We start from the raw sequence: 116079 nt of genomic DNA, 5'->3' as shown, positions 1-116079 counted from the left end.
AGGGTTATGGGTGTAAGGGAGGGAAGGGTTAAATTGATTGTGGAGTAGGATTACAGAGGTCAGCACAACATCATGGTCTGTAGGGCCTGGACTGTGCTGGAATGTTCTAATGACGTCTTGAACAGATCTTAGGTGACAGGGGAGGAATTAACAGGAGATTTGAGGGGTCGGTTTTTCGAACAGAGGGTAGAGGGTATGTGGAATAAGCTGCCATGAGTAAGAGGTGGGGACAATTTCAACGTATAAAAGACATTTGGACAAGTGCAGGGATAAGAAAGGGATGGAGAGATAGAGGCCTAATACAAACAAATAGGATTGGTGTAACTAGGCATCATGGCCAGCATGGATGTGATGGGGCGAAGAGCCTGTTTCTCTGCCGACTCATTCTAGGATTCTGTGATTCTCTTCCTGCTCGCTTACTCCAACTTTTGCATTTTGAGAGATCAGGTTGGTCTGAGTTACAATGGAACGTGTAAGATTCAAGTTTCTGTAAGTCTGCAGTCATAGCTTTGGGAGGTTGGATGGGCGTGCAACCGAGCCTAGGCAAGTGTCTGCGGTTGGGCTATCATGGGCTCGAATGGTTAAGAAAGAGCCACATTGGGAGCTTGGATGGGCGGCAGCCAAGGCATTGGGAGCTCATAAGGGTAGGCAGTCGGAGCATTGGGAGCTCAGATGGGTGGGTGTGTGAGAGTGTATATGTGTTAGGGTGTGTATGTGTGCATGTATATATGTATGTCTATATATATGTACTCTATATGTCTTGTTTGTATGTGTGTTATGTCTGGTTGTGTGTCTGCCTGTTTTGGACCGAGGACTGGAGATCGCTGTTTTGTCAGGTTGTCCTTGTCCAATCAGATGACAATAAACTTGAACAAAAGAATGATGTGGGTTGTGCTGAAGATTGTGCAGAGGAGACTTCCCAGGATGTTACCTGGATTGGAGGACTTTAGGTCTGTGGAGAGATGGAACAGGCTGGGCTTGGTTTTCCCGGGAGGGAAGGAGGCTGAGGGGATGATCTGACAGAGGTTTATAAAATTAAAAGAGGAATGGTGGAAGGGCAAAATCTTTTTTTCCTATAGCAGGTTTATCAAAAAACAAAAAGCAAATATTTAAGGAAGGAGGAAGGAGAATCTGAGGGTTTTTTTTTTACAAAGTGGGTGGTTGCAATTTTTAAACCTGCTCCCAGAGATGGTAACAGCGTCTGATAGACTCACTGTGGAAGAGGCATTTAGACACTGAAGTTGGTGAGGTTTAGAAGGACCCCTATAATGATGGGCCAAATTTCCTGTTTCTGTGCTGGACCTCTCTGTGACTCAGAGAAAAGGAGATCTGACCCGGTGAGCCCTTGCATTGAGGCTCAAACAGGTGAGATGCAGGCAGGGGGTGGGGGAGAGTGGGAATGGGGTACAAAAGGCTTGTGCAGCCAGAGTTTCAACCTTTGGCTTTTCTCCAAAGGTGAACCCTGTCTCCCATTGTCCTATTTCTAGTTGTGTGTCTTTCAGAAGTTCTCCCTTCATTCAAAGATAGAGATGAGCTCAAAAGGAAGCAGTGTGTCCAAATACCTGGAAACCGAGCAACATTGGGGATTTCCAAACTGCTCTTATTTCTGTTTGTGTGTGTGTGTGTCAATGTTTGTATGTGTGCATGCATGGATGTCTGGATGTACTTGTGTGTGTGTGTTGATGTGTGAATATTTGTGTGTGAGTGTATTTAACACCTATTAACTTCTACTTTAAATGTACTCAATGACTTGGCCTCCACAGCTGTCTGTGGCAATGAATCCCACAGACTCACTTCCCTCTGGCTGAAGAAACATCCCCTTGTCTCTGTTCTGAAGAGACATACCTTTTTCTGAGACCGTACCCTCTGGTCCTGCACTCTCCCACCACTGGAAACATCTCCACATACACTTGTGGTGAAAGGTATTTGCATGTATGTATAGACTAGCCAGTCCAAACCTACCTGACCTTCCCTAACCCCTCCCTTGGCCCCTCCCCAGATTTCCCAATAAAGGCTGGTGAGCCTGGACTTGCCCCCTCTTGTTCTTGTACCTGGAACCTGGCCAAGTTGTGTATCAGTAATGCTCAGGATTTTGGTAATTAAAGCCTTCTAACAATCCATCATGTTGATGGGATTGTTGTGCTCCACAGCACTCTATCTAGCCCTTTCAATATTCAGTATGTCTCTATAAGATCTCTCCTCACCTTCTAAATCTAGCTCATACAGTCCTATAGCCATCAAACGCTCCTCCTACTACATTAACTCTCATCCCAGGATCATTCTCGTAAACCTCCTCTGGACCCTCTTCAATGCCAGCACATCCTTCCTTAGGAACTGCTCACACTAACCATCTGAGACCCTCATTAGTTCAAAACTATATGTATGTATTTATTTATTTATGTCTATTGCTTGTCTGTGTGTATATTCTGTCTGGTTGTGTGTCTGCATGTTTTAAACCAAGGACTAGAGAACACTGTTTTGTTGGGTTGGACTTGAACAATCAGATGACAATAAATTTGACAAATCTTTTGCTCTCAGCCCCTACTACAAGTAGGGTCATTGTGGCAATCTGAGCTTAATTTTAGGGGCTCTTTCCAAACTCTTTCTGCCCCCTCTCCTTCACTGTGAGAGACTGATGAAAGGTCATTGGCCCAAACTGTTTCTCCCTCCACGGGTGCTCCCTCACCTGCTGTGCATTTCCGGCAGTTTCTGCCTCTCACTGGAGTGTTCAAAATCAGGGGCATTCAAGGAAATGGAGGAGCCTCAAGGTGATAGGTATTGGAGGAAGTTAGAGGGTCAGTGAAAGGTATAGATAGGGTGGACAGCCGGCACCTTTAGTCCAAAGACCAGAGGACGTCGGTTTAAGATGAGGGGAGGGAAGTTTAGGGGAGTTATTTTTACACAGAGAGTGGTGGGTGCCTGGAATGCCTTGCCAGGCGTGGGGGTGGAGGCTGGTACAATAGGGACTCTAGACAGGCAGATGGATGTAAGAAAAATAGAGGGTTATGGGTGTGAGTTAGGAAAGGGTTAGATCCGTGGTTCTCAACCTTTTTTTTCCACCCACATATCACCTTAAGTTATCTCTTACTAACCACAGAGCACCTGTGGCATAGGATGTCATAGGTGCTCTGTGGTGAGTAAGGGATTATTTAAGATGGCATGTGAGTGGAAACAAAAGCTTGAGAACTACTGATCTATCCAATTTTCCGGCATTTGGCCCATATCCCTTCAGACCTTTCATCTCCATGTCTATGTTCTAATTGTCCCCACCACTATCACTTCCTCTGGCAGCTCGTTCCACATGCCCTCTGTGTGAAAAGTTTGCTTTCAGGTTTACCATCTCACCTTGAATGGTTGACCCCCCCACCCCAGCAGGGCTTTCTTTTACCCTCCAGTGTACCTTTGCTTTTGGAAATTATCTCTGTGTGTGAAAGAGTTAAACGCTGAGCAGTATCGGCCTGTTGAGGCTGGTGTGTTGAAAACTTTTGGAAATTCCTTTCCCTTTGAAAATCTGACATCCCCTTGATGTTAGCAGCTGGCTTGTTACCAAGGACATGGCAAATTTAAAAGGAAAATAAAAGTTCAAAGGTATTGTATAACAGACATAACTGATCGAGAGAACATCATGAACTAAACTCGAAATGTCAACAGTTCACACTTCCTGTTTGCCTTGAGCTTGGAAGGCAAACATCAGGAACATCTTTTACTTAATTAATGGACTGAGCATGTGAATTGTCCCAGAATTCTTCTTGTGAAAGTTAACAAAAGGATGTGTTGAGACAAAGGATGGGTTGAATGTTTGAAAAACTTTTAAAGGGTGACAGGGAGAGAGCCAGAGAGAGCAGGGAGGAATTTCCAGAACTCAGGGCTTGACCACAAAGATACATGTGGCCTCGGTGGAGCAAATAAAATCAGAGATATTCAAGATTCCTTTATTGTCGTGTAACAATAAGATCATTTAACATTACCGGCCATCATTATGCCAACCTTCTACAGCAGCCTTTGTCAAGCCTGTCCTGGCCGACTGCATCACAGTGTAGGGTACAGTTGCTGCAGAGAAATGGATCGGAGGTCAATTCACCGGACCATCAGAGTGGCAAAGAGGACGACTGGAGTCTCCCTCCCCCACGTGATCTATCGAGATTGTTGTCTGAAGAGGGCGTGTAAAATCACTTAGAACCCCTTCCACACAGTGTCTTTCAGCTGCTCCCGTTGGGGAAGAGATACAGGAGGATCAGAGCCAACACCACCAGGCTGAGGAACAGCTTCTTCCCACGAGCAGTGAGAACACTGAACGACCAAAGGAACCACTCACACTAACTGTCTGCGATTCTCATATGTAGAAAACAAAACTTATTTATTTTTAGAGATGAAATACTTGTCCTGCATGAGTATTGTTCGTCTATCTGTGTGTTCTGTCTGGCTGTGTGTCTGCGTGTTTTACACCGAGGACCGGAGAACTCTGTTTTGTCCAGTTGTACTTGTACAATCAGATGACAATAAACATTGACTTGATTTGCGCAAAATTTCCTGCTGCCTGCAGTAAGGTAAAGAGTTACCTTTAGTGTCGCCTGGCGCCCCTACAGTACGAGAGAAAGAGAAGACAGAAGAGAGTCCCTTCAGAGACACTGCGTGTCCTTGATTCACCTCCCGCAGTCACACAAGACCCCTGTTCGATCCATCAGCCGCCCGAGCTCCAGATCCTAACCTTTGACACAATCAGGAAACCTTCGTGCCCGAGGCCCTTAGAGAGCCCTTCTTGGCCTCAAAGGCTTCTCGAATTCTGGCTCTGACACTTGGTTCCCATGAACCAGTCTCCAGCAGCCTGCACGGGTCCCCTGACCACTAGTCTCCCGCAGCCCATGTGGGTCCCTCGGCCACTGGGCCCTCGCTGGTCCGCAGCCTTGGTCACTGTCCTGTAGGGTCATCTCCTCTGTTTCTCCTTCTTAATGGAGGTGGGGAGGGATGTTCTCCCTGTTGGCTTCTACTGTGTGTGGGTCTGGATGGATAAATGCTTAGGAGCATAATTCATGTTATTATTGTCATGTAATAAAGACATTGGCAGAAATTGCCTAGACCCTCTTCCAGTCAGAGAAAGAAGCAAAAGAGAGATCCGAGTCATCGAGTGTCTATGGATTCACCTCCAGTGCTTTTGCAGCCCCCACAACCACACAGTCCAAACCATCGGGCAACCCGAGCTCCAGATCCGAACCTCGGACATGGTCAGGAACCCTCCAGTGTCCCTCGGCACCTCCTCGCATCCCGGTTCCGATACCTGGTACCCCCTTCAGCCAGTTTCGAGCCAGTCTCCAGCAGTCCGCAGCCTGCCAAGAGTCTCCCTATAGCAGTCTCCAGCAGCCCACCACATGCGTGGGTCTTTCAGCCGCAGAGCCCCCTCACTGGTCCGCCTCTGTGGTCACAGTCCCGTGGGTCATCTTCTCTGCTTCTCCTTCTCAGACGGGGGATGGTCTCCTCGTTCTTCGGTGCCCCTGCGCCAGTCCTTCACTCTGCTGAGTCTGCAACCCCTTGTGGCCGCTGCCTATTGTAGGAACCATTTACGGGCCACCTAATGCCTGTAGGGAGCTGATGGCAGCTGGACAGGACAGTTGGACCCTGCAGGAATGCTGTGTCTCCCCTCCCCACTCTCCACAGGTCTGCACAGCGGCAGAGCTGCCGTTACAGCAGTTCCAGAAGCGCCGCTGCTAAAAGGGTTCAAATAGTTGGCAAGTGGGAATGGTGTGGGCGGGACATTCTGGTCAGCATGGGTCGAAGGGCCCACACTGTGTGACTCATGAAATTATCGTATCCATTCACTCTGAGTCATTATTAGGGAAGTTAATATCACCTGTTATTACTATCCCCATTAATCTTCCACATCTCTGTAAACCAGAGGTTCTCAACTTTTTTTCTTCCCACCACATCCCATTTTAATTAACCCCTACGCCATCGTGCCCTGTGATTAGTCAGGGATTGTTTAAGGTGGGATGTGGCGGGAAGGAAAGTTGAGAATCACTGCTCTAGGACCCAATTGTTACTGAAATATTTTGCTTGTGAAAAATTGTCAGTGGCCCATTCATTTCCTTTGGAGTTTGAAACCGAGCACATAACAAGTCAATGAGGGACGATAAAAAAGTGGTTTTTCAACCTTTTTCTTCCCATGCACATCCCACTGAGACAAACCCCTTACTAATCACAGAGCTTCTATGGCATAGGAAATATTTCAAGTGAGAATCACCGGTGTAAATTCCCAAATGATTTATTCCCTAATTCCAGAGGAATTGGAGGAACTGTTGGTAGAATCCAGCAAGATGATATAATCCCGCCAGTTGCTTCGAAAAATGACAAATCCAGGCACTGGAGATGCTGGAAATCTGAAAAATACTGTATATGAAAATTGGCAGCACTGTCGCTGGTTTGCTCTGCAGGATCCAAGATCACAGATTGATTGTCAGAGCACATACATGACTCAAAGGGACTCTCTTTTGCTTCTCTTTCTCTCATGGTAAGAGGTTTCTGGGCGATGCTCATGGCAACTCTTTGTCCACCTTCCAGCAGACTAAGGCAATTTTATGTATTATTACATGACAGTAGAGAACTGGGGTTACATTTTCCAGTGCAAAACCTGTTGTTGCAGAAATCTCCCCAGGATGTATTAATGAATTGCAAAGCCCTTGGTGGAGATAAAATGGTTAGAGGTCAGTCATGTGCTGTTCCTGCAGATATAATGACCTCTGTGAGTCACAGCCTTTTGGGGACATATGGGGAGAAACCATACAGTTATTAAGAAATTCTGCATGAACTATCTAAAGCAACACTTCCAGGAATTTTGAGGACTCAGCTCCTTCACTGAGGAAATTGTTCAAAATCACAGCACTGATTTCACATCTGACCTTCTGAAACATCTTCTGAGAAAAACACGTGTACATCAGATGCCAAATCCTTCCACCTGCAGCAACTCTCTCAACCAGTGAATCTCCCACAGTGGATAATCTCCCACAGTGGACAATCTCCCCTGCATAGAGTCTACCCATGGACACTCCCCCCCCCCCTCCCCCCCCACCATGGACACTCTTCCCCATGGACACTCCTCCCCATGGAGAATATCCCCCACAGACACTCTCCCCCACGGACACTCTCCCAATGGATGCCCTCCCCCACAGACATTCCCCCCATGGATACTCTCCCCACAGACATTCCCCACAAACACTCTCCCCCATGATGCTCTCCCCCATGGACTCTCACCCCCACCATGGTCTCCCTGACCATTGAATAACTGCCTCAGCAAGCAAGATGGAGATTTGTGCCTTGTCTTTCAACACCCCTTTCCTCAATTAACCCAATGTCAGTGTTGGCACTCTGAGGGTGGTACTGAATTTTATGACCATATGCAATCAACAATAACCTTGCACTCAAGAGGTAAATCACAAATACTGTCGACACGGTGGTTGGAATAAAAGCAAGCGCAAAATGTTGGAGAAGCTCAGTAGGTCAAACAGTCACTGTCCCTTTAGCAAATGTAAAGATACAGAACCGACATTTTGGGCTTGAGCCCTTTATCAAAGTACAAGAAAATTCTGGCAAGCACTCAATGTTCGTAAAACCAAGGAACTGATGGTGGGGCTTCAGGAGGACATGAACCAGTCCTCATCGAGAGGTCAGCAGTGGAGAGGTGAAGAACTTCAAATTCCTGGATTTAATCTCTATCCTTGGGCCTCCAAATCAATGCAATCATGAAGAAGGCTGTCCACCGGCTATACTTGTACTTCGTGAGGAGTTCTGAGGAGACTTTGATACATCACCAAAGACTCATGAAAATTTCTACAGGTGTACCGGTGGGGAGCATTCTGACTGGTTGCATCACTGTTGTACAGAGGTACTGATGCACAGGTCAGGAAAAGGCTACAGAGGGTTGTGAACTCAGCGCTATCATGGGCATCTACATGAAATGCTGCCTTAAGAAAGCAGTCTCTATCCTCAAGGACCTCCACTACCTGGGCTATGCCCTCTTCTCACTGCTACCATCGGGAAGGAGGTCCAGGAGCCGGGGACATATTCTCCAATGAACCACAGACACCCCCTCACTTTCTCTCTTTTTTTGCACGAATTGATTAATTTTAAATGTATTCATAGCAAATTTTGCAGTGCTAAACAACAGATTTCGTGACATGTTCACGACAGCAAATTCTGACTGAACAGGAGCGTGAAACGCTCAGCATTGTTAGAACAGTTGCAGGTGAGATTCAGGGCCAGTGGGTAATTTAGCAAGTTATGAAATAGCTTCCCTTTGTCCCTGCTGTTTCGAAATGTTTCTGCAGAAACTTTGCAGCCCCCAGGAAGTCGAGAAGAAGAGCATTTCGGATTATTCGTTGCGCAAAATATATATATATGCAGCAGGGGCAGAGGGGGATTTGATGTCCACCATTGCAAGGAAATGATTTGCATTAATGACAATGCAATTAAGAAAGATTCTGCTATCAACACTTTCTGTGGACAGAGTCCGGATTTCCTTCTCCCTTTGGAAAGGCTGGAAACAACAGTTTGCAAATATTTGCAGATTCTTTCTTAATATAAGTAAATATAATTTAACGAGTAAATTATCAAAATTGTAGAGAATTCTGGGTTTTTTTAATTTTGCAATCGATTCATTTTAATGAAGGTAAACATTGATCCTTTTGCAACTTTGCTTTCTGCTTTTATTTTCGTCCAATTTAATTTTTTTTTTAACCAACTTCCCCCAATCCGAACCCGGAAATGGCCTGTGAACGCATTCTCTCCTCTTTTGATAGGTCGGCCGGCGCCTGCCAATCACCCGGCTGACGTCAGTGCGGAGAGGTGGCAAGGCGGGGGGATTCCCCGGGCGCGAGTGCGCAGGCGCGGGGTTGCCGGCGGAGGACTGGCCCTACTGGGTCCGCATCACCGGCGCAGCGGAGCTCGGCCCCGGAGCGAGGTAAGGTCGGAGGGGGGAGGGGGGAGGGGGGAGGGGGGAGGGGGGAGGGGGGAGGGGGGGAGCGCCGGCTGATGCATGGTGTCCGGGCATAGCTTTGGTGCTGGTCCTGGCTGTGCAGAGTATGGAGTCTGGCAGGTGATGGGGGCAGCGCCGTGTTCCCCCCCACCCCGAATCCTAACCTGGGACAGGAACATCAGACTACCCCCCCCCCCTCCCCAACCCAGTTTGGGACAGGGACAGAAGATCCTTCCCCCCCCGCCCCCATCAGACCTCCACATTCCAGCCTGAGACTGGGACATAAGACCCCCCCCCACCCCCCAATCCCCGAATGGGGACATCAGGGACCCCCCCCCCCCCCCCCCCCCCCCCATCCTAGTGTAGTATGGTCAGCAGCCCACTTCCATCCTTGGGGCCTGACCAGGGAGCCAGAAACAATGGAGGCAGCAAGGGACAGAAGCTGTGTGACTCCAGCTCTGGGGGGCAAACTCTGCTCCTCTGAGGTTCTTGTCTCTTTGGCCATGAATGAATGGGGGGGGGGGGTAGTGTCTTTAACAAATTGGAGGGAGAAATTGGTAATTGGTGGGTGGAGAGGAGTTGGGAGGGAGGGGAGAGAGAGGAGTTGGGAGGGAGGGGAGAGAGAGGAGTTGGGAGGGAGGGGAGAGAGAGGAGTTGGGAGGGAGGGGAAGAGAGAGGAGTTGGGAGGGAGGGGAGAGAGATGAGTTGGGAGGGAGGGGAGAGAGAGGAGTTGGGAGGGAGGGGAGAGAGAGGAGTTGGGAGGGAGGGGAGAGAGAGGAGTTGGGAGGGAGGGGAGAGAGAGGAGTTGGGAGGGAGGGAGAGAGAGGAGTTGGGAGGGAGGGAGGGGAGAGAGAGGAGTTGGGAGGGAGGGAGGGGAGAGAGAGGAGTTGGGAGGGAGGGAGGGGAGAGAGAGGAGTTGGGAGGGAGGGAGGGGAGAGAGAGGAGTTGGGAGGGAGGGAGGGAGAGAGGAGTTGGGGGAGGGAGGAGAGGAGTTGGGGGAGGGAGAGAGGAGTTGGGGGGAGGGAGAGAGGAGTTGGGGGAGGGAGAGAGGAGTTGGGGGGAGGAGAGAGGAGTTGGGGGGAGGGAGAGAGGGGTTGGGGGAGGGAGAGAGGGGTTGGGGGAGGGAGAGGGGGTTGGGGGGAGGGAGAGGGGGTTGGGGGGAGGGAGAGGGGGTTGGGGGGAGGGAGAGGGGGTTGGGGGGAGGGAGAGGGGTTTGGGGGGAGGGAGAGGGGGTTGGGGGGAGGGAGAGGGGGTTGGGGGGAGGGAGAGGGGGTTGGGGGGAGGGAGAGGGGGTTGGGGGGAGGAGAGGGGTTGGGGGGAGGGAGAGGGGTTGGGGGGAGGGAGAGGGGGTTGGGGGAGAGAGAGAGGGGTTGGGGAGGGAGGGGGGGGTTGGGGGAGGGAGGAGGGGTTGCGGGGGAGGGGTTGGGGGAGGGGGGGGAGGGAGAGAGGGGTTGGGGTAGAGAGAGAGAGGGGTGGGGGGGGTGGTGGAAATGAGGGATTCAAGAATTCCTGAACTTGGAATCATGCAGCTGCTGGGCCTGGAGATCAAAGGTGGATTGTTTATCATCACTCAGGAGATCTTTTGCCTCATCAGGTTATTGTTATCCACGTGTACAGTGTACGTATCAGCTCTTGCTTCCTGCAGATGTAATTATAATAGAGATGGCTGTAGATCCAATACTTAATTGGATTTAAAAGACAATAAATGTAAATAATATTCAGTGATTGTAGTGCCAAAAACAGTGACTGTAACAGTGTAGAGTCCTTTTGTGGTGTTGGAGAGATCCCCAATCAGTGTAACGAGGGCAGCTTGAAAAGCCTGATAGCTGTTGGAAAGAATGGTTCCTGGTGATGCTGGTCTTCAGGCTTCTCATATAACACAGAGATGCTGGAGGTGGAGGGGGGGGGGGGGCAGGGTGGGGGGGAGAAACCAGTGGATCTTTAACAGGATTTAACAGGAAAAGGAGTAACCTTTTTCTTCCCACCCCACCCCACCCCCACCTCACCCCCACCTCACTGAGTTCCTCCAGCAGATTGTTTTTCTTCTTCTTAGACAACAAGATAAGATGGTGGGGCGGGGAGGCTGGTTCTTGGGGTAGAGTTCAAAGCAGAATAATGGCTATTGTTATTTATTTCTTCCCCCCCCCCCCCACCCTCTCCCCAGTTGTGACATTCCCTTGGCAAAGTTTAAGCCTTCATTTTAATCATTTCATCCTTCACATTCCTGCACTCACACAAAAACTTTATTCACTTTTATCCCTGAATACAATTGCCCGTTCTACACTTGCCTGATTGCAACTCCGGTGCCTGCGGGCGCCGGCAATTGTACTAGGGTTCGAGGCAGTCTATCCCCGGCGTGACGTGATGTCATCTCATGACGGTGTTGAAAAAATTTTGCTTTCACACTAGATCCTTTTTAGGCTGATTGGCCGATCATTCCTAGGTCCACTCGCAAGTGTGAACGGGATACGTGACTCCCAAATAGCTCTGCCGGAGTACACTCCGGGACTGGTCGAGGAGTTTGGCATGGATGTGATGTCAGGCGTGAAAGGGAAAGGCTGAGGTGGGAATTCTGTCTGGAGGAGACAGATTAAATGTGGGCTCATGCAAGTGTTGGGTTATTATAGGATCCATCCCCAGGAGGCTCAAGATGGGATGGGAGTGATGTCCCAGTTGGATTTGTAAACCAGGAGAATGTTCATCTATTTCAAGAGCTAGGCATTGTGATATCTTCTGTCATATTTTGTATTACGTTGTGACTGGGAAGGAGGCTATTTGGCCCATTTGATCTGTACCAGTTCTGAGCAATTCTTACTTTTGAGAAAACAGACACTGCTGTCGCTGTAACCTTCAGAGAAGCTGGAGGGAGTCGGGATCAACGGAGGATGGTCGACGTTAATGTGTTGCGATCCAAAACGTTGGCTGACCATCTCTCTCCACGGATGCTGCCTGACCTGTAGAGACCTTCCAGCTTCTTGTGGTTCACTCTTACTATTCCATTGCCTTTTAAATTTTAACAAGTCTTCAATTCCTTGTCCTGTGCTCTTACCACCCACCCAGTTACACTCAGCAGCAGTTAGAACATAAGAAACAGGAGCAGGAGGAGGCCATTTGGTCCTTTGAGCCTTCTCCACCAGTCAATGTGATCATGGCTGACCTGACGACAAGTTCATCTCCATCGACCTGCCTTTTCCCCATATTCCTTAATTTCCCCTACTATGTTGAATTCTATCCAACCTTCAATATATTTACTGAGGTCTCCTCCACTGCTTCAATGGGCAGCGAATTCCACAGATTCTCCACCCTCTGGGAAAAGCAGTTCCTCCTCATCTCTGTCCTAAATGTACTACCCTGAATCTTGAGGCCATGTCCCCTAGTTCTGGTCTTCCCCCACCAATTGAAACAGCTTGCCTACCTCTATCTTATCTATGCCTTAAATAATTTTAATTTCCAGCGAGTACAGTCCCAGACAAATCAATCTCTCCTCATAGGCTGACCCCCCTCCCCTCATCTCTGGAATCAACCTGGTGAACCTCCTCTGGACCACCTCCAAAACCAGTATATCCTTCCTCAAGTAAGGAGTCCAGACAGGTAATTGCTGGAGGAACTCAGCAGGTCAGACAATGTCCGTGGATATAAATGATCAGTCAACGTTTGGGTTGGGACCCTTTATCAAGGCTGAGCAGTAACTTCAGAGCTGGGATAATTCCGGGAATGAAAGGGTGATCATATGAGGAATGTTTGACAGCTCATGTCCTGTACTTGTTGGAATTTAGGAGAACTCTCATTGAAACATTTTGAATGTTGAAAGGTGTGGACAGAGTAGATGAAGAAAGGTTGTTTCCCACAGTGGGAGAGTCTAAGACAAGAGGACACAACTTCAGGATTGAAGGGCATCCACTTCAAACAGAGATGCAAAGGAATTTCTTCAGCCAGAGAGCGGTGAATCCGTGGAATTTGTTGCCATAGGCGGTCGTGGAGGCCGGGTCATTGGGTGTATTTAAGGCAGAGATTGATAGGTTCTTGATTAGCCAGAGCATCAAAGGTTATGGGGAGAAAGCTGGGCAATGGGGCTGTGGGGAAATGGATCAACTCATGATTGAATCGTGGGGCAGACTGGATGGGTGAATGGCCTATTTCTGCTCCTATGTCTCATGGTTGATCAACCTGCCCACCTCAGATTTCAGATTCCTTGTCAGAGTACGAACATGACATCACATACAACCCTGAGATTCCTTTTCAACAAGTGCATGCAATTGGGATGCTGAGTGTTGGGATGGGGTGGGGGGGTTAATTGGGGATAAATTGGGTGGCACAGACTCGTGTGGAATGAAATAGCCTGTTAACGAGCTGAATGTCTAAATTTAAAATATTGAATATTTATTGTCCGTATGGCAGTTTGCTCACACTCCCTCCTTGTTTACATTTCTCTCCTTTGTACGTGGATCTTTTCTTAAGTACAGATTTTTTTTTTTGCAGTACAGATTAGTGGTAAAAAGAATCTCAGGGCTGTACGTGACATCTTGTATGTAACTCTGACAATAAATCTGAACTTGAACTTTGAGCCACAGTTTGGAACAGGCACATCCGCCTGACATGCCCACGATGACTGTAATGTCCCAACCACATTAGTCCCACCTGCTGGCATTTGGCCTCTATCCCTCTGAACCCATCCCCGTGTGTGTATCCATCCGAATGTTTCTCATACATTTTAATAGTACCTGCATCAACCACCTCCTCAGGCAGCCCGTTCCATGCACCCACCACCCTCTGAGTTAAAAACATTACCCCTAAGGTTCCTGTTAAACCTCTCTCTCTCTCCTCACCTTAAACCTCTTCTCTGGTTACAGATTTCCCCAGCTCTGGGCAAACTACTCTGCATTGACCCAATGTCCTTTGAACTCATTTTGCCTTGACCAAGTGAGTCCATGTTGTTACTAGCGGCTTCACTCGCTGAAGCTGAGTTAGTTATTGTTCACGTGGACCTGACCGCTCCCTTCAAGGATTATTGTGAAAACGGGATCACGTGCAGTCACAGCACACTGGGTCAAGGTTTCTGCCAGCCACAGTAACGTCTCGCTGCTAAAGCCCCACATCTCCAAGGACCCAATGCAGTCTCGACCCAAAATATTGATATATAACCATATAACCACTTACAGCACAGAACAGTTCGGCCCTACTAGTCCATGCCGTAACAAATCCCCACCCTCCTAGTCCCACTGACCAGCACCCGGTCCATACCCCTCCAGTCCTCTCCTCTCCATGTAACTATCTAGTCTTTCCTTAAATGTAACCAATAATCCCGCCTCAACCATGTCTGTCGGAAGCTCATTCCACATCCCTACCACCCTTTGCATAAAGAAATTTCCCCTCATGTTCCCTTTATAATTTTCCCCTTCAATCTTAAATCATGTCCTCTAGTTTGAATCTCCCCCACTCTTAATTGAAAAAGCCTATCCACATTTACTCTGTCTGACCCTTTTAAAATCTTAAACACCTCTATCAAGTCCCCTCTCAATCTTCTACGCTCCAGAGAAAAAAGCCCCAGTCTGCACAACCTTTCCCTGTAACTCAAACCTTGAAATCCTGTCAACATTCTCGTGAACCTTCTCTGCACTCTCTCTATTTTGTTTATATCTTTTCTATAATTTGGTGACCAAAACTGTACACAGTACTCCAAATTTGGCCTCACCAATGCCTTGTACAATTTCATCATAACCTCCCTACTCTACCTATTCAATACTCCGATTTATGAAGGCCAACATTCCAAATGCCTTCTTCACCACACCATCAACAGAGTATCAGCCTTGAGGGTACTATTTACCATCACTCCTAAATCCCTTTGTTGCTCTGCACATCTCAATAGCCTACCATTTAATGGATCTCATCCCTGAGATCCTCCAGCAGGTTGATCTTTTCTCCAGATTCCAGCATCTGCAGTTTCTTGTCTATTGGAAAAAAATTTAATTTGGAAATACACCACAGTAACGGGCTCTTCCAGCCCACAAGGTCACACTGCCCAGATATGCCCATGTGACTAACTCACCTGCCAACCCCGTAAGTCTTCGGAAAGTGGGAGGAAACCAGAGCATCTGGAGGAAACCCTGTGTTTTTCTCCTTTCACCCTCCTCCCACCCTTCCTCAAACTCCTTCCATTTTATTTGACATTTTAATGATCCAGCATGGTTACAGGCCCTTCCAGCCCATGGAACCTGTGCCTCCTGATTAACCCACTAACTCTGTACGTTTTGCAGGGTGGGAGGAAACTCACATGGTCACAGGGGGTGGGGAGGGGGAAACATAAACTCCCTTCAGACAGCATTGGATTCGAACTTGGGTAGCTGAGAAGATTTATAAGAATGTTGCCAGGACTGGTGGGGGGTGGGGGGGGGGGTGCCTGAGTTCAAGGTGGAGGTTGAGCAGGCTGGTGATGGGTGCCTCAAGGATACCTCCTTGAGGTACAGGAGAGTGATGGGTGATCTCATAGAGGTTGTTACAAGCTCAGAGGTCCTCAAAACCCAGGAAAGCAGAATCACACTTTAGCTTATCACTATTGACTAACTTAACCCCCTTCTAATTCTAAGTGCACATGTATGTAATATGTGTGTAAGTTTAGAAAAGTTCTTTGGTTCACAGTCCAATCTCACTTCTCATTCCTCCAAGTTCACTGGTTACTGTCAATTCTTATACTGTGCACAGAATTTAACATTTATGAAGTTCACCAGGCTTTGGTGCTTGAAAGGTAAATGGTTACCGCTCAGGAAAGTTCTTGTCGGTTTTCAGAGAGAGATTTATTGTTCGCTGGACACCCACAACTGGTTCCTTCCAACCAGCCACTTCAGTGTCTTGCTGACGAAACTTGCCCCCTCAGGGTTCTCCAGATGATAACCTTTCTTTCAGGTCACCACAGAGTTCCTTTTTATTTCTCTTATTTCAAGTGAAACATAAGACAGCCAATCCTCTCCTCTTGCATGAACCACAAGGGCTTTGACCAGGCTAAACTAAGCAGTCACAACCCATCTTCCAAATGGGGTTTTCCACAAGCTTGCCAGCTTGTCCTGTTCCAGTCCCAGCTGCTGCTGCTAACTGTTAAACTGCAGAACTGAATTCCCTCTCTCAGAAAAAAAAGCCTGTTTTACTCTCTCTGCTTGGAAAACCACATGACCCTCTTAGAACAGCAAGTTCCAATCCAGACATTCTGCGTCTCCGATGAGCTCTTTCATCTGTTGCCTTTTTGTAAACAACAATCCATTAGTGAAGACTCTTGGGTACTCTCCAAAGCTTTTGTAAAGGCTCTTGGTGCCATCCTGTCAAGCATGAGCAGAGATCCAGTATTTTAAATAAGATCTGTTTTGAAGTGTTTGTTGGTGACCGACACTAAAAAAAAACCTGCCACATTTTATCTCCCAAAATCATATCCACATACAATACAAGCACAACATAATCTGTCACAAGGGGAATAGATTGGTTGAAGGCACCAAGTCTTTTGCCCAGACTGCTGGAAATGCACAGCTGATCTGGCAGCGGCTGTGAAGGGAAGAACTGGGTACATATTTGTGGTCGATGACCTTAATCGGCTAAGCAAGGCAAGCAGGTGTTTCAAGTTGTTGGAGATTGGAAAGGGAAGTAAGGAGTGGGTGGAGATGACAGCAGATCAGATAGCACACCAGATACCACTTACTGATAAAATCAGAGAACACCTCCACACAGAAACAGACTCTTTGGCCCATCTTGCCTGCACTATTTATTCTGCCTGGTCCCATCGACCTGCTTCCAGAACATAGCTCTCCCTTCTCAATCCATGGACCTGTCCAAATCTTTCTTAAATGTCAAAATTGAGCCCAGATTCACCACTTCAGCTGGCAACTCATTCCACACTCCCACCCCACTCTGTGTGAAGAAGTTTCCCCTCATGTACTCTTTAATCCATGTCCTCTTGTTCTAGTCTCACTCAAACCTCTGTGGAAAAAGCCTGCTTGCATTTACATTCTGCCCACCTCATACTTTAGTAAACCTATATCAAATCTCCCCTTCTTCTTCGACATAAATGAACGTAGATGGTGGAGGTCACCCAAAATGCCTGTGAGAGCAAATCCTGGAAACGTGGAGGAAAAGAGGATGTCGGAAAGACTCAGCAGGTCGAGCAGCATCGTGGGGTGGTGGTGGGAAATGAATGGCCGAGGGTTTTGGCTCGATGTGCCACCTGTTGTTTTTGATTCTCCCACGGATGCTGCTTGATCTGCTGAGTTCCTGCGCGAGGTTGTATTTTACTCTTGTCGACCCGCCAGGCAGGACAGTCGGGGCTGCAGGGTCTCGACCCTTGTGGTCGTTGTCCTGTGCTGCAGAGCCCTGGGGTCTGCAATATTCTATGCTGGGAAACCCAGGCTTTGTAGAAATGACCCCTTGGATCCTTGACTGCCACCAGAACTTCCCACCAATTAAAACATCCCTCTTTCCTGATGATTGCTCCTTTCCAGAGGTTGTTCGGTTCATCGCGCCTGTTTCAGCTCTTCTGAAAGAACACTTGCAGCTGGTACTGCTCTATGTTATCCAGTGTGTGTTTTTCCCTTTGGCTGGTAACCCAGTTCCCCTTGGAGAGTTTCAATTGGATCTCCTTCCTATGCCCTCTCTGCCATCCTCTATGTTTCCGTCTGGTCTGACCCGACCAGTGGAAACCGCTGCTCCCTTGTCACTCGGCCAGAGCTCGGCTCATGGAAAGATTGGGTCCAGGTGATGCAATGTCCACCATGTAGAGTTGGAGAGTTTCTTTTTTAATATTTTATTTATTCAGCATGTACAACATCAAGTGAACTTTTTTGAACTTTGGCTTGGCTTCGCGGACGAAGATTTATGGAGGGGGTAAAAAGTCCACGTCAGCTGCAGGCTCGTTTGTGGCTGACCAGTCCGATGCGGGACAGGCAGACACGATTGCAGCGGTTGCAAGGGAAAATTGGTTGGTTGGGGTTGGGTGTTGGGTTTTTCCTCCTTTGCCTTTTGTCAGTGAGGTGGGCTCTGCGGTCTTCTTCAAAGGAGGCTGCTGCCCGCCAAACTGTGAGGCGCCAAGATGCACGGTTTGAGGCGTTATCAGCCCACTGGCGGTGGTCAATGTGGCAGGCACCAAGAGATTTCTTTAGGCAGTCCTTGTACCTTTTCTTTGGTGCACCTCTGTCACGGTGGCCAGTGGAGAGCTCGCCATATAATACGATCTTGGGAAGGCGATGGTCCTCCATTCTGGAGACGTGACCCATCCAGCGCAGCTGGATCTTCAGCAGCGTGGACTCGATGCTGTCGACCTCTGCCATCTCGAGTACCTCGACGTTAGGGGTGTGAGCGCTCCAATGGATGTTGAGGATGGAGCGGAGACAACGCTGGTGGAAGCGTTCTAGGAGCCGTAGGTGGTGCCGGTAGAGGACCCATGATTCGGAGCCGAACAGGAGTGTGGGTATGACAACGGCTCTGTATACGCTTATCTTTGTGAGGTTTTTCAGTTGGTTGTTTTTCCAGACTCTTTTGTGTACAACATCAAGTAATTAACAATAATAAACCATAAAACATAATTGAATATTAACAAATCTACACTGAAACTATATTAAAAAAAAAGCTAAAAACTAAAATAAAAAGACTACTACAAATAAAAACTAAAAAACCCCCATTAAACTCCCTCACCCCCCCATTAATCTTTCCTAATGGAACTGCTTTGAATCTCAGCGCGGCAATTGTCTAATGTTAATGAAACAGCAAGTTTCCATGTGACTGTGTCACATTTTTTTGCTGTTACTTAAAACCAACTCCTCAATCTTTAATTGCACTTATCACGGTTATTTCTAAGAAGGACCAGGACCCATTAAAAGTGGGATCTTATAGACCTGTTTCTTTATTAATTGGAGATTATAAAATTGTTGCCAAGGTTCTAGCTAATAGACTAGCTAAATATTTACCAGATCTGATTCATGTAGACCAGGCGGGTTTTATTAAAAATCGGTATTCAGCAGATAATATTGTGAAGTTGATTTTAAAAAAATTAATATTGAAAATTTAACAGTGATAATTGAGGAGTGACCCTTTCAAAATTTCCTAACTAAAGTAATTTGGGGTTTAAAGGAAAGTTAACTCAGGTTGTCCATTGCAAGAGTTTACTGCTGGAAAGCCAGAAAGGGTTGACCTTTGAACAAGACCACGTGGAGTGAAGAAAAGTTCCAATTTCTCTTCCACATCTAAAACACTGATCGATAAATCCAATCTCCATCTCCTCAATTTCTCAGGAGTAATATACAGTTGGTGTAAAAATAAATTATATGAAATAATAATCTATATCGTACATGAATAGTATTTGTCATAACTTCTTAACACAAGTTTTGCCGGTCTTGTGATCTATTATCGTGTCCAAATCTCGTTCCTGTCATTCTTTTGAATTAAACAAGCCCACTTTAGGTGTCTGTTCTTGTAATAATATATATGCAATTAAAATACATTTTTAAATCCATCAACCATAATTTGTTCCAAATTAGTTGTAGAGTTTTAACGGGGGGAAAAAAGGGCAGCAGGAGAGCAGTGTGGTAAGGTTCATTCAGGAGCCTGTTGGCTGTGGGAGGAAACTGGAAGCCTGTTGGTGTGGGCTTTCACACTCTTGACCCTTCTCCCCAATTGGAGAAGATAATGTGTCCAGGATGTGATGGAACCCACAGAGAATAAATAGAGATCTGTTAATACAATCAAAGGCAGAATCTTTTTACCAGTGAGGCTCATTCAGGACTCATCACGGCAGGAAAGAAATTGTCGCAAAACATTTGCACAAGCGTTTAAGTTTATTTGTCACATTATGTCTAGGATTCTTCTAAGAGCAGCCTTACAGGGTTAGCTCTAGTATCCTTACAGCTGTGCAAAGTGCACTATTTACCAAGTATCGAGTTATAATGGGCAGAGAAAACGCAGTGAGCACCAAGCAAGGGCAGTGTGAGAGCGCTGTGGTGAGGTTCGTTCAGGAGCCTGATGGCCGCAGGGAGGAAACAGTAAGCCTGTCGGTGAGTGCTTTCATACTCTTGAGCCTTCTTCACTGATGGGAGGAGGGAGAAGAGAGTGTGTCCAGGATGTGACAGGTCCTTCAGTATTAGCTGCCTTTCCCAGGCAGCAGGATGTACAGACGGGAGCAAGTCTTGGGAGGAAGAAGGGTTTTGTGTACATGATCATACATGGGCCACACTCTGAGTGACAAAAATCCAGTTGTGTTTTTAAATTCTTCTCGTATTGCCAAAAACTCCCACCGGATTTTTCCCCTCATCTCCGCACCAAGGGTAAGCACATGCTTTTGGGTCATCGGGGAGGGGGGCACACGGATCTAACCTGGGTCTCTGGAGTCAAGGACCAGCACCTCTACCCACAGAGCATGTGATAGTTGCTACAGAAATGCACCTCTCTCAACCTGTAATGAAACCACCCTGGAGACAGGCCTGGATGTTGTGATGCAAAAAGGGGATCCTGTTGAAAAACGAGCTCTGCAGTTTCCTCCAGCATCGTCTGCACGATTGCAGGTCACATTTGCTCAAGGATAACTGCGAATATTCGTCACCTCTCATCGATCCAGGGCCTTTATTGTCTCATTTAATTTAATTCAGTTAGTTTAACATTCATTTTTTTCTTTACAAGCAGCAGTTCAGCTGCAGCAAGAAGGAATGTCAGTATGTACGTGCATTGTACAATGTGTATGACAATAAACTTATTCTTCTTGCAGCCTCTGTGTGGAAAATACGCCCTCATGAATCTTTTGGCCTCTTGCTGTTGATGTAGGCCCTCTAAACTACCCCGGGGGAAGAATAAAAAGACGTGACTGTCAATGCTTTCCGTGGTTTTATAATCTCCAGAGGGCTTCCTCTCTGCCTGTGACGCTGCAGGCAGGAAGGAAGGTCCCAGCCCAACCTTGGGACATGTGGATGGGTGAACCTTGGTTTCTGACCACCCACCCTGCCTCTGCCTTCTAAGAAGCTGCGTGTGAGGTGGCGAACGTGGCTCCCAGAGTTTCTCTGCCTGGTCAATGACCCAAGGAAGATATTGATGTGTTGTTCATCAACCACCTGCTGCTTTCACTGAGGATCATCCAGCAGCTTGGGTCTGTGACGGAACCTTGCACTGCTGCTGTCTAACCGCTCTCCCTGTCCCCACCCCTTCTTGCCCAGCTGTCACTGAGAAGAGAATGTGGGACATTTCAGCCCAAATTTTTGTTATGACCTAGATAAATCTACTCCTCCACAATCTAACCCTTCCCTCCCTCACACTCCTAACCCCCTATTTTTCTTACATCCATGTGCCTTAGAGTCTTTTAAATATCTCTATTATAAGTGTGTGTGTGTGTGTGTGTGTATATTATATATATATATATAAAATATCTTACCTCTGAAATCTCCCCTAAACTTTCCTCCTCGTGCCTTAAACAGATGCTCCCTGGTATCTGCTATTGTCACCCCAGGAATGTGTGTCCATGTCTAAAAACAGAAAATGCCGGAAAAGCTCATTTGGTCATGAGAATCTGTGGAGAGAGTGCTGGTCGGAATTCTGGCAAAGGTTCTTGGAACTGAAACGTGTCTCTCCAAAGATGCTGTCTGACCTTTCCCAGCATTTTCCAGCCTCTTACCTCAATGAAGAACTCGAGCCCAAAGCATTGGATCCGTATCTTTGCGCTATAAGGTTTGCTGTGTGACCGGCTGAGTTTCTCCAGCACTGGGTTCTTCAACCACGGTGTCTGCAAACCTTCGAGTTTTACTCATGTCCCAGCCTCTGTGGGTTTTTAGTTTTCTTGTGGCTTGGCCCCATATCTGCAGTTGTAGGGCATTTGGCCTATTGTGCTCTGTAGTCCCCCTTCCCTGCCTGCCTGCGTGTTTCTCTTGAAGATTTGACTGGTGTTTTGGTTTCATTTCAGAACAGGGCAGGTTTGTTCCAGGAATGTTCAGGTGGTGTTAAATGCAGAGACGTGGAGTTTCTTTCTGAGTGTAAACACGTCATCAAAGGGTGCTTTACAAAGTCCGAAATCTCTCCAGTCTTCGACCTTTCGAAGAATCTGAACAACTTTTCCATGACACGCTTCCTGTCTTCTTTCTCTCATGAAGTTTCTCGTTAATTTCCAATGTAATCAGGTTGGAAACAGGCCCTTTGGCCCAACGTATCCCTGCTGATCTTATTACCTTCCTGAGCTAGTTTGGACCGTATTCCTCTAAAACTAGTCATTCTCAAACTTTCTTTGGCTATGGCTTCCCCTGGGACCCTGCTCAAAGTTTATGGGCCCCCCTCCCTGTGAAGCAGACAGGCTTTGGTTTCTTCTACCGAGTACACACAAAAAAAATCAAAACTACTTGTGTGAGGTGAAAAGAAAACAAGGTTTTTACTTAAATATGCTGTGGTCCCCAGGGAGCCTTATGGGTTGAGAATGGTTGGTCTAAGCCTTTTGTACCTGCCTCTTTCATCAGCAGCTTGTTATATTGGCCCAACATGGAAAAGATCTTTTCCCCTTCTCCTAGAATCTCAGCTCTCCAGCTTGTGACTTGACTACCCTGCGATCAGTAACCTTATCCATGCCCCTAAAAGGTTCCCCCCCCCCCCTCCCACCATCCCCTCCCCAGCCTCCTTTGCTCCAGGGAGAAAACCCCAGCCTCTCCTGCTAACTCAAGGCCTCCAATCCCGCCAACATCCTCGTCAATCTTTTCTGCAGCCTCTCTGCATTTAATCAAATCCTTGTAATAGAGCGACCAGGACTGCATGCAGTGTCATCTAAATCCTGAATGCGGAAAGGCCTGGGCGGAGTAGATGAGGCCAGGGCGTTTCCCACAGTGGGGGTGGATTCTAGGACAAGAGGGCATAATTTTAATTGATAAAAGGGCATCAATTTAAAACAGAGATGTGGAAAAAAATGTCTTTAGTCAGAGGGTTGTGAGTCTGGAATTTATTGCCATGGGCGGTTGTGGAAGTGAGGTTGTTGGGTGTATTTAAGGCAGAGATTGACAGTCGGGTTACGGGGAGAAGGCCGGGGAGTGGGGTTGAGTGGGTGGATGGATCAGCTCATAATTAGAATGGCGGAGCAGACTCGACAGGCCAACTTCTGCTCCTTTCTCTTGCCATCCCAGTCAGGGGTGACGTGACAACCGCACTCTCTTTAATTTTAATTCAAAGATTGGTGATGGCCACAGGACCCTGCTCTTTGTGATTTCTACAAATGACCTCGATGAAGAAGTGGAGGGGTGGGTCAGTATATTTGGAGATGATCAAAGGTTGGAGGTATTGTGGGTAGTGTGGAAAGATCATCGCAGGTTGCCACAGGTTAGAGACAGGCTGCAGAGTTGGGCGGGGGAAAAGTGGCAGATGGAGCTTAATCTGGATAGGTGTGGTGATGCACTTTGGAAGGTAGAACATAAGTGGAGTGCATGGTTAATGGAACAGAGAGATCTTGGGGTCAGGCGCATCAATCCCTCAAGATTGTTGTGCAGGTTAATAGGGTGGCTAAGGAGGCTTGTGGTATGTTGATCTTACTAGTCAGGGGATTGAGTTACCCACTGCTGACTGCATCAAGCACTCGACCAAACTAGCCGGGTCACTGGTGGGGCAGGAGGAGCGGGTCAGAGGCTGGACATCCTGTGGAAGGGTACTCTCTGCCTGATGGTACCCCTGGGGTCCTGTAGAAGGTACTTTGCCAGTATGTGGGCACAGGAGGGAGGGGCTGCTCACTGTACCAATGTAGGGTCTGTGTGTGTGTGTGTGTGTGCACGCACGGATACGTGTCCCAGTATGTGTGTGTTTGTGTATGTTCTTGTGTGCAGGGGCATGCATGTGTGTAGGGATGTTTGCGCATGTGTATGTATCTGCATGTCTGTTGTCTATGTGTGTATATGTCTCAATGTTTGCGCAGGTGTCTGAGCACATGGTGGGGTGGGAGTGTCTGAGCGCACAGATGTCCGTGTGTGTCCCTGTGCCACCCTGACCTGGCCTTGCTTGCCTGCAGTGATGCAAAGGGGTCACCGTGGATGAGCAGCTGTGCCCCACGATGGACACTGGGGTCCCCCACCGCATCTATGACCCAGGTGGGACTGCCGCGGGGCTGGCCAAGGGTGGAGAAGAGCCACAGCCCACCCCCTCCTCCTACCAGCAGCTGGTGGCTGAGAACAACGTCCTCAAGGAGCGAATGAAGGGGCTGAAGAGCCTGGGTAAGCAAGCTGGCGATGGGATCTGGCACGCAGCCCATGGTTCCATTGTCTCCATCGCAGTTGGCAGTTCCATCTCAGTCCTGGAGTTCTCCAGCATGGGCTGGCCATGAGCTCGTCTCACTTGCCCACGGTTGGCCCACAGCCTCCAAACCTTTCCTCATGTGGAAATGTTACCCCTCATGGCCCCTTCTCTCTGTAAACCCCTGACCTCCAGTTCCAGGACCCCCGGGTTGGGGAATGCACCTGTCGCCCTCCGCCTTGTCATGTGGCTTGCCATCCTGATGTGTTTTATAAGTTCACGATGGCAAAGATGTTTAACATTCTCATTTGTGGGCTGCTGAGAGAAATGGGCATAAACATGAGCAAAGCCCCCACTCCAGTGGGTAGAGTTGTTCTGCGGGGAGCAGTAGGGCGGAGCTTGCTGCTAGGGGAAGGGGTGATGTATATCTGCGGAGGCTCCAGACCCAGGGGTGGGTGGGGAGGGAGGGGGGGCAAGATGGGGTGGGGGGAGAGGGACGTGATGGGTGGGGGGGAGGGGTGGGTGTGATGGAAGGGAGAGGGTGGGCATGACGGGGTGGGGGGGTGAGATGCAAGAGAGGGGGCGATTGGGAGGGGGTGTCCACGAGGAAAGTGGGCGACAGTGTGGTGTATCCGTGGGCTTTGGGAAGGAAGTGTTAGGGTCAATAGCTCTGAGAACCCTGGCAGTTCACGATCCCTCTCTTGCAGGAAACCTCCTGGAGGAATCCCAGACCGAAGCCTCAAAGCTGAAACAAAAGGTGGAGCAGTTGGTTCGTCAGGAGGTCCTGAGGTCCACGGTCAGCCTATTGCCCCAAGAGATGCAAAGTTCGGTGATCACCAGTGCAGAAGGTAGGTGACATTTCCCAGCGCAGAATCACAGGCAATTCCATTCCACAGCCTCCGAATCACTCCTTGTTCCCCAGCGCAGGCCAAATCTTAAAGTATGAATTGGAGGCTGGATGAAGCCCCTCGATTCTGTTCACAGCAGGTACAGGAGTCGGTGTCCGGCCCGTCGAGCCTGCTCCACCATTCAATATAGTCACAGCTGACCTGGCTGTGGGCTCAGCGCCACCTACCTGCCCGTTCCCCATGACCCTTAATTCTCCGACTATGGAAAAATCTGTCTATGAAACACATTCCGGGTTCCTTTTAGTGTCATAAAAATATACAGTAAAGCCCCTGGTATCCGGCACCCAGGGGGATTGGTAGATGCCAGATGAGTGAATTTCCCAGTTGCTTGAGACTGTGTATTTTGTGAATGGAGAACCAGCTGCTAGGGGGCGCCAATTTTAAACTTCTGTATTTTTTTACCCATTTATTTTCCACAATTTTTTTGGTGGTTGCTTGAAGCTGCTGGCTGCTTGTATTCCGGATAACAGACATGTTATAGCCCATGATAAATGTCAACTTTTGTTTGCCATGAGGAACAAAATGAATCGTATTTACTTGTGTAAAAGTTCAATTTTGTAGAACATTTTCAATGTTAAATTTATGGGATCAATTATTTCATGAATACAATTTTTGATGGGCTGAAATTCACACTAGAATCCAAAATACCACATCAGTCCGAATGATAAATGTAAAGGTTCCATTATTGTCATGTAATACTACATTTAGAATGTAACATACATGAAATTCTTTGACTTTGTCCACCGTAAGGCAGAGTCGCCACGTTGTCCAGAGCCCCGATCTCCAAACAAATAAAGAACAAAAACACAATGAATTAAAGTGATAATAGAGAGTCTGTGCGTCAAAACACACGTCCTACCACAGGGGAGGTCGGCACCGCAGTAAATATCTGCGTTGTAGGAGGTGTTGGGGTTCCGATTGGCGGTCGACCGGGCCCGAGGCGAGAGTCCACGTTCGAGGCATTGGGAGCTCCGATGGGCGGGTGGTCAGGGGTGAGGCATGTATTCGCAAATGAGGTGTCAGGTGCTCTGTGCGGCTGGGCTGGGCTGGGCTGAGGTGAGGGTCTAGGATCAACTTTCACACAAGATGTAGGGAAAATTCCAAATATTGTGGCCAAAAATAGGGGTCGATTTTTCCATCGTTTACACAAGTATATACAGCATGTGTTCAATGAGGCAGCCTTGACTGCTTCACTGGGCAGAGAATTCCACAGAATCACCACTCTCTGAGAAGAAGCAGTTCCTCCTCAGCACCATCCTAAATCATCCCGAATCTCCACAGAATGTCCCGTTCTAGTCCCACCTGCCAGTGGAAACAACCTCCTTGCTTCTATCTTTCCTTATCTTCATATGTTTTTATGAGATCTCCTCTCATAAACTCCAATGTGAATTTAATTTCTGGTGACCCCCTCATCTCTGGAACCAACCTGGTGACCCACCCCTGCACCACCTCCACAGTGAGGAGACCAGAACTGCACGTAACACTCCAGGTGCGGCCTCACCAAGGCCATGCAGCAGAACATCCCCGTTCCCACCCCAGCAATGAAAGCTGAATCTCTTTTGTTCTTGATGACCTGTTGAGGGGAGTGTGGAGGTCGTCAGGGAGGGGAGCATGGAGGTCGTCAGGGAGGGGAGCATGAAGATTGGTGATCTGTGCGTTAGGCCTTGCTGCTGGGATGACAGCCTTTCTCATTGCTTCAGGTTCTATGCAGCCGAGTTCACAGACGCCCCTTCGTGACCCTGAGCAGCCTAGGAAGCCAGAAGAGGCCAGGGGAGAAGAGAAGCCCACATCCACTGTGAGTACTGAATCTGCACGGAGTGACAGCCCACCATCTCCCTTACGCTGCCTCCTCCTCCTCGTCCCACCTCACCCACCTCCCTCCTTCTGGTGACACCCTACCCTCTTCCCTCCTCCTGGTCACATCCTACACTTCCCCCTCTTCAAGGAAACACCTCGTCCTCCTGGTGACCACCATCCCATCACGCAGCTCCCACCACATCTTTGCTCTTGCACCCACTCTTTGTGTGTGGACACTGGCATTTACTGTCATGTCTATCTAGAACACAAAATGTTACAGCTCAGTACAGGCCCTTCACCCACAATGTTGTGCTGACCTTTGTAAAGTGATTCCGCACAATCTCACCCTCCCTCCCTCACACCCAGAACCTATTTTTCTTACATCCATGTGCCTAAGACACTTCTGAATGACTGTATTGTACTAGCCTCAACCACCACCCCTAGCAATAATTCCAGGTACCTACCACTCTGTAAGGAAAAAAAGCTCATCTCTGACATCACCCCTCAACTTTCCTCCACTCACCTTGAGCAGATGTCCTCTGGAATTTGCTATTGTCACATCGGTGTGGGGGGAGAAGGGGAAGATACTGGCAGTTCTCCCAATCTAAGCCACTCATAATCTTGTTGACCCCTATTAAGTCACTTCTCATCCTTTGTTGTTCCATAAAGAAAAGCTTTAACTCTACTAACCTTGCTTCATAAGACACATGCTCCAATCCAGGTGACATCCTGGTGAATCTCTTCTGCCCCCTCTCCATAGCTTCCACATCCTTCCTATAATGAGGTGACCAGAACTGATCTCAATGTTCCAAGTGTGGTCTCACTAGAGTTTAATAGAGATACAACATTATCTCAAGACTCTTGAACTCAACCCCTCCCAACTAATGAACCCCAGCACATCATCTGTCTTAACCACCCGATCAACTGCACGGCATCCTTGAGGAATCAGTGGTCCTGGACCCCATGGTCCTTCTGTTCCTCCACACTGTTAAGAATCCTCCCATTAACCACATACTTCGTCTACAAGTTTGACTTTCCAAAATGCATCACTTCACACTTATCCAGAATGAACTCCACCTGCCACTTCCCCACCCAACTTATCCATATCCTGTGGTAACCTGTGACAATCTTCAACACAATCCACAGCACCTCTGCAGACTTGCTGACCCCACTCACTGCGTTTGTAACTGAGCATTTGGTTCCACAGGGCTCTTCGTCTGAATTTGAAGTGGTCAACTCCATCGACAAGATTGATGTGCAGGAAGGGAGTCACAAGGTGAGAGCGGCTGGTTTCGGGAAGGGTGGGAGACATCATCACCTCCTTAGACCCTGACTGCCATTGTTGTTGGCTCCAGGCGTGGGCCAGTTACGTGATCTGCTGTCCCGACTTGTGGAAATCCTGATGATTTAGTGTCTGTCTCGCTGGATGGCATTTGTGGCATTCCCAGGGGTCTCTGTCCCCCTCCCAGGACTCCTCTTTCCCTTGTTCCCTCAAACTCTTGGGGGTCCGAATTCCTGGGGCTCATGTCACCAATCTCCCTGTTCCCCAATCTCTTGGGGACCCCTGTCACTCCTCATCCTGTCACCGATCTCCTTGTTCCCTGATCTCCCGGGGGCCCCTATCCCCCTCTGTAACATAATACCTAACACTTATTATTGCACTACCTGCTGTACCAAAGAATGAGTTGACCTTCCTGGATATCCCAGTATACGTGACAATACTTCAATTGAACTTGGCTTTTTCTCTATAAAGAAGAAGCAAGTTTGTTTCCATCTTAGTTTCTGTAACTTTTGATTTGTTTTCCCAAGTGTTTCAGTAGCTGTCCAGCCAGAGGGCATGAACATTGACTTCACTTCACTGCTCACCTTTTCTTCCCCCACCCCCATTTCTAGTTCTTTCACCTACACAGCCCTGCCTTCCCCCCCACTCCCTTCTCCACCTATCATTTCCTGTCCTGCTAACCCCCCCCCCCCTTCCCACTCCCACTCTTTTATTCTGACACTCACCGGCATTTTTCCTACTTTGATGAAGGGCTCGAGCCCGAAACGTTGGTTCTGTATCTCTGCCTATGCTACATAAAGGATACTTGTTGACCTGCTGAGTTCCTCCAGCATTTTGTGTTTTAACTTCTTGCAGCACAGTTCCTAGTTTGGGTTTTGCACATTGCGTCGGCCACAGTTCTCGCTGGCCTGCCAGTACTGTTCACTGCAGTTTGAGCAGAGTTTGCAGAGTGAAGGAATTCAGTGGGTGGGGAAAGGGTCTCGATTCAGGATGTGAACACCTTAAAAAAGGACCTTGTGTAAATGTTCAAAAGGTCAGGCAGCAGGTGTGAATTAGGAAACAAGTGATAACATTTCAGGGGAATTACCTATTGTGACGAACTTGCATGAATGAAGAGACCACAGGTAGTGCCCTGGTCGACTAATCAAACCTTCCCATCGGAGTGAAACTCAGAAGTCATTGCAGTGAAAGCACAGAGCTCGATGAAGGGCTTGGGCCAGGAGTGTCCTTGCTTCCTAAGGGCGCTGCGGGAGACCAGCTGAGTTCCTCCAGCCCTGCATTAACCTCCCCAAAGCCCCATGCAATCTCAGTCGTGGTACCTCGGGCTGAATGATCTTCTCGTGTGGTTATGTGAGGAGAACAAGGTCATCGGATTGGGAAGTTTACTCATAGATGATTTAAGGAACTGCCATCAAATGAGAGATTTGAATACAGGAACCAAGTATTGAAAGCTGCCCTTAAAAAAAAAAAAGAACTGGTTTGGTGGAAGTTCTGGAGGGGAGATGTCATCCAGGGTTGTGGAGAGGCTGAGTGGTTGGGAATGGCTTGGCCTCCATTCCTTGGGGTGAAGCATCAAAGTCTGCAGATGCTGTGATTATATAAATACATTAATGAGGGAGGATTAAGCAGTGGCCGCCCATTTGAAATCCCCTTCTGACATGTCTGTTCATAGTCTCGTGCACTGCCAGACTGAGACCACCTGCAAATTGGAGGAACAACACCTCATCTTCTGTCTGGGCTCCCTCTACCCCACTTCTTCCTCCTATTGTCTTTCCCTTGGCCCCCTTATGTCTCACTTATGTTTAGTTTACACAGTTGCTGCATTCCAAGAAATTGTTCCCAGTTTCTCGGAACGCAGTCTTTGCAAAAAGATCGGAACAGGATTAAGGACTCCTTCCTATTCTGGTATTTTACCTCTGCAACCCCTAGTCATTTTCACAGATTGCCTGTGGTGTAAACTGAACTGCAAGCAATCTGTGAACAACGGGGTAATGAATAGAACGTAAATATGGCACTTCAGGTATTCTCTTGTGGTGTGATATGGATATTTGGCATTTTGGTCGCCCCTGTGTGAACGGCCACTCCCGGAAGGTAGGGAGACACTTCAGAACGGAAAAATCACGTGTTCTATGTTAAAAAACACATACATGTCGGTATCTTTGTTTCCTTTCTCAGAGCCAAAATCAGTTCTCACCTTTTGTCTTATCCAATCCAATGAGCACCTTGTGTCTGTTGGTCTGGATTCCACTCCCTGTCCTTTCTTCGGCCTTTATTCAGGCATCTTCCTGTTTTTTGCTTGTACCTTGAAGAAGGGCTCAGGCCTGAATTGTCAGTAATATATCTTTCCCTCCTATAGATACCACATCCAGCTGAGTTCCTCCGGCATTTCTGTGTTTTTACCCTATTCCTGGGACCCAGGTTGAATCTTTGCTTTGTTCAGTCCACAACCACCCTCCTCGTCTGTCTGAGGTGGAGAGCTTAGTTTGGGCATAAGTAGGAGGCTGAGAGGTGGCATAGAAGTTCATAAAATCGAGAGACACATTAACAGGGTGGGCAGTCGGAATCTTTTCCCCAGTGTAAAGGCGTCACACACAAGACCAGCTGTTGTCAACATTTTTTTGGGTATGGCCCCCTTCAGTGTGAAGCAGTCAAGTTGAGTTGGTTTCTTCTGTACTTCAAGCGACTACATAAAAGCATGTTATGATTTCAGTCCATGCCCCAGTTGAAAATGGCTGCATTAATGGTTGCCCACTTGAAGCACAGGGGAGTAATATTAGGAGATTTTAACTTTCCACACGTTGAGTTGGACTCGCATACTGTTAAAGAGCTGGACAGGTTAGAGTCTGTCAGATGTGTTCAGGAAAGATTCCTAAATCAAAATATAGAGGTACCAACTAGAGAGGGTGCAATACAGGATCTCCTGTTGGGGAACGAGACAGGGCAGGTGACAGAATTGTGTGACGGGTAAAACTTTGGATCTTGTGTTCATAAATCCATGAGTTTCAAGATAATTTTGGATTGGGATCGGGATAGGTCTGGTCCTCGGGTTGAGATTCTAAATTGGAGAAAAGCTCATTTAGATGGAATCAGAAAGGATCTGGCAAGTGTGGATTGTTATCTGACGCAGGTGTACTTGGTCAGTGGGTGGTCTGGAAAGGTGTCTGTTTAAGAGCACAGAGTTTGTCTGTTCCTGTCGGGTAAGACTAACAGGTATCGGGAATTTTGATTTTTCAGGTGATGGTGAGACCCTTGTTACGAAGGCGGTGTGGGGCAGGTATTGGCGACAAAGAACAAATGGGGTTCTTGAACAGAATATTTTTTTTAAAAAGCAAGAAAACACATGAGGTTGCTCTGGTAGACAGGATGAGGGAAAGTCCCAAGGGTTTTTAATAGGGTATATTAAGAGCAAAAGGATAACAAGGGCCATCTTGAAGATCAGAGTGGTCGCTGATGCCTGGAGCCAAAAGGGATAGGGGAAGATCCTGAATGTTTTTTTGCATCTGTATTTGCTCAGGAGATGGACTCTGAATATACAGAAGTGAGGCAATAGACCAGTGAAGCCATAGACCCTGTACAGAGGAGAAGGTGCTTGCTGTCTTAAGGCCAACTAGGATGGATAAGTCCCCAGGGTCTGACAAGATATTCTCTTGGACCTTGGGGGAAATCTACTGTAGAAATTGCAGGGGCTCCAGCAGAGATATTTGAGACTTACAGTTCAGTAACAGGCTATTTTGGCCCTCAAATCTGTGCTGCCCAATTACACCCAATTAACCAATACCCTGGTATGTTTCAAACAGTGGAAGGAAGCAAAGTCCTAATGTCCTCAGCCATAGGTGATGTGCTGGAGAAATGGAGGATAGCTAATGTTCCATTGTTTAAAAAAGGCTCCAAGAAAAATTTGCCAGGAAAGTTGATGGAGGAGAGGTAGTGGATGTTGTCTGCATGGACTTTAGTAAGGCCAATGACAAGGTCTCACATTGGCGGTTGGTCAAGAAGGTTTAGTCAGTTGCTCAGTGTTCAGGATGAAGTAGTAAATTGGATGAAACATGGGGTTTATGGGAGAAGACAGAGAGTGGCAGTGGACACTTGCCTCTCAAACTGAAGGCCTGTGACTTGGATTGGTGTTGAGTCCATTGTTGTTTGTCATCTATCAGTGATCTGGATGATGATGTGGTAAATTGGATCAGCAAGTTTGCAGATGACAGTAAGATTGGGGGCATGTGGACAGTGAAGAAAGTTTTCAAAGAATGCAGAGGGATCTGGACCAGCTGGAAAAATGGGTGGAAAAATGGCCAATGGAATTTAATGCAGACAAGTGTGAGGTGTTGCCTTTTGAAAGGACAAACCAAGAAAGGACATATATGATGAATGATTGGGCACTGAGGATTGCGGTAGAACAGAGGGATCTGGGAATACAGATACATAATTCCCTGAAGGTGGCGTCACAGGTGAATAGGGTTGTAAAGAGAACTTTTGGCATATTGGCCTTCATAAATCAGGAGTTGGGATGTTATTTTGGATTTGTTTTAGAGGCCAAATTTGGAGCATTGTGTGCAGTTTTTGTTCGCCCAGCTACAGAGAAGATTTACTAGGATGATGCCCGGGCTTCAGGAGCTGAGTTACAGGGAAAGGTTAAACAGGTTAGGATTTTATTCCCTGGAATGTAGAAGAATGAGGGGAGATTTGATAGAGGCATTTAAAATCATGAGGGGAATAGAGAGAGTAAATGTAGACAGGCTTGTTCCACTGAGACATTAGGTGAGATACAAACCAGAAGACATGGGTTAATGGTGGAAGGGGAAACTTCTTCACACAGAGAGTAGTGGGAGTATGGCCCAAGCTTCCAGCTGAAGTGGTGAATGTGGGTTTGAATTTGACAGGTCCATGGATGGGAGGGGTATGGAGGGCTATGGTCCAGGTGCAGGTCAATGGGTCTAGGCAGAAAAATTTGGCACTGGATAGTGCAATGCTGTTACAGCACCAGTGATCGGAATCGGGGTTCAAATTCCGCGCTGCCCACCGTTTGAAATGTATTGGAGATTGTAGATTAGTTGGATGTAATTGGATGGCACGGGCTCATGGGCTAAAAGGACCTGTTACTGTGTTTGCACTGTATTTGTCCTTAAAAATATAGAAGATTCCATGCTGTGGTGTTTGTGGGCTCCATGTCAGTGGAGGGGAGAGGTTGGTTGAGAGACTGAATCATGTCCTCCCCCGTTTCAGGATGTGCTGCAGCGGTTGGCAAACGAGGACGGTGACCTGTCAGTTCACCTGCAGCGCCTGGAGAACTCGCTGAGCATGTTCGCCGAGGAGACCAACAAGAAGCACCTGTTAGCCCACCTGGGCAGAATGGCCGTGGAGTTCAATCGACTCTCTTCCAAAGTGCAGAAGAATGAAAACAGGACGGGCATCCTACAGGTCAGTTCAAGTTCATTACCATCTAACTGTACACATATAACAGGATGCAACAGTGTTCCTCCAGACCATAGTACACAACACTTAATCATCACGTTTGTACACAAAGATTAAATTTAAATATTTGGGATAATTTACTGGGTTACAGAATACCATTCATCAATCACAGCCTGTGGGAAGAAGCTATTCCCCAGCCTGGCAGCCCTGATTTTGATGCCCCTGTACCTCCTCCACGATGATACTGGGTCAAAGATCCTGTGCGCTGCATGGAAAGGATCCTCTAGAATCCTTTGATTCCTATTTAAGCGACACTCCCAATGAATGTCATGTACAGAGGAAAGGGAAATCCCAGTGATCTTCTCGACCGGTTTGATGACCCTCTGCATTGACATCTGGTCTGATGCTTTCCAGCTGACGTCCCACATAATGATGCAGCTCGACAGGGCACTCTCGCTGGTGCTCCTGTTTGATGTGTTCGAGATGGGGGCCGGTAGCCTTACCCCTCTCAACCTCCTTGGGAAGTGTAGGCATTGCTGTGCCTTCTTGACTAATGGGGAGGTGTTGTGGGACCAGGGTAGGTCATCCTTTATGTGCACACCAGGGAACGCTTTGCTCTGCACGCTCAATGACGGAACCATTGATGTGTAGAGGAGAATGGTCAACCTTCGTCTTCCTGAAGTCCACAATCATCTCCTTTGTCCTATCCACGTTGAGACTCAGGTGGTTGTTCTTACACCATTTTACAAACCTCCCAATATCCTCTTTGTTGTTGGTGATGAGGTCGACGACTGTTGTGACGTCTGCAAACCTGATGACACTGTTGGAGCTGGATCTGGCAATGCAGTCGTGGGTTAGCAGCACGAACAGGAGCGGGCTGAGCACATGGCCCTGAAGTGCGCCAGGGCTCAGAGTGACGGGACTTGGGGTTCTGTTACTGACCCAGATAGCCTGTGGTCTTTGCATTAGGAAGTCCAGAATCTGCTGGCAGAGAGGGGTGTTGAGTCCTAGTGAGGACAATTTATCCACCAGCCTCTGAGGTGTAATCGGGATGAACGCCGAGCTGAAGCCAATGAGGCATCATTCTGTAGATGGGTCAGGGTAGAGCAGAGGGTCAAGGCTCTTGTATCACCTGTGGACCAGTTTGGATAAGAGGCAATCTGCATCAGCTCCAACGTTGCTATAAGGTGCGCTTTGAGACCGAGACAGTCCTCGCTTTGTACAAGTAACATAAGAGCATTCAGTTCCCTACGTGTATATGCATACACACACAGATATGTATATGCGTACAAATGCACACACTCTCCCCATCCCAGGTCAGGAACAACATGGGTTAGATGTGGGGCAGTGCGATGGATCAACAGTGAACTGCTGGCTTGATGGACCAGTTGTCCCCCACCTGCATCAAAGCTTCATTTGTTTATCTCCGGTGTTCTCCCTCTCCACACTGTTGTTTTGCCTTGCCCTTCCCCTTCCCGCACCCTGTTTATCTCTGTTCCAGACCCTGTGCAGACAGTTGCAGGCCGAGAACGAAGAACTCCGGAGGAAACTAGACCGTGACCTCGATCTCAAGAGCCAGATGTTGGCCAAGATGAAGTGAGTGTGGGCTGGCAGTGGGACCCGCCCCCCAGGACACCGCAAACCTCGGGCAGTGGGGCGCCCCAAACCTCGGGCAGTGGGGCGCCCCAAACCTCGGGCAGTGGGGCGCCCCAAACCTCGGGCAGTGGGGCGCCCCAAACCTCGGGCAGTGGGGCGCCCCAAACCTCGGGCAGTGGGGCGCCCCAAACCTCGGGCAGTGGGGCGCCCCAAACCTCGGGCAGTGGGGCGCCCCAAACCTCGGGCAGTGGGGCGCCCCAAACCTCGGGCAGTGGGGCGCCCCAAACCTCGGGCAGTGGGGCGCCCCAAACCTCGGGCAGTGGGGCGCCCCAAACCTCGGGCAGTGGGGCGCCCCAAACCTCGGGCAGTGGGGCGCCCCAAACCTCGGGCAGTGGGGCGCCCCAAACCTCGGGCAGTGGGGCGCCCCAAACCTCGGGCAGTGGGGCGCCCCAAACCTCGGGCAGTGGGGCGCCCCAAACCTCGGGCAGTGGGGCGCCCCAAACCTCGGGCAGTGGGGCGCCCCAAACCTCGGGCAGTGGGGCGCCCCAAACCTCGGGCAGTGGGGCGCCCCAAACCTCGGGCAGTGGGGCGCCCCAAACCTCGGGCAGTGGGGCGCCCCAAACCTCGGGCAGTGGGGCGCCCCAAACCTCGGGCAGTGGGGCGCCCCAAACCTCGGGCAGTGGGGCGCCCCAAACCTCGGGCAGTCGGACACTGCCCCTGCCTCTGTGAGGTACCTCGAGATTCTGCAACCACTCTCACCTGTGCGGACAGCTTGCGCAGGGATGCTCCCATATGGGAGTGACTTTGTCACCGCTTCCCAGAACAAAAATGGAAAGAACAGGAACATGAAGTCAGCCGTTTGGCAGATCGAGCCTGCTCCCCTCTTCTAAAATCAGAGCTGGCCGTGAACTCGGCTTCACCTGCCCACCTGTTCCTGCTCGCCCTTAATTCCCCAATTCTTCAGAAATCTGTTTATGCCTTAAACATTCAATGAGGCAACCTCTGCTGCTTTCTGGGGCAGATAATTCCACAGATTCGCCACTCTCTGGGAGAAGCCGTCAGTCCCTCCTCATCTTCGTCCTAAATCCACTCCCCCAAAACTTGAGGCTCTGTCCCCTAATTCTTACCTCGCAGTGGTAACAACCTCCCTGCTTCTATCTTTCCTGTTCCTTTCCTGCGATCCCACAACCACTCCCATCGTCCTTCTAAACCTCAGTAAATACTGAAGTGAAACACAAATGTCTACAGACTCCGTGACTGAAGTAAAAACACGACGCTGGAGAAACTCAGCATGTCAAACCATGTCCTTTATGTAGCAAAGATAAAGATGCAGAACCAACATTTCTGGCTTGAGGTATGGAAAAAGGAATAAATACAGTTCTAGGCGACTCAGTCTTACCTTGTAGATCAACCCCCTCATATCCGAAATCAACCCCACTTCAAAATCTAGTCGACCCTTCCTCAAGTACTGCAAGCAGTTCTCCAGATATCAGTGCCTTGTATAGTTGCAGCAGAATCTCCCTGCCTTTAAATTCAATCCCTCTGGCAATTTGCCGCCTTAATGACCTGTTGTACCTGCAAACCAACCTTTTGGAATTCGTGCACAAACACGCCCAGGCCTCATTGAATGCACTCCTGCTGGAGTCACTCCTCTCTGTGCGATGCATTCTGCAGCCTTTCACTATTTAAATAATAGTGTGATTTTCTATTTTCTGTTATTACTGGTGATCAGTAAAATGGGATCCATATTGGTGGGATGTTGACCGGGGTGAGTAGATGTGCCCAGCACCTCTGACAGTGTAGCAGTCCTTGGATGTGACGCTGCAGTGTCAACCTGAGTTATTTCGAGCCTTCCTTGGAATCCACATCGTGCTGATACGAAGACTCAAACACTTCCCTCAGAGTCAGACAGCACGGAAGCAAAAACAGGACGCTGGAGAAACTCAGCTGGTCAAACAGTGTCCTTTATGTGGCAAAGGTAACCAACATCTCAGCCTTGAGGCCTTCATCAAGATATGAGCAAAATGTTGGCATGTGCCTTGATCTTTGTATCTTTATTTATATAAAGGAAACTGTATAAAGGAAACTGTTTGACCTGCTGAGTTTCTCCAGCACCATGTTTTTACTTTGGTCACGGTGTCTGTGGACTCTTGCGTTTTACCACAGTACAAAGATGTGCTAGGGAAACTCTGCAGGTCACACAACATCCACAAGGAGTAGCAGCCCCTCATCAGGTCCCTGCCCCTTCCTCCCTCCTGTCCTCTCCCTTCCCTCCACCTTTATATTCAGACACCTGCTTGTATTTACACTCACCTGCCGAAGGGGCCAGGTTACCTGTGACAGGCTGAGGTTCTCAAGTACGTTTGTGTCCTGCACCTGACCCCAGCATCTGCAGACAACACGGGAAAAGGCCATTCAACCCATTTTGTTCATGCAGAACAGCAACCACCCATTTACACTCATCCAATATTAACCCCATCTTTTTTTTTTAAACTCTCCCCATTTCCCCCCTCCCCTCCCAGATTCTGACTCACTGGGGCCAGTTTACAGGAATTAGCGCACCATTGTGGGGAGGTGGAATTAGCGCACCATTGTGGGGAGGTGGAATTAGCGCACCATTGTGGGGAGGTGGAATTAGCGCACCATTGTGGGGAGGTGGAATTAGCGCACCATTGTGGGGAGGTGGAATTAGCCCACCATTGTGGGGAGGTGGGAGGGAACTGGGGCATCATGGGGGGAGTGGGGAACTTTCAAGGAGAGTGTGTGGACTCCACACAGACAGCGCTGGGGTGGGGATTGATCCTGGAGCACCTGGAAGGTGCAGACAGTGCTCCACGCCCCACATGTCATGGTGCTTGTTCCCTGGTCGATCCTCGGTCGACCTCCCGGGTCCTGTCTGTGGGCACTGTCTGCTTCACCTTATCCCCTTCTCCTGCCTCTGGCATGGATGCGGTGACCAGGTCCACAACTCCAGTCGTCGCTTAGCCCTCTGTCCTCTCTCTCTGCCTTCCCAGGTGCGAACACCTCAAGCTGAAAGATGCGGTGGTGGTACAGGAGGAAGGACAGCAGTCGGATGCGTTCGAGGTGGTAGCCAGGCCAGGCTGTGTGCAGCTGTTGGCGCAGGGAGCGGAACCCAAGCAGGTTGGTGAACAGTGGCTCAGTGTCCAACTCCCGCTCTTCTCAGACAGATGGCAGTACGCAAGAACCAGGAGTCAGCCATCTGGCCCATCGAGCATGCTCTCCCATTCAATGAGATTGCAGCTGATCTGTGTGGACACAGATCCACCTCCCCACATAAATCCTTAATCCCCTAGTATGCAAACACCAATCTGTGGCTTAAACACATTCAGCGAGAAGGCCTGTACTACTTCCTTGGGCAGAGAATTCCACATATTCACCATTCTCTGGGGGAAGCAGTTCCTCCTCATCTCCATCTTTAATCTAGTCCCCTGAATAGAGGTTATTTTCCCGACTTCTAGTCTCCTCTGCCATTGGAAACCATTTTCTTGCTTCTACCTTGTTGATTCCTTTTATAATTTTGCGTGACTAGATATAACCTCTCATCGTTCGAAATTCCAGTGTGTAGTCCCAGGCAATTCCATCTTTCCTCAAACTCACCTCCTCACCTGGAATCAATTTTTGAGGATTTGGAGTTGAATGGGGATTAAGAAAATAGAAGACTGTTTTGAAACTGGTAAATTTTTGGCTTTTCAACGAATGAAGGAAAAATTTAACATCCCAAATAATACTTTTTTACTATCAGGCAATGGTTCTCAACCTTTATCTTTCCACTCACATCCCACTTTAAGTAATTCCTCTGCCTTCAGTGCTCTGTGATGAGTAAGGTGGGATGTAAGTGGAAAGTAAAAGGTTGATAACCCCTGTTTTAATTCCATCTTAATCCCACTTTAAGCAACCCCTTACTCATCACAGAGCACCGAGAGCACAGGGATTACTTAAAGTGGGATGTGAGTGGAAAGAAAAAGGTTGAGAACCACTGGGTTAGGGCTTTCTTGGTTGATAAGTTAGGTCCTAATTTGATATCTAGATGAAATGAATTAGAATTATTGATATGTAAGGGTGATATAAATATTTATTTTGGAGATGTATAAATCACTTCAAAAAGTAGCTCCCAAGTTAGGAATTCATAAATCAAGATTAAGAGAGGTTGATTTAAATAGATGAATAGGTGAAAATGGCTGGATGAAAATATGACAAAAATTATTACTGTTGAGTATAGACAGGTTCAATATAATTTTCTACGTCAATTATATTTAACTCCTCAAAAATTAAAAGTTGAACCCACCATTATCAGATTTATGTTTTAGATGTGGTTGCGCAGTTTTGAATTCTACTTGTGCGTGTCCTAAAGTCAAACCTTTTTGTTTAGAGGTTTAAAAAAATATTAGGGGTAAACGCCCAGAGGATGTGAAATTATTCTTGTTGGGTCACATTCAGGAGGTTGGACCTAAGTTACGATTAACTTCAATTTTTATGATTAGCTTTAGTTGTCTCTAGGAAGTGCGCAGCCATGATTTGGAAATCAAATGCGTTCTTGTATTCCACTTGAGAAAATAACTTAAAATCGACATAATAAGCATCATTTTTTTTAAAATGGGGAGCCCATATTTACAATATGTTGGTTTGAAAATTTGAGGGACTCTCTGAAAGCCCGTCCTGTTAGTCACCCTCAGCTCCATTATTATTTTGAATTGGAATCAACCTACTGACCCTCCTCTGCACCTCTTCCAAAGCCAGGACATCCTTCCTCAAGTAAGGAGACCAGAACTGTATGCAGTTCTCCAGATGCTGCCTCGTAATGTGAGGTACAATGTTTTCCCAGCCTGATTTTTGATGCTCCTGTACCTCCTTCCTGATGGTAGTGGGTTCTGTGTGATGAATGGTAGGCATCCTCAATAAATCTTTGAGTTCCCGTTGAAGCAACGCTCCTGGTCAATGGTGTCGATAGAGGGACATGGATATGTGGCAAGTAGCAGTCAACCCATCAAAGTTCTTGCAATGACTGTCACAAGCAAGCGAAAGACTGGCCTATCAATCCTGACAATGGGAATACTGTTAAAGAGCATGTTCCCCCCTCAACCCCCAGCTCCCCTGACCTGAGGCACACATATGACCAAGATCAGCTTCATTAAGCTCCTCCACAACCAGTTAGAAGCTGGTACCTTGGGGGTCCTGATGCCAAGGTGTTTTGGAACACTGTCGGCTTACCTGCATGAATGGTTTTGCAACCACTGAAAACCTGGATGCTATCCCGGACAGTCCACCACTCTGAGCCCCTTCCATAGAACATTACAGAACTGAATTGGGCCCCATTTAGTCCATGCCAAGCTATTTTGCCTAGTCCCATTGACCTGCACCCTGTCAGTACCTCTCCCATCCATGCACCTGTCCAAATTTCTCTTAAATATTATTAAATATTAAAATTGAGCCCGCATTCACCACTTAAGCTGTCAGCTTGTTCCATATTCCCACCGCACTCTGTGTGAAGAAGTTCCCCCTCATGTTCCCTTTAAACATTTCCCTTTCCAACCATAACCCACATCCTTGAGTTCTTGTCTGACCCACCCTCAGGGGAAGACACTGCTTGCATCAACTTTATTTTTACCCCTCAATTTTGAGCACCTCTGTCAAATCCCACCTCATTCTCTGATAATCCAGGAAATAAAGTCCTAACCTGATTATCCTTTCCCAGTATCTCAGTTCCTCAAATCCTGGCAATATCCTTGACTCCTCTCCTGACAAAAAGTGGCCCCCGTGTGCCCTGCCTGCAGGACGCTGCACGGTTCAGCAGGTCAGGCAGTGTCTGTGGAGAGGGAAACTTTGCTCTTTGACCATCCAATTCTAATAAACCGTCGAGCAAGCCACAAGCTGCTGGAGGATCTCGCATGTCAGCAGGCATCTGTTGTTAGAGATGGTCAATGCTGAAAATAACGGGTCCTGACCTGAAATGGCACAGTTAGCGTTGCGGTTAGGGCAGTGCTGCTACAGTGCAAGCAACCAAGATTTGAATCTGGCGCTGTCTTTAAGGAGTTTGCACGTTCTCCGTGTCTACCAGGGGTTGTAGGTTAATTGGGTGTCATTGGACAGCACAGACTCATGGGCCGAAATGGCCTGTAACTGTATGTCTAAATTAAAATCTCTCTCCATGGCCTCCAACAGGCCTCCAGCTTCTTGCTGTTTGCTCAGAGTTCTGGCGTTGCCACCCCTTGAACGGTTGACCCTGTTTCTCCCTCCGCCGATACTGATTCTGATTTTTCTCCTCCCCTCCATCTGTTCACAGAACGTCAAAGTGGGAGATTGTCAGCTGCCTCAGGACAGGACTTCCACGGAGACGCTGGAAAAGAAAGTGGCAGCTTTGGAAGCGCAGAGGAAAGAGGCGGGTGTTGCTAAACAGGGAGGGGGAGCTTGGTCCTGCCTGAACGCTTTCCCCTTTGTCTGCTCTCCTTCCACCCCCACGCTGCCACTTGCCTTCCATCCCCTCCCCCCCCCCCCCCCCCCCCCCACCACCACAGTCTGCTCCCTGCGAACCACGAGACTGCGCGGAAACAGGCCCTTAGGCCCAGCTTGCCCGTGCAGACCAAGCTGCTTGACCGAGCCAGGCATCGTGTCGGATGTCTGACAGGCTTGGATTGGTCAGGGATGCGACTGACGTACGCCCGTCAGTCAGCTTGGGACTGGGGAAAGACTTTAACAGACGGTCACAGAATAATCTGTTGACCCTGCTTTGGGGAAGGAATTGGTAATTGGGCTTGACTGTTCATTGTAGATATCAGTAGGAGTGTTCAAAGTTCCTAATATTGTCATGTAATAATATATTAAAAATCTAACAGACATGATAGACTAACAGTTGTGATCTGTAAAGCAAAGTCTCCATTAGTGTCTCCCGGATCCCCTTACAGTACGAGAGAAAAAGCAAAAGAGAGTCCTTTCAGAGTCATTGAGTGACCGTGGATTCACCTCCTGCAGCCACACAGACCCCTCTCAATCCATTGGCCGCCCGAGCTCCAGATCCCAACCTCCAACACAATCAGGAAGCCTTCAGTGCCTGAGGCCATTCGGGAGCCCTTCTTGCCCTCAGCACCCTCTCGAATCCAGGTGCCTCCATCTTGGGCACAGACGTCCAAGGTTGCAGGATTTTACTTACAAACACTGTTGGCTCCTTTTACAGGCCGTTTAATGCCTGAACGGAACCGCTAGTGTTGAACCCCATGGATCAGTGCTGTGTTCCTGTTCTCCCAGGTCTGCAGCAGCAGCGCCGCCATTTTATATTCCTATTGGACAGGAGCAGCAGAAACCTCCCCAATCATGTATGGGGTCCGTGATGTTCCACGATCCAAGTGGCGGAGCAGACCCGATGGGCTGAATGGCCTCCAGCACTGAAGATGTTTTTTCCTTTCAGCTGTTGGATGTGAACAAGCAGTGGGATCAGCAGTTTCGAGGGATGAAACATCAGTACGAGCAGAAGGTAAACTCCAGCCAGGTGGCGTCTGGGCGAAGCTGAGCATTGGTGGGTTGGGCCGGGAAACGAGGTGGGAAAGCAGCAGAGGGGAGGTGGGAGTGAAGGATGGGTCAGGAAGGCAGCGGAGGGGAGGTGGGAGAAAGGGATGGGCCCGGAAGGCAGCGGAGGGGTGTACAAGAACCTACAGATGCTGAAATCTAAAGCAAAAATAATGGACGGAAGCACTTGAGCATGTTGACAAAAAGAAAGTGGATGTTTTGGAGCTTTAAAGCTTGAGACATCGGAGCTGAAACAGTCGAGTCTGCCCCACCATTCAATCCTAAACTGAGCCCTTTTCCCACAGCCCCTCTGCCCAGCCTTCTCCCCATAACCTTTGATCCCCTGGTTAATCAAGAACCTATAAATCTCTGCCTTAATTACACCCAATAACTCGGCCTCCACAACCACCTGTGGTAATAAATTCCACAGATTGACCACTCTCTGGCTGAAGAAATTCTCTGTTCGGAGTGGACACCCTTCAATCCTGATGTTGTTCCCTCTTGTCCTGGACTCTCCCACAGTGGGAAACATGTCTACATCGACTTTGTCCACTCCTTTCAACATTGGAAATGTTTCAGTGAGATTCCCCCCTCATTCTCCTCAATTCCAATGGGTACAGGCCAGTTAGAAGTTGGATAAGTTGCTGGGACCAGTCGAGATTTACCCAAGGCTGCTGTGGGAAGGGTAGGTGGGGTGGGGTGCCGGGGGGGGGGGGGGGGGGAGAAGAAAGATTGCTGAACCACTGGCACTGAGGACAGGAGAAATACCAGAGGATTGCAGGGTTGCAAATGTTCACCTGCTCAAGAAAGGGAGCAGAAGTTACCCAGCAAATTACAGACCAGTGAGTCTTGCTTCAGTGATGGACATTCTTTATTTTTAAATTTAGAGAGGCAACATGATAAAAGGCTCTTTCAGCCCACAAACCCGTGCCCCCTAATTACCCCACAACCCCCAGTACGCTTTCAATGGTGGGAGGAAACTCGAGCCCCCAGAGAAACCCACACAGGCATGGGGAGAACGTACAAACTGTTTACGTACAGCGTGGGATTCAAACCCCAGTCTCTGTCGCCGTAATAGTGTTGTGAAAACTGCTACACTAGCCATACTATCCCCTTCAGCTGGAGAAGATCCTGAGAGACAGTCGGCCCTTTCAAACTGCCATGTGAAATGGGGTTAACTGAGCAATTTGCCTGGTTAGCGCCCCAGTTATGTGGCAGTTAGAAAGGGTCTGACCCGGCCAACCCCGTCGGAATTCCAACTGGGTCCCTGACCTACCTCAGAGATAGTCAGGGAACCCAGTTAAACTTACCCAGGTCACGTCCACAGGCGATTTGAAAATTAAAATGGCCGACAGCGTATTCTGGTGATGTCAGCGCTTGCATGCGTGACCGGGCATCCAGCATCTGAATATCTGGCATTACTTCCGGTGAGTACATGACATGTCATTGCAAGGGATAGGATCCCCCTTAAATTTTTGGGTTGGTGATTTAATGGGTAGATTCCTCTGCAATATAAAAGGTGCTTCCAGCACCTTTGCCCCAGTCATCGCACCTGGGTCCCAGATGCTTTAACTTTCAGCATCTGCAGAGGCTAGGATTTAGAGAGGTAGAATGTGATGAGGGATAGTCGGCATGTCTTTGTCAGGGGAAGGCCATGTCTCACAGGCCTGATTGTATCCTTTGAGGATATAACAATGCACGCTGATGAAGGGGGAGCGGTAGATGAGGTCTATATGGATTTCAGTCAGGCATTTAATAAGGTTTCCCATGCAAGCCCCCTTGCAGAATGTAAGGAGTTAAGGAATCCAAGGAGGTCTTGGCTTTGTGGGGTAAGGCCAACCCTATACGTCTCCGTCTGCTGCAGATCGTGACCCTGAGGCAGCGTCTGGCATTGGTGCAGAGGGAGCTGAGTGACCGAGAGAGCTCCTGCGATGAGAAGCAGCGGGACTTCGACAGAAAACTGCTGCTTGCCAAGTCCAAATTAGACAACGGAGAGGTGGGGCAGTGACCGGGGGTGAAGGGGTGGGGGAAGCGTGGGGTCCATCACGACTTTCTCTTCCTATGCCCCTAGTATCTTGAGGGTCCCCTAACTCTGCTCCCCCATCGCTCAACATCTCATTGCCCCATCCCTCTGCCATACCTCCCCCCCCCTGCTCTGATCTCCCTCCACTCCCATTCGCCCCCGTTCTCACTCTTTCCCCCATCTTCCCCTGATCCTGGATTGGTAAGAATCCCTCCCCACCTCGCCGTTCCTGGCGGGACCCCTCCCTCCCCACCTTGCCGTTCCTGACGGGACGCATCCCTCCCCACCTCGCTGTACCTGGCGGGACTCCTCCCTCCCCACCTCTCCGTTCCAGGCGGGACCCCTCCCTCCCCACCTCGCTGTTCCTGGCGGGACCCCTCCCTCCCCACCTCGCCGTTCCTGGCGGGACCCCTCCCTCCCCACCTCGCCGTTCCTGGCGGGACCCCTCCCTTCCCACCTCCCACTCCCCAAGACCAGGCTGAGGCTTCTTTGGTTCTGAGCCGATCGCCCCCTCCCCACCCCATCGTGGTCAGTGTCCTAAGATTGCAGGCCATTCACCACCTGTCCCTCAGTGTCATTCTCTCTCTCTCCCCCCTCTCCTACAGACGGAAAAGGAGCGCTTCCTGATGGAGATCCAGGGGCTGAAGCAGGAGAACCAGTGCCTGCGGGATCAGCTGGAACCACTCAGCCGGCAGCGCGAGTGTCAGGAGAAGGAGATCCAGCGGCTGAACAAGGTCGTGACCTCCACCCGCCCCCACCCACCCAACCATGCGTCATTGCTCTCCTCCCAACCCCCTTGGGTCATTCCTCTTACCCCCCACACTCCTTCTTAGGTCATTCCTCTTTTCCCCCTCCCCCTCTCGGGTCATTCCCCTTCCCCCCCCACCCCCTTTCCTGTCATTTCTTCCCCCCCCCCCGGATCATTCTTCTCTTCCCACCCCCAGGTCAGGTAATTCCTTGGCCTATTCAGATGGAGGTTCTTCAGCCCACTGCACCAGACAGCAAGGAGACAGGCCCTTCGGCCCCACTTCTCTGTGCTGACCAACAAGAGTCCCACCCACACCAAATATATCTGTAATTCTTTAACAAAGGTGGTTTCTGCAGTGATTGCATTATTGCAAATTACAATGTTTGAGTTACACTATTGACATGTTCAAATTAAATTTAAATTGAGACATACAGTGCGGTAACAGGCCATTTCGGCCCACGAGCCCTTGCCGCCCAATTAAACTACATCCCTTGTACATTTCAAATGGTAGGAGGAATCTTGAGCCCCTGGGGAAAACTCACACAGACACAGGAAGAACATATAAACTTCTTATAGACAGCGTGGGATTTGAACCCAGGTCCCGATCGTTAAGGCTCTAAAGGCTTGGCATTAACCGCTTCACCAACTGTGCTGCCTACAGTCAGCACCATCCAGAACACATTCGAGCCCCTATGGCGCCCACTGTTCCTGGAAATCCCCCATTGTGCCTGTGGACATCTCGTGCTCCTTCTCCAGGGGGGCATGCATGTAACGGCCCCCCCCCACCCCCCCCCTCCCCCAGCCAGAAGATGGGCAGGCAGTCAGCCCAGACCGAACCCTTGCCTCCCCGCTGCCAGGACCCACGAATGGCTAACTTGGCCAAGCCCAGGAGCAAGCCGACCAGGAGAACCCCCCCCCCCCCCACCGCCCCCATCACCACTGAGCAACACACCCCACCCCCCTTGTGGGTGAGAGGACCGGAATGCAACCAGAACTTGAGGAGGAGCCCCTTCAGATCTTCCGATGGAAGCAGCGACCTCTTGCACTCTGCCCATGCGGACCACAGTCTTCTCCCCGTCGCACGCAATGACGGCTTGCCTTGGCGACTCCCAACCTCGGTGACCTGACCCCTCCTCTCCACAGGCTTTGGAGGAGGCGCTCTTGCTCCGATCCCCCGCCTTGCAGCTCCCGCCCCTCAGCGGGACTGGCGACCTCTGCGGGAACACCAGGAGGAGCGAGATGCTGACGCAGATCGAGGTCCTCAAACAGCAGGTGAGGGGTGGGGGGGGCGATGCGCGTGCGCCAAGGCTGAGCTTTCCCAGCCACCGTTCCGGCTCGTGGCGATGGTGACCCTGCCACGGGCGAGCTGGTGTTCGTGGCCGTCAGCCCTCAAAAAATGATCGGGTGTTTCTTAAAGGTTCCCCCCTCCACCGGAGGGAAGGAAGTCTCCCATCCATGTTCAGACTGCCCTGTAGTTGAGCATTCCATCCGCTGGAATGAATTGCTCCAGCAAAAGGACTGCAGTTCAGCTCGGCACCCCTCCCCCACCTCCATGTCAACGAAGGGTGGGTGCAAAACACCAGGTGAAGACGTGAAAATAAACCCCTTGAAATTTTTATTTCTTTTTAAAATATTTTTATTAGTTTGATTTCAAAGCAAAAAAAAACATAAGTACAAAAAGCAATTGTGAAGAATTAAGTATAAATATGTAGCGGCGGCTACACTGTTAACTGAAAGATCGCACAACCAGCCGGGTTGAGTTCAGTGAGCTAAACTGATTTATTGCAGATTGCCTGGCTGGTTTTATACTCCCAGTCCGGACCTGGCTGAGAAACGTGCTGGGGGGCCCCGATGTCACTGGGGTGTCACCGGCTTCTGAACCCGGTGCCGAGGTCAGGAGGAAACCCCCAACGGCGTCATTTTGGCCGGCTGCCCTGCCACGTGTGTGACGAGCAGGGCAGGTTTGCCTGCCTAATTGCATACTGCCACACAGCCGCCCCCAGAACCGGGGCCAATGTCCTTTTTTTCCGGGTGGCCTCGCTTCTTGGTTCGGTGGGGTCGAGGTGGGCTAGCTTTAACCTGTTCACCATAAACAGTTCCCTCTTACCACCGATGTCCAGTGTGAAAGTGGATCCTGAACGCTGGACAACTTTGTATGGCCCTTTGTATGGCTTTTGTAGAGGTACTATCGATGGACCCCGCCTGATAAAAACGTACTCTGCGAAGTACAGCTCGCTGGGGACATAAGTGGCCTGTGTGCCGCGTCTGGACTGCAGTGGGGGTGTGAAGGAGTCCAACCTGGCTCGGAGGTGGGGGAAGTAGACCGTACGGTGACTGCTGGGGGTTGTGAGGTGTGTTGACGAACTCACCGGGTAGGGCTAGCAGTGCAGCATAGACCAGCTCGGCTGATGATGCCTGTAGGTCTTCTTTGGGTGTCGAGTGGATGCCCAGGAGCACCCAAGGCAGCTCATCCACCCAGTCGGGGCCGGTGAGGTGGGCCATAAGTGCAGACTTAAGGTGGCAGTGCAATCGCTCGACTAGCCCATTGCCCAGTGGGTGATAGGCCGTGGTGTGATGTAGCTTGATCCCCAGCCTGTTGGCAAGCTGTGCCCAGAGCGCAGAGGTGAACTGGGTGCCCTGATCACTGGTGAGGTGGTTCGGGACGCCGAACCAGGCAACCCAACTGTTCAAAAGCGCTCAGGAGCAGGAGTCCGTGGAGGCATCTGGCATCGGGATCAACTCGGACCAACGAGTGGTGAAGTCTACCACTGTGTAAAGGTAATGGTTACCTCGGGAAACGGGTAAGGGTCTGACGATGTGGCTGAACTGTTCCCGGACTTGTTTGAAATCTTGTACAGGCGTTCTGGTGTGCCTGTGTACCTTGGAAAGCTGGCAATGAGTGCAGGTTCTGGCCCAGTCCACAATTTGCTTCTGAAGCCTGTGCCAGACAAAATGTTCTGCCACCATTCAGACTGTGGACCTAATGGAAGGGTGGGAAAGGTTATGGATATGGTGAAAGACTTGCCTGCATCACTGAGGGGAACCACTGATCGCCGGGTGCCCATGGAGACATTGCACAGGACTGTGCCCTTGCCATGAGGAGTTGGGAGGTCCTGGGACCACAGGCCCGTGATGGCAGTCCTGAAGGCCAACGTCTCCTTGTAGGACTTCTGGTCCTGGGTGAGCTGGTCGAAGTTGAGGCCGGGTGTGAGAGTGCGTCAGTGACCATGTTGTCTTTCCCTGTCTTGTACGGAATGGCGGTGGTGAACTCAGACACGAAGAAGAGGTGACACTGTTGGCGGGCCGACCAGGGATCTCTTGCCGTAGCGAGTGCCTGAGTGACGGTTTGTGGTCGGTAAAAATGGTGAAAGGCCTCCCCTCCAAGAAATAGCAGAAATGACGCACCGCTAGGTACATGCCCAGCAACTCGCGATTGAAAGCGCTATACTTGCGTTCTGGCGGGCTAAGTCGTCAGCTAAAGAATGCCAGTGGTTTCCACTGTCCGTTCGCCAGCTGCTCCAGGACTGCGCCAACAGCTGTGGCAGAGGCATCGACGGAGTGCGCCATATGCAGGTCGGTGCATGGGTCGACAAGCAGGGTAGCCTTTACGAGGGCATCTTTCATGGCTTCGAATGCCCTGCTGGCCTTTGGAGTCCAGGCGAGTGTCTTGACTTTGGCCGCGATGAGGGCGAAGAGAGGCTGCATGATGTGCATGGCGCCTGGAATGAATCGGTTATAGAAATTGACCATACCTGCGATCTCCTGTAGCCCCTTGAGGTTGTCTGGGCCTGGGAACTCCCTGATTGCAGCGACCTTCGTAGCAGCAGGTGTGGCTCCTTTGGCAGTGATGGTATGGCCCAGGAACTGCATGGACCCTTTCCCGAATTGGCACTTGGCAGGATTGATCGTTAGGCCAAAGTCGGCCAGTCGGGAGAAGAGAGTGCACAGGTGAGACTTGTGTTGTGCCCATCTCTGCTGGCGACGTGGATGTCGTCCAGGTAAATGAATACGAAATTCAAATCACTGCCCACTGTGTCCATAAGGCGCTGGAAGGTCTGGGCGGCGTTCTTGAACCCGAACGGCATGCGTCGGAGCTCAAATAAGAGGAAGGGGGGTGATAATGGCCGTTTTGGGTATGTCCTTGGGGTGCACCGGGATTTGGTGATAACCACCCACCAGGTCGACCTTGGAGAACACCCTCACGCCATGCAGGCTGGCCGTAAAGTCCTGGATGTGAGGGATCGGGTAATGGTCAGGTACTGTCGCATCGTTAAGCCGTCAATAATCTCCGCAGATCAGAGGCTTTCGGGACCAGGTGGAGTGGTGAGGCCCCAAGGACTGTCGGAACGTTGAATGATCCCCAGCTCCTGCAGATGTGAGAACTCTTCCTTTGCTATCTGGAGCTTATCTGGCAGGAGCCAGTGTGCCTTGGCTTGGACCAGCGAGCCTTGGTTGGGGATGTAATGATACACCCCATGGTGTGGTGAGGCGGCAAAGAACTGCGGCTTGAGGAGGGACAGGAACTCATCCAGGATACGTTGAAACTCGTCCTTGGGCATGCTGACCGTGGCCATCTGCCGCTGCTCTGTGTGGGAGGTGTTGAGGCGAATGGATTGGAAGGTACGGGCATCTACCAGTCGCCTACCTCGAATGTCGACCAGGAGTCCGTGGGCGAGGAGGAAGTCGACACCCAGGATGGTGGTTGGAAGAAACGAAATGGTGAACCTCCACGAGAACTTCCACTGGCCAATCTGCAAGTGGATGGTCTTGTCTCCATACGTTCAGATCTCCGTTGAATTGGCTGCATGGAGGGGAGGTCCTCGAGGCCGGTTCCGGAACTCGACGGCTGTGGCCGGGATGATGCTGATCTGGGCCCCGGTGTCAACGAGGAAGCATCGGCTGCTGACTGAATCCTGCAGGTAGAGAAGGCTGTGTTCTTGGCCAGCCGCCGCAGCCACTAACAGCAGCTGGCCTGCTCATTTCCTTGGAACAAGTAGGGTTGATGACACTTCCGAGCCTTGGCTCCCCAGCTCCGGTGGAAGAAGCAGAGGCCTGAAGTGGATGACTTGCTTCTGGCTATGCACTTTGAGGCCCCTGCAGGGGCTGGGTGTTCCACCACAGCGCTAGAGGAAGGCTTGGCGTGGTCATGCCCATGACTCGTAACCTGCTGGACTGCTGAGCCCTCCAGGAATCGTTCGAGCCATAGCTCCTGAGCCTTTTGAGTGATCTTCCTAGGGTCGACGAAGCTCTCCTGGGACAGTATTGGCTGTATGTCTTCAGGCAGATGGTCAAGGAAGATGCGCTCGAAGAGTGGCAGTTGGTGTGATCGCCCATGAGCGCAAGCATCTCGTCCATCAACTCGATTGGAGTTCTGTCCCCCAAGGCATTGAGGCGCAGTATCCGAGCGGCACGCTGGCGCCTGGAGAGGTCGAGGGAGCCAGTGAGCACCCGCTTGATGGTCCCGTACTTATCTACCATGGGTGGGTGCTGATAAAGTGCAGCACTCGTTTGGCGGTGGCCTGGTCCAGGGCAGCAACCACATGGTAAAACTTGGTCAAATCCGATTAAATCTGGTGGAGATGAAACTGAGCCTCTGTGGCTGAACCAGGTCTCCGGCTCCTGAACCCAGAAGTCAGGAAGCTTGATGGCTATAGCATTGATCGAAGGGTCATTCATGTTGGGTTCAAAGACGTTTGAACCTTTAGGGGTCACCAATTGTAGCGGCGGCTACACAGTTAACTGAAGGATCGCACAACCAGACGGGTTGAGTTCAGTGAGCAAAAACTGATTTATTGCAGGCTGCCTGACTGGTCTTATACTCCCAGCCCGGACCTGGCTGAGAACCTTGCTGGGGAGCCCTGACGTCACCAGGGCGTCACCTGGGTCCTCAAGCGCGGGCTTCTGAGCCCAGTGCCGAGGTCGGGAGGAAACTCCCGACAACGCCATTTTGGCTGGTTGCCCCCGCTGCGTGCATGACAAGCGGGGCTGGTTCGCCTGTCTAATGACGTACCGCCACAAATAGATTAAATCATTAAAACAGAGGATAGAGAAATCTTGAGACATTTCCACACTTTATAAACATATTAATAATTTTATCTCGATGAGAGTAAAATCCAAACCCCCTCCCTACTTTACCCATGTTAATAAGCTTTTAATAATCAAATGAGAACAGAGTAAAAGCAAATCAAGATCAAGTGTTTATATTAAGGACTAAGAAAATGGCTCCTAAATGGCTGCTTGAGATTTCTACACATCTCCTGAGGTAGGGAGATATTTAAAAAGTTATGAGGTGGCGGGTTAAGGGGGAGAAGACCGACTCAAGCAGGCTGTGCAATGTGACGCCCCGATACTTGGGTCCAGCACTGAGGTACAGTTCACGCCTGCCTGGTAGAGTGTGCAGTTAGGCTGCAAAAGAAGCCACTGCTTCAGTGGGTAAAGCAGGAATGAAAGGGTTAACATAAAAGGAGCATTTGATGGCCCTTGGACTGCACTCATTGGAGGACAGAAGAATGAGGGGGAACCTCGAAGAGACATTTCGAATGCTGAAAGGCCTGGACAGAGTAGATGCAGTAAAGATGTTTCCCATGGTAGGGGAGTCTAGGTCAAGAGGGCACCACTCAGGATTGAAGGGGGTCCGCTTAGAGCAGAGATGTGGAGACGTATTATTTAATCATGAGTTTCGGTGGAGGTGAGGTCGTTGGGGGTATTTAAGGCAGAGATTGGCAGGTACTTGATTAGTCAGGGCATCAAGGGTTATGGAGAGAAGGCCAGGAGCTGAGTGGAATGGTGGAGCAGACTCGATGGGCCAATTGGCTTACTTCTCCTATATCTTGTGAATTTGCAAACTTCTTCACAGTGAGTGGTGGGGGTGTGGAATGAGCTGCCAGCTGAGGTGGTGAATGAGGGCTCAATTTTTACATGGAGGAAGAAATTGGAGAGGTACATGGATGGGACGGATATAGATCAGCTGCAGATCAGTGAGACTAGGCAGAAAAATAACAGCCTGGACTAGAAGGGCTAAAGGGCCTGTATCTGTGCTGTAGTGTTTTATGGTTCCAGTGGGGCCGTGTGTGAGGAAAGGTCAAGAATGGATGGGATGGCTATCAGGTGAGAAGCATGAGGGCTGTTAGTCATAGCACGGACAGGCCCTTTGACCCAACTCTGTGCTGACCAGAATGTCCTTCTGGGTTGGTGACATCTGCCAGCATGTGGTCCACCTCCTCAGTCCTTCCCATCCATCTGTCTGTCCTGATGTAATGGGACCCACTTCTGCAGTGGTAAAGGACCATCTCCAAAATGTTGCATTTTGGTACAACAAGGAGATGCCCTTGACCCTGTGTCCAGGGAAATTCAGGGGGTATTGCCAAGGGGCCACATATTTAGTTGGTCATCAAGATGGGATCCCTTGGACGAGAACCCCTGCAGATGCTGGGGTCAAGTGCCGTACACGAACGTGCTGGAGAAAGTCAGCAGGTCTCGCTGCTTCCAGAGGAATGTGAAAGGATAGTCGACGTTTCAGGCCAGATTCTTTCATCAGGAATGTTCAAAATCAGCAGATCCTGAATAAAGAAGTGGGAGGGTAGGGGAGGCTAACAGGGCTGATTACAGGTGGGAGGGAAGAAGCAGGGAAGAGGGGTTCTCTAACAGGAGAAGAAAGGAGGAGAGGACCAAGAGGTGAGGGAAAGAGAGAGAGAGAGACTGGGAGAGAGGCTTTAAAGAATTAGTGTGGGGATAGGAAGAAAGAGAAGAGTGAAAGGTTTGTCAGACTGGAGCCAAATATATTCTAGAGTTCCCCAAGGGTCAGGTGGAGGGGTTGGACTGACTGGATTGCTCTTGAACAGCCAGCATAGGTTAATGGGCCAAATGGCCTGTGGAGTGTGACCACACTGCTGGTATCCCCACCTTGCTCCCTCCCCACAATGACACAGCCACCCGGATATGGAGGCTTTGACCCCAGGCCTTTGCTGATGACCTTGCTGAGGATCTGTTTGCCCGAACCAGGTAAAAATCTTCGAGGAGGATTTCCTGAGGGAGCGGAGCGACCGGGAGAGAATGAGTGAAGAGAAGGAGGAGCTGAGGAAGAAGTTGGAGAAGGTGCAGTCTGAGATGTTGGTGCTGAACACCCAGGTACTGCTGGTGACTTCAGATCATCCCCGTCCTCCGTTCCCTTCCCCCTCCTCCGATGTCCCCCTCCTCCGATGTCCCCCTCCTCCGATGTCCCCCTCCTCCGATGTCCCCCTCCTCCGATGTCCCCCTCCTCCGATGTCCCCCTCCTCCGATGTCCCCCTCCTCCGATGTCCCCCTCCTCCGATGTCCCCCTCCTCCGATGTCCCCCTCCTCCGATGTCCCCCTCCTCCGATGTCCCCCTCCTCCGATGTCCCCCTCCTCCGATGTCCCCCTCCTCCGATGTCCCCCTCCTCCGATGTCCCCCTCCTCCGATGTCCCCCTCCTCCGATGTCCCCCTCCTCCGATGTCCCCCTCCTCCGATGTCCCCCTCCTCCGATGTCCCCCTCCTCCGATGTCCCCCTCCTCCGATGTCCCCCTCCTCCGATGTCCCCCTCCTCCGATGTCCCCCTCCTCCGATGTCCCCCTCCTCCGATGTCCCCCTCCTCCGATGTCCCCCTCCTCCGATGTCCCCCTCCTCCGATGTCCCCCTCCTCCGATGTCCCCCTCCTCCGATGTCCCCCTCCTCCGATGTCCCCCTCCTCCGATGTCCCCCTCCTCCGATGTCCCCCTCCTCCGATGTCCCCCTCCTCCGATGTCCCCCTCCTCCGATGTCCCCCTCCTCCGATGTCCCCCTCCTCCGATGTCCCCCTCCTCCGATGTCCCCCTCCTCCGATGTCCCCCTCCTCCGATGTCCCCCTCCTCCGATGTCCCCTCTTGCACCCTCACAACTTGAAATCTCTCTCCCCTGCCCCCTCCCTCTCTGACCTGCTCTCCACTCTCCCCCCACTGATTCCATTGGGAGATCAGCGCCCAGTGTTAAATCCCCAGGAGTGAGGACACAAGGCCAGGAGGAGATCACCCAACCCCTCCAGCCTACCTCGCGTGTCAGACATACCCTCGATCTCTCAAGTATTTATCTACCTGCCATCGTGTGTGAAGTTTACAACTCTGCATTTGTTCCTGGAGCATTCATCAGATGGCCCTCTGCCTTCACCGAGCCCTGACCCCACCACTAGCACAGTTCCCCATAAACGCTCGTACAAGAACTGAAAGCAACAGATGGTTTTGATCCGTTGGCTGTAACAGCAAGGCCCTCCCAGTGGCCTCCCTCGTCTGTCCTTGGCCTCATGCACCTGCCAAACCCAGACCTCCTGTGAACTGGAGGAACAGCACCATGGATTCTGCAGTAAAACATGAAATTCTGCAGACGCAGTGATTGAAGCAAAAACTCAATGCTTTAAAAAAAAATGAATTGCGTCGAACAGTGGACTTTATATAAGCAAAGACAAAGATGCAAGCTGTACACACCGTTGCATCGGACGACCCCACCGCCCCCCCCCCCTTACAAATCTGGCACTTATTGCTGAACAGTGGTGATACAGCTAAAAGTAAATCACAATCTTTTAATGACAAACGATCTCTGAAAGGTTGAAATTTTATGTGGATATTTTAAAATAAACCACCGTCAACTCCTGTAAAGGGCCGCTTTAGCCTGTGCGGAGCCGACAGCAGTGGTACCAAGCAGGTGGACCCCGCGGGGGCAGCACTGAGACTTCGCAAATAACTAACAGGGAATGCGCGAGATTGTGTCAGAGCTGGCGAGAAGATGGTGCGGTGTTAAAAGGTAAAATTTTAGACTCTTTGTCCAGGATGGCCCCCGATTTTAAGGTGAAAATTTTTAATGCTTCAGATCTTCCTATACAACGGTATGTACAGTAACCAACCAAAAATATCTTGATGAAGGGTGCTAGCCTGAAACGTTGGTTTGTATCTTCATCTCTGTTCTATAAAGTACACCAACGGTTTTCAACCTTTTCCTTTCCACTTACATCATACTTTAAGTATTCCCTCTGCCATAGGTGCTCTGTGATTAGTAAGGGATTGCTTAAGGTGAGATGTGGGTGGAAAGAAAAACTTTGAAAACCACGTTTTAATCATCCCTAATTGACTTGTTATGTGAATGGTTTCATAACTCCAAAGGAAATGGGTCAATGACAATTTTTCTCAAGCAAAATATTTCAGTAACAATTGGGTCTAGAGCAGTGATTCTCAACCTTCCCATCCCACTCACATCCCACCTTAAGCAATCCCTGACTAATCACAGAGCACCAATGGCATAGGGGTTTATTAAAGTGAGATGTGGGTGGAAAGAAAAAGGTTGAGAACCTCTGATCTACACTGTTTGATCTGCTGAATTGCTCCACCATTGTACTTTTATCTTGGATCCTGTCTCGGCAGGAGAGCATCAATATGGACGTCTCCATTTTCACTTTCCCCCCCACCCCCCACCTCTCCCTTTCACACTGGGTTAACCAGATAATTTAGCAGGCCCATACCAGTAATTACGTGTGTGAAACGCCCCAACCTGAGAGGCTGTTAATTTCAACCGAACGCTAACACTTGGTGGGGGTAGGTGCCAGAATCTACAAGTTAACCCACTAATCGCCGCCTGGCGGAGTGAAAGCACAACCTGCTCTAGCATTGTCGGTACTGGAGACGGGACCCCTCTCTTTACCCCCCCCCCCCCACCCTTTAAAATGCAGGGTTGTCAATTAACCAGGTAAATCATGGTGCTCGAGTGCAAATGCCTGGTAAGTTTACCCACTTTCTAGGAGGGTTGGTGGTGTGAAAGGGAAACCTTTCCCTCTGCCCTCTTCTCGGCTTCTTTCTCTCCTGCCATCCCACCGATGACCCCTTACCTTGCTTTTTCTCCCATCCCTCCTTCTCCCCTTCCCCTCCTTTTTATTGAGCCTGTTATTCCACATTCCAGACGAAGGGCTCCGACCCAGAATGTCGACTGCCTTCGACTTTGGATGTGGTGTGACCTGCTGAGTTTTTTTGGGCACCTTTGTGTCCTGCAGGTTTTTTAACGAGATGTTGTCAGGTGGGGGTCTGTTCCTTGGATCTGGTTACCAAGTTTTCTGTGCTACGACGATGGTTGCCATTCATCTTGGGATATCCAGAAATGGACTTTGTTCATCTCTGTGGGAGGTCACCTTTGGATTGGGTATCAGGATATCGCCTTGCTCCTTCCTCCTGCTAACCTTTCCTGTCGACTCTCAGGGTCCGTCTGACCTACCCGCCCCCTCCCCGGTCTGCCTGACCTTCCCGCCCCCTCCCCTTCCTCCCTGGTCCGCCTGACCTTTCCAGTCTCCACCCCCCCGCCCATGCCCTCACTTCCTTCCTCCCTGGTCTGCCTGATCCTATCTCCTCTCCCCAGACTGGTTGACCTTTCCATTCCCTCTCTCACCTCAGTCCGGCTGAACTTCCTATCCCCTCTTCCCTCTTCCTTCACCAGTCCAGCTCAACCCCAACCCCACCCCCAGTCAGCCTGGCTGTCTACGGCCCTATTGCTGTTGCTCTCTGTCACTGTCTTGCTCCCAGTGTGTGCAGCCTCCATTACTGCTCTCCTGTGTCCTGTCTGCTCTCTCAGTTGCGGCTCCATCAAGACAATTACCAGAAAGAGAAGATGGAGAAGGAGACAATTGAGAGGCTGCTGAAGAATCGGAAACAGGTATCCGTCAGGCTGGTTGAGACAGGGCCAGGGAATTGGGATGGGGTGGGTAGGTAGGCAATCAAAAATTCTGCAAAGGAAACAGGGCCAGGGAATTGGGTTGGGGTGGGTCGGTGGGCAATCAAAAATTCCACAAGGGAGACAGGGCCAGGGAATTGGGATGGGGTGGGTAGGTGGGCAATCAAAAATTCTGCAAAGGAAACAGGGCCAGGGAATTGGGTTGGGGTAGGTAGGTGGGCAATCAAAAATTCCACAAGGGAGACAGGGCCAGGGAATTGGGATGGGGTGGGTAGGTGGGCAATCAAAAATTCTGCAAGGGAGACAGGGCCAGGGAAGCAGCCTGTGAGTTTGGACCATGGTCAGCCACATGGTCCTACAGCCCCATTCATTAACCTACAGTGGAGTCAATTATAACCTCAGCATTATTTACACACCAACTCTGTCACCCCCGTTTTATCGAGATTCTACCCACCTCCAGCTTAAAGGTGTTTAAGGAAGATTGTTCCAAAGGCTCACAACCTTTGAGAAAAGACCCTTAGGTGACGTTTAAACTGGCATCTTGGAATTTTATCTGTTTCCAACCAAATGCAGAGCTGTTCAAGAGGAATAGAATATAAAAGCAGGGGTGTGACTTTGAGGCTTTATAAAGCACTGGTAGGACCTCACTTTGGAGAATCGTGAGCATTTTTGGGCTCCACATTTAAGAAAGGATGTGCTGACTTTGGAGAGGGTTCAGAGGACGTTCACAAGGATGATTTCAGGAATAAAGGGTTATTGTACGAGGAGCGTTTGATGGCTTTTGGTCTGGACTTGTTGGAATTGAGGAGGGAGAGGAGGGATCTCATTGAAACATTTCGAAGGTTGAAAGCCATGGACAGAGTCGATGTAGAAAGGTTGTTTCCCATGGCTGGAGAGTCTAGGACAAGAGGGGACAACTTCAGGATTGAAGGGTGTCCACTTAGAACAGAGACGTGGAGGAATTTCTTCAGCCAGAGGGTGGTGAATCTGTGGAATTTGTTGCCGCAGGTGGTTGTGGAGGCTGAGTCATTGGGTGTATTTAAGGCAGAGATTGACAGGTTCATGATTAGCCAGGGCATCAAAGGTTATAGGGAGAAGGCTGGGCAGTAGGGCTGAGTGGGAAAATGGATCAGCTCAGGATTGAATGGCGGGGCAGGCTTGATGGGCTGATTGGCCCATTTCTGCTCCTATGTCATATGGGCTTATGAACCAGCCCCTTCTAAACCCCTGTCAGATACAACCTTCTACGTTGCACCTTTTGTCATTATGTTTAATGTTTACTTGTTATGCCTAATGCAGTGAGAAGAGTTCTTCTGCGAGCTCTCTTAAAATAGGGGGAAATCTACAGAGGTCCGGGTTATAATAGTTTCCCCTCCAAGTACTGACCAGGCCTGAGCCTGGTTAGCTTCTGAGATTAGACAATCTCAGGTGTATTCAGGCTATTGGGTGTTGTGGAGAAGGACCTGGGAGTGCTTGTGCATGAATCTCAAAAGGTTGGTTTGCAGGTGAACAGGGTCATCAAGAGGCCAATGGGAAGTTGGCCTTCATTGCGAGAGGGATTGAATTTAAGAGCAGGGAAGTTGTGCTGCAACTATACAAGGTCCTGGTGAGGTCCCATCTGGAGAACTGTGCAGATTGGAAGTGGTGCAGGGAAGGTTCACCAGGTTGATTCTGGAGATAAGGGGGTTAGCTTATGAGAGATTTGAGTTGCCTGGAACTACTCACTAGAACTCAAAGAATGAGACACCTTGACGAAGGGCTCAAGCCCGAATCGTCAGTTCTGTATCTTTACCTTCACTACAAATGCTGAGTTTCTCCAGCATTTGTGTTTTTTCAAGGAATGAGAGGGGATCTTTTTGAGACATAAAATTACAAAAGGGATAAATAAGATCAAGGGAGGAAAGTTATTTTAATTGGTTTAACTGGAGAACATAGCCTCAGGATTCAAATAAGTAGATTTAGGATGGAATGGTTTTCCCCAAAGAGTTGTGAATCTAGAATTCTCTGCCCAAGGAAGCGGCTGCCTCAAGAATGTGAGGTGGGCGGAAGCAAACATTATTGTCTTAACAAATCGAAGACTGCTTTGTTTGGTTTCTACTGTGTTGTAAATATTAAAACAAGACATTGGAGTGAACTTCCCCAATGCTCCAAATACCTGTAGTTGGTTGAATGTTTAAGGTGGGCTTTATTCTGAAGATGGCCATGGAATCCTGACCTTTGTTCTGTGATAGAAACCTGGAGTGAAGAACGAGTGGCTGTAACAGGAGCCACTAATCTAATGGCGCTTCTGTGTGTGGCTCAGGAACTTCCAGCGATGTGGTCGGTCTCACCTGGAGGGAATCGCCAGGGTAACCACCTTTATCTCTTCTGTTTTGCAGGGTATGAGTGAGAGAAGGGCATCGGATCCACCCCCTGGGGCACCGCAGCTTTATTGCCCCACCTACCAGCTGCCGTATGCAGCCCTGCCCCACCCTGGCCCCATCTTCAGGCCGTTCGACCTACAGATCCACTACCCACCATCTGCAATGCCTCCCGGGCACCATCCTTACCAGCCGGTGAGTATAGCCTGCATGCGGCCCACCCTCCCCCCCCCCTCCCCTCCCTTCTCTGGTAATGTGTTTTTTCTGCCTCCCCCCCAGCCGGATTATCCCTGGAATGTTGCCTACCCCCCCGCACGGAGTCAGCACGCTGAACCTGACCTGGCAAAGACCGACAGGAAAGGTGGGAACATCCGCTGGAACCAGCTCGCTGTGGGCCAGACTGAGTGGCTGGTTCAGGGCCCGATGAGGGTGTCATGGTGGGGAGGGAGAATTGGGGGAGAGGGATGCTGTGGAGCAGGAGGGTCAGCATTTGGAGCGCGGTGGTGGGGGGGGGGCTGAGAGCTGGGTGGTGTGGATGGGGAGGAGGATTGGGATGGGGTGTGTCAGTGTGGGTGGGTTGTAAGGAGGGGGCTGATGTGAGGGTTGGTATGAGGGAGGGAGTGTCTTCTCCCCACTGTTGATGGGGGGGAGGGGGTGTCCTCTCTCCACTGTAGATGGGGGGGAGGGGATGTCCTCTCTCCACTGTAGATGGGGGGGAGGGGGTGTCCTCTCCCCACTGTAAATGGGGGGGAGGGGGTGTCATCTCCCCACTGTAAATGGGGGGGAGGGGGTGTCCTCTCCCCACTGTAGACGGTGGGGAGGGGGTGTCCTCTCCCCACTGTAGACGGGGGGGAGGGGGTGTCCTCTCCCCACTGTAGACGGGGGGGAGGGGGTGTCCTCTCCCCACTGTAGACGGGGGGGAGGGGGTGTCCTCTCCCCACTGTAGACGGGGGGGAGGGGGTGTCCTCTCCCCACTGTAGACGGGGGGGGGGAGGGGGTGTCCTCTCCCTTCTGTTGACGGGGGAGGGGGTGTCCTCTCCCCTCTGTAGACGGGGGGAGGGGGGTGACCTCTCCCCTCTGTAGATGTGGAGGAAGGGGGGTGCTCTCTCCCCTGTATGGCAATAGTCTGGAGTGGGTGGGTCCATGACTCCACACACAGGGAAATACGACCGGCGTGACTTTTAATTGGCCAGTCACCTTGTTGTTTCTCCGCCTGATGAAGGTTTCTCTTCACCCTTCTTCTCTGCAGAGCCAAGCTCCCCAGGACCAGGCAAGGGACAACCCTGAGGGAGAGACCACCCGCCTCGCCCTGACCTTCCGGAATGGTCCCGACACCATCTCACCACAGCTCCCTGAAGCAGCAGTCAGTGCCTGTGCCTGGAGAGTCAGCAGAGCTATCTCTGCATTGTTCCGACAGATGGAAGCCCCTCGCAGATTGGAGCCGGTTTGGGGGGTGGGGTGTAGGGGAGGGAGGGCAGGGGTGTTAAGTTGGACGTCTAGTGCAGACTCGATCTGAAATGGGTGGGCCGGTTAAAACTTGTTATTAATGTTTTCAGATTAACTGATTAAATCAATGAATGTTTGACATGTTGATCCAGTCTTTCCACCCATCCACTCTTCACAGGGATTACTGATCCTGAATCCATCGCCTCTCTGCAAAAGTTCAGCTGTTCTTTACCAACCACAGAACTCAGCAGCACAGAAACAGGCCATTCAGCCCATCTAGTTTATTATTCCGCCAAGACTAGGGGTCCTTATTTTCCTCTCCCGTCCCACTTTAAGTAATCCCTTAGATTCCAGTCAGTAAGAGATTACTTAATGTGTTCTGAGTGGGGGGGGGGGGGGGGGGAGAGAAAAAGAAAGGTTGAGAACCACTGACGTGCACCAGTCCATAGCTCTCCATACCTCTCCCATCCATGTACCTGTCCAAACTTTTTTTAAATTACATTTAATCGGCCTGCATTCTCCACTTCAGCTGGCAGCTCGTTCCACATGCCCACCACTCTCTGTGTGAAATTCCCCCTTAAATCTTTCGCCCTTGTCCCATGACCTCCAGTTCTCGTCTCGCACCTAACCTCAATGGAAAAATTTTGTTTGCATTTACCCCATCATAATTTTAAATTTCCCCTCAACTTCCACCACTTTCTTTGACAGCTCATTTAACACACCCACCACTCTCTGGGGAATAAGCTTACCCTCCACCAAGTCCCCTTTAAATCTTTGCCCTCTCACCTCAAATCCTGTAACCTCAGAGGTCTGTGCCCAAGATGTAGTAGGCAGCGAACCACAAGGGTTTGCAGATTCTGTGGGAGCATCGGATCAGCACAGGGCACCAGAAATGGGAGAACACCCCTTGTCGAGGAGGAGGAGCATGGGAGACCTTCCAACGGGGAAGGTGACCATAGACAAACGAGTGGCTCAGCGGCTGAAGGACTCGCATGGGCTGCAGGAGACTGGCCCAAGGCAACCAGGTATCAGAGCCAGGATTCGAGAGGGCAAGGAGGGCTCCCGAAGGGATCTCGGGCACAGAAAGCTTCCTGATCGGGTCGGAGGTTGGGATCTGGAACTTGGGCGGCTGATGGAGCAGACAAGGGCTGCAGGAGCGCTGGAGGCAAATCCATGGATACTCAGTGTCTCTGAAGGGACTCCTGCTTCTTTCTCCAATTGTTAGGGGTGCCGGGAAATGCTCACGGCGACTTTTAGTTGGCCTTCCAGCCGGAGTTAAAGTACATCATATATGTGACATTTTAATCTGTTATTGCATGTCAAGGAATCTCAAACCTTCGATCTTAAATCTACGTCCTCTAAGTTCACCTACACTGGGGGGGTTAAACACTTTTTTCCTTGTTAAAGAAATGATTTTATGAAAATTCCCCCTCAGTGTCCTGCACTTCAAAGTGAAAAGCCCCCACCTCTCCTTATAATCAAAACCCCCTTCCACACTGGCACCTTATCGGAGTAATTAATGGCCAGTATACTGGTTAAAGAGCTTGTGAATCGGCTCGCAGGCGTCAAATCACCGTGGGGCTGGACCGCCGGGGTAGGGTATATCATCTCCGGGATCATCTGACGCCTGCGTGTGGATTTGCTCAGTGTGAAAGGGACATGGGCTGTCCAGGGACAAATAGAGACGCGTTGATGATGTTTTTGCGTGAGTGCAGGAACGTGAGGTATAAACTTTGTATCCAATTTACTAAATCCTGATCATTGTATTAGGATCTTGTATTTAATCACGCCTAATTATAACATAATTTAGCATTATGTACAGCACAGTACAAGCCATTGAGCTCCTGTTGTTGTGCCGAACTATTTAAACCTTTATAATTTTTTAAAGGACCATGGAAAAGTAATAAGACGTAGGCGCACCATTTCTAAAGTCCATAGGAAAGTCACAGAGAGAGAGAGAGAGAGAGCGAGCGTGCAATGGCGGCCCCACCCTCCCAGAATCCCATGTGGTTGAGAAAGGGCTGTATGCGTGGAGCACTCCCAGAAACATTCTCATGAATCTTTTCTGTGCCCTCTCCTGTTCAATTATGTCCTTAGCTGGGTGACCAGAACTGAGTGCAGTGCTCCAAGTGTGGTCTCATCGAAGTCTAGTACACCTGTCCCTGCTCCTGGATTTGGTGACCTGACTCGTGATGCCAACTGTGTGTTTGACAGTATGGATGAGGTGGGCTGAAGGGCCTGTTTCCCTGCATCCTTGCTGCATGCATACCTGGGGGTTTCCCTGGGTCTGTTTCAGACATGAAGGGAGATTGGGGTGTCGGTCTTGCAGGGATCGATCCTTGCTGTGTGGGTGATGGCCTTGATTCCCCCCCCACACAGACACCCGTGGCCTGGCTCATGGCCACAGGAAACACCGTGAGACCCGGCACTGGGTGTGAACCATGGGCAGCGTTTAAACCCCAGGCTGATGCTCCTTGTCCTGCTGAGAAATAGTGAGCAAATGCCACATCCTGGACGTCATTGCTCCCATTGCTGTTGCCATGGCAAGGGGTGAAGGGTGTGTGTACCGAGGACGTCATTCCACAAATGAGCCTTAGCCTTGCCAACACAAGTCATGCGAATGCTAACGTCAAGTCACAGATTGGTGGGGGGGGGGGGGGGGGGGGCGGGGGTGGCTGACCTCAGCGGGCAATGTCAGCCCGCTGTACGGTTTTTGTGAAGGTGTGGGGGAGGGGGCATTCTGCCCACCAGCTCAGCCGTCTAAAGCCCCATTTGCTCGCCTTCAATATGTACCGACTGCCTGGGTCAGGACAGGACTGGTTTGTCAGTAGAATTACTGAAGAAACTCGGCAATCTCTTGCACAAAGTTGCTATATATATTGATAGGGGTTTAAAAGGTGTACGGTAGGCTAGCCTTTGTTAGTCAGGGATTGAGTTCAAGAGTCTTGAGGTAGTGTTGCCGCTTTATAAAACTCTGGTTAGACCACAAATTGGCATATTGAGTTCTGTTCTGGTCATCTCATTACAGGAAGAATGTTTAAGCTGTGGAGAGGGGGCAAAGGGAATTTACCAGGATGTTGCCTGGGTTGGGAAATAATTCTTATGAGGCAAGGTTAGCAGAGCTGGGTCTGTTCTCTTTGGAGTGAAGAAGGATGAGCGGAGACTTAATATGTGTATAAGATTCTGAGGGTGGTAGATAGGGTGGGCAGCCAACATGGTTTACCCTGGGCGGGATCAGCAAGCACCAGGGGATGTTTACAAATTGAAGGGAGGGAAGTTTAGGCAAGACTTCGGGGTAATTTTTACACAGAGAGCGGTGGGGGCCTGGAACGCATTGCCAGGGGTTGGTGGAGGCTGGTACAATAGGGACATTTGGATAGAAACATGGATGTAAGAGAAACAGAGGGATGTGGATGTGAGAGAGGGAAGGGTTAGATTGATTGTAGAGTAGGTTTATATTGGTCAGCACAACCTCAAGGGCTGAAGAGCCTGTACTGGAATGTTCTATGTTCTTCCAAGGTGACGCTGAGATCCTCCAGTGAATCATCATCTGCTGAAGGTACCAGATCTGCAGGCCTGGTCTACATTGTGAATTGGGGTTCAATCCAGCATTGAAACAAGCCATTTGGCCCATGATATGAATGCTAACCCAGTGAGCACCCATCCTTATTAATCCCATCTCCCAGCATTTGGCCTGTGACCTTCCATCCCTGGGTTAGTGTGAGTCGGGGAAGGGGGGTGGGGAGGTAGGTGGTGTTCAAGGGCTTGTTCGTATACTTCTCACATACTGTCAGTGACTGCATCTACCACACTCTCTGTTCCAGCTACTCCCCGCTCTCTGGGGGAGGGAAAGTCCCTCTGAAATCTATGTCCTGTGATTTCATGTACCCCAATTCAGGACAATGGTTTTCTGCAGTCCACCCCATCTATCCCCCTCTGAACGTTCGTGTGCTTCAATCCTCTCCTTACCTCCTTTGCTCCAGTAGAAGCAAATCAAACCTAACGGAATCTCTACCCCAGGCATCAAGCTGGTGAAGCTCCTCTGCACCATCTCCAACACCGTCCCTTCCTCCCTCCCTCCAACCTGGCCATCTGCACTGCTCCGAGTGCTCCCACCGAGCTCTGGACATTTGAGGCATACATACCGCACGGTAACAGGCCCTTCTGGCCCCACGAGCTCGCACTGCCCAATTACACACCCTGGTACGTTTTGAAGGGTGGGAAGAAACCGGAGCACTCAGAGGAACCACACAGACAAAGGGAGAACATACAAACTCCTTAGAGACGGCGCGGGATTCAAACCTGGCTCACTGGCACCGTAAGAGCCTTGCGCCATCCCTGCTGCCTTCACAAGGTTGGAGCATAAACCCCCTGCTCTTGTATTGATGAAGGAATCCCTTGCGTCGTCTTCCTGGTGCTCTTGCAGCAAAGGCACTCTGAAGGATCTTCAGGCTTGCACTGCAAGGTGGCTCCATTCTTCAGCATTCGCTCAAGCCTTGCCCTTCATTGGTGCTCCTATAGCACAGTTCAAGTGAAGCCCTGGGTGGGTGGTGAGCTGTGTTCTGGGTGGGTGGGGATGCAATCTGTGCAAAGGAGTGGACAGAAATGGGGGTGTTGCCAGCCTGGAGAAGCCTTTCCTGGGCTTGGAGGGCAAGTTTGACGGTGGTGAGACTTGCAGAGAACTCTTGAGGTGAACCATTGATGGTGAAATACAAGTGTCATAGTCAAGTGTGGTTCCCGTTGGCCACGTTTGGGTTGGGTTCCCATTGGCCTGGGCCAGCTTGGGTTCCCGTTGGCCACTTTGGGGTTGGGTTCTCATTGGCTTGGGCCAGTTTGGGTTCCCGTTGGCCACGTTGGGGTTGGGTTCCCATTGGCCTGGGCCAGCTTGGGTTCCCGTTGGCCACTTTGGGGTTGGGTTCCCATTGGCTTGGGCCAGTTTGGGTTCCTGTTGGCCACGTTGGGGTTGGGTTCCCATTGGCCTGGGCCAGCTTGGGTTCCCGTTGGCCACGTTGGGGTTGGGTTCCCATTGGCCTGGGCCAGCTTGGGTTCCAGTTGGTCATGTTGGGGCTGGGTTCCCATTGGCCACATCTGGTTTAGGCTCTGATCAGTCATGGGCTACTACTGTTCTGGTGAAGTGAGATTCCCATTGGTATGTTGGGGTTGGTTCCTATTGGCCGCAGCCAGGCTGGGCCCTGATTGGCCTCACATTAGATGGCAGACACTGGAATCTGAAGCTAAACGCACACTCTGCTGGAGGAGTGGAGTCGGGTCGAGCGGCAACTGGAAAGGTTGGCATTTTGGACGGGCTCTGTTCAGGTGTGGGTGCAGCTAAGGAGGCCCCTGCTTCCTGGGGTAAAGCTGGGCCGGTCCTCACTTCTCCAGCTCTGAAACCTATCACCGCCACCCTTCAATGGTCACCATTCCAAGTTTTGTGTCAATGAAGTGTTGACCCTTTGACTTGTTTGTCCCTGAGCAGTGACACCCCTCTCCCACTCCCACTTCCCACCCCTCCCATGGAGCTTGCCCTCTGGTTACACAGGCAGCCTGTGACTTCGACCCCTCACCCCACATCCAGGCAGTAGCATTTCCACCCAGTGGTGTTGAGAGTTACGAGCAACACTGCAACCCGAAACACAACAGTCTCTGTCCTTTCCGCCAAGGGCTGTTGGTCCCCAGAATTGCTGGTAGTCAACCGATGGGAGTTTCCTCAATGCCACCACAGCTGCTCGCAGCTCTTGAGGAAGATCCAAAGGGGGTAAACAAGGTGGGGAGTAGGGCAATAGGCATGATTATCATGTCCGTGGTCCCAGAGAGCAGAGACAACTCTGCTCTGCAGGGCCCTACTGCCCAGTTGTGATGCCCATGGCCCTAGAGAGCCAGCAGCAGAGACACAAGGCTCCTCTGCAGGGTCCTAATGCTTGTTTGTTACCATGTCAGCGCTGGAGAGCAGGGAGTGGAGACACAGGGTTATGCAGGGTCCTTCTGCCCGGTAGTTACCCTGACATCCCTAGTTTGCAGGGAGTGGAGATACAGGGCTACACTGAAGGGTCCTACTGCCCATTGTTTACACTGATAGCCCCCTACAAGCATCAATAGCCTGTTAAAGGGGCTGGTTGTGTTTTTTTTCAACATCAGTGAACCAATGGAGATCTTTGCCCAAAATGGCAGCGATCATGTTTGGACCAGCGGAGGTCACCAAGGTGGGAAGTCATTCCCCCTACCCCCACTGAGAAGGAGAAGCCTGGGAATGACTACAGGGAAGGAGAACGCATCTGGACCAGCGAGGGTCTCCACAGCCAAAGAACTCTCACAGGCCACGGCTTGCTGGAGAGTGGCTTGTGGGAACTAGGGATCGGAACCACTAGGGGCCGATGGTGAGAGGGGCTTCTGAAGGGCCGATGGTGAGAGGGGCTCCTGAAGGTCCTTGGGCTTCCTGATCATATTGTGGTGATGGGGGGTGAGGGGGAGTTGGGAACTGAGAACTCTGGGTCACCACTGGAACGAATAGGAGTCTGTGCGGCTGCGGGAGGCTGGGGGTGAATCCACAGATACTCAGCGACTCTGAAGGGACTCTTTTGCTTCTCTTTCTCTTGTGGGGGTGGGGAGGGGAGGGTGGGAGTCATCAGGCAACACTAGTGGAACATCTACATTAGACAGAAGCTGCCAGATTATGTGCATTGGTTAGTGTCTGATGTACATGACAATAAAGGAGTCCTGAATCTCGATAGAAGTGTGCACACGCTGGAAACTGGAGCAACGCCACATACTGGAGAAACTCAGTGGGCTAGGCAGCATCTATGGGAGGTGGAGGTTTCGGGCCTGGGCCCTTTTTCAGGAAAGAAAGGTTTTGGCCCAAAATGTCGACCACCTCCCTGTTGCCTTCCAGAGTGGCTGCCTTGCTCTCTAGCACTTTGAGTTGATCCAGATGTCGAGGTGTTCCCACTGGTGGAATCTCAAAGGGGGTACATCAGCCATGATCACTGTATATGGTGGGGCAGGCTTAATGGGTCGAATGGCCTCCTGATCCCTTGTGTCTCTGGGAATAATGGATGTGTCTGCGTGGTGGGTGCATGTCCTCGTGGGTGTGTGCATCTGCGGGTGAGGGTGCGTGGATATACATGGGTGTGCACCCGGCCCTGAAGGAGACCATGGGCCGCTTTGGAAGGAATACTCCAGGAGGGCAGGTTTGCAGGAGGTGGTTTATTGTTGAGTAGGGTGAGCTCACTGGGAATGGGTGGGCGGACTGGAGCGAGGGTCAACGTGGAGACAACGTGGTCCACACCGAGAGACAGGTGGCTCGAATGCACTGAAGAGCCAAGCCTGACAGGATGTGGATTCAGACCAGAACTGGCAGCTGGGGCTGCTTTTAGACCTGATCTTCACGCTGCCGTCGTCTCCTCGAAGCCTGTCGACCCCTTTTCCTGTACCAGGAGCTCAGAGACACACAGAAAGAGAGAACAAAAGCCATCTACCTCTACATCGTTCGATTGAGCCAAGTTGAGGTGGTATTTGGGGGGAAGGAAGGAACCTTCTCCAGAGTCCAGACATTCCTATGGTGTTGGGGGGGGGGGGGGTGGAGGAGGAATTGTGGGTCTGTCTGTCTGTCTGTCTTGATGGGAGAGGATGGGCAGTGAGGGGGAGGGAAGGAGATGGAACAGCAGGACAAATGACAGCTGAATGGAAAGAGTCTTCAAACCAGAAGAGAGATGGAGGTGGAGTGGGGAAGATGGCAAGGAGGAAAAGCAGGAGAGCAGGCAGAGAAGGGAGGAGGATGAAATAGGGAGAGGGTGTAGGATGGTTGATAGATGGAGGGGAGTGAAAGAAAAGTGGTTGAGTTGGAAGATGGTGGGGAGGTGGGGTGGAGGGATCGGAAGAGTGCAGCGGGAACGGGGTGGGGAGATTGCTTAGTTAAATTGAACCATGCTTCAGTGACACAAAGCGTTTGGGGGCAGGGCTTAATCGGACTTCTGTTGGAGACGCAGGGAGCTTATGTAACGGACAATATCCTCCTTGATGATGGACATTGGGACCCGAGGGTGCCAACGCTGGACGGGTTTGCCGGTCGGGCTGATGAGAAACTTCTCAAAGTTCCACTTGACGTCAGAGATCTTGAGCGGCTGCCAGAAGAGCAGGTTGGTGTTTCCGAAAACCTCACCCACTGGGGGACATGCACCCTGCGGAGAGCAACACACTATTTTAGAGATGGCAGACTCTGGAAGCAGATGACAAACGGCTGGCAGTGGCAGCCCACAAACGGCTGGAGGAATTCAGCAGGTCATGCAGCGTCCGTAGGAGGTAAAAGAGTAAGCAATGTTCCAGGCCTGGTCCCTTGTTTACCCAGTCAAAGTGCTCAGGCCTGAAACGTTGGTTATTCTTTACTTCCAATGGACACTGCGTGACCTGCTGAGTTTCTCCAGTATGTTTTTGGCCTGCACTCACCCCAACATCTGCCGACTCAAAACAGCTGGCAGAAAACAGCAGGTCAGGCACCATCTGTGGTTAGTGGCTTGAGACTTTCCTATCTTCACAGATAAATGCTCAGGAAAGTCCAGCTTGTCACCTCTCCCACACCCAGCAGCACAACCCAAAGATAATGTCCAAAGTAGAAATTGGGGTAAACTTCTTTATGTGGAAGCATTTTGAAGCAATTGGAAATGGACAACTAGGGTAGGACATACAGGATAAACAGAGGGGCACTGAGGAGTGCGGTGCAACAGAGGGATCTGGTAATACAGATCCCAGATGGGGTAATATGGTTAGCGTAGCAGTTAAACACAGTGCCAGCAACCTGGGTTCCAACCAGGCACTGTCCGAAAGGAGTTTGTACATTCTCCCCGTGTCTGTGTGGGTTTTCCCCAGGGGCTCCAATTTCCTCCCACCCTTAAACATACGGGGGTTGTAGGTCAAATGGAGTATTTGGGAAGCATGGGCTCGTGGGCCTGAAAGGTGGTCAATTTAAAAATGATTCCCTGAAAGTGTCTTCACAGGTGGATAGGATCGTGAAGAGAGCTTTCGGCACTTTGGCCTTCATAAATCAACATTTTTGAGGAGAGTTTATTCTTGTGGTGAAGTTTTATACAAGACATTGGTGAAGCAAAATTTGGATGTAGTTTTAACGAATCTTTATCTGCTTTACAGCAGGCAAAAGGCAATTAGATTTGTTTTATTACACGACAATAAATAACATCTGATCTGATGGATCCTGGCTCGAGTACACTAGAGCAAGTCGGTTATGTTTTACAGTTAAACACAAAAGTTTGCAAAATCTGTGATTTTAATTGTACTGACCATAACCACACCAGCAGTGCGAGTATAAGGCAGCTTTAATAAACTAATCTGTACACTAAGAGGTCTTGTCTCTGCAAGACGAACCTGGAAGGCTAGACTGTAGCTCTGGACTGCTTTATATACAAGGTCACCGGGATGACCCCTGGTGACCTAGTGGTGTAATTACATGTCAGCACAGTAATAAAAACACAGAAATGCTGGAGGAATTTGGCCAGTCTCCCAGCATCCAAAGGAGGTGCAGTGAGAAGACAGATACCGGGTGGTCCAATCCAGGACCATCTTGGGTTGCAGGGAGGTTGCGGGTAACTTGACAGAGCTGGACTCAGGATATTCAGATTGAAGCCCTGCCTATGATCCAGTCGTTCAGGTGTATGGTCATGGGTTGTAAATAGTACTTTTGGCATCTTATCCTTCATAAATCAAAGTACTGAGTACAGGAGCTGGGATGTTTATGGTAAAGTTGTATAAGACATGAGTGAAGCCAAATTTGGAGCATTGTGTGCAGTTTTGGTCACCCAACTACAGGAAAGAGATCATTTGCAGAGAAGATTTGCTGGGATGTGGCCCAGACTTCAGGAACTGAGTTATGGGGAAGGTTAAACAGGTTAGGACTTTATTACCTGGAATGTAGAAGAATGAGGGGAGATTTGATAAAGGTGTTTAAAATTATGAGGCGTGTGATTAAAGTAAATGCAAACAGGATTTTTTTTTACTGAGTTTGGGTGAGACATAAACTAGAGGACATGGGGTCAGGGTGAGAGGTGAAATGTTTAAAGGGAACATTGGGGGGGAAACCTTTTCACACAGAGTGGTGGGGGTGTGGAACAAGCTGCCAGGTGAGGTGGTGAATGTGGGCTCAATTTTGACATTGAAGAAATATTTGGACAGGTACACGGACAGGAGTGTGCATGGATGGATATGGTCAGGGTGCAGGTCAGTAAAGTTGGAATTGAAATTGGGCAGGTGCATACGTTACCAGGGAAGAGTGAAAGATGGACGCAAGGGGCCTACTTCTGGACTGTCGTGTTTTATAGTTCAATGGTTCTAATGGTCTGGGGTTGGAAGCCACTGGAGCACAAAGTTCTCAATTGTTGACAGTCAAGGAGAGAAGAATGAGTTCATTTGGAAACAGCAGGAAATCGTAATGTTAGCTACAAGGGATTAGAAAGTTAATTCACAAACATGCTGGAGGGGTGAAACATGAAAGCCTGCAGATGCTGTGATTTTAGTAAAACACACACACACAGATGCTGGAGGAACCCAGCCGACCCACGGGAGGTAAAGATATATCACCCACGTTTCGGCTTTCAGCCCTTCCTCAAGGTATGAGTAAAACCCAGGCAGGGGCCTGAGTTAGAAGATTGGGAGAAAGGAAGGGCAGGGGGAGGAGTGCAGACTACAGATGAGGACAGGGGAGAGGGATTGTTTCTGTGAAAGGTGACAGAGGGAAAAGGGAAAAAAGGGAGAGAGCATTAGAGGTAAGGAGGAAGCTAAAAGAAACTGGCTAAGTCAGTGTTAATGCCATCTGGTAGTTGGAGTGGCCCAGATGGAAGACGAGGTGTTGTTTCTCCAATTTGCAGGTGCTCCCAGTCTGGCAGTGCACGGGACCAAGGACTGACAGGGGTGAGGAATTAAAATGGAGCAGGAGTACTAGTCATGGGTGGATCCAGGTGGGAGGGTAGAAGAGAAATAAGATGACGTGATGGGGAGAGGGTAGGCGAAGGGGGGTGGGGAGCTGGAGGAAAGGAGACAGAGGAGTAGGGAAAAGGAGAGATGTGAGGGAGGGGTTGTTATGAAAATTGGAGAAGTCAATATGAAGGCCAAGATTGGGGAGTGGCCCAGATGGGACACGTTAATATTTGTTTGTACTACCCAGTGAAACTTTGAACTGAACTCAATTACTGAAGTGTATTTATCGACAAAATCATGTGTCCCCCCCCGCCCGGGTTTACATTTAGTTGTTAACCCTGTTTCCAAATGTTTCTGAATTCCTCTTTATATTAAGACACACAGGAGGCTGCAGATACTGGAATCTAAAGGGTCCCGGACTGAAATGTCAACTGTTCTTTCTTCCCCCCCCCAGGACACTCCAGCAGATTGTGTTTGGCCTCTGTTTACATTAGGGCGTTTACAACCATTCGTACAGCAATCGATTGAATCGGTGGAGGTGAAGACATTGTAATTGATTGCAGATGTTGCTGCGGGAGTAAACTGGTACCCTGCACTGCCATGGCTTCTAATTGAACAGAGTAAAGTCATGCAATGAGGTAAATGAATTTTTAATTTTTAAAATTTAAAATATAAATTTATACACAGTAACAGGCCCTTCTGGCCACAAGCCCATGCCACTCCCAATGCGTTTTGGATAGTTGGAGGAAACTGGAGCCCTGGGGAAAACCCACACAGACAAACAGCATGGGATTTGAACCCCCAGTTACCGGCGTTGTATCGACGTGGGGGCTAATCACTATGCTGACTGTGCTGTTCCCAAACATCTTCCAAGTCATGTGACTTCTCAGTTCCTGTTCCTTCACTGTGTTCAAATTCCTACCAGGAATCCAACCCCCACCCTTGCATCACAAGCTCATTAACAACACAGGAACAGAGTCTTCCACCAACCACTGGTCCCAGTGCATTTTCCCCACACACCCACCAACTCCTCACCCACACACTGGGCTGGTCTTTGGGCTATGGAGTGAACTGCAGTTCCTCCCCCATGCATTAAAGTAAAAACATGATGCTGGAGAAACTCAGCAGGTCACATAGTGTCCTTTGTAGAGCAAAGATAAAGATACAGAGCCAATGTTTCTGGCTTGAGCCCTTCATCAAGGTTCAAGCAAAATGTAGGCAGGCACACAAATTGGCTGCCCACCAATCTAAGTCCCACATAATCTTGTAGACCTCTAGTCACCTCTCCTCCTCCTATGCTCCAAAGAGAAAAGCCCCAGCTCTGCTAACCTTGCTTCATAAGACATGATCTCCAACCCAGACCCCATTGCTTAAGGTGGGATGTGAGTGGGAAGGGAAGGTTGAGAACCACTGCTCTAGACCCAATTGTTACTGAAATATTTTGTTTGAGAAAATTGTCATTGGCCCATTTCCTTTGGAGTTATGAAACCATGCACATAACGAGTCCATTAGGGATGATTAAAACTGTGGTTTTCAAACTTTTTCTTCCCACTTGCATCCCACCTTAAGCAATGCCTTACTAATCACAGATGGCATAGGGAATACTTAAAGTGGTCTGTGGGTGGAAAGAAAAAGGTTGAGGACCACTGCCATATGCCTTCTTAACCGCCCTATTAACTTGCACAACAACCTTGTAGTATCTGTGGATCTGGACCTGAAGATCTCTTTGTTCCTCCACACTGTGAAGAATCTCCCGTTAACCATGTACTCCATCTTCAAGTTCAGCCTTCTGAAATGCTTCACTTCACACTTATCAGATGGAACACCATCTGCCACTTCTCTGACCAACTCTGCATCCTATCTATAATCATGTTGTAAGCTATGGCAACCTTCTACACTATCCACCACACCTCTGACCTTTGTGACCTCTGCAAACTTACTGACCCATCCCTGCACTTCTTCATCTGGGTTGTTCATAAAAGTCACGAAGAGCAGGAGTCCCAGAACAGATCATTATGGAACTCCACTAGTCAGTGACCTTCAGGCAGAATGTGTTCCATCTACTGCTACCCTCTGGTTTCTGCAGGTAAACCAATTCCAAATTCAAGCAGCCAAGGTTCCTTGGATCTCATGATGTTCTGCATGAGTTCACCATGGAGACCTTGTCAAATGCCTTGCTAAAATCTATATACACCATATCTACTCCTCTACCCTTGATCAATTTCCTGTCACCTCCTTGAAAAACCCAATTAGGCTCATGAGGTTCAACCTCCACCTCACAAAGCCATGCTGACTATCCCTGAGAAGACTATGCTTCTCCAAATGCTCATAAATCCTACACCCAATAGTTTGTTCACCATTGACGTACGATACCCTGGTCCATAATTCCCAGGAGTCTTGCTCTTAACTTTTGTCAACAATCTGAGTTCAGGGAAGATGTAAAGATCATCAACAAATCCCCATTAATCTCTTCCCTCCCTTCCTGTAATAACATGGGGGTATATCCCTTCCAGTCACCGGGACCTATCTCTCTGAATATTTATAAGAAGATTCAGAACTTTCTCTTTCCTAACCTTGACATGCTCCACCACGCAAGCCTGTTCTACACGGACTTCACATTGTCCAAGGCCCCTCTCCCTAGGGAGCACTGGGACCTCCTTTCCTCTCCCCCTCTCCCCCCTCTACCCCATTTACAGCGCGGGCTCCCAGGCCCAGCGTTCCCTCCACGTGACATTCCAACCACACAATGCACTCCTTGACTCAGGCACACTCTTTCCCCGTGTGCAGCTTGATAGGTCCTCACCTTCAGGAAGGTGAACAGCCCCTGCTCGTGCTCTCCATTCACGTCACCCTTCTGGAACATTGGAAAGTTTGGGACAAACCTTTTCCCAGGGCGGACATACCTGTGACAAAATGGCAAGGTTCAGTGGTGAGGGAATTCAACTCCCTGGGTCTGGAGTCTGTGGCAGAGGCCAAAATCTTCAGCAAACAGAAGTTGGAGGGGCTCAGCGAGACGGGCAGTATCTGTGGGGAGAGACAGTCAGTCGACGATTTGGCTCAGGACTCATCTTTGGATCTCAAGAAAGGGTCCTGACCCAAGACGTTGACTGACCATCTCTCTCCATGGATGCAGGCTGACTCGCTGAGATCTCCAGCTTCTCATTGTGTTGTCCAGCAAGGCCCTACCCCAAACTGGCTACTTCCTTCCCAGGGAATGGAGGGTTTCCAGTTGTTTTGTGGACTGCTCGAGCCACAGCAGTCGAATTCCACTGCGAGCAGGAATGGAGGGCTGGGTTGAGGCACATTTTGTCCCAGGAAACATCAAATCCAGGGGATTTGCCACCTGACTTTTCCAGCAGACCTCTCAGGATTCAACACTTCTTAAAGCAATGGGATATGCTAGAAACCTATCCCAGACCTATAGGCTCAACCTTATTATCATCCGATTGCACATTTAGAACCTGGCAAAACAGTGAATGGAAAAGAGTGCTTTGCAGGCAGAGTGGGTGATGGGGTAGAGTATCCACGAGGGAGGGTGTCCACGGGGATGGGTATCTGTAGAAGATATTGGGGATGGGGTAGGGTGTCCACGGGTAGGGGGGAAAGGTGTCCGTGGGGGGAGAGTGGGATAGGGAGACTGTGGGAGGGGATGCCCTGTGTTTTCTTGGCTGTGATATTCATGGGGTAGGACAGCCATTCTCATCAGGGGTCATAAGTGTCTTCCCCACCCCCACCCCTCCACCATGAGCCATGGACTGAAATGATAAAATATTTTGTGGTTTTGATGTAGTCGGTAGGAGAAAAGTTCATAAGAAACAAAAACTTAACTCCTTCACAGGGAAGGGGGCCCATAAACTCTGTAGCCATAAAAAGGTTGAGGATGGCTGGTGTAGGATCACCTGCAGAGATTCCCTGCACCCCCCACCCAGAAGAAGACAGTCTCTCTCTTCCCTCCTCCCCCCACCCATGTCCTCTTGCTTGCTGGGAATTTCTGCTCTATATAAACTCCATCTCCCAACAAGAACATTGGCTGGAAGGATTCCAGCCAAACTCTCACTTACTTTAACAGTGGGTAGATTTCCTCATTGGTCCCTGGTTCCTGTTTGCCGAACTGATTGGATGGGAAGCCGAGGATTGTGAAGCCGTAGGGCATCAGTTCTCTGTGTAGTGCATTCAGATCTAGGAAGGCATTGGAGACAAGGAGCAAGAGGGCATTAAACCATGAGAGAGAGAGATGTCCCTCTCCCCTGGAGAAACTCAGCAGGACACACATCATCCAGAGGAAGGAAAGTTTCATCAGCAAAAGCAGGCACAGGGGGTGACGTGGTTAGCAAAACACTTACAGCAATCGGGAGCAGGGTTCGAATCCCGTGCTGTCTGTAAGGAGTTTCTACGTTCTCCCCGTGTCTTCGTGGGCTTTCCCCGGGGGCTGCATTTTCTTCCACCACTACTAGGAGTGAAACGTCGAGTGGGATGGGACTGTTGCTAAAGAAATGCAGGTTGATAGCACTGGCGAGGAGGTGAGTGCTTTGAGGTTGTGACTTGGAGTCAAACTGGAGATTGTTGACTTGTGCAGCATGGAAATAGGCCCTTTGGCCGAGCTGTTTGGCTGAGCTCATGCCCATTGGCCCAAGTTCCTCTGAACCATTCCTGACCACATTGTCCCCACCTCCCCGACACACCTGCCACCCTCTGCATGAAGAATGTTGCCCTTCACCTCCCATCTGACCTTTCCCATGCACCTTCCCCCACCACACCAGGTGAGACTTCCCTACCATGGGGGAAAGGATTGGACTGAGCAGTCAAGCAGTACATACCTACATATTGTGCTGTCAGTCCTCAGAACGTTGCCACGTTGAGGATCAGCAAGGCCTTTCCAGTGTAGTCACTCAGCGGGATGTACCTGCTGCCATCCAAGGCCATTGCCCCATAGTCGTAGATGGAGCCAGGCACAGAGCTGTTACAGTAAGACACCTGAGAGAGAAAAGTGAAGATAGTTGTTGGTTCCGCACTGCAGCTGCTCCCTGCCCATCTCCGGAAGCTGCAGAGATCTCTGCGGTGTTACCCGGCCCCCCGACCCTCAGCGTGGGGGCCTTATTGTTGTTTTTTGAGAACGCTGTTCCCACATTTCCTCCCCATTTGTGGAGAGCTGCCAATTGATGGCGACAGAATTGTTCAGCAGCCAGAGGCGGAATTCGAACATGAGTCATTGGATCTGGCTGGTCATCCAGTTGTGGTGATATGTAATTACGCCACTAGGTCACCAGGGGTCACCCCGATGACATTGTCTATAAAGCACAGGCTTGTGGGCCGAAGGGCCTGTTACTGTGTTGTATTAGAACAGAGAACAGTGGAACATAGGGATCTGGAAATATAGATACATAATTCCCTGAAAATGTAAAGGGAGCTTTTGGCATATTGCCCTTCAAAAATTAAAGTATTGAGTCCAAGGAGTTGGGATGTGGTGGTAAAGTTGTACCTGTATAAGTCATTGGTGGGGCCAAATTTGGATTATTGTGGCAGTTTTGGTCACCAAACTACAGGAAAGATATCAATAAAATAGAGAAAATGCAGAGAAGATTTACTAGGATGTTGCCCAGACTTCAGGAACTGAGTTACAGGGAAAGGTTAAACAGGTTAGGACTTTATTCCCAAGAGCACAGCAGAATGAAGGGAGATTTGATAGAGGTTTTCAAAATTAAGACAGAGGGATAGACAGAATAAATGCAAGTAGGTTTTTCCACTGAGGGCAAGTGAGATATAAATCAGAGGACATGGGTTAAGAGTGAAAGGGAAAAAGTTCAGGGGGAAGTTCTTCACACAGAGAGTGATGGGGGTTAGGAATGAGCTGAGGTGGTGAAATGCAGGCTCAATTTTAACATTTAAGAAGAATTTGGAAAGGTACATGGATGGGAGGGGTGTGGAAGGATGTGCAGGTCAGTGGGACTCGGCAGAAAAATGGTTGGGCACAAACTAGAAGGGCTGAAGGGGCCTGTTTCTTTGGTGTTCTATGGTTCTATTTAAAAGAAAATAAAAGAATTACAAAGGGAGAGAAAACATCAGCAAAGTGAATGTGCTGGAAATTGTTAGCTCTCCTGATTGTTCATTAAACACTTGCTACATGCTGTGTCCCAGGATGATCCCCCTTCCTGTTTGTTTTCTATCTGATCCTGGCTTTGATTGTTCCAGTGTTATTTTCCCACTTGATGTAGGATAAAACCAGAGGTGGACGGGGTGACATGCAAGACGAGCTTCCTTCGCCGCCTGCCTGCTCTTCGGCCCCTGGAGTTCTGGCCTGATTCTCACTGGTGTTGTCGGCCCCTGCTCTCCTCCAGCTGATTCTGATCGAGAGGTGAGCAAGAGAGTCTGTGGACGCTGGGGTCGAGCACATCACAGAAACACGCTGGAGAAACTTAGCAGGTCATGTGGCATCCACGGCAAGTCCAGGGCGCCCAATGTTTCAGGGCTGAGCCCTTTGTTAGGTCTCTCAGTGGCCACGCATGTTAATTCCCCATCCCATTACCTTGACAACATGTCTGTCCATGGTCTCATGCACTGGCATACTGAGACCACCCGTAAATTCGAGAACAACACCTCATCTTCCAACTGGACCCCTCCAACTGAATGGAATTAACATTGACTTCTCCAGTTTCTGCTAGTTCCCCCCTCATCTATCCCTATTTTTCATTTCCTTTAGCCTCGCTCCCCCCTCACTCTCCCCCCCCTCCTCCTTTATCCCTCTCAACCAGCCATTCTCAATGCCGCTCCCCAACCCGTGTCACCACAGCACATTTAAATACATTTTAAATTTAGACAAGCAGCACGGTAATGTATCCCCGGTACATTTTGAAGGGTTGGAGGAAACCAGAGCCCCTGGAGGGAAAACCCACGCAAGCATAGGGAGAGCGTACCAACTCTTTACAGAGAGCGCCAGATTCGAACCCGGGTTGCTGGCGCCGTAAGTGTTGCGCTAACCATGGAGGTTTTGGGGGATGTGGCCACCCAATCGGTGTTCTGTCTCAGCGACATGGAGCAGGCTGCACTGAGCACATGGGATTCCACAGATTGGGCTGGACGACGTGCCGGTGAAACTCAGTGTAACCCCCCCCCCCCGCGAGATTGCCGAAATGACACAGGTAGAATGTAATGGAGAGGTAGAGGAAGGGAAACTATTTACTCTGGAACGGGGAGGGGGAGGGGAGGGGTAGGGAGGGGTGCAGGGAGGGGGAGGGAGCAGAAGCCCCAGGACCTTTCACAAAGGGCGAGGAAACTATGGTCTGGCTACAGCTGCCATTCTCAACGGGGGCCACTGCTCATTTAAGTAAAATCCTTGTTTTCAAGGAAGATGGATCATTCAGCCCTTCTCACATTCCATCTGCCAGATGTGTGGCTGTACAGATGTGTCACCTCTCCAGCTACATCATGGCTGGGTATGGAGACACCAATACCCCTGAGTGTCAAGCCCTCCAAAAGGTACTGGACGCAGCCCAGGACCCTATAGGGAATGGTGTTGTTGGAGAGCAGCAGGAATCATCAAGGATCCACCCCACCTATCGCATGCTCTGTTCTCGCTGCTGCCATCAGCTGCCACAAGACTTGCACCCCCAGGTTCAGGAACAGCTGCTCCCCCTCCACCATCAGACTCCTCAACAACAAACTCAATCAGGGACTCGTTTAAGGACTCTTACTGGGCACTTTATAGATTTTTCTCAGTATTGCAGTCAGTTTGTTTACATTTCTACTGAACAAGTTTTATTTGCACTGCCAGTAAGTGGAAATTCTGCCTGATCCACAGGAAAAAGAATCTCAGGGTTTTTTGTGATGTCACGTATGTACTCTGACAATAAATCGAAATCTAATAGAATCAGAATTTATTGTCATGAACATGTGCTACAAAATTTGCTGTTTTGCAGAAGCATATATTTTAAAAAATAACTGAAAAACCTCACAAAGATAAGCGTATACAGAGCCGTTGTCATACCCACACTCCTGTTCGGCTCCGAATCATGGGTCATCTACCGGCACCACCTACGGCTCCTAGAACGCTTCCACCAGCGTTGTCTCCGCTCCATCCTCAACATCCATTGGAGCGCTTACACCCCTAACGTTGAAGTACTCGAGATGGCAGAGGTCGACAGCATCGAGTCCACGCTGCTGAAGATCCAGCTGCGCTGGATGGGTCACGTCTCCAGAATGGAGGACCATCGCCTTCCCAAGATCCTGTTATATGGCGAGCTCTCCACTGGCCACCGTGACAGAGGTGCACCAAAGAAAAGGTACAAGGACTGCCTAAAGAAATCTCTTGGTGCCTGCCACATTGACCACCGCCAGTGGGCTGATAACGCCTCAAACCGTGCATCTTGGCGCCTCACAGTTTGGCGGGCAGCAACCTCCTTTGAAGAAGACCGCAGAGCCCACCTCACTGACAAAAGGCAAAGGAGGAAAAACCCAACACCCAACCCCAACCCACCAATTTTCCCTTGCAACCGCTGCAATCGTGTCTGCCTGTCCCGCATCGGACTTGTCAGCCACAAACGAGCCTGCAGCTGACGTGGACTTTTTACCCCCTCCATAAATCTTCGTCCGCGAAGCCAAGCCAAAGAAAGAGATATTTTAAAAAATAATTAAATTAGTGCAAAAAGAGGAGAAAGTGAGGTTGTGTCTGTGATTCACTGTCCATTCAGAAATCTGGTGGCGGGGGGGAAAAAACTGTTTCTGTCCCATTGGGTGCTCATCTTCAGGCTTCTGCACCTCCTTCCTGATGGTTGCAGAGTGAAGAGGGCAGGGCCTGGGTGGTGGGGGGGGTCCTTGAGGAGAGAGGCTGCTTTCTTAAGGCACCACTTCTTGTACATGTCCTCGATGGAGTGAAGTCTGATCCCCATATGGCACTGGCTAAGTTTACAACCCTCTGTCGCCTGATCCTGTCCTGTGCATTGGCACCTTTGTACCCGACAGTGATGTGACCACTCGGAATGCTCCACACGGTCCACCTGTAGAAATTTGCAAGAGTCTTTGGTGATGCACCAAATCTCCTCAAACTCCTCACGGTCTAGCCACTGGCGAGATTTCTTCAACACTCATTATACACCCATGACTGTGGCCAGGCACAATTCCAAGGCCATCTACAAGTTTGTCGATGACACCACAGTTGTTAGCAGATCACAAACGGCAATGAGGAAGTGAACAGGAGGGAGTTAGATCAGCTTGATGAATGGTGTAATGACAACAACCTTGCGCTCAATGTTAGCAAAACCAAGATGATTGTGGACTTCAGGAAGGAGTCAGGGGGACACAACCCAGTCTGCATCGAGGGCTCAGTAGTGGAGAGGGTCAATAACTTCAAATTCCTGGGTGTCAACATCTCTAAGGATCTATCCTGGAGCCTCCATGTTGCTGCGGTCATGAAGAAGGCTCTCCAGCGGCTAGACTTGGTGAGATGTCTGAGGAGATTCGGTACATCTCCGAAAACTCTGGTAAATTTCTACAGGTGTTCTGGATGGTTGCATCACTGCCTGGTGGTAAGATGGATGTAACATGAAAGTTTACACTGTGATGCTGCCACAAAACACAGAATTTCATGAATTGTTCATGTCAATAAATTCTGATTGCATTGACATGGAGGCCCCAGGAGTTTGAAGTTCTTAACCCTTTCACTGCTGACCCCTCGATGAGACCTGTAATACAGAACCTGTAATATTACAGGAAATTTCCTTCTTCCCCTCATAAGGTAGACAAAGAATCACTGTTAGTGTTGCCCAGCGCCCCTTATGGAACCAGAGAACGTGCAGAGGATTCCAGGAGTCACCACTAGTATCCTGTACAACTGAAACAAAAGTTCCCTATTCAAAACTCCACTGCCTTTGGAACAAAGGCCAACATCATTCACTCCTTGTGGGTTTTGTCTGCTGACAGATTATGATTCATGAGCTGAACCAATCTTGCTGAGATAATCTTTCCATTTAGATAACAGAACACCTTTTGTTTCCTCTCGTGACCTCACACTCCCCCGATTAAATTGCATTATCGGGTTATTGCCCAATTGCTCATGACCAGAGAGCCACTCAGCATGGAAGCTTGCCCTCCAGCCTAACTTGCCCATGCCTGTCCAAAATGTCTTACCCACCCTCGTCCCACCTGCCTACCTTTGGCCCATCCCTCAAAACCCATCCTATCTGTCCAACCGATTCTTAAACATTGCAATAGCACCTGCCTCAACCCCTCCTCCAGCTCCCTGCTCCACACACCCACCACCCTCTGTGGAAAAACATTCTCCTTAAACCAAAGTCTTCACATTTCCAACTTTCTCTGGGCAAAAGACTCTTTGTATTCACCTGATCTATTCCTCTTGTAATTCCATCCACCTCTCCCTGTACCTCAGGCCCCCCGAGTCCTGGCAACATCCTCGTAAATCTTCTCTGCACCCTCTCCTGCTGGACGACATCTTTCCTGCAGCACAGTGACCAAAATTGAACACAACCCTCCAAATGAGGCCTCACCAATGTCTTGCAACATGGCCCTCTCAACTTTAATACTCAGTCTTCTGGATCCCATCGCCGAATCTCCACAACCTTGTCACTCCATGCCCTTCTGTCTATCTTGATTTTATAGTCATAGAGTTCTACAGCATAGGAGAAGGACCTTTAGCCCATCTTGTCCATGCTGACCAGGGTAATCTCATTAGCCTGCTCCCCACTCACCCTAGTCCCACCTGACTGCGTATGATCCAAATCCCTCCAACCCAGTCCTATCAATGGACCAGTTTAAATGTCTGTGAAATGTTCTGTTGTCTTTGCTTCTACCACTTACTCTGGCAGCTCGTTCCGTCCACCCACCGCCCTCTGCGTGAAGAAGGTGTCTCTCTGGCTCCTTTCCCCTCTCATCTTAAAACTGTACCCTCTAGATTTCGATACGCACACACTGGGGGAGGGGGGGGGAAGTTCTGATTATTTACTTATCTATGCCCCTCAGGATTATATAATTGGCATGGGTGACCACTGGGTGGTCCACTCTATATACTCGAGGGTGGCCTCACCAATGTCTTATGCTGTTGTAACCTGATGTCCCTGCTCCTGCACTCAGTGCCCTGACTGATGAAGGCAAGTCTGCCAAATGCCTTCATCACCTCGTTGGAAAACATTATCACAAGCTTGGCATCATCTGCAAACTTGATATCCTTATAATTTGTTTGTGAAACATGAAAGTTTGCAGACGCTGTGATTATAGTAAAAACACAGAAATTCTGTTTGCACTTCCTTCTTGTTTACATTTCTATCTTTTGTACATGGATCTTAAGTTCAGTTTTTTTTGCATTACCAATAAGTAGAAATTCTGCCTGGCTTGAAGGAAAAAGAATCTCAGGGCTGTATGCTTGTACTTTGACAATTAATCTGAACGTTGAACTTTGATCTCAGCAGGTTTAGCATCGTCAATAGCAGGTAAAGATACAACTATAACCAATGTTTCTGTTTTGGGAGCAAGGCTGTCCACTGCAAAATGCCAAATCTTGTGTAAAGAGGTGAGTGAGAAAGGGGGTGAAGGAGAAAGAATTAAAGAGCAAGGGCTCAGGCATCAGAGAAGATTAATAATTAAAAGCAGTTTTAAACTGTGTTAAATGTTTATGTGCATTGACCACCTGGTTAAATAGTGTTGTGTAACCACAGAACACAGGAACATTATGGCCGTCTCCCTCACAGAGTCAACATTCATTGTTGACAATACAGAGACCACTGGCAAAGGGATATCCACAAGTCGTAAAGATGCAAAAACATCAATCTTCATTTCCCTCCCTCTCCCCTTTCCCTCTCCCCTTTCCCTCTCCCCTTTCCCTCTCCCCTTTCCCTCTCCCCTTTCCCTCTCCCCTTTCCCTCTCCCCTTTCCCTCTCCCCTTTCCCTCTCCCCTTTCCCTCTCCCCTTTCCCTCTCCCCTTTCCCTCTCCCCTTTCCCTCTCCCCTTTCCCTCTCCCCTTTCCCTCTCCCCTTTCCCTCTCCCCTTTCCCTCTCCCCTTTCCCTCTCCCCTTTCCCTCTCCCCTTTCCCTCTCCCCTTTCCCTCTCCCCTTTCCCTCTCCCCTTACCCTCTCCCCTTTCCCTCTCCCCTTTCCCTCTCCCCTTTCCCTCTCCCCTTTCCCTCTCCCCTTTCCCTCTCCCCTTTCCCTCTCCCCTTTCCCTCTCCCCTTTCCCTCTCCCCTTTCCCTCTCCCCTTTCCCTCTCCCCTTTCCCTCTCCCCTTTCCCTCTCCCCTTTCCCTCTCCCCTTTCCCTCTCCCCTTTCCCTCTCCCCTTTCCCTCTCCCCTTTCCCTCTCCCCTTTCCCTCTCCCCTTTCCCTCTCCCCTTTCCCTCTCCCCTTTCCCTCTCCCCTTTCCCTCTCCCCTTTCCCTCTCCCCTTTCCCTCTCCCCTTTCCCTCTCCCCTTTCCCTCTCCCCTTTCCCTCTCCCCTTTCCCTCTCCCCTTTCCCTCTCCCCTTTCCCTCTCCCCTTTCCCTCTCCCCTTTCCCTCTCCCCTTTCCCTCTCCCCTTTCCTCTCCCCTTTCCCTCTCCCCTTTCCCTCTCCCCTTTCCCTCTCCCCTTTCCCTCTCCCCTTTCCCTCTCCCCTTTCCCTCTCCCCTTTCCCTCTCCCCTTTCCCTCTCCCCTTTCCCTCTCCCCTTTCCCTCTCCCCTTTCCCTCTCCCCTTTCCCTCTCCCCCTTCTCTCTCCCCTTCTCTCTCTCCCCTTCTCTCTCTCCCCTTCTCTCTCTCCCCCTTCTCTCTCTCCCCTTCTCTCTCTCCTTCTCTCTCCCCCTTCTCTCTCTCCCCCTTCTCTCTCTCCCCCTTCTCTCTCTCCCCCTTCTCTCTCTCCCCCTTCTCTCTCTCCCCCTTCTCTCTCTCCCCCTTCTCTCTCTCCCCCTTCTCTCTCTCCCCCTTCTCTCTCTCCCCCTTCTCTCTCTCCCCCTTCTCTCTCTCCCCCTTCTCTCTCTCCCCCTTCTCTCTCTCCCCCTTCTCTCTCTCCCCCTTCTCTCTCTCCCCCTTCTCTCTCTCCCCCTTCTCTCTCTCCCCCTTCTCTCTCTCCCCCTTCTCTCTCTCCCCCTTCTCTCTCTCCCCCTTCTCTCTCTCCCCCTTCTCTCTCTCCCCCTTCTCTCTCTCCCCCTTCTCTCTCTCTCCCCTTTCTCTCTCTCCCCCTTCTCTCTCTCTCCCCCTTCTCTCTCTCTCCCCCTTCTCTCTCTCTCCCCCTTCTCTCTCTCTCCCCCTTCTCTCTCTCTCCCCCTTCTCTCTCTCTCCCCCTTCTCTCTCTCTCCCCCTTCTCTCTCTCCCCCTTCTCTCTCTCCCCCTTCTCTCTCTCCCCCTTCTCTCTCTCCCCCTTCTCTCTCTCCCCCTTCTCTCTCTCCCCCTTCTCTCTCTCCCCCTTCTCTCTCTCCCCCTTCTCTCTCTCCCCCTTCTCTCTCTCCCCCTTCTCTCTCTCCCCCTTCTCTCTCTCCCCCTTCTCTCTCTCCCCCTTCTCTCTCTCCCCCTTCTCTCTCTCCCCCTTCTCTCTCTCCCCCTTCTCTCTCTCCCCCTTCTCTCTCTCCCCCTTCTCTCTCTCCCCCTTCTCTCTCTCCCCCTTCTCTCTCTCCCCCTTCTCTCTCTCCCCCTTCTCTCTCTCCCCCTTCTCTCCCTCCCCCTTCTCTCCCTCCCCCTTCTCTCCCTCCCCCTTCTCTCCCTCCCCCTTCTCTCCCTCCCCCTTCTCTCTCTCCCCCGTCTCTCTCTCCCCCGTCTCTCTCTCCCCCTTCTCTCTCTCCCCCTCCTCTCTCTCCCCCTCCTCTCTCTCCCCCTCCTCTCTCTCCCCCTCCTCTCTCTCCCCCTCCTCTCTCTCCCCCTCCTCTCTCTCCCCCTCCTCTCTCTCCCCCTCCTCTCTCTCCCCCTCCTCTCGCTCCCCCTCCTCTCGCTCCCCCTCCTCTCGCTCCCCCTCCTCTCGCTCCCCCTCCTCTCGCTCCCCCTCCTCTCGCTCCCCCTCCTCTCGCTCCCCCTCCTCTCGCTCCCCCTCCTCTCGCTCCCCCTCCTCTCGCTCCCCCTCCTCTCGCTCCCCCTCCTCTCGCTCCCCCTCCTCTCGCTCCCCCTCCTCCCTCTCGCTCCCCCTCCTCCCTCTCGCTCCCCCTCCTCCCTCTCGCTCCCCCTCCTCCCTCTCGCTCCCCCTCCTCCCTCTCGCTCCCCCTCCTCCCTCTCGCTCCCCCTCCTCCCTCTCGCTCCCCCTCCTCCCTCTCGCTCCCCCTCCTCCCTCTCGCTCCCCCTCCTCCCTCTCGCTCCCCCTCCTCCCTCTCGCTCCCCCTCCTCCCTCTCGCTCCCCCTCCTCCCTCTCGCTCCCCCTCCTCCCTCTCGCTCCCCCTCCTCCCTCTCGCTCCCCCTCCTCCCTCTCGCTCCCCCTCCTCCCTCTCGCTCCCCCTCCTCCCTCTCGCTCCCCCTCCTCCCTCTCGCTCCCCCTCCTCCCTCTCGCTCCCCCTCCTCCCTCTCGCTCCCCCTCCTCCCTCTCGCTCCCCCTCCTCCCTCTCGCTCCCCCTCCTCCCTCTCGCTCCCCCTCCTCCCTCTCGCTCCCCCTCCTCCCTCTCGCTCCCCCTCCTCCCTCTCGCTCCCCCTCCTCCCTCTCGCTCCCCCTCCTCCCTCTCGCTCCCCCTCCTCCCTCTCGCTCCCCCTCCTCCCTCTCGCTCCCCCTCCTCCCTCTCGCTCCCCCTCCTCCCTCTCGCTCCCCCTCCTCCCTCTCGCTCCCCCTCCTCCCTCTCGCTCCCCCTCCTCCCTCTCGCTCCCCCTCCTCCCTCTCGCTCCCCCTCCTCCCTCTCGCTCCCCCTCCTCCCTCTCGCTCCCCCTCCTCTCTCTCCTTCCCCATCTCTCCTCAATGATCTCTCCATCTCCTACACCTCATGTCTATAACTTATCATCTCAGCTCCCGTCCCTGACCAACACACTCCCTGGGATCCACTGTAAACATTGACCCACTTCCCTGGGACCTCTTGTAAACACTGACACTTTCCATGGGACCCCCTGTAAGCACATACACACTCCCCAGGATCCTTTGTAAACATTGGCACCCACCTCAAGACCACTTGTAAACAGTGAAATGGTAACATGCACCATGGGACACCCCTATCAATACCAACCCTTTCCCCAGGACCCCCTGTAACACCAACGCACTCCCTGTGGACCACGTCACTGAGAATCCTCTTTTTATAACTTAGCTTGCATGAAGTACAATCTGCTGTCATGTTTCTCACAGATATTCTTTATTTAGAACATAGAACAATACAGCACAGGATACAGGCCCTTCAGTTCTTGATGTTGTGCCAACCCATATATTCCTTCCAAAAAAAAGGAACCCTCCCTACCCCATAACCCTCTATTTTCCTTTTATTACCAAAGCTTAATCAAAGTAAACTACAAAATGACACAGAACTATATCTAAACACACGATTTATATTGTTGGGAATCCACCAAAAGCAGTAAAATCAAAGCCGTTCCTTTGTTACAGACAAAGTTGTACAGAAGCAATCAATAGCCTGAATACGCTGGGATTGTCTGATCTTGGAAGCTAAGCAGGTTCAGGACTGGCCAGTACTTGGACGGGAGACCACCCTGGAACACCAGGTGCTGTCGGTTTCTGCTGGACAAAGTGACGATTCTCTGTTTGCCTTACGATCGACAAAAAGTTAAAGAATTTCACGTATGTTACATTCTAAATGTATTATTACATTCCAATAATGGAACCTTTACCTTCTAACTTTAGACAATTTCGAATCCAAATTAAAATCCTGGCATAACTCTCTATGACGCACTTGATGCCGACTGTTCCTGGAAAACACCCACCATCCCCTCCTCTAATGACACTGGGATCCGGATGTAGCCCCGAAAGATGGGGAGGCAATTGGGTCACCCAGAACCCTCGAATGCCTGCCACTGTGAATAGCCTGTCAAATATCCTTTAGATACTCTGACCTCAGTCACAGAGGGGTGGTGGGGGGGGGGGGGGTGGGTTGGGGGGGGGAGGTGGGTGATCTTCGACAGAATTAAATTCAGGCAGATTGAATGATAGGTTGGGTAGGTGTAACACTTGGTATTCTCCATCAGAACAGCCACGTTTAGATTCCAAAACATTCCAACCATCAACCAATGGCCACAGGATTTGCAAGATAGAATGTCCAAATTTAGCATCAATATTCAGTGATTAACTTGAAGAAAGATTTTCAGATGAAAACCAAAGTAGAACAAATTCATCTCAGTTTGCATTTGCTGATATAGGAGAGGATTCAGAAGAGGTTCACAAGGCTGATTCCGGGAATGAAAGGGTTATTATATGAGGAGCTTTTGACAACTCATGGCCTGCACTTGTTGCAATTTAGGAGAACGAGGGGGTATTTTATGGAAATACTTTGAATGCTGGAAGGCATTGACAGTGTAGATGTAGAAAGGTTGTTTCCTGTGGTGGGAGAGTCTAGGACAAGAGGGCACAACTTCAAGATTGAAGGGCGTCGACTTAGAACAGAGATGCCGAGGAATTTCTTCAGCCAGAGGGTGGTGAATCCATGGAATTTGTTGCCACATACGGTTGCAGAGGCCGGGTCATTGGGTCGATTTAAGACAGAGATTGACAGGTTCTTGATGAGCCAGGGCATCAAAGATTATGGGGAGAAGGCTGGGCAGTGGGGCTGAGTGGGAACCTGGATCAGCTGATGATGGGGCAGATTTGATGGGCTGAATGGCCTATTTTCTCCTATGTTGTACGATTTTATCAGCAATAATTCATATTAAAATAGCAGTTGACAACAAAGACGGAGAAATATTTAGATTGAACTATCATTTTAATCATCTGATGCATCTGAGCAAATTGGCTTCTCGGCTTGCTCAGAGTAAATGAACCCTCTATTCACCCCTCTTACCTGAGAGGCTCCTGCCTGCAACCAGGCAAGCAGGATTGACATCAAGAGGCATTGTTTCTGGGAACCCTCCATCATGCCTCCGCAGCCAGAATCTGCTCAGGCTGGAATCAGGCGAGGTTGGAGCAAACACTGTCCTGGATAAACAGAGATCCGAGGGAGGCAGGTCCAGAACCATCCAATCAAAGGCGTAAGAGAGCACACATCAGCTCAGCAACCGTAACCCTTTCCAGTACAGAATGCAGGGGATGGTGGCCAATGGTAGCAATTTTCGCACAGCTGGGACTTTACTCTTTGGTGCGTAGAAGGATGAGAGACTTAATAGAGGTCTGCAAGATTCTGAGAGGCATCGATAGGGTGGACAGCCAGTACATTTTCCCCAGGGCAGGAACAGCAAACACGAGGACGTGTGTACAAAGTGAAGGAAGGGAAGTTTAGGGGAGACGTCAGGGGTAAGTTATTTTACGCAGAGAGTTGTGGGGGCCTGGAATGCCTTGCCAGGGAGGGTGATGGAGGCTGGAACATTAGGGGCATTTAAGAGACTCTTAGACATACACTTGGATGGAAGAAAAATAGTGGGTTCTAGGGTAGGGAGGGTTTAGTACTTTTTTGAGGAATATATGGGTCAGACAATATTGAAGGCTGAAGGGGCTGTACTGAGCTGTATTGTTCTATGACATCCAAACATTAGATGGGGCAGGAGTGAAACTCGAAAGTCTGCAGACCCCATGGTTGAAGTAAAACCACACAACGCTGGAGAAACTCAGCAGGTCAAGCAGTGAACTTTATGTAGCAAAGATGAAGATGCTGAACCAACGTTTTGGGTTTGAGCCCTTCATCAATGTATGGAAAAATGTCAGCAGGTGCCCGAACAAAAAGGCAAGAGGGAGGCGCTGCATTGTGTAAACACTGACATGCTGCCCAGGACCCCCTGTAAACACCAATGATCTCTCCGGTGATACCCTTTCAGGAGGGGGGAGGTGGGGAAGGGAGGGGAGAGAGTGGAGGGAGAGCAGGTGATCAGTGAAAGGATGTAACCGCAGGGAAAATGTGAGGTTGCTCTCTCTGGAGGAAAGGAAGGAGAACGATTGGTTGATGTTGGTGCAGAGAGGCCGTGCTTGTGTGCAAATGGCCAACACGTACTCTGCAAGTAATTTGCAAGGTAAATAATATGTAAGGATTCATGACAAGTGTGTTGAAGTCCATAATTGTGGGGAGTTTCTAAATGGTACAAGGTGTTCTTCATGCCCCAGCAAGCAATTTGTACGTTCTCCCCGTGTCTTTGTGAGTGCCCTCTGGGCGTGCCAGTTTCCTCCCACCCTTCAAAACCCTATTACAGGGCCAGTGACCTGGATTCGAATCCGGTGCCGTCTGTTAGGAGTTTGCAGGTTCTCTCTGTGTCTGCTCCGGTTTCCTCCCACCGTTCAAAACATACGGGGTTAGAAGGTTACCACAATTGGTCACGTGTGTATTCGGCCAATGCGGGCTCGTGCGTCAGATTCAATTAAATTTAAAACCTGTTTTAAAAGTATATTAAATTTTTTTTTAAAATGAAAACAATTGTTTTCCTCGACAAGGTAGATGTGGAGAGGGTACAAATCTGGAGCCAGTAGGTTTTGAAATCAAAGGGTATCAGCGTTTCAGGCAGAGCCAAGACAATATTTTATTTGTCTCAAAAGATTGTGATCTGCAGAGTTCTCTCCCTCTAAGCGAGCAGGAAGCAGAGTCTCTGAAGGCAGAAGTTAACAGTTCAGGCTCATGCAGATGTTTCCCACATCTTGATGAAGGGCTCAAGGCCGACACGTTGTAGATGTATTTTTATCTTCATTATTATAAAGTTCACTATGTGACCTGCTGAGTTTCTCTCACCTCGTGTTTTTACTGAAACCTGCCCTGAATGTGTGGGCAAGGCGTAGAATTCTGGGGATCGAGCCATTCATCAATGTACATCAAACTATTTGCCCATACATTGATGAAGGGCTCAACCCCAACACATCGGTTTTGTATCTATACCCTTGTGGATATAAAGTTCACTAAGTGACCTGTTGAGTTTCTCCAGCATTTTATGTTTTCATCTCTGGAAGGAGAACTTCTGCTGAGACCCTTTCTAAACTGTTTCCATCTCATCCTTATTGTTCCCTTCAGCCGACAGGGTACAGGTTCCTGCTATCAGCCCCATCATTGCCCCGATCACATTGTTAACCTCCATCAGGACCCCCTTGCATTCTCCGGTCAAGAATACAAACCACCCCCACCCCCTGCCTCGTTACCGAACCACTCCAGCCCTGATAATATCCAGGTGAATCTCCTCTGAACCCTCCAAGAGTCATCTCCTCCTGAGCTCCTGACCTCAGCCTGTTGATGGAACATTTGCAGCCCCTTGACTTGCTCACGTCACCTGTTTGCCATAACTCCTTCTGCAGGGGCACTGTTGAGACCATCGTGTCGGGGTGTGTGGGACAGGAACTCCTTCCCATCAGGAAGAAGATTCACAAGTGTGAGATCACAACCACCTGATTCAAGGGTAGTTTCTCTCCTGCTGTTATCAGTCTCCTGAATGAACCTCAAACCAGTAAAACTATGTTGCCTTTGCCCCGTCCCAACAGATCTCCGCACCTTTGTACAGTTGTACTATGTATGAGATGTTAGCTTGTCTGCTCGCAAAGCAAAGCATAATATCTTGGTGCAGGTGACAATAAACTTGAATCGGGCCGGCTGGTAGGAAGAAGTAGCAAAGCCTAGGTGCCGAATTCTACATGCTTTTGGTTCCATTAACATTGTGGACAATGTTGACAGGATGATTCCATCAATGGTCAGGCTGACGAAAGGCAAGGTCGAGCAGTTTGAGTCTGTGAAGGGAACATCAACTTTGAAGTGGATGTCCCCCCCCCCCCCACCTGAGGTGAGAATCTGACACTGAGAGGGACAGTTCTCGGGATCCCTCTGTTAGAATAAGGCTGCGCAGGAGTTTTGTTGCAAAGATAAAGATACATAACCAACGTTTCAGGCTTGAGCCCTTCATCAAAGTATGATCCTTATTTGAGAGAAGATGTGCTGGTGTTGGAGAGGGTTCAGAGAAGATTTTCTAGAATGATACCAGGAATGAAAGGGTTAGTGTATGAGGAATGATTGCCGACTCTTGGACTGGACTCCGAGTGCAGAAGGATGAGTGAGAACTCGAAGAGACATGATGCTGAAAGGCCTGGACAGAGTCAATGTGGCAAGGATGTTTCCCATGGTCGGGGAGTCTAGGACAAGAGGGCACAACTTCAGGATAAAATCCATCAATTTCAAACAGAAATGCAGAGGAATCTTTTTAGACAGAGGGTTGTGATCCAGGCAGCCATGGAAACAAGGCTGTTGGGTGTATTTCAAGGCAAGGTTGTCGGGTATTTGATTAGTCAGGGCATCAAAGGTTACGGGGAATGGGGCTGAGTAGGTGGGTGGATCAACTCATGATTAGAATGGCAGAGGAGACCCGACGGGCTGATTGGCCTACTTCTGCTTGTGATTTTGTGTGTGTGAAATGTTGGTTATGTATTTTTAACTTTGTGGTAGAATCCAGGAGCCTGCCCAGATTTGGCTCATACCCTGATGAAGGACCTCAAGCCCAAAATGCTGGTTCTGTATCTTTATCCCTGCTGTACCAAGTTTACTGTTTGGCCTGCTGAGTTTCTCCAGCTTTTTGTTTTTACTTCAATCACGGTGTCTGCAGACTTTCACGTTTTATCACCAGAGTTTTGTTTTTCTCTCTGTCCAAGAGGATTGTGAATGTATGGAGTTCTCTGGTTGTCAGGATAGTGAGTTTGGAATGTGAATGTCTCAATGTGAATGTTGGGGTCACCCTCTCCTCCCCTCTCCCATCAGGCAGAAGTTCCATGTGCTGGGAAACACCAGGCTCAAGGACAGTTTCCTCCTGGCTGCTCTCAGACACTTGAATGGTTCAAGGATGAGGCTCTCCTGACAGAGGAGATGTAAATAAGGAGAACCCACAGGGTTAAGCCTGAGACATGAGCATGGTGGGAGGGAGAGACAGCAGGAAGGGTGTTGGGAGATTTAGTCGAGAATCGAAACAAGGACTCAGATAAAGAGTTTACAACTGCACGAAACCAAAGTGCAGGCATTGCGTTCAGTTCTGGACGCCTCATTACAGGTAGGATGTAGAAGCTTGGGAGAGGGTGCAGATATTTACCAGGATGTTGCCCGGATTGGAGAACTTGTCTTATGAGGGAAGGTTACCAGAGTCGGGGCTTTTCTCTTTGGAGCTTAGAAGGATGAGAGGAGACTTGATAGAGGTCTACAAGATTCTGAGAGGCATAGATAGGGTGGACGGCCAGTACCTGTTTTCCAGGGCAGAAACAGCAAATGCCAGAGGACATGTGAGGGGAGGAAAGTTTAGGGGAGATATCAGATGTAAGTTTTTTTTCACAAAGAGGGCCTGGAATGATTGGTGGTGGAGGCTGGTACAGTAGGGACATTTCTAAGATTCTTTGATAGGCATGTGAATCCAAGAAAAATAGAAGGTCATGGGTGTGGGATAGGGAGGGTTTAGTTTGTTGAGTAGATTTTTATAGGTTGGCACAACATTGTAGGATGAATGGCCTATATTGTGCTGGAATGTTCCTGTTCTACCTTCTATGAAGTGGTCTATTTTGGAGTTGTAAATTGTGTTTTCAAGATAATCATTCAGGCCATTACTTCAACACTGGAAGAAAGAAACGAGAATTTATCCCCACTCCTCTGGACATTGTTCCTTTAGGAGAGAGTTTGCTCCTTACCTGATGATGAGATGGTTGTCAGGTCGCCATGGAGACACTCAGCTGGCAGGTGACACACCTCCTGTATTCCGCGTCTATTGTCGGTTGCGGTGGGGGAGGGGGATGAGAGATGAGGGGTGGGGAATTATGGGGGCTTAGGGGGAACTTCAACCTTGTCCCCTCAACGTGATCTTTGGTTCAGGAGATCCAGGACCTCCAGCTGGGGCCTGAAGCTCAGGGAACAACCCCCACCCTTCTCACCTGGAAAGGACCCACAAGCTGGAAGTATAAATAGCTTCAAGTTCCAAGGAATAAACATCTCCAGTGATTTGGACCAGGATCAACCACGTCAACCAATGAAACACCAATGCCTTAGCTTCTCAGATGATTCAGGAGTTCAGCACATCCCTCCACGTCCTTCAACAACTTCTACAAGGGCCCCATCGAGGACAGACTTGTCGGGTGCATCACCGCATGGGAGGGAGCTGCTCTGCTCAAGGTCGGGAGAAGCTGCAGAAGGAGGAGAACACTGCTCAGAACATCACACAAACCTCCGTGTATTCCATCTACGTCACCTGCTCCCTGGGAAAGGCAGCCGACCCACTGAAGAATCCATCACACACTCGGACACACTTTCTTCTTCTCTTCCTGCCAAGAGTGCAAAAGTGCACACCAACAGGGTTAAAGGTACCTTCCCTGCAGCCACCAGGCTCCTGAATGAACCCCACAGCAATGCTCTCCCGCTGCCCTTGCTCGGATATCTTATTTTTTCATTGTATCACACATCCGTAAATTGTGCTCTTTACATGGCGGGATGAATATTAGAGACAAGGTTGGTGGATTTGTACATAAAAGGGAAATTAAGGGAATGGGGAAAAAGCAGGTGGGTGGAGATGGAGGAGGACGTTTGTCAGGCCGGAGGGCCTCCTCCTGCTCCTTTTTCTTATGTTCTTGTAACCAGTTAGCCTGATTGCAGAAGAACCCTTCTTCTGGCATAATGTAACAAATAAGTAATGTCTCTTCCCTCTCTTGTACCCTTGGGGACCTCTCCCCCTTTCTCCACTCCTTTCCTCTGTTTCCCTCCCACCCATCTCCCTGCCCCCTGTCTCCCCCGTCTCCCCCCTCACTTCCCCCCCTTCGTCCATCCCCACCCACTCCGTTCTCCCCTTCTATTTCCACCACCTCCATTTCTACCCCTCTGCAGAAAATAGTGACCGTCAAACCCCACGACAGCCAGGGGTTAAAACCCACCCTGAATGCAGCCCACCCAGCCATGTGGCAATGTTGCAGGACAGTTCTTGCACTCACTCACCATTTGCACTACACAGACAGATCACCAGATGGAGGTGTCCACCAACTCATCCAGCACAATCAACCCTCCAAGAACAGAACAGGCCCTTTGGCCTTTCTAGTCAGTGTCGAACTATAATTCTGCCTAGTCCCACTATTGCACCCGAACCATATCCCTCCCAGCCACCTTCCTGTCCAAATGTTTCTTAAATGTTGAAATTGAGCCCACATTCACCACCTCAGCAGTTCCACACCCCCACCACTCTCTGTGTGAAGAAGTTCCCCCGAATGTTCCGACTAAACTTGTCCCCACCTGTGGCCGCAACAGGAGGCTTGGAATCCAAGCCAACAGGCACAGCTAGTGCTGAATGATCAAACTCCTCGCTTTGTTTCCCCCTACCCAATCCTCATCCTCCTCTCTCTATCTCCACATCTGTGCTTTCTCTCCTCCTCTCACCTCCCCTCCCCTCTTATTTTCCTCCCAACCCTATCTTTCTTGTTCATGTCATCCATAGACTATTCCACTGTGTACAATCCCCTGATTTCTGACTTTACACGCAGCCTTCATCCATGCACCTCTTCGTCTCCTAATTCTATATTCTGTATTACCTTCTCTTTCTCTCTCATTCTAATCTCTCTCTCTCTCCCTGCCCTGCCTCTTGTCACAAATGTTTGTTAAACCCTGTCCTGGGCAGTGGTTCTCAACCTTTTTCTTTCCACTCACATTCCACTTTAAGTAATCCCAATAGCATTGGTGCTCTGTGATTAGTAAGGGGTTTTTTAAGGTGGGATGTGGTTGGAAAAAAAAGTTTGAAAACCACTGTTTTAATCGTCCCTCATTGACTTGTTATGTGCACGGTTTCAGAACTCCAAAGGAAATGGGCCAATGACAATTTTTTTCAAGCAAAATATTTCAGTAACAATTGGGTCTAGAGCAGTAATTCTCAACCTTCCCTTCCCACCCACATCCCACCTTAAACAACCCCTTACTAATCACAGGGCACCAATGGCATAGGAATTACTGAAAATGGGATGTGAGTGGGAAGAAAAAGGTTGAGAACCACTGGTTTACTGTTTAACCATTTTGATTCTGGCCTTTTTCAGGTTGGATCAGTGGAAATTTTACAAGTGCTCAGGCCAGCATTTGGTTCAGACCAGCTGCTGGTGGGATGGATTGGCTGTGGGTGGGCCCATTGGGTTTCGAAGCCAAGCTCAATCTGCCGGAGGAACTCATCAGGTCAAGTAGCACCTGTGGGGAAAGAGAGTGGTCAGCGCTTGGGACCGGAACCCTTTGTCGAGTTGAGGAAATGTAGCAGAGAAGCCAGTGAAAAAAGAACAAGGTGGGAGTGGTGGGACAGTGTAGTGAACTAGACAGAGGCAGAGGACTGGCAGGTGCCGTGCAAGGAGAGAGAGGCAAGAGAATCCAAGGGGTCGGATGAAGAGCGAGAAGTCGCATGGGGGGGTGGGGGGGGGGGGTCTGCGGCAGCACGGACTAAAGCTGCGATCTGAGAAGAAGGAAAGGTGAGACTGGGGTGGATCGTCACATGATGTAGAGGAGGAAGGAGGTGGCCACCCAAAATTATTAAAAAAAGGAAAAAATAAAGTTCTCCACAAGAACCTAAATAGGAAGAACTTACTTCCTGAGCCAGTCGCACGGGGAGCCACCAAGGCATGAACTGGTATTCAGACTTTTACTGGAATAAAGCCTGTTGTGCAGTCTTTTGAGTTTATGCTTGCTCGCTGCTACCTCAGCTCACTGCAGTTGGGGGAGTAGATTAGATTTGGGTTTTTAAACCATCATGTAACATGATTATATATCAATATACTGTATATGACCTTTGAATGTGATTCTATCTACAACTTGAAAATTCAAAATAAAATATTCAAAGAATAAAAAGAAAGAGAGAGAGAGATCAGGTAGATCCAAACAGAGGGAGTGGGGAGAGTGGAAGAATCCGGTAGGGAGATGAGCTGTTTTTGTGTTTTGTCTCCCTCGGTGGTTCTCAACCTTTTTCTTTCCACTCACATCCCACTTTAAGTAATCCCTCTGCCATCGGCACTCTGTGATTAGTCAGGGATTGCTTAAAGTGGGATGTGGGTGGGAAGGGAAGGTTGAGAATCACTGCTCTAGACCCAATTGTTACTGAAATATTTTGCTTGAGAAAAATTGTCATTGGCCCATTTCCTTTGGAGTTATGAAACCGAGCACATATTGAGTCAAGTTGGTACGATTAAAACGGTGGTCTTCAAACTTTTTTTTCCAACCACATCCCACCTTAAACAACCCCTTACTAATAACAGAGCACCAATGGCATAGGGAACATTTAAAGTGGGATGTGAATGGATAGAAAAGGGTTGAGAACCACTGCAGTAAAGTTTGCAGATGCTGGGGTCGAGAGCAGGTCACCAATGTGATGGAGAAACTCAGCAGGTCAGGCAGCATCCACTGGAAGTAATGGGTAACCAACGCCTTAGGCCTGAGCAAAACATAGGCAGACAGGAGAAGGAGAGGAGGGAGGAAGGGGCAGGGGGTGGAGCCCCGGCTAACAGGTGGATATGGGTAGGGGGGCAGAAGAGAAAAAAATCTGAGGTGATGGGGGAGGGGGTAGCTCCGAATAGAGAGGGAAGGGGGTGGAGAACTGGAAAAAGGAGGCACAGGGATGCCATTGTTATGCTATGATTGGCTACTGTCAGCTGGACATGCCTCCTGAGACTGATCCTACCCATAGTCCCTTGCATGGTCCCCCATTCCACTCTACCTTGATCAGTCAATGAGGCTGATGGCTGCTCCAGTCTATAGTAGATAAAAGCCTGATAGTTTTACAACTAGGTGATTATTGATGGTGCATCAATTTTATTAACTATAATTTTTCAAGATGGAACAGTACCTGAAACCTGAGAAGCGCAACATTAACCCTTGAAGCGCAACATTAACCCTTGAAGCGCAACATTGACCCTTGAAGCGCAACATTGACCCTTGAAGCGCAACATTGACCCTTGAAGCTCAACATTGACCCCTGAAGCTCAACATTGACCCTTGAAGCTCAACATTGACCCTTGAAGCTCAACATTGACCCTTGAAGCTCAACATTGATCCTTAACCGTCCGATGCCCCGAACACATTCGAACTCTGGCTATGCTGTTTTGAAGACTTCCTAGCAGCGCCCACAGACATTATCACCACAGATACTAAATGACTGAGGCTACTCTTCTCGCGAGTCAGACCTCCAGTATTTCTGATGATCAGCAATGCCAGCTCGTACCTGATGGCCATGGTGATCCTGAAGGCCCAGAATCGCACAAAGGTAAATGAGGTTGACACCAGGCACCTCGTGACCACCAGACACATTTCATCTAAAAAATGTATATTTGCTTCATCTATTTTTTCCTTCACCCCACAGGACTCTTCTTAAAAAGGAGGGGTAAACCACTGTTATGCTGTGATTGGCTGCTGCCAGCTGGATATGCCTCCTGAGACAGATCCTGCCCACAGCCCCTTGCATGGTCCCCCATTCCACTCTACCTCGATCAGTCAGTGAGGTTGATGGCTGTTCCAGTCTGGAGTTAATAAAAGCCTGTCAGAGACTAAAGGACACTGGAGAAGTCGATGTTAATGCCATCCAGTTGAAGAGTGCTCTGACAAATTGAGGTGTTGTTCCTCCAATTTGCAGGTGACCTCAGTTTGACAGTACCTGAGATCATGGACAGACACGTTGGCAAGAGAATGGGGTGGGGAATTGAAATGGGTGGCCACGGGGAGATCCATGCTATTGTGGCAGACATATCCGAGGTGCTCAGCAAAGCATTCTCCCAGTCTGCGTCTGGTCTCTCCGATGTAGGAGGGACCACAACAGGAGCACCGGATGCAGTAGACAGCCCCTGCAGATTCACAAGTGAAGTGTTGCTTCACTTGGAAGGACTGTTTGGGGCCCCGAATGTCAAGGAGGGAGGGGATTTGCCAGAATCAAAACTTCTCCGCCTCAGTTCTCATTGTTTACTCTTGCCTTTGACATCTTTTCTCACTGTCGGAGATTTTGTTGTCTGCAAACTTACCCATCAATGAAATGACTTTATTTTTTATTCAACAAAAAGTGTGAGCAAATCCATTTACCAGGTACCAGGGCATCTTTTTCTCCCCAGTTTGGTTTTGTTCAGGAGATGTATTGAACTAGTAATGCTCTGACTGAACCCCAATGAATCGACAAATTCTTTTCCTGCAGATGGAAGTAATTCTGCAAGAATTTTTTTTTACACTGCAGCCAATAGAGGGAAGAGATTGGAAAACATTGCAATTCATAATTACATGAACAATTCCCCAGAGAACTTTGCAGGATAAAATGATGATAAATGTGACCACAACCACACCAGCAGTGCAAGTATAAGACAGCTTTAATAAACTAATATGTACACTAAGAGGTGTTGTCTCTCTGCAAGACAAACCTGGAAGGCTAGACTGGAGCTCAGGACTGCTTTATAGACAAGGTCACCAGGATGACCCCTGGTGACCTAGTGGTGTAATTACATGTCACCGCAAAATGTAAACAAATAACAAAATTGAAACAGTAAAAACGCTCAGAGATGCTTGAGGAACTCAGCAGGTCTCACAGCATCCATAAGAGGTAAAGATACATATTTTTTAGATACACAGCACTGTAGCAGGCCCCTTCAGCCCACGAGTCCGTGCCGCCCAATTAACCTACACCTCCGGTAGGTTTTGAAAAGTGGGAGGAAACTGGAGCCCCTGGGGAAAACCCACGCAGACACGGGGAGAACGTACAAACTCGGACAGCACGGGATTTGAAGCCTGGTCCCGATCACTGGCGCTAACCGTTATGTCAACCGTGCCGCCCGACGTTTCGGGCCTGAGCCCTTCATCCAAATGTGAGTAAAATGCAGGCAGGCCCCTGAATTAAATAGAGTGGGGAGAAGGAAAGAAAGGGCAGTTTGGGCTCCCTGCACCCAGATGGCATTAACATCAACTTCTCCAGTTTCCATTGGTCCCCTCGTCTCTTCCCTTACCCTTTCCCCCAGCTCTGTCTGTCTGTCTCTTCCCCTTCCCCCAGTTCTGTCGCTCTGTCTCTTCCCCCAACTCTCTCTCTCTTCCTTTTTCCCCCTTCCTTTCCCCCAGCTCTGTCTGTCTGTCTCTCTTTATCTTCCCCCCCATCTCCTTTCCCCCAGCTCTGCATCCACAGAAGCAAAATCCCCCTTCCCCCACCCACTATCAATTCTCACCTTCCCTCCCTCCTGGCTGCCTCTCCTTTTGTCTCCTGGTCTGTACTCCTTCCCCCAGGCACCTGCCTGCTTTTTACTGGTATGTTGACAAAGGGCTCAGGCCTGAAGCATCTGCTAACTAGAACCATCGAACATTACAGCACAGAAACAGGCCCCTTCAGCCCTGTGTCTGTGCTGAACCATTTTATTCCTTAACCCACTGACTTACACTCAATCCATACCCCTCCCATCCATGTACCTGTTCAAATTCTTCTTAAATGTTACAATTGAGCCCTCATTTACCACCTCACCTCATTCCACACTCTCACCACTCTCTGTGTGAAGAAGTTTCCCCTCATGTTCCCATTAAACTTTTTCCATTTCACCCTTAACCCATTTCCTCTGGTTTGTATCTCACTGACCCTCAGTGGAAAAAGCCTGTCTATATTTACTCTGTCTATTCCCCCTCATCATTTTAAATACCTCGATCAAATCCCCTCATTCTTCTACGCTCCAGGGAATAAAGTCCTAACCTGTTTAACCTTTTCCTTTCACTCAGTTCCTGAAGCCCAGGCAACATCCTAGTAAATCTTCTCTGCCCTTTTCTACCTTCCTGTAGTTCAGTGACCAAAAATCCACAAATCCAACAAATTTGGCCTCATCAATCACTTTATCGAGAATGCAGTGAAAGAAACGGGGTGATACCAAATACAGATGAACAAGGCAGCCTGCAGGTGCGGGGATCCAGTGTAAAATACAGACGTGCTGAACAAAATGGAGGGGAGGGGAGAGGAGGGAGGGAGGGGCAAGGGAGGAGCACAGGCTAACAGGTAAGAGGTGAATATAGGTGGGTGGGTAGAAGAAAGATGTTGAGGTGACAGGCTAAAGGGTGGCTCTCTGAATGGAGAGGGAGGGAGTTGGGGAACTGGAGGAAAGGAGACTGAGGGATGGGGAAGAGAGACCGAGGAGGGGGTTATATTGAGGAGGAAAGTAGTGGGGGGAGGAAGCTGGGGTCAAGCCTGAGGTGCTGTTCACTGGCCCATGTTGTAAGTAAAGATGGAATCTAGCTGAAGGTCCTGATGAGTCATTATATATGGTTTTTACACAGCTGCTGTGTAACTGGAAATTTTCGCAAAATTCCTGCAACGCAGGCAGTTTAAAAAGTTTGGAATGGAAATGAATGACTCATTCCCATTCTGAAATTTTTCCTATGGCACCCCCAGACAATTTTGTGGATTGCCTGCAGTCCACAATAAAGGGTTAAATGACTAGGATGATGTCGATGCTGTGACACTCTAAGTCACACACAGGGTCTATGTCATGGGTGATGTTGACCGATGTCCAGCCTCGAATTGACTGGGACTCAGGTATGTAGTGCAATGTCCTTCCTGTGTGAACAGCCCCTCTGGAAGGTAAGAGTGAAAATTATCGACGGGAAATTACAAGGATTTCACATCTCCCTTGGTGAATTATCTACCCCACACGGCCCTCTGGGGAACTCACCGGCAGTCTTGCAATAAGCCAGTCATCAGCTAGCGGACAAGCGTCTTCACAGGTGCAGGGATCCAGAACAACAAACAGACTATACTGGAGGAACCCAGCTGGTCGGTTGGCATCTGTGGAGGCAGAGGGACACTTGATGTTCTGGGGTGGAGCCCTGTACTGGGACTGAGTCTGAGGTAATAACTGATAGAGGTCAGGTGGCTGAGAGGGATGGTTTCAGATCAATGACCCTGTCCAGGTATGGAGCCTTCCTGGAGATGGGAATTGTAACATGCAGCATCTTCATTCACCTGTCATGGCAGCAGGCAGGCACCATTTGGGTTTCACTCACCTCAAGGTTCAAGAACAGTTTCTTTCCAACAGCTATCAGGCTTGAACCTTCCCTTGATGCACTAATCAGGGACTGTTCCCACACCACAAAAGGACTGTCTGTGCTACTGCTAAGTCATTTTCTTATCACGAGAATGAGTGAATATTTATTATTTATCTTTTGTATTTATTGTCTCTTTAATTTAATTCAGTGTACTCTTGTGTGCTTTCTTACTGTTGTGTCAATCTAGAAGTCTATCTAAATATAATCAATGATCTGGGTATATTTGACCTTCACCCTTTGTGTGTGTCTGTTGGTGCGCATGCATGTATGTGTGTGTTTATATAGGTGTGACTGTGTGTCTGTCTGTATGCATGTCTGGGTGTACCTGTGTGGGTGGGTGTGTGTGTGTGTGGGTGTGTGTGTGTGGTTAATCATGGAAATCAGGACAGGGCTGCCAGATTTTCCCAGGACCTGCCTGCCAGTACAAGATCTTGGTGGGTGGTCAGTATAGAAATCCAGGGAGTGACATCGGACCCTTCCTCTCCCCATTGATATGGGTACCCTGCATGGTCACAGTCAACACAACTCGGACATTTTAACCCACTGGAGACCATGTTAACCATTAACATTCAGCAGCTGTTCTCCAAACCTCTCTCCAACATCACTAAAACAATAGCACTTCAACCTTACTGTATTCTTTCTTTTCTTTGGTTTGGCTTCGCGGACGAAGATTTATGGAGGGGGTAAATGTCCACGTCAGCTGCAGGCTCGTTTGTGGCTGACAAGTCCGATGCGGGACAGGCAGACACGGTTGCAGCGGCTGCAGGGGAAAAATGGTTGGTTGGGGTTGGGTGTTGGGTTTTTCCTCCTTTGCCTTTTGTCAGTGAGGTGGGCTCTGCGGTCTTCTTCAAAGGAGGTTGCTGCCCGCCAAACTGTGAGGCGCCAAGATGCACGGTTTGAGGCGATCTCAGCCCACTGGCGGTGGTCAATTGGCAGGCACCAAGAGATTTCTTTAAACAGTCCTTGTACCTCTTCTTTGGTGCACCTCTGTCTCGGTGGCCAGTGGAGAGCTCGCCATATAACACGATCTTGGGAAGGCGATGGTCCTCCATTCTGGAGACGTGACCCACCCAGCGCAGCTGGATCTTCAGCAGCGTGGACTCGATGCTGTCGACCTCTGCCATCTCGAGTACTTCGACGTTAGGGATGAAAGCGCTCCAATGGATGTTGAGGATGGAGCGGAGACAACGCTGGTGGAAGCGTTCTAGGAGCCGTAGGTGATGCCGGTAGAGGACCCATGATTCGGAGCCGAACAGGAGTGTGGGTATGACAACAGCTCTGTATACGCTAATCTTTGTGAGGTTTTTCAGTTGGTTGTTTTTCCAGACTCTTTTGTGTCGTCTTCCAAAGGCGCTATTTGCCTTGGCGAGTCTGTTGTCTATCTCGTTGTATTACTCCTTGTAAATTCACACTTTATTTTATTGGTTGTAAATAGAGAATATTTCACAAACATCAATTCCCTGATACAAAAGGAACTCTCACTGAACATCAGGCAGAGCGGAACAAACCAACGAAAAGTGGTCCAAGGACGAAAGAATCAGAAGCTGCTAGTGCCCATTCAGCCTGTGTGTGTGCTCTCCCCTTCAGCAAGACCAGGGGTGATCCACCACCACACCGCAGGTTCCTGACCGAGCACCTCATCATAACCAGAAACCTGCAGCTCTCCATGGAAAAACTGGAGGCTCATAACGGGAGAGGCAGCATCTGAGGGGAGAAATGGTACATTGTTTCACATCGGGGAGGAAGGAAGGAGTGGAGGGAGGAGAGAAGTGAAAGTGTAGAGGGAAGGAGGGTGGGAAGTTGGGGAAAGATCTGCAGTGAGATGAAAATGAACTTGAACAATCGCTCTCCTTCACTCAGCCCCTCTGCTAACCGTTTATTTATCTATGCACTTTGCTGTGTTCAGACGATTAACCTCCACTTCCCATGTTACAATTACGAGCGTTAGTTCAAACGTCTGTCGAGGATGTTGGTGAGTGGTGAAACACTCACTTGGAGTGTTGTGTACAGTTCTGGTCACCACACTGCTAGGAAGATGTGGAGGCTTTGGGGAGGGTGCAGAAACCTGGTGTCCCTTACAGTACGAGAGAAAGAGAAGCAAATGAGAGTCCCGTCAGAGACACTGAGAGTCCATGGATTCACCCCCTGCAATCTCTGCAGCCGCACAGACTTCTGACTGATCCATCGGCTGCCCGAGCTCCAGATCCCAACTTCTGACAGGATCGGGAAGCCCGTCGGGAGCCCTTCTTGCCCTTAGCTCCCTCTGTAACCCAGGTCGCCGGCACTGCAATAGCATTACGTTAGCCATGCTAAATATTAACTGGCTTGTTTTCTGTGGAGCATCGGAAGCTGCGGGGAGAACTTCAGTTATGAGAGGAGTTAATAAGGTGGATCATCAGAGTGTTTTCCCCAGGGTAGAAGTGTCTGAATGTCAGCGGTGCAGTTAGCTCAGCTCTGTTACAGTGCCGGTGACTCGGGTTCGAATCCTGCACTCCCTGCAAGGAGCTTGTACATTCTCCCCATGTCTGTGTGGGTTTCCTCCCACACTTCAAAAAAAGGTTCGCAAGTTCATTGAGGTGTTTGGGCAGTATGGGCTCATGGGCCAGAAGGACCTGTTATGTCTAAATTTCAACGCAGGTACTGGTAGAAGCAGATTCAACAGTAACCAGTAATGGTTAAGACAAGTGCATAATAATTAGTTTATTGCCACACACATTAAACATTCAATATATATCTGCAGCTCAACAGGTTCTTCACAAAATTCCATCTCTCGTCAGTCAGGTCACAACCCTCCAAATCCCAGAGGTCACAACCCTTCCGATAACCGACCCGACGCCAGTGGTCCCAGAGATGCCAGGGGTCGTGTGCCACCCATCACTCCACGCTGCTCTGCGGCGGCGATTTCCAGATGCGGTAGATAATGATGGAGGTGGCTGGGCCAAACATGAGGAAGCTCATCAGGATGACGGTGCCCAGGATCACCAGCATGATGGCCCAGATTTCCAACACGTGGGCAGGGAGCGCACTCATGGTTCCCACCGCACAGAGGGGTCTTCCTCCGCAGCGACCTGTGGGAACAAATTGAGGCTTGGATACCCAGAGCGGGCACAGTTACCACTGTTCCCTGGTGTACCCAACACACACCTGCTGTCTCTCCAATCCCACTGGTAAGTGGTAAGGGGAGGCCCCAGTGGCCAACCCCTTCAATCCCGCGCCCCACTTCGTGATATAGACGTGGACCAGACAAGTGTTATACTAATTCAGGGCTTTTATTAACAACCTCTCAGCCACCACTAATCTGGCCAGTGGGAAAGCATCTCCATCTGTTATACCAGTCGGGTGGAGCATCTCTATAGATAATAGCAAACAACTCCAAGGCCTCATACACTATCCCATCAAGACCACCAAATTGGAGGAATTTTCCATCTGGGCCCCCTCCAACAAGATGGCATGAACCGATTTCACCAGTTTCTGCTAGCCAACTCTCCGTTCTCCCTCCCTTCCCTCTATCTTCTTTCCTCCAGCTCTCCACCCCATTCCCTCTCCATTCACAGAGCCATCCCCCCTCTGCCTGTTTGCTGGTGAGTCGTCCCTCCCTTCTCCACCAATGAGTCATCAAGTTTATTGTCATCCAATTGTACAACTCAATGAAACAGTGTCCTCCGGTCTTCAGTGTAAAACACGCAGGCACACAACCAGACATTACACATACAGACAAACAACACATACACAGGACAAGTATTTCATCTATACACCTAAATAAATACTGTTTTGTGAATATGAGAGTCTGGGATGGTCAGTGTGAGCAGTTCCTTTGGTCGTTCAGGATTCTCACTGCCCGTGGGAAGAACCTGTTACTTAGCCTGGTGGTGCTGGCTCTGATCCTCCTGTACCTCTTCCCTGATGGGTGCAGCTTACTTCCTATTACCTCCTGCCAGTGGGACTGTACTCTCGCCGCTGCTCCCCCCCCATTTTGTTCTGACGCCTGCCGACATTCTGCTTGATGAAGGGCTCAAGTCTGAAACATCATTTTGATATCTTTTTGCTACATAAAGGACACTGTTTGACCTGCTGAGTTTCTCCAGCTTTGTGTTTTTACTTCAACCACGGCATCTGCAGACTCTCGTGTTTTATTTCCATCGATCCTGTCCCACCTTGGCTGACCTTTGCTGGCCTCAACGCCTCGTCTGCTCTAGATCCTCAACAATTCTTTCAAATATTTCTCCATCTCTGTGTTCCTGTGCTCTGTGTTCTATCTCCACCTGAAGTAAATCCAACAGAATTATAGGTTTGTACAGTTTTGAAACAGGTCTTTTGGCCCAATTTGTCTGAAATGTCCCACCTGCCTGCATTTGGCCCATATATAAACCCATCCCATCCATGTATTGTGTGTGGCACGGTTAGCGCAACGCTGTTACAGTGCCAGTGACTGGGGTTCAAAACTGGCACTCTCAGTCAGAAGTTTGTACATTCTCCCTGTGTCTGCATGGGTTTCCTCCCACCCTATAAAACTGTGTAGGTTAACTGAGGCATTTGGGCGGAATGGGCTCGTGGGCCAGAATGGCCTGCTAATGCACTGAATGTCTAAATTTAAACATTTAACATCTCTTAAACATTGCACCTCCTCTGGCAACCCGTTCCACACCCCCACCACCCTCTGTGTGAGAAAAGGTACCCCTCAGGTTCCTGTTAAATATCTCCACCCACCCACCTTAATGATGCAGCCTCCACCACCCACAGGGGACAGGGAATTCAGGAGTCTCGGCACCCTCTGAGAGAGACATTCCAATGTACATCATGTCTGTTATTTAGTTTCTCAGTCCCCTTGTTTGTGACCACCAGTGGATACATCTCACCATCTCTACCCTGTCAAGCTCCCTTCGGCCAAGGAGATCACTGGGATCTTCCTTTCCTCTGTTGGTGATATTTACCAGAAGGGCTACTTAAAATGAGCTCAAAGACCTATTGAAGACACTTTCCATCTAGCACACAGGATCCTTGACCCACTACCATCAAGAAGGAGGCACAGGAGCATCAAAATTAGGGCGGCCAGGTAGATTCTTCCTGATGCTTCTTCCTGCAGGCTATGAGATTGGTGAACGGTATCCTGTAACTGAGTAAATAATTCCAAAATATTCATCTACTGTATATTTAAATAATATCAGAATATGTTGACTTTATTATGTACTGTGCATTGCGAGAGGGCGTGTGTGTGAGAATGTGGTGTGTGTACAAGAGTAAGACAGAATGTGAGAGACGGTGCATTGAGAGTGTGTGGGGTGTGTATGTGTGAGAGTGTGTGAGAGGATGTATATGTATATGTGTGAGAGTGTTGTGTGGGGTGTGTGTGAGAGAGTATATGTGAGAGACTGTGTGAGAGAGGGGGTGTATATGTGTGTCGGGAGGGCCACTGTCCCGCCAGTTGTCCCTGTAGTCAGATGGGAACGTCTGTGACCGTGACCCCCGGGATGATCCCCACTCCTGTCCCCGGGACGTCCCAGCGCGGTCCAGGGACGGGAGCTTCCAGCCCAGCCCGAGTACTTACGCCGAAGTTTCGCTTCATGTGTCGGGATGTCGGGCCGACCGGGGGCAGCGGCTGGTCGCCGCAGGGTTGTCCTAGCGCAGCGGGGTGGCCATGGGCTGCAGGCGGGGACGGGCTGGCGCTGTTTTCCCTCCTCCCCACCGCCCCGCCCGCTTCGCTGCAGACTGGCTGGGTTCCAGGGGGTGGGAATCGGCCGACAGTCCCTCCTCCCCCCGGCCTCGCTCGCACACAGGCCAGCTCAGGCAGCGCTGGCGGGGACGGGAATCTTCCTCACCCCGGGACCCACCGCCGCTGCCTCATGGCCAAAGTGCCCTCACAACGCCGGAGGTGGGAATGGCTCGGCGTTGGGGATGTGCAGAGGACATCACTCCCTCCCCCACTCTCTCCATCCTCCTCCCCCTCTCTCTCCCTCCCTTCCCCACTCTCTCCATCCTCCTCCCCCTCTCTCTCCCTCCCTCCCCCACTCTCTCCATCCTCCTCTCCCTCCCTCCCCCACTCTCTCCATCCTCCTCCCCCTCTCTCTCTCCCTCCCTCCCCCACTCTCTCCATCCTCCTCTCCCTCCCTCCCCCACTCTCTCCATCCTCCTCCCCCTCTCTCTCTCCCTCCCTCCCCCACTCTCTCCATCCTCCTCCCCCTCTCTCTCTCTCCCTCCCTCCCCCACTCTCTCCATCCTCCTCCCCCTCTCTCTCCCTCCCTCCTTTTCCATCTCTCCCTTCACTCCTCTCTCCCTCCCCTCTTGCTCCTTCCCCCTCCCTCCACCTATCCTCCTCCCCTCACCCTGCCTCTCACTCTCTCTCCCCTCCCCTCTCACCCCTCTCTTCCCTCCCCTCTCACCCCCCTCTTCCCATCTCTCTTCCCCCCTCTCGCCTCCCACCCCCTTCTCTATCCCTACCCTCGGGAGTGGAAAATGCATTAAAATTATAAAGCAAGATGACAGAGCAACAACTCGATTTGAATCCAAAAGTATTTGCATGGGCTGGAAATCTACGATTTAAAGGCACTGCGGGAGGACTTCAGCTGGTCAGTCAGCATCTATGGAGAGAGAAATAGAGTGAATGTTAAAACAGAAATGCTGGAAACACCCAGCAGGGATCCTCAATGAATATTTCTTAAATGCAAATGATTTGAATTTTTGCATTGTTGGGGAATTAAGGGTGATGGGAAAGAGTTGGGGAGGTGGGGCAGGCTCATGGGCCAAATGGCCAGCTTACTCCTATCTCTTATGTCCTGTCAGGCAGCATCTGTGGAGAGAAGCAGTTAAGCTTTCAGGATGAAGACCGTTGTCAGAAATTAAGGGAGAGTAGATACGAACCTGCTCTGGAGTGTCACAGGAGACTGCAGTGGCTGGAACCTGTTGCTGGGCATAAACAACCAGACAAAATAATGTTTCTTTGGAGCACACACCTTCTTTCTTTGGTTTGGCTTCGCGGACGAAGATTTATGGAGGGGTAAATGTCCACGTCAGCTGCAGGCTCGTTTGTGGCTGACAAGTCCGATGCGGGACAGGCAGACACGGTTGTAGCGGTTGCAGGGGAAAATTGGTGGGTTGGGGTTGATCACATAGATACATAAAATATAATGTAAAATAAATATAGATAAATATTTTGGAATCTTCTCATTTCTTTATGGGAAACCCAAGGTTACAGGATACCATTCATTAATCTCACAGCCTGCAGGAAGAAGCTATCTCCCAGCCTGGCCATCCTGATTTTGTACTTCCTTCCTGATGATAGAGAGTCAACAATCCTGTGTGACGGATGGTAGAGATCCCAATAATTATTTGAGCCTTATCCAAGTAACATTCCCAATAAATAGGGATAGAAAGAGAGAGAGAGAGAGCAGCTATCCTCAATGACACCCGCCACCTAGGCCCTGCCCTCTTCACTCTGCTACCCTCGGGGAAAAGGTACAGGAGCCTGAAGACGAGCCCTCAATGGCACAAGGACAGCTTCTTCCCCTCTGCCATCAGATTCCTGAATAATCAATGAACCAAAGACACTGCCTTTCTTTGACTTTTCGTGCAGATATTTTTATTTATTGTTGCAAGGTGGTTTATATGAATGTTTACATTGTGACGCTGCTGCAAAACAACAAATTTTGTGACTTGTTCATGACAATAAATTCTGATTCTGAATGTTGTCAATAGAGGAAAGGGAGACCCCAATGTAACAAGGGGAGTTTCGAGAGTCTGAAGGCTGTGGGAAAGAAATGGTTCTTGAACCAACAATGCTGGTTGACCTGCTGAGTGCCTCAATCAGTTTAATTTTGCTGTCGTCAAGTTTACTGCAATTCATCTTCCTCTTGTACACAGTAAGGGTGAGTAAAGCATTGTGAAACTTGAGATGGGCATCTTTCATTTCCTTCCTCTCATAAATATTTTGGCAAATAGTCCTTCTTCTAGGGGGTGTGTTAGACATTGCCTCCGAGGGGGCAGTTGGAGGAGACCCAGTTGGAGGAGACCCTTTCTTTATTCATTATTATTTTTGGGCTGTGTTGGTGTGGGCTCCTCCATGGGGCTAAGGGGGGGGGGGGGTCCTGGGATTTGGAACAGGATGCAGAGTTGGGCAGAGAAGTGGCAGATGGAGTTCAATCTGGATAAGTGTGAGGTGATGCATTTTGGATGGTCAAACTTGGTATGTTCTCTGTATATGTGCATAACTTGGAGGGGAACCTTGGGCTGGAGATGTTCCCCTGCCCCTGCTGCCCTTGGAGGAGGAGGAGCTTGGAAACTGCAGTGCATTTTGTGAATGCAATCACTGAGTACTGGGGCAGAGGGAGTGAAGGTATCGTTCTCTTGGGATTGTTTTGATTTTTCCTGAAGTAACAAAGAACATCCTCATTTAACATTCCTTTCAAACCACAAAACCCGCTGAACATTTTCTGTTTCACATCTGTATGTAGTTTTATTTCTAAAGCTGCAATTAGGATTATCAACAAACTGAATGCATTTTTAACAAGGTCAGCCCCTTGTTCGTGACTTCCAGAATAAACATCTCGACATCTGCTAACTCTCCATTTCTTTTTCGAAAGTGGATCCAACCATTTTCTGGTCTTGGTGAAGGGTCATGACCTAATCGTAGACCAGTCTCTTTCTCCCATTGATGCGGCTTCAGCTGCTGTGATCCTCCAGCAGATTGTTTTTTTTGCTCCAACTGGTTCCCCACAACTAAAGCTCTCCTTGTTTAGCAGCGGTGAATGCAGCTCAGAACATCACACACAGCTCCCTCCCCTCCATCAGAATCAGAATTTATTGTCATGAACATCTGACAAAATTTGTTGTTTGGTGGTATTACCATACTAATTGTCAGGAAGTGCAGGCCATTACAGCTTACAAAGTGAGAATGAACACTATAGATGGCTGTGATTCCTCACCACCCGATGAACTGAACACCTTCTCTTCCCGCTTTGACTAGAAGAACCAAACAGTGCCTACTAGAATCCCTGCAAAAGCTGAGGACCCTGTGATATTTGTATCTGAGGGCAACGTCAGAACATCATTCAAGAGGGTAAACGCTCGCAAGGTGTCAGGCCCTGTTTCTGGCCAGGGACTGAAAATCTGCGCAACCAACAAGCTGGAGTGTTCATGGATATTTTCAACTGCTCGTTGCAGCAGTCAGGTTCCCACCTGCTTCAAAAGGACATAAATCATCCTGGTACCCAAGAAGAGTAGTATGAGCTGCCTCAATGACTACCACCCAGTAGCACTAACCTTTATGATGATGAAATGCTTTGAAAGGTTGGTCATGGCCAGAATTAACACAAAGATCTGAACCCACTACAATTGGCCTATTGTCACAATCGCTCCACAGCAGATGCAATATTGTTGGCTCTCCACTCAGCTCTGGATCAGCTCAAAAACAGCAACTCATACAAATGGCTGCTCTTCATCGATTACAGCACCATCTTAAACACCATTGTTCCCTCAGTGCTGGTCAAGAAGCTAGGTCTCTAGGTCTCTGCACACCCCTCTGCAACTGGATTCTTGACTTTCTCAGTGGAGGACCACAGTCCGTATGAATTGGAAACTATGTCTCCTCCTCACTGATCATCAACATAGCACACACCCAAGGATGCGTGCTTTGCCCACTTCTCTACTCATTATACACCCATGACTGTGTGGCCAGGCACAATTCCAATGCCATCTACAAGTTTGCCGATGACACCACAGAAATATGAGAGTCTTGGAGGGTTATTGTGAGCAGTTCCTTTGGTCATTCAGTTCCTCAGCCTGGTGGTGCAGGTTCTGGTACTCCTGTATTTATTTCCCGATGGGAGAAGCTGAAAGATGCTGTGGGCGGGGTGGAAGGGATCCTCAATGATTTTACATTCCCTCTTCAGACAACAATCCCAATAGATCACATTAATTAGGGAGGAAGACTCTAGTGATCCTCTCTGCCACTCTTAAGGTCCTATGGATTGGCCTCTGTTCCATTTCTCTGCAGCAACTGTACCACACTGTGATGCAGCCAGCCAGGATGCTCTCAATAGAGCTCCTATAGAAGGTTAACAAGATAGTGGCCGGTAGCCTTGCCCACTTCAGTCACTGTGGTGCCTTCCTGACAAGTGAGGAGATGTTGATTGTCCACAATAAGTCACTAGTTAAGTGAACTCCAAGGAACTTGGTGCTCTCCACTCTCTCTACTACAGAGCTGTTGATGTGTAGTGGAGGGTGGTCGCTCCTTGTCCTCCTGAAGTCCACGATCATCTCCTTCATCTTGTCTACATTGAGACTCAGGTTATTACTTTTGCACCATATTACCAATTCAACTTTCAAATTATACTTTAAAGCAATTTGTATAATCTATTTTTCTCCCCAGATACCAGCATGTTGGGTCTCTAACCCAACATTCATCATGTCAAGCCCCATGAGGACATATGTCTGAACAAAGTCACCCCTCATTCTTCTGAACTCCAGGGAATGCAGAACCAAAGTTTCAAACTTCTACCAAAAGGATAACCTACTCTCAGCTCCATCTTTTCTCTTGTATCCTTTAGTTAGAGTCTTCCAAACCATGGAGTCCAACACATCAATTGATTCAACAACCCTGTGCCCTCTTCCTGTGCTCTAGAGAAACATAAACATCTCAGACGCTGGAATCTTGCATGAACTGTGAGGAGCTGGAGGGACTCAGAAGGTCAGGCAGCATCCATGGAGAGAATATTTTGGTTCAAGATCCTTTATGAGGGGTGGAAAGAAAAAGGAGAGGGTCAGGCAATAGGGTATTGGGCAGAATGTGGAGAGAGAGGGGGAGGGAGAGACCATCAGGATGGGGGTGGTAGAAGTTAAGATTCAAGATTCTTCTATTGTCATGTAACAAAACAGATGTAATACAGCAAAACCCTTAGTATCTGGCACTTATGCAGATTGGTAGATGCCAGATTATTAAATTTTCTGGTTGCTTGATATTGTGCGTTGTGTGATTGGCAAATTAATGGTGAGGACAGTCAGCTTTAAACTTCTGTATTTGTTACTTAATTATTTTCCCAATTTTTTTTTTGTCAGTTGATTGAGGCTGCCAGTTGCTTGAACTCTGGATAACAGAGTTTTTACTGTATAACCCAAAATAGAATTTAGTTTGCCAGAAATGCAAGAAAGATAATAGTGAAAAAATGGATGGAAATAGCAGAACTTATCTAAAATAGAAAAAAAATCAAGATTGATGCCTCAGTTTAAAGCTGTCCAGGAAGAATATGATGCATTGTTCAGTTTATGTTTGGCTGAGGACCGACATTCCTGTGCAGGAATGTTGGGGGAAATTGAAATGGTTGACGACCAGGAGGTCTAGTTTCGATCGTCAGATAGAGTGCAGGTGGAAGCACACAAGAGGCTGTAGATACTGGAATGTGAAGCCAAACATGATCTGCTGGAAGAACTCAGCCGGTCGAGCAGCCTTTGTGGGAGGGCAATAGATAGGCCATTAGGGATAGCAAGAAACTGGCAGAACCCCCAAGTAAAAGGGTTGTGGGGAGAAGGGGGAAGAACACAGGTGGGGAAGTGAGAGGTGAATACAGGTTGGGGGGGAGAGGAAATTGGACACAAGTTAGAAGCTGGAAGGTGGTAGGACGAAGAGGTCAGAGGAGGTCTGATAGGAGGAAGGAAAGGGATGGGGTAGGGAGCTGAAGAAAGGTCTGGATGATGGGCAGGGAGAGAGAATGGGGGAGGGGAAAGGAGGGATGTAGCCGGAGAGATCTGGGAAAGCAAGAAGGTGGGGGACATTGGTCAGGAAAATGAGGTGACTGGAAATTGGAGAAGTCGATGTTAGGGCCATCTGGTTGGAGTCCACCAAGATGGAATATCAGATGTTCCTCCAATTTGATCAAGAGGAGTGGACATGTCTTTGTAGTATTGGGATGTGGAGTTGAAGTGGTTGGTCACTGTAAAATCCCTGTCACTGATGTAGACAGAGCAAAGGTGCTCAGCAAAGTGATCTCCCAGTCTGCGTCCAGTCTCTCCGATGTAGAGAAGGCCACAATGGGAACACCGGATGCAGTAGATGACTCCCATAGATACACAAGTGCAGGGTTGGTGCTGGGGTAAATGGAGATGTTGTAATTGGGTGCTGGGGTAGTTGGGTGGTGTTGTAGATGGGTGCTGGGTGTGGGGGTAGATGGGTGCTGGGGTAGTTGGATAGTGGGTTAGTTGGTGATCGGTGCTGAGGTGGTTGGGTGCTAGGGTAGTTGGGTGGTGGGGTAGATGTGTGTTGGATGGTGGGGTAGTTGGGTGGTGGGTAATATGTGTGTTGGATGGTGGGGGTGTTGGGTGCTGAGGTGGTTGGGTGGTGGGGTAGATGTGTGTTGGATGGTGGGGTAGTTGGGTGGTGGGGTAGATGTGTGTTGGATGGTGGGGGTGCAGGGTTTTGGGTGCTGAGGTGGTGGGGTAGATGTGTGTTGGTTGGTGGGGGTGTTGGGTGTTGAGGTGGTTGGGTGGTGGAGTAGATATGTGTTGGATGGTGGGGGTGTTGGGTGCTGAGGTGGTTGGGTGGTGGAGTAGATGTGTGTTGGATGGTGGGGTAGTTGGATGGTGGGGTAGTTGGGTGGTGGGGTAGTTGGATGGTGGGGTAGTTGGGTGGTGGGGTAGATGTGTGTTGGATGGTGGGATAGTTGAGTGGTGGAGTAGATGTGTGTTGGATGGTGGGGTAGTTGGGTGGTGGGGTAGATGTGTGTTGGATGGTGGGGTAGTTGAGTGGTGGAGTAGATGTGTGTTGGATGGTGGGGTAGTTGGGTGGTGGGGTAGAAGTGTGTTGGATGGTGGGGTAGTTGTGTGTTGGATGGTGGGGTAGTTGGGTGGTGGGGTAGATGTGTGTTGGATGGTGGGGTAGTTGGGTGGTGGGGTAGAAGTGTGTTGGATGGTGGGGTAGTTGTGTGTTGGATGGTGGGGTAGTTGGGTGGTGGGGTAGATGTGTGTTGGATGGTGGGGTAGTTGGGTGGTGAGGTAGAAGTGTGTTGGATGGTGGGGTAGTTGTGTGTTGGATGGTGGGGTAGTTGGGTGGTGGGGTAGAAGTGTGTTGGATGGTGGGGTAGTTGTGTGTTGGATGGTGGGGTAGTTGGGTGGTGGGGTAGAAGTGTGTTGGATGGTGGGGTAGTTGGGTGGTGGGGTAGATGTGTGTTGGATGGTGGGGTAGTTGGGTTGTGGGGTAGAAGTGTGTTGGATGGTGGGGTAGTTGTGTGTTCGATGGTGGGGTAGTTGGGTGGTGGGGTAGAAGTGTGTTGGATGGTGGGGTAGTTGTGTGTTGGATGGTGGGGTAGAAGTGTGTTGGATGGTGGGGTAGTTGGGTGTTGGATGGTGGGGTAGTTGGGTGTTGGATGGTGGGGTAGTTGGGTGGTGGGGTAGAAGTGTGTTGGATGGTGGGGTAGTTGTGTGTTCGATGGTGGGGTAGTTGGGTGGTGGGGTAGAAGTGTGTTGGATGGTGGGGTAGTTGTGTGTTGGATGGTGGGGTAGAAGTGTGTTGGATGGTGGGGTAGTTGTGTGTTCGATGGTGGGGTAGTTGGGTGGTGGGGTAGAAGTGTGTTGGATGGTGGGGTAGTTCGGTGTTGGATGGTGGGGTAGTTGGGTGGTGGGGTAGAAGTGTGTTGGATGGTGGGGTAGTTGGGTGTTGGATGGTGGGGTAGTTGGGTGGTGGGGTAGATGTGTGTTGGATGGTGGGGTAGTTGGGTGTTGGATGGTGGGGTAGTTGGGTGGTGGGGTAGATGTGTGTTGGATGGTGGGGTAGTTGTGTGTTCGATGGTGGGGTAGTTGGGTGGTGGGGTAGAAGTGTGTTGGATGGTGGGGTAGTTGTGTGTTGGATGGTGGGGTAGAAGTGTGTTGGATGGTGGGGTAGTTGGGTGTTGGATGGTGGGGTAGTTGGGTGTTGGATGGTGGGGTAGTTGGGTGGTGGGGTAGAAGTGTGTTGGATGGTGGGGTAGTTGTGTGTTCGATGGTGGGGTAGTTGGGTGGTGGGGTAGAAGTGTGTTGGATGGTGGGGTAGTTGTGTGTTGGATGGTGGGGTAGAAGTGTGTTGGATGGTGGGGTAGTTGTGTGTTCGATGGTGGGGTAGTTGGGTGGTGGGGTAGAAGTGTGTTGGATGGTGGGGTAGTTGGGTGTTGGATGGTGGGGTAGTTGGGTGGTGGGGTAGAAGTGTGTTGGATGGTGGGGTAGTTGGGTGTTGGATGGTGGGGTAGTTGGGTGGTGG

General features: G+C 49.7%; 2 protein-coding genes and 1 long non-coding RNA gene across 5 annotated transcripts; 2 read left to right on the top strand and 1 right to left on the bottom strand.

The window, feature by feature from the left end:
• The first annotated feature begins 8858 nt into the window (after positions 1-8858).
• On the top strand, positions 8859-61090 carry tnip1 (TNFAIP3 interacting protein 1). Of its 2 annotated transcripts, XM_069898014.1 has the most exons (18): positions 8859-8947; positions 23943-24144; positions 24871-25011; positions 26772-26866; positions 28076-28144; positions 33374-33568; positions 35064-35158; positions 38173-38299; positions 41460-41555; positions 42579-42644; positions 44541-44672; positions 45305-45433; positions 46591-46719; positions 53449-53574; positions 57047-57127; positions 59524-59700; positions 59785-59866; positions 60755-61090. In XM_069898014.1, exons 2-18 carry the CDS (start codon positions 23985-23987, stop codon positions 60790-60792), a joined length of 1938 nt encoding a protein of 645 aa, XP_069754115.1. In that variant the 5' UTR covers positions 8859-8947; positions 23943-23984; the 3' UTR covers positions 60793-61090. The 2 variants fall into 2 exon arrangements, with proteins under 2 accessions (XP_069754115.1, XP_069754117.1); XM_069898016.1 differs by lacking the exon at positions 57047-57127.
• Positions 61091-61354: 264 nt separating this feature from the next.
• On the top strand, positions 61355-80084 carry LOC138743133 (uncharacterized). Of its 2 annotated transcripts, XR_011344663.1 has the most exons (4): positions 61355-61976; positions 72323-72506; positions 78081-78220; positions 79782-80084. It is a non-coding gene; the product is annotated as an uncharacterized lncRNA (long non-coding RNA). The 2 variants fall into 2 exon arrangements; XR_011344662.1 differs by lacking the exon at positions 61355-61976 and having other exon boundaries at positions 71956-72506.
• gpx3 (glutathione peroxidase 3) lies at positions 68137-88862 on the bottom strand. Its single transcript, XM_069898018.1, has 5 exons — positions 88737-88862; positions 76686-76842; positions 75930-76047; positions 74672-74771; positions 68137-69125 (listed from the first exon to the last, which is right to left on the bottom strand). Exons 1-5 carry the CDS (start codon positions 88809-88811, stop codon positions 68907-68909), a joined length of 669 nt encoding a protein of 222 aa, XP_069754119.1. The 5' UTR covers positions 88812-88862; the 3' UTR covers positions 68137-68906.
• Between the last annotated feature and the right edge of the window lie 27217 nt (positions 88863-116079).

Source organism: Narcine bancroftii, chromosome 9, assembly GCF_036971445.1.
Source record: "Narcine bancroftii isolate sNarBan1 chromosome 9, sNarBan1.hap1, whole genome shotgun sequence".
In the NCBI taxonomy this organism is placed as follows: domain Eukaryota; kingdom Metazoa; phylum Chordata; class Chondrichthyes; order Torpediniformes; family Narcinidae; genus Narcine; species Narcine bancroftii.
Note: the sequence above shows the minus strand (reverse complement) of the source record. Positions and strands in the feature narration are given on the sequence as shown.

Coding starts and splice junctions, on each gene's coding strand:
- tnip1 (XM_069898014.1), top strand. CDS start 23,985: ATGGACACTGGGGTCCCCCACCGCATCTATGACCCAGGTGGGACTGCC. Junction 35,159..38,172: donor CAGATGTTGGCCAAGATGAA/GTGAGTGTGGGC, acceptor CTGCCTTCCCAG/GTGCGAACACCTCAAGCTGA. Junction 59,701..59,784: donor GGCACCATCCTTACCAGCCG/GTGAGTATAGCC, acceptor CCTCCCCCCCAG/CCGGATTATCCCTGGAATGT.